At 45.3% G+C, this 131,283-nt stretch overlaps 1 protein-coding gene across 2 annotated transcripts; it reads left to right on the top strand.

Moving 5' to 3' along the window:
* The first annotated feature begins 51,701 nt into the window (after positions 1 to 51,701).
* On the top strand, positions 51,702 to 121,175 carry Itga6 (integrin subunit alpha 6). Of its 2 annotated transcripts, XM_036184124.1 has the most exons (26): positions 51,702 to 52,111; positions 81,760 to 81,884; positions 83,722 to 83,801; positions 84,798 to 85,053; positions 87,364 to 87,495; positions 90,362 to 90,572; positions 91,201 to 91,394; positions 91,515 to 91,603; positions 92,532 to 92,650; positions 98,202 to 98,300; positions 98,542 to 98,603; positions 102,712 to 102,872; positions 103,041 to 103,184; positions 104,230 to 104,345; positions 104,443 to 104,632; positions 104,727 to 104,810; positions 104,920 to 104,999; positions 105,153 to 105,230; positions 105,317 to 105,419; positions 106,666 to 106,839; positions 109,755 to 109,853; positions 109,949 to 110,059; positions 110,144 to 110,242; positions 113,487 to 113,612; positions 116,522 to 116,651; positions 119,400 to 119,462. In XM_036184124.1, the coding sequence occupies exons 1-25, from the start codon at positions 51,930 to 51,932 to the stop codon at positions 116,627 to 116,629; spliced, it is 3,222 nt and encodes a 1,073-aa protein (XP_036040017.1). In that variant the 5' UTR covers positions 51,702 to 51,929; the 3' UTR covers positions 116,630 to 116,651; positions 119,400 to 119,462. The 2 variants fall into 2 exon arrangements, with proteins under 2 accessions (XP_036040017.1, XP_036040016.1); XM_036184123.1 differs by lacking the exon at positions 116,522 to 116,651 and having other exon boundaries at positions 119,400 to 121,175.
* The last annotated feature ends 10,108 nt before the right edge of the window (positions 121,176 to 131,283 follow it).

The following is a 131,283-nucleotide window of genomic DNA, read 5'->3' on the forward strand; positions in this document are numbered from 1 at the left end:
TCACATCCAGTCCTAACACTCTGGGTGGAAAACAAGGTACATAGTTCTTCTGTTGAAGAGCCAACCCTGCATGTTTAGCGTTCCTGGCTTCCCGATTCCCAGAGGGAGGCGATGGTCTAGTTTTCCAGGCCTGGGTCCTATGCCCACTCCTTGGCAGAAGAGCTGATAAGTCAGTTGATAAACAAAGAAGGTAAATAATGGGTTAGAGCAAAAGGAGAGTCTATGACCAGTGCACACTACAAAAGGGGAGCTGGTACAAAAGGGGAGCTGGCGGGTGTGTGTGTGTGTGTGTGTGTGTGTGTGTGTGTGTGTGTGTATGTGTGTGTATGTGTGTGTGTGTGTGTATGTGTGTGTGTGTATGTGTGTGTATGTGTGTGTGTGTATGTGTGTGTGTGTGTATGTGTGTGTGTGTATGTGTGTGTGTGTGTATGTGTGTGTGTGTGTATATGTGTGTGTGTATGTGTGTGTGTGTGTATATGTGTGTGTGTGTGTGTGTGTGTGTGTGTGTGTGTGTGTGTGAGGATTGCAGCAACCTTTTCTTTTGCTCTTTGGTTCACAAACAAGAAAAAAAAATTTGTTAATAAAGATAATTTTGTTTTGTTTTGTTTTGTTGTTTTTGCTGTGAAATGAAGGACTATAAGGGCAAAATAGCCTTTGAGTAGTTCTCTGAGGAGATTGTGCCGTTGTCCACGTTACCACCGGCCGCTCTGTGGGATAGAGGTAGCCACAGTAGGAACATCTCATCCCTTGCAACTTGGCATTAATGTTGCTTCCACCAAACTCTTAGGCATTCTTGAATTCCTAACCTAATTTATAACCTAGATTTGGAGTATATAGTCTGGATTTCACGGCGAGGGTTGCTCTACCTAGTGGGCATTCTGATTTGCTCTGCAGTCCTTCTCTACTCAGAGGAAAGGGCTCTAGCATCCATGCTTTCCTTGACCTGGAGATAGTCTTATATCAATGAATTATTCACACACTTGCACACACTCATACACACACACATCAGTTCTGGTTCTGCTTCCTGAGCACCGATATTAAGATTTACAGCCGGGGGGGGGGGTGGTGGTGGTGGTGGTGCACCCCTTTAATCCCAGCACTCAGGAGGCAGAGCCAGGCGGATCTCTGTGAGTTCCAGGCCAGCCTGGGCTACAAAGCGAGTTCCAGGAAAGGCACAAAGCTACACAGAGAAACCCTGTCTCGAAAAACCAAAAAAAAAAAAAAAAAAAAAGACTTACAAGTCAGCAGTTAAACACGGTTATTATTGTTTTAGAGATTTATTTCTTTTCATTTTATGCATATGAACGTTTTGCCTGCATGTATGTACACGCAGTTTCCGTGGAGGTCAGAAGTGGGCATTAGATCCCTGGAACTGGAGTCACAGACAATTATGATCTGTCATATGATGAGAACTGAACCTGGGTCTTCTGCAAGAACATCAAGTGCTCTTACCCAAAGAGCTGTGGCTCCAGAGTTATATTAACATTCATATAAACGGCAAATAAATGATGTTCCCAGAAAATAAAATAAATTATCGAAATGTATTCCTCCATAATAATTTGCATCTGTGAGATCTATGTGCTGGGAATCCTGTATAATAAGTTTTGCTATGCCTATACTTCTCTCCTCGGCTCTGTATTCAGTGAATCCACATTGGTAGATTAAAACAGGCCATGGTAGGACTATTTACATCATCACGGAAATTGGCAAGCACTACAACAAGGCCTTTTATTCCCTAGCTTTGGTTGTTAAACATTTACCAGCATACCACACTGTACACACATACATGCATGCACAGGCTCCGATGTACCTCTTGCATATTTTTAAACACAGATGGCTTTACCTTTACTATATGTCTCAGTACAACATGTCAAGGAAAACTTGGTCATGCATCAAAATATTGTATTATATACATCATTCATAATTACAGCCTCCTTCCAAGCTATGTATCTGCCTGCCTTGTGTGGTAAGTAAAGTATCATCAGCAGACATCACAGTACTTAGATTTGGGGGGGGGGGGGCTCTCCTTTAAGGAGTTCCGTATTATGAGAGGCTCATCCATGGAGGTGTGCTATTCTCTCCTTTCATCCAGCTCCACATTGAAGAACACTGCTGGCGCTGAACCAGAAGACTTAACAATTTCCCAAGTCCTTGAAAGAGTAATTGCTCAGAAGCCAAGGATAATTTACACTGGTTGACTCTTTCGGCCTTTCTTGCTAACCGAAATGTATTTATGAATTCAGTGGCTGTCACTGTAATATTATTCCCTTGCTGAGTACAATTAAGCCAAGAATAAGCTCAGAAGTGAACCAAATCCTGAATAAATACTGTTTTAAGGTTGATGTAATTTCTTGCTTTTTGCAAAGTGCAATTGAACATGCATATCTAGGGGACTAGCTGTACAGGGGCCAGCTAATATGTTAAGACTTTTAATCTGCTTAATGGGATCAAGGTTGGGCATAATTAAGCATCTTTGAGCTTGAATCTTTCATTGCAATAAGTAAATAACTTTGAATGAAATCCATCAGGGGATAAAACAAATGAGCATTGAAGTTATTTTGAAGGAATAAATTACCCTCTGTCTAGTTCAGGCACTTGGACCAAATGCCTGAAAATTATCTACCAACTTCAGCATGTTCTTAGTAGGAAGCTTGGCTCCTTCATCCCAGCTTTCCCCTGAGCCCAGAGTTGTCCTTTTGTGTTTGGTTTCCTTATGGTCCCATGAACATGCAGGAAGGATGTTGGCAACCCAAAGGTGGCAGGCAAATGCCTGAGATGGAAAGGTCAGCCATTCTAACTTAAACACCCTAGAGATTCTCCCACCCTTGATCACAAGGGGCAACCTGCAGGCAAAGCTTGCTTGAGGGAGGTCGTACTTTCCTAGAATAAAGTTCCTGTCTCCGGAAGTGAGGAAAGAGTCCCTTGACTGGTGGAGCATAACTTCCGTGAATGGCTCGCAAGCATGACACCCCGCTGCCTCAGATGCCATCTGGAAACACTGCTCTGTCATCTGAGTCTCTCTGCTACTTTGCCTGCGACAGACAGCTGTGGTCTAAACAGCTGCCTCTGCAAATGTGTCCTTGCATCCAGGTTCCAGGCTCCCCTGTCTGCCTGCTGTCCAGAAAAGAATTCGCCTTCCTGTTGGGCACTGCAACAGACTAGGTCTATGGGACTTTGCAGCAAACTACCTCTGTAGCAGCCTGAACTACCTCTGTAGGCTGTGGCCAGGGATCAGGAGGTCAGCAGGAGACAGGCCGGGTCACTAGGTCCCTGCTCAAAGACAAAGGATACGTGTCATGGGAAAAGTCACAAGAATTGCTGCGAGTTGCTGCGGTGTCCTGTCTCATGTCCTCAGAGGTCCACTCATCCTAGAACTGGAATCTTGGATCTTCTTTGCCTGTTAGAAATAGGAAATGAGGGTGGTGGTGGCACACACCTTTAGTCCTGGAACTCGAGAGCCAGAGGCAGGCGGATCTTGTGGGTTCAAGGCCAGACTAGTCCATAGAGTGAGTTCCAGGACAGCCAGAACTACAAAGAGAAACTCAGTCTCGAGGAAAAAAACAAAACAAAACAAAACAAAACAACAACAACAACAAAAAAAAAAACCAAGCAAACAAAAAACATTAGATTTGGGGTTGGAGAGATGGCTCAGTGGTTAAGATCATTGGCTGCTCTTCCAAAGGACCTGGGTTCAGTTCTCAGCACCTACAAGGCAGCTCACAGCTGTCTGTTATTCCAGTTCTGGGGGACCCTTTACCCTGACACAGACATACATGTAAGCAAAATACCAATGCACAGAAAACAAAAATAAATAAATCATTTAAAAAAAAGAAAGAAAGAAAGAAATAGGAAATGATAGAGAGAGTGCAACCAGGATACCTTTCTCCATCTCTCTCTCTCTCTCTCTCCATCTCTCCATACTGTAGTGGATAGCTGTTCCAGCTATGGCCTTGAAGCAACGCCCTTAGTAAGGCACAGGCAACTGCTACTGCTACACCTACCTATGACCTTGAAGTACCTGCCCCTTGAGCATGGCCGCTGGGGACCCTTAAGACCTGAGGTGCACGTATGTACGTGACTTCTTCCTTGCTTGCTCGTGGTTTTGGATCCTGGGACAGACCAGGCAGATCCCAGGCAGAATAACAGCGAGGGACCATGCCACATCCTTCCGGGATCCTACAACAAATTCCCCCAAATAAATTCCTTTGCCCTTAAAGCAGACTCCAAGGATTTCTCACATTAACACACTCATGCATTTATACACAAACTCACAGACATGCAAAACTATACTCATGGGTATATGTGTCTGTGTGTGCCTATGCATATGTATAAGCCCTAGCACCCAACCTTACTTCTGATTACATTTTGACATATTTTTCTGTGGTAACACTATATTGTCCTTTCTAATTGTGACCTATGTTTTGGGGTCATTTACACTTATTTTGAGCTACTGGATCTTGGTACTAAATTTCTGATAATCTACATTTTAAATTCTGTCTGTGTGTTCCCTATAACAGAACTTGTTTGGATCCAAAACCGGTGAGGTGTTTGCATATCAGCAGAATGGATTCTGTGGACTCATTAAAGGCCTGATAAGCCAGAGCCCTGGCCTCACCAGCTACCTGATGGCCATCAACGTTGCCTTTTTGAATGGGGGAGGGGTGTGAAGACACACTGAAAAACACAGCATTTAAACTGTAATGAATCAGCCGAGCCCTTCCTCTACTCAAACTATACAGGAGACCATTCTCTGTGAGGAAATAATGGCATAGAACATTTCCTAAGGTCCAAAGGAAGGGAGACAAGTTTATGAATGGCAGATGCCCTGGAGGGCCAGGGTGACTGCTGTTCAAAAAGCTTATGAAAGATGAAGCTCCCCTGGCCCATCCCATGGCTGGCCATGCCCTTTAGCAGACACAGACAGACACAGAGCTTTTGAATACTTTCTGCTTACTTCTCAGTGTAGTGCTCTGCATAGCCAGACTCCCGCCATGGACATCACACTTCTGAAATACCAGCCTTGGTCATTTCCTTAGCTGCGGTGGAGAGTGGAAGGGAGGCCTCAGCCATCCTTATCAGTATTGTTTGTGGAGCAATGGAGGTGACACTAGGGAATGTGTGTGGCTGACACAATACCAGTCACTCTCCACAGCTGTGGTGTCTTTGCAGAAACTCCACATCTACTCATCCGCTCATGCCTATGGTATCTGGGAAGGTCTCTGTGGGTGGAACCTCAAAGAAACAATCCAAACATCTAAGCTGCTCATACAAATTCATGTTCGGGGACAAGTTAATTAAACTCTACGGGAAACTGCTCAAATACACCTAACTCCTAATTCCTCAGCCTTTAAAAAATTAGTAGCCAGACAGTGGTGGCACACATCTTTAATCCCAGCACTTGGGAGACAGTGCCAGGCGGATCTCTGTGAGTTCGAGGCCAGCCTGGTCTACAGAGGGAGTTCCAGGAAAGGCACAAAGTTACACAGAGAAACCCAAAAAGCAAACAAACCAACAACAACAACAAAAGATTAGTAGATGCAAATAGATAAAGTTCACCAAATCCCTTTAGCCCTCCCCATGACAGGACTGTGTTCACTAGACTGGCAATGTCAGCATTTCTATTTAGAGGCAAACCCTAGACAAAGAGACGTTTGCCATAAACTGTCCCAGCAATGTGACACAGACTTTTCTGTCACTGAGGTCACATTGCCATTGGTCTCTCACTTCCTCTTCAGCCGCCTGGATTTCAGCAATCTTTGTGATGCAGAACCGCCCCACCACCACCACCACCCACAGCCATTCCTCACTCTCAATGACAAGGATGGCTGTGATCTGTCCCATCTTCTCACAGTTATGATCTGGGTCTCAGAAGGTACCCCAAATCCTCTAATCCCCCTAGGTCTTCCCAAGTCCTTTCTTTTCTTCTTAGAGGGACGCATTAGGAGCTCAGATGCAGGACTCACTCCCAGTATAGGAGCTTGTAGGTCACAGTGACATCCAACGGATTCATTAACATAGCAATCGGGAGAGAGAATAGAAAGCCCGGCTTCCGGTGAATGCCAAGCTTTGTTTTAAATCCTCAGCGAATCCTAATAGGACTGGGAGGGAGCCGGGGATTTGAGACACTGTTTTGCAAAACTGGGAGGCAGCAAGCCGAAGAACGGAGCTGCACGGGTGGAAAACCTCGCCTTGCCAAGCCTATGGCTAACCAGCACAGCAGAGGTGGGGGTGGAGATAAGGGAGTGTTTACCCCAAATCACAGCACTAGATGCTAGCTTCCTAAGCTCTAGCTAGCTTCACTGCAACAGGCGAAAGCATCTCACTTACCCTTTCTTATTTCCTTTTTATTTTTCTGGAGGTAGGACCTCACTAAGTATCCATAGCTGGCCTGGAACTCATTATATAGAACTGACTGGCCTCAAATTCACAGAGGTTCACCTGTCCTCTAGCATCTCACTTATGTCTTTTAAATGAGGTGGGGAGGGAGGAGTAACTGCAGCCAAGAATTCCTTTTGGTTAGCTGGTGGTTCGCCTGGGCTTTATTCTCTTAGAACACGGCGCCTTTTCTCCTTCCCCATTTTTCAGAACCAAGGGGTGTCCCTGTAACTTACAGATATTCCCATAGATTTTTGGCTTTGGTTTTGAGACGCAGGTAAGTCAGTCACATGCAAATTCTGTGAAGCGAGCCTGAGGGGACCCAATACCTTCGCATTGGCTCCTTCTTCTGATGTAGCTTTTTGGATGCCGCTTGTAGGTTTTGACTCCAGCATCCTCAGACACAGAACGCCTCCACATGCAGGGTCTGAGACCTGGGCCATCTTGAACACATGACCACAGAGCAGAAACAAAACTTATAGGTAGAGTTTAAGAAATCCGAATTTTAGCTAAAGAACAACGGCAGGAACCTTCGAGGTACAGGAGATGAGGGGTACTCCTTTTTGCCCCATTTACTTTTTGTCTAGAGATTCTAGGAAACCTGTAAAACGGCTTATTCTAGAAGTCTCAACTGAAAGACAATCCTGAACTATCTCCCCCTATGTTATGCACTGTGGCTAGCCAACTCTCCTACTATTATAAAGGGGTTCCTGCTGTGAATGCAGAGCTTGGGACTTAAGGACTCAACCAACAAATGACCTTGCCCGTAGGAGGTCGCACATTTGCTCTCGAGGCGACCCTGCCGTCTTCCCTTTTATTCGGTGATGGTGATTGGTACAGAAAACTGCTAAGGGTGCGTCCTCCTCAACACCCTCCTCTGCTTCTTCTGGTCAACGAGAAAAACCAGATCCCCAGGGAAGAGAGGAAATTACAGTCACTGGTGCTTCCTTAGGAGACTCTAAGACAGACACTTCGCAAGCACGATGCAGGAGGGATCCCCCGCGGACTGTTACGACCTAGGGAACCAAGAGTAAGTAGGGTGATTTGGTGATGTTTGAGAAGGGCCAGCTTGGGAATACATCTCGGAAGTTCATCAAGGATGGCATAACTGGCAGATGCAGGAGCTGGTGAGGGATAGACTGGGAATCTGCAGCTATGGAGGAAGAAGCATGCATTCCTGCCACTGGGGCTTCTAAAGAGCCACCAGGAGGGGCTGCTGTGTACGACTCCAGCCCCACTCACTCTGGGACTTGAGCAATTCTCGCACACTGAGCCTGCACATCCCAGCCCTGGCCCAAGCGCAATGCTTATCTCTTCTCACACTCTGTCAGTCACGCAGCCAGCTGTGGGCAGAGGACTGGGTCTACGAAGGTCAAGATGTGTCCAGGGCGAGAAATAGACTCTTCGTGGTTTTGCCACATATGAAACATCAGGCAGATTAGCCTATTGCCCTAATACAGGCTGATAACCAAAGAAGAAGTGTGCGCTTTTGAAATCTGAACTTTTAAACTCTACATCCTGGAGATTTTCCACTAGACCTTCCCTGCTCGAAGATGTCTCTCTACGTGGTCCAAGTCCATGCATGTGATGTCCAGGGTGTAGTTCACCTTCTAGGACCATTGGCTCATCAGACCTGGAGGTTCTTTCAGGCTGCATCATGTGTTGGTGGCCGACACAAGAATTGATACGAAATCTCACCAGAGCCCAAAATGGAGGATGCATGGTTCTTTTTTTGTTTTTGGTTTTGGTTTTTTGAGGCAGGGTTTCTCTGTGTAGCTTTGCGCCTTTCCTGGATCTCACTTAGTAGCCAGGTTGGCTCTGCCTCCCGATTGCTGGGATTAAAGGCTTGCGCCACCACCACCCGGGAGGATGCATGGTTCTTGCAGAACAGAAAATGGATTACCAACTGGGACCATGCAGAACTTCACCATGGCTTATTTTGTTATTCTCCTTGAGTGACAATTTTGCCTTGCCCTCGTTAGACTGTCTCAGACTTCTCACCTTTCTTTGTCTTCTCCCAGCATCCCCCACCAGCAGCGGAACAGTCCATCTTCTTCTCCCAGCATCCCCACCAGCAGCGGAACAGTCCATCTTCTTCTCCCAGCATCCCCCACCAGCAGCGGAACAGTCCATCTTACATGTTTTTTGTTTTGTTTTGTTTTTTGTTTTTCCTGTCAGGGACTCCAGTGCAGGGGCACTCAACATCTTTGCTCTACATGAGGAATCTCAGGGCCCCCTGCCAGCCGCCATTCTTCTACCTTTTAGGAAACTCTCTAAGAGGTCCTGTTTTGACGCGGACAATTGTCTAAATGTCACACAGAGTCTCTTGCCGACCTGTAGATTCCCTGCTTGGGTGTCCCTCAGCAAGGTTTAAAGATAATCTCAGATAAGTGTGGGCTGGCCTTAGTTGATGAGTTCCTCTAGGACACATGTCTAAGTAAAAAATGGCTGGAGTGATAACTCAGAAAAATGTTTGCCTTGCAAGCAGGGGGAGCTGAGTTTGATCCCCCCAGAAAAAGAAAAAAAAAAGCCCTGTATGGTGGTGTGAGCTTGTAATCTCAATTTTGGAGAAGCAGAGCCTGCCTAGCTTACTTGGTCAGTTCTAGGCCAAGTGAGAGACCCTGTCTCAGAAAACAAGGTGGGCAGTACCAGAACCAGAGCAATGACAGCCAAGATTGTCCTCTGGCCACTAGGTACATTCATGTACCTGTGCACACACACACATGCACCTGCCCATATACACAGATCATACCCCCTCCTCCAAAAAAAAGTATAAAAAGAGAGAAAATAAAACTTTATACTACTCCACAAAACCCTGAAAGTGCCACAGATATGTAGCATCCTGGGAGCCAGCTCTTAGCATGGTCAGTATCATACTGTGACAACAGCAGGATCTGCAGCTTGCTGACCTGAAAGCAACAGCCAGCTACTCACTGTCTGCTGTCATTTTGTTTAAAACACACACACAAACACACACACACACACACACACAAAAAAAAAAAAAAAAAAAAAAAAAAAAAAAAAAAAAAAAAACAACCAACAACAACAAAGCAAAAAACCTTTGCTCTAGACCATGAATACTAAAATTTGCTGAAGGAAGTGGTGGGAGGGAGCTGCATTATTTAAACTCTTTCAAAATTGCTTGAACCAAGCGCTTCACCCAGCCCCGCAGAGAACAGGCTGGTGCTGACCCTCAGGGCATCCATAAGATGACCTCAGAGCTTTTTTCTCTGCTTCTGTTTTCTATGAAGGAGAAAGGCTGGAGCTGAACCAATGAAACAAAGAAGTGAGTTCATCCCCTCTCCCGCCCCAAGCCCTTTAATCTTCAGTGGAGCCCCGATTCCAGATCATTTCCACCAGAGAAGTTTTCAAAGCATCCGCATGTAATGTCACTGTAAAATATGATAAGATCATCCTCTGCCTTTAAAGGCAGAACTCATTTCCTAGAGCTTTTTCGAGTTTCCATTTCTTCTTCCGTAATTACTACCTATGTCGTCAGGAATGGATTCTAAATATTTCCCCTAATTCCCTCTGGGCCTCAAAATGCCCTCCACCGTCCAGCAGTCAAACCGAGGAGCGCAGTGTTTCCTTGCAGGCTGCTGGCAGCCCCTGTGATCAAGTGAGGGTTGTTTGCTCTTTGGGATCCAAGTAATGAGCTGTCAGCTTTTCAGGCAACAGGCAGAATCCAGAAAAGTAACAGCACGAGGAAATGGGCATCTTCTGCAGGACGGTGGCTTTGCCTTCTTCCCTTTGGCCACTTATTCTTTCTTTAGAAAGCAGATAAGGAGGTCTTATTTGTTGAGAAGGAGTGTGTGCATTAGCTGCCATGGTAACGTATGTTACTATTGGCACTGTCCAGGCCAATTAAGTTCGGTTCAGATTGCTTGTGTTCTTTCTCTGGTCTGAAAAAGCCACTCATGTCAGAGCCTGATAAGTATCTTTAGAGCACTAAGCGTCAGGCTCGGATGTCCCTCCCCTGACTTTCTGGGAAACCTTACCACCGTAAGCAGTGTGTTCCCACTCCTCTCCCCTAAGACTCTGGGAGAGCCCTGGGCCTCACACTGTGCCCTGGTCCCAGGTCTCCTATCCCTGCAGTGCCAAAGCTGTCTGTCTGTGTGATTTCTTCATTTAACCCGAAGCCCCTGGTCCATCCCTCCATCCTGCAAGCTGTCTTTGGTTCAGGGATACTGTCGTTAAGGAACTTAGAGTTCACATTAATTTATTTGGAAGAGGGCATGCAGGCTTTGTGATAGGAGACAATTTGCGGGAGTCTGTTCCCTTTTCCACTATATCCCACCAGCGTATCAAACTCAGATTATCAGTCTTGACAAGTAAGCACCTCTATGTCTTGAGCTATTTTGCCAGCCCAGGAACTGATACTTTAATGGATAAGGTAGACAAATGTTAAAAGGCCACCGATTTTAAAAATGGGTCCTATAAAATTGACAGATGAGGCCTTCACATAAAACATTCCATTCCCATTCCTGGGGTGCAGATCTCTAGGTTCCCCCTATTCTTTCAACAAATAGTGAAATTTCCCCAAGGATATGTTGTGGACTAGTTGTACACTGTGTGATTGGTGTAATAAAAAGCTGACCGGACAACAGATAGGCAGGAGAGAATAGGCAGGCAGGACTTCGGGGCAAAGGGAGAATTCTGGGAAGAAGAAAGCCAGAGTCTCCAGCCAGACATGGAGGAAGCAGGATGGGCAATACGGAGATGAGGTAACGAGCCACGTGGAAGAATGGAGATGAAAAAATATGGGTTAATTTAAGTCATAAAAAACTAGTTAGGAACAAGCCTAAGCTAAGGCCGAGCATTCATAATTTGTACTAAGTCTCCATGTCATTATTTGTGGGCTGGCGGTCCCGATGAGAAAGTACAAGTGCAAGGATATGTGCATACTCCTACCTGAGGATCTTAGTTGGAGTGGGTATACTGCAGATGGCATTGAGTGTTGGGTCTCTTTCCTTCAACCATCGTTTCCTGGAAGCATCTGCTACTTTACAGTGGGTTCTGAGTAAGAGTCCTTTGCAAGTGCTCCACAAATTAGAAAGATGGTGGAAGGCTTATCCGGGTTTGGGGGTACAGTAACTACTGTGGTGTCACTGTTGTGGGGCTGTGGGGTCATGCTTGGGGGAAGGACACTTAATCCAGTCTTGGGGGTGTGGCATGGCTCTGGAAAGGTTTCCCATAGAGAGTGATTTCTGAGTAAGTGTAAGGTGGCATGTGGTGATTGTGTGTCTTCTAGGCAGAGGCCCAAGTGTGGAAAGCCCCCAGAAGAAAGCTAAGAAAATCTAGTTCCTTCAGCGAAGTGGCAAGGCAGCACAGTAGAACTCCCCAAGATGGTGGTTGCTTGGCTCAGAGGAGAGTCATTCAAGGCAGTTATAAGCTGTCCAATGGTGATATTCTCTGCTGGGGGAAGAGCAGTTTGTCCCCAGGTGCCTACTCAGGCACAGTCAGCCAGTTAGGAGCCACCATGAATTTGCATCAGTGCCTTCTCACAGTGAAGGGAATTCTTTCAAGACAGGGTTTCTCTGTGTCGCTTTGCGCCTTTCCTGGAACTGGCTTTGTAGACCAGGCTGGCCTCGAACTCACAGAGATCCACCTGGCTCTGCCTCCCGAGTGCTGAGATCAAAGGCGTGCGCCACTACTGCCCGGCTAAAGGGAATTCTTAAAAGCAAAGAGCTTCAAGTACTTAAGTTTTCATCCTTTTTTATTCACTGTGAAAATGGAAGGGAGGTGGTGTTGTTGTTGATGCTATTGCTAAAGTATCATTCTAGGATTAAAAGAAAAAAAGGCAAAGGCTGAGTAATTGTTTATGTGATTATTTATGGCTCCTTATCTAAGATCAAAAACTTTTAGGCCCTCTGAAGGAAAAGGGAAGTGGTTGTTTCCTGTACATAATCTTGCTTCATCACAGTCAACAATTTGAAGCCCATAATAAGTGGTATAGGAGGTGATGGCTTCTCCCCCTGGAAAGGGATAACTCTTTTAGAAAGACCTCAGGCAGAGCTATTTGGTTTTGATGGGGCCCAGGTTCCCCTCCCTGTGACCATCTTGGTGCTGAAAGCTCTTAATGGAAGGGAGGTTTCGCTTGTTTCCCATGCTGGTGGAGGTTCAGTCCTTAGTGCAGGAAAATGGGGTCTTAGGAATCTGGGAGGCTGATGAGAAAGAGCAGATTGCTCTGAAGCCAATGTCAGCCTGACTCCACATCCAGTCTCTCAGGCCGGGTCTTGTGGGAACTGCGTCCTGAGACAGTGGTGAGGGTTAAAGTTCAGCAGAGCAACATGGACTGGGTTTGACGTTCAAGGGTTTGGGAGGCAAGCTCCCCCTCCCCTAAACCCCTACCCCTACCCCCAGATCCAGAGCTGTGGTGGAAGGATGAGAAACTGAGGAAGAGGAGGGGGCAGGAAAGTCCTATATGACCTTAGCTCACCTTTTCAGGCTGCTTTTCTGCTCAGCTGTCTGGCCATAGGCAACTGGGGACAAACTGCTTTCCCTCTACAGAGGATTTAACCACGTGACAGTGGGTGACTGTGGTGAGTGACTGTCCTCCAAGCCAAGCATCCACCATCTTGGCGAGTTCCACTGTGCTCCCTTGCTAACAATCATCCCAGCCAGGCTGGTTGACACCTCAGCCTATAGGTGCACAGGAGAAAGGGCATGAGACTTTCTCCTGAGTATCCCGCTACTCCCTGCTGCTTGCCCAGGCTGCATGTGCCCTGGCGGGTTAGCGGGTGGGGGACCAGGGATGATTCCATCTCTGTGGCCACAGGAAGGCCCCCACTCCTGTGATCCCTCACCTAGACTATGTAAGAAAGTTCAATAAACTCGTTGGTTCTCCAGAGTGACCTTTGACAGAATTGTGCCTCAGTTTGCCTTTGGAACTTTGGAGTGGGGCAGATATTGCTCTGTGTTTCCCCCAAGGAAGGAATTTTAGCAACAATGATTGAATAGAACTCTCTCAATAATGAGAAGTCTTTGGGTTAAAACACTCTGTCCATCATGAGCGGCAGCGCTAATGATTTCATTCTGAGTATTTGAACTTTCACATCTCCCCAAGCCATACAAACCTGCTGTTGTCTTATTTTAAATTTTTAGCCAGGCATGGTGGTCCATGCCTTTGATCAGCACTTGGGAGGCAGAGGCAGAGGCAGGCAGATCTCTGTTGAGGTGAGTTCTGGGATAGCCAATGAGTATAGAGAGAAACTCTGGGAAAAAAGAAAGAAAAATTTTTTTTTTCTTTTTAAAATATTTTAGGTTGATTTGTTCTATTTTATGTGTTTGAACATTTTGTTTGGTTGGTTGGTTGTTTTTGTTTTTGAGACAGGATCTGTCTGTGTAGACTTGGCTGTCCTGGAATTCACTCTGTAGACCAGGATGGCCTCAAACTAGACCAGAGATGCTCCTGCCTCTGCCTCCTGAGTGCTGGGATTAAAGGTGTGCTGCACCACCACTGCCCAGCTGTGTATGAGCATTTTCCCTGCATATATGCATGTGCCTAATATCCATGGAGGCCAGAAGAGGACTTTGGATCCTATTGTTTTTTTTACTCTTTGGGGGCCCACCACCCAGCTCCCAAATAAATCCCCGGAAACTTATTCTTACTTACAAATGCCCAGCCTTAGCTTGGCTTATTTCTAGCCAGCTTTTCTTAAATTATCACATCTACCTTTTGCCTCTGGGCTTTTACCTTTCTCTATTCTATATATCTTTCTTTCCTTCTTACTCTGTGGCTGGCTGTGTGGCTGTGTGGCTGTGTGGCTGTGTGGCTGGCCCCTGGCCTCCTCCTTCCTCTCTACTTTCTTCTTCTCTTGAGCCTAGATTTCTCCTTCTATTTATTCGCTCTGTCTGGCAGCCCCACCTATTTCTCTTTCCTGCCTAGCTATTGGCCTTTCTGCTCTTTATTAGACCAATCAGGTGTTTTATACAGGCAAAATAGCACAGCTTTACAGAGTTAAGTAAATGCAACATAAAAGAATGCAACACATCTTTGCATCATTAAACAAATATTCCACAGCATAAACATATGTAACACATTTTAAACTAGTATTCCACAACAGGATCCCTTGGAACTGGAGTTACAGACAGTTGTGAGCTGCCATGTTGTTGCTGGGAACTGAATCCCGGTCCTCTGCAGAGCAGTAAGTGTTATTAACCTCACACTCTGTATATCTTAAGCTGGTTTATTCTACATAGCTTTCCTGTGGGAAGTAAGGACCAAAAACATGACATGCCAATGTAAGGGATAAATGTTTGTCATATAAGTACTGGTAGATTTAGACAGTTGTGTTTGGGGGAAAAGGAGTCATTTTATCATGGAGAATAATAGAGATTAGTGTTAAAAGAAGAAAAGAAGTCGGGTGGTGGTGGCACATGCCTTTAATTCCAGCCCTGGGAGGCAGAGGCAGGTGGACCTCTGTGAGTTCATGGCCAGCCAGGTCAACAGAAACAGTTCCAGGACAGCCAGGAAAGAAACCTTGTCTTTTTTTTTTTTTTAAAGAATTTTATATGTTTGGATAATTCAAAATAGTTGTCTTAATATTTGGCATCATTTACATACATTTATAATATTGACAACTTCAGAAATACATATTTGCAATTTGAATGTTATGATGCTTTCCAATGTGCTGTGTAGTAAAGCTTATTTTACAAATGCATCAAGGTACAAGGCTCAGTTCTGGAGGGCCTTTGTGAAGCCACCCTTTGTTCAGTTGGGCTTAGCTGCCCCATAGTAGTAAACCTGGCAGTGTAAGCCCCACCTCTACGCCTCTGAGCATCTCTCGGATGCTTCTGCATTCACTCATCTACTGCTCTCGCATCCTACCTGCTGTGGATATCGCTCTGTACAAATAAAATGCTGTTTGGCCAGTGGCTAGGCAGGAAGTATAGGCGGGACAAGAGAGAAGAGAATTCTGGGAAGAAGAAGGCTGGGGAGAGACACCGCCAGCCGCCGCCATGAGAAGCAACATGTAAAGACACTGGTAAGCCACAAGCCATGTGGCAAAATATAGACTAACAGAAATGGGTTAATTTAAGATAGAAAAGGTAGATAACAAGCAGCCTGCCACGGCCATACAGTTTATAAGCAATATAAGTTTCTGTGTGCTTTCTTGGTTGGGTCTGAGCGACTGTGGGACTGGCAGGTGAGAGAGATTTGTCCTGACTGGGCCAGGCAGGAAAACTCTAACTACACCTACCCACCTCATCGAACTCCCACAAAGGACTGAGCTATTGTAGAAGAAACGAGGAATTCAGGATGAATGGGGCCAGTCTTCACTCTCCAGGAGGAAGAACACCAATAAGATGGAATGTCTGATGCACTCTGACACAAGCGTGGCCAACGCGCAGGGGGTGGGTGGGTGGGAACAACAGAGGGAGAGTTCCATCCTGACTGACAGGACCTGCTTCCCTGGGTCCTTCTAAGACATGAGAAGCAGCTCTTATGAAAAGAGCCTCACAGTGAGAGTCACAGGGTGTCCATTTGGCTGTGTCCGGCTACGTAATAGGTTTCTAATTCCTGGAAATTCATGTCAACGCTTTTCCTCATGTACAAAATAGAAATAATGGTAATACCTGGTCATCCATCTAACAACATGAGCTAATGAGCAGGAAGAACTATTACACACACACACACACACACACACACACACACACGCACACCACAAGGATGCTCTGTCCCATTCCATGAATGGTGACTACTCATCATGGCTTCAGGATGGAAAAGAGAGCTAAAGAATTGATACAGGACTGAGGAGGATAAGAAGGTAAACAAAATATAAATTAAACACCCTAGAACTGGCTTTGGTGGCGCATGCCTTTAATCCCAGCACTCAGGAGGCAGAAGCAGGCAGATCTCTGAGTTTGAGTCCAGCCTGGTCTACAGAGTGAGTTCCAGGACAGCCAGGGCTCCACAGAGAAACCCTGTCTCGAAAAAACAAAACAAAACAAAAACAAAAACAAAAACAAAAAACAAAAACAAAAACAAAAGATACCCTAGACAACACATACAATCAGATTTAAACCCAATGACATGAAATTTGGATTAGAAATGAATTTCTTCTTTTTTTTTTCCTAAGAGCTGTTAAAACATCAAAAAATGAGGGTTGGCAGGATGGCTCAGCAGGTAAGGGTGTTTATAAGCCCAAGGCCCAGATTCAATCCCTGGAACTCACATAGTGGAAGGAGAGAACCATTCCAGAAGTTGTCCTCTGATTTCCAGGGAAGTGCTGTGCCCCCTTCCACCATAAATAAATCTAAAAACAATTTTTAGCTGCTGAAATGGCCAATAAAGGAAGACTCTGGTTCTTCCCTGGGAGCCTTGAAAACAAGAACAGTGTGACCTTATAGCATGTCGTCCTCAGTGCGGTATGAACAACACAGAGCTGAAGTATAAGAAATGCATGGACGATGCTTGGCACAACTTGATGCATTTCTTCCGGAGACCACAGAATCCTGAGACTCACATTGGAGCCCCACTCACCTTCTGGATGCATTAGACGGAAAAGACATCCCTTCTCTTCTCCATGTCGTCACTGTTTCTTGTTCCTTTGTAACTTCAGGTGTTTTATGATATCTGCATAGACTGAGGACCATGAAAGTCATTTGCTTCAGGACTAGCCAAGCACACAACTATGTTCTCAAAAACACATGGATGCTCCATTCTTGCTGTGGTCAACAATTCCATCCCAGCGCCATCTAGAGTGTTATATAGGCCTAGTGAACACATCTAGAAGTTAACGTCTTTCCGTCAGTGGGGTGTGGCTTAGAGATTCCTGGTACATGTTTGACTTGACACCGGAAACACTGAAACATAAGGCTAACACTTAACTTGGCTGTTTTCCCGATCCGGTAAAGTGAACAGACCCTTCAAAATGGCCAAATGCAGACCCTGTACAGGAAGACAAAGAATGGTCCTCTCCCTATCTGCTGCAACTGTTCTGGAATGATCCTGAATAGACACCATGCATTAAACCTAGTTTTCATTCACAAGAGAGATGAGAGTCTGCAACTGAGCACAGACCTGCGGCAGGCTTGCCAATCTGGCTGTTAGTCAGTCCTGCCTTTACTGTTGCCTTAGCCTCCCTTGGCTGTGGGAAGCAGAATCCAGGCCCAGAGAAGGCACTGATAGACCTTTTAGTTTCCAATGGTAATACTTGAGTCAGACCCATTCCTGCAACGGCACTGCTATTTCTTAGATTTCTTTCTCATCTGGTACCGTAGCTTGGAGTATGCACTATTTTCCACCCTTCTTCATTGGCGAGTCTGTCTTTGTGTGTAGCTAGCAGGGAACGTGGCAGGCGTAGGAAGGAGTTTCTGTTGTAACTGTCTATTTTTAGTGGCTCATAAACTCAGTATTCCTTGGCCTGAAGCGGCACACGCTTAGTGTCAGCCCAAAGGGGAAGTCACTTTGGAAAGTTTGAGAAAAATACTCTCTCTGATTGCTTGGGCTGGTGGAGGGAGACAGAAATAAGTGGACTTTGGGAAAACCAGGTCTGTAACTTTGTGTCAGTGTGGAAGTGGCTTCTGGAACCATACAGAGGATCTTCTATCAGAACCCAGTTAGAGGAGAAGCCACTGGACTGAGCATGTAGGATGCTCTTTAACAGGCTACCTTCTAGCGGGGCATGGTGTCACATGCCTTTAATCCCAGGACTCAGGGAAGTAGAGGCAAGCAGATTTCTCTGAGCTCAAGTCCAGCCTGGTCTACAGAGAGAATTCCAGGACAGCCAGGGCTACACAGAAAAACCCTGTCTTGAAAAACATAAAACAAAACAAAACAAAACAAAAAGGTTTCCTTCTGGTCCCAGGAAAGAGGCAGCACAGAGTCAGAGGTGGGAGTTGACAGAGAGAGAGAGAGAGAGAGAGAGAGAGAGAGAGAGAGAGAGAGAGAGAGAGAGAGAGAGAGAGAGAGAGAGAACTGGATCCAGAGGCAAGCAGCTTAAGGGCTTCCTCACAGTGTGACCTCAGGCAGAGCCATTTCTTCCCTGAGGCTCTGTCGGCTTCTCTATCAAATGAAGCAATGCTTCTCTTAGCTCAGATTCAGATGTCATAAAGTGCTAGAAACTCATTTCTTCTTAAGATGAAAGTACGTGAATAATTTGGGGAAACTGTGTTCATGTTTTCTAGACATTGCTGGCAAGCCGTCACAGAGACAAAGCACGGGCTCTTCTTGAAGTCCTTACGTGGGAGAACAGAAACGTGGAGTTTGAGAACACAGCTGTATGGAGGAGTTCATGTTTCTGAAGGATGGAGGTGCAGGAGCCATCGAAACAAAAAAAAAAAAAACGATGAGTTTCAGCAGAAGGTCCATGTCGTTGTCCAGAAGTGAAGCTCCGTGTCTACTAAAGCAAAGGAAAACCAAGCTGAGCCCTGTCTTCCATAAATGAACAAGAAGTCATTTGTTTACTCATTCATCTATTTATTTCTTCAACTAATATTTATTGAGTACCCACAAATGGACAGGTTTCCGCCTTAGAATGGAAAAGGGCACGCCTGGGCAAAGGGAGACGTGAAGAGAGACTGCTGGTGGGCTGTCTTCTCACAGAAGGACCCAGAGCATGGAGGAGCAGTGACCCGAGAGGATGCCAGAATGAAGATTGAAACAGCTGGCGGGGTGCCATCCCACCTACATCATTCTGTCCTCTGTTCTCATGGGAAGCTCTGCGCTCCCACACGGCCTCAGCCAGGAAGGTCAGTGTGGACACATCTGTGTGTGGCAGGGTGTGGCTGATAAGCACCAGCTGCAGGACCCTGCTCGGCCCGAAGCACAAGCTCCTCCATATCAGCTACAGCAGCAAAATCTCAGACTGTCCCTGAACCTGACCAGGGCCATCTCCTGAGAAGGAGAGAACAGAAGAGTGACTGGGTTTCTTGGCACCCAGGCTCCCCAGACCTGGTGTCAGTAGCAGTGCAGCCAAAAGTAGTGGAGGAGAGGCTTGGCCCCAGCAGGGAGAGAGATCTATTCTTTCTTTTTCAAATTATAATTATCAACACATCTTAGTTATATAAATGAGATGGACTTGCTGTGACACACACACACACACACACACACACACACACACACACACACTACACTGCACATCACTCACTATGATAGTCCATACGTGCATATCTGTCACACATCCATCACATCCTTCCTCCTTCCAACCCTCCTCTTTTTCCTCCCCCTCCCCCTCCCTTTCCCATTCCCTGGTAATCTCTGTTTTTGAGGGCTGGAAGAAATACCTATACTTTCACTAAACAGAGGAAACAATAACAAAACTTTGTTGTATGTGTGTGTGTGCATAAACTCTGAACATATTAGAATTCTCCTTTTCCCTCAGAGTTTCTCTGAGGTGGTGCTGAAGCAGCTGGTCCATGAACGACCCTTGGAATAACTAGGTTTTACTTTAGTCTTTCCTGGGAATGATGGTTATCACGAAACAAGCTGGACCAAGGCTAACATCTCAGTGCAGACAGCAAAGGAAGGTCATGTGCCCCTAGGGAGCAATCAGAGTTTTGTTTGGTTTGTTTGTTTTGTTTCTATTTTATCCTCTGCCCCCACTCCCATAGAGGGAGCAGGTTTGAAATAAAGAATCAAGACCCGGCAGGTCTATCCTCTATTCACGAATGTGTAGGTCAGAGTCACCACAATGCTTCCGCTCATGGGGACTGGTCTAAGATGCAGTAGGTCCATGGGAGGTGGAACAGAGGACATTGACCATGCTTAAGCAGAGCTTCTTGTGGTCTCTAAGGGCAGCTCCAGCTGGCCCTTCTGGAGCTTTTTTTTCCATTGGGAAAGTAAATGACACTTCATTGCTTAAACCAGTGGTTCTCAATCTGGTTGGCCACTGGAGACTGATACAGGTGCCCCTTAGGGGCACTTTGATTGGTCAGTCCAAGGTTGGACTCAGACTTGGGTCACCTTTAAAGGTCCCTGGGTGGTCCTGATATGCTGCTGAGATGGACACCTGTTGACTTAAGCTCATTCAAGCTAGCAGCCCATCATGAGGACAATGGGGCCGTGAGGCAGTCCACAGTGAGTTCTCAGGAACCATTCACATGGGAGAGAGGTAGCCTGAGTGGGAAGGCTGGGGTGGAGGAGAGTCGGGACACAATGCTCCAGCTTCAGCAACTTCCGCTCCCAACAACCAGCCATCGGATGGTAATCTCTGAGTTATGGGCAATGCTCTGTCTTGTTTCGCTTTTTTAGTTGAGGTTGTAAGGTGAGTTCTTATTCCAGATGATGTGTTCCTTATGGGCAGGGCTGGTTTCATTTCTTTCTAAGTACCAGCCACTGTGTGTGCATCTGCTGGCATCCCCAGACACAAGTGATTGATGGGCATCCAAGCATGTGCCACAGTGGGTTGGCCTCGTCCTTTGGATCTGTGTCTTTGCTCCTTCCTCCCAGATGATAAAGAATCTTTAAGGCAGCTCACTGGGCTCTCAGCATGTGTTTGGGAGGAGGGGAAAGAAGATCCACCAATGGCTTATTTATAGTTCAGACCCACTTTTTAGTCAAGGGTGTGTGGAATGTGTGAAGAGGGGAGATCCAGGGGTTCACGAACTCTCTCTCCACTTCAGGGTTAACAGCTTGTTCTCATGAAAGAGAAATAACTGCTAGGTTTTTTTCCCCCTCAAGTTCAGGCCCTTTCTCAGAAATGCAGTTGCCTGTGGAAAACTGACACTCCCTCACAAGTCCTCAACAGCTGTCAGCCCCAGAGCAATCATAATTACCCTCAGCTTTCTTGCCGAATTCCAGTGATGGTCCCTGCCAGGGGCAGGGAACAGATGCGATGCGCCAGGAGCCTCCCCAAGCTCTCTGGGTGGTATCCTCTCCCTGTCCCTCAGGAGGACAGGCCCTGGGCTGCTTCCAGACAGACTTTCTGCAATGAGTATGTGTGAGGCATCCCGTTGGGTAGGTGGGTGTAGATAGATAGAGCCCAAGGCAAGTCACGGGGTGGCTTTCCCAGAGCGCAGAGACTCAAGCACAATAAAGAGCTGATTGATGGTCAGTAGACATTTGCTTTGTCAAGAGAAATATGTACCTGGAAGTTCATTAAGATACAGAAAATCTGCACAAGCATAAACTGCTTTCAGTGTGTGTGTGTGTGTGTGTGTGTGTGTGTGTGTGTGTGTGTGTGTGTATGTTTGGCCAGGATGGGCGCTATAGCATACTTAAGAGATTGTTTGTGACAAGCAAGGAATCCAGAGTTTCACCATGGTCTTCCAAATCTTAGGTTGCTGCTCTATGTACTCAGTTGGCTTGTATGGGCCTTACATTTCCCATGGCTGGGTACCGACCTTCCTCTAGCAATATTTTTACAGTCCATCAAATTATTCATTAGTGAAGGTCAGTAACCCTCAAATGACATTGTGTGGGGAACTAATTACAGTGATTGGGAAAAATGGTAGGGGGCACTTTCCAAGTGACTTGAACCTATGCAGATGCCAATTCTTTTATTTCATGGAGATTTGGCAGAAAGAAAAGGCTAATTGGGAAGAAATCACTGCCTCCTAAGTGTAAGCTTGGCATATGAAATGACTTTCCCCTTGGCTTAGGGAGATTAGTGAGACAGAGAATTCATTTCCTAACTTATTGGGGAGCTTCTGTTCCTTCCCCCATTTTCCCCTGGAGTAGAATCAATCTGGAGGTCACAGGGGCAGAGATGGGCCAGTCAAGCCCAGAGGGTGCTTATTGCACTAGGTACATAGACATGCCTGGCCAGTGTCCCTCCCAGGTCATTCCAGAGAGGAAGGATCCAGCCAGTTCACTCCAGCTGGCTCTGAAATCTGTTGCCTCAGTGATTGATTTTGCCATCTGACTCCAGTGGACACGCATGCCAGGAGTAATAGAGACATCTTTCAAGAGTGTGATAATCCCACTTCCTGGAAGGGTTTCCAAACACCCCCTCTTCACACTTGTACACTTGGCTAGAGATCTTTGTGTTATTAGTCTGAAAACATCCCTCAGTTATAATAACATGGGTTTCTACATTTTTCTAGAATGCAAAGGATCTAGAAACCATGGTTTATATATACCTTGCTTCCACAGTATTGACATTTGTGTATACCCCTCTGTTGCCATGTATCATATATATATGTATATATATATATATATATATATATATATATATATAATATATATACATATATGTGATTTCTTTTAGTTCTTGAGATATAATTACATCATTTAACCCTTCCCTTTCCTCCCTCCAAACTTTCCCATATTCCCTCCTTGTTATCTTTCCAGTTCATGGCATCTTTTTCATTAATTGTTTTATACACACACACACACACACACACACACACACACACACACACACATCCAAACGGTCAGCCCTAAAAACATACATCCAGGGAACAATATATAGGTTGAACAGGTCTCACTTGTGTATATAGTATACATTTTAAAAATTATTGTATTTTTTAATTATGTATATATGTGTGGGTATGTGCAGGCACCTATAGATGCCAGAAAAGGGAGTCAGATTCCTCAAGCTGGAGTTACAGGTGGTTGTGCACCATCTGACATAGGTGATTGGAACCAGTGTGGGTCCCCTGAAACAGTAGTATGCTCTCTTAACTGCTGAGCCATCTGTTTAGCCCCCATATAGTTCAATAGCAGGTAGTCCCTAACTTCCAATGCTTCAGCTGAGCATGGTTCTGATCTTCAATTCTAAGACAGTGTGAAGGCATACCCATACCATTCTATTTTCTCTATTAATACAGTATTTAATAAATTATAATAGATATTCAAAACCTTATCATAAAAGAGACTTTGTATGGGATAATTTTGTCCAACTCAGTGTTCTAAGGCTAATTTAATCAAATTAATTAATCTAATTAGCTAGGCGAGGCTAAACTATGCTTCTAGTAGGTTGAGTGTATTGGATGCAGTTTTGACTTAAAGATGGCTCAACTTAATGATGGTTTTACTGGCACACATCTCCATCATAAGTGGAAGAACATCTGTTTGTATTTGTGTACTTCTCACTTAGTAACTATCAGAAGGGCCAGAACAGCACCTTACTTACCCTCATGTACTTGGCCGTTAACAGTGGGAAGTTCTTAGCATGCTGCAGGTATATTGTTGGAATGGTCGCTTGCCTGGACAACATTGTAGTTAGAGTTTTCCTTCCTGGCCCAGTCAGAACAAATCTCTTTTACCCGCCAGTCCCACAGTCGCTCAGACCCAACCAAGTAAACACACAGAAACTTATATTGCTTACAAACGGTATGGCTGTGGCAGGCTTCTTGTTATCTACTTCTTCTATCTTAAATTACCCCATTTTTGTTAGTCTATACTTTGCCATATGGCTTGTGCTTACCAGTGTCTTTACATGTTGCTTCTCATGGCAGCGGCTGGCAGTGTCTCTGCCTCCGCCTTCCTGTTCCCAGAATTCTCTTCTCTGCTTCTCCCGCCTATATTTCCTGCCTGGCTACTGGCCAATCAGCATTTTATTTACACAGAGTGATATCCACAGCACTTCCCCTTTTCTTTTTTCTTTTTTTTAAAGGAAGGTTTTAACTTTTACATAGTAAAATTACATATAACAAAACAATTATCAAACAAGAATTACAGTTACAATATTAAAGAACATATCCTATCTATCTTATATTTGTGAGTCTAAGGTTTTATATCTAACTTATTTTTTTATTATAACTGAGGAAATTATAACTATCTAGTCTTCAACCACATCAAAGACCTCAGAAGGATATAATATTACCTGAGAAGGATGCAAGCAACTTTCGGGAGTCTTGCAGGGTAGACAGAGACAGCTGGCAGCCTGGACAGTCACCTAATGTTCCTTTGTAAAGTTGGGGCATTTGTCTTCAGCCCACAGGGCTAGAGTCTCTTGGTCAGTTTTTTCAGTGTCCTGTAGAATGTCTGGCAGTTTCCTCTGTGAAGCAGGAACATGAAGGACCATTTTGTCAAGCAAAGTTCAGTGGTCACCTTTCTATGGGTCCTGTATGTCTAGTTGATCAAGCAGTCCAGGCAAGAACAGTTTCTTGCCCAAATGGCTATTTTTGCCAAGGTGAAGATAAACTCCATATGAAGTGTCTTTAATGCCCATCCTCCTCTCTGAAGCAAATCGGTGCTGCCAGGAGCAGACATGTCTCACTGTCCAGAAAGTCTAAATTTTAAAAATATTTTAAATGCCATATTCTGTAGACTTTTGAAGTGTTTGAGGATTACCTGTCTATCTGAAATATCTCTATGTATACCTAGAAGACTTAACTAACATGGCTATGAGTATGATTATCACAGATGATTAATTATTAATCTATTTTTAATTATCTATTACAATTTTAAATGAGCTATACAAACATAATACCTTAAACACGATTAGAAATATACACATAGTATAACAAAATTAACTTTAAGTTTGTATCAATAGACTAAAATCTATACCAATGTAAAACATTTTAAATAAGTTGTTGCTCTTTAGAAGTAAGTTTCTTAACCTACCCTTTTGTCCTATTATATCTATATCATATCCCTTTTTCTTCTTTAGAAAGAGATCGCATTTATAATCAACCTGCTTTGAATAAAAATATTGGTTTTTTCTGTCCCACACCAGAGGGCTTTTCTGATTTGGGACATAAAAATCTCTTAACCTTTTCTTTTAACAATATGTCTGGGTTTAGAGAAGGAGTGAGCCAATTCCATCTCCAAAGCCAGATTGATAATTTTGGGAAATTGGGCATAGTTTCTCTTACTACTTCCTGCTGGAGGGGGGACATAAAGAAAATTTTAGAATTATGGAGTAGTCCGTGAAGGTAAACCTCTGAGCCAGTTGCCTTGAAACCATTCTGGATGTTGGATCATCTGGGCCATGGTGTCATCGGAGACCTTTCAGGTGGTCTTGGCTGATCAAACCTGATGTATCTTAATCTGGAACAAATCCACAGCCTCTGGCTTTCTGTGGAAACAAAAGCAGAGACTCTTTTCCAAAGCAACATATCCTTATATCCAAATTTTGAAGTCAAGGTACCTTTAAAATTTATATATTTGTTTAACTCAACAGCTTTTACGATCAAATCTTTTTCTGTAGTTAAAAATCCCAAAGACAACACAAACCAGATTCTCTGTGTAATATCCATCTTTGTAAGACTGAAATGCCACTGTGGCTGCTGGCTCTGCCCACCTCAGCTTCCCAACATGGCAGTGGTACAGTTTACCGCCAGCTCTGGGTCTGGAGCCATGTATACCATCAACTATCAGAAGCAGTTCTGTCAAAGCAGCACATAGCCCAGAAACCTTTTTTTTTTTTTTTTTTTTTTTTTAAACTAGCAAAGGCTAAATCCACCACGCAGCAGAGTAAAGTGCCGCTTGTAGACTCCTCATTCCCGCCACACTGCAGGTCAGATGCACACGCCAGGAACCCGCCTTAGTAGCTCAAACCGGCAGGCTGCCGCTAACTTGAGAGAGACAACTAGGAAGTTCTTTTTAGCTCCGTTTTAGAATCTTTTTTCTCAGGTTTTAGGTGGAAACTCTTGCCCCACGTTTGGTACCATTTGTAGTTAGAGTTTTCCTGCCTGGCCCACAGTCAGGACAAATCTCTCTCACCGGCCAGGCCCACAGACACACAGAAGTAGGTCTCTTGCGGAGAGGAGGAACCGCAGAAGCAGTGAAGGGTAAGGTTTTCTGCTCTTGCTCTGACCTGGTGGTTTTTAACTCTGCAACTGCCTCTGTGTTTCTTATTTAACAAGCCGGTTACATCTACACAACATAACAAACTTTGAGTCATTTTCCAGGAAAAGTGAGGCCACCGAGAGTCAAAATATTAAGAACTATGAGGTTAATAACCGAAGACAGCAGCAAGGGACAAATATTTGACTGCATCTTTAGAGCCAGAGTTAACTTTTGTTGCTAGAATAATGACAATTTTGATTAAATTAACTTTGTGTCTTATAAATAAGTTTTCAAAGCTTTCTGTGTTGAAGTAATCTTACAATGCTTAAACTGTGTGTGCACTATCTACCTATAAATATTTAATAAAAAAGTTTCATAATAAATGAGTAAATGTAAATACCTTTTAACTTTTGAATTTTGTTATATCAAACCAAGCTGTGTCTTTTTTTTTGTTTTGGTTTTTGGTTTTTGGTTTTTCAAGACAGGCTTTCTCTACGGAGCCTGTCTTGGAATTCACTCTGTAAACCAGGCTGTCCTTGAACTCACAGAGATCCGCCTGCCTCCGCCTCCTAAGTGCTGAGATTAAAGGCATGTGTCACCACCACCACCTGACAAGCTGTGTCTTTTAATGAGTTAATAGACACATGTTATACTATGTAGCCCATGAATGTTAGCATTTTTATTTTTCCATTTAGATAACAGTGGCATTCAGTATATATCACAGACAATTCCAAGAAGCCCTCCACCTTCTCCTAAATCAAATGTGAATAAAAACCAATTTGTGAAAACTTATCTAATTAAATATACAGAAAATTTTCTTGTACCTAAAACATTTTTATTTGTAGTCTTAAAAAAAAAACGGTGAATGATACTTTATTTAGTCATTTTGTTATAATTGAAACTCTGGGAATTCAGAACTAATGTCCTTGTTTGTGGGATTCTTGTACAGATCAGAAACCATTTTGGCCTTGTGAACAATGTTATTTTTTGGTGCTCTGTTTAAACCATCCTTTATGAGCTAGCTGACTGAGGTCCAATTTCACAAGGATCCTCTTCCTACAATTTCACTTGGGAAGACCAAATTCTCAAGGATGGGCTCATGTACAGCAGTCAGGGTGCTCCTTTGGGGGATATTTTTGCCTATTTTTCTTTTCTTTTCTTTTTTTTTTTTTTTTTTTTTTTTTTTTTTTTTTGGTTTTTCAAGACAGGGTTTCTCTGTAGTTTTGGAGCCTGTCCTGGACTAGCCTAGCTCTGTAGACCAGGCTGGCCTCGAACTCACAGAGATCCGCCTGCCTCTACCTCCCGAGTGCTGGGATTAAAGGCATGCCCGGCCAACCTATTTTTCATACTGCTTTTTCAAGTTGGCTTAGGTAGAAATCACATCAGAGCAAAGCAATAAAGTCTGCATGCTTCCCAATGAACGTTTCCCCCCCCCCCCCCAGTTCCCGCATTAGACCTAGATTTTTCTGGAAAGATTCCAGTTGGTACAAAAATTGTGATCGCTTTCAGATCACAACCAGCTTCAATTTGCTTGGCTGCAGTGATGCTGAGCTCCTGCCGGCTCTTTTTAATAGTCTTTAAATAATTCCTTGACATAGCAAGGCAAGAAGTAAGGGCTGGCGAGATGCCTCAGTGGATAATGATGTTTCCCACCAACCCTGCCAACCTGAGTTCCAGCCCCAGAACCCCCAGAGGGGATGTGTCCCCTCTACTGAGTTAAAACAGATCGAGAACAGTGCCTAGCATAGGATCAAAACTCAGCGAAGGGCCAGATAGGATTCCTGTCTGCTGCTCCAGCGTGTGCAAATGCCCTGAAGCTCTGGGAATCCTTCCCACCTTGATTCATATGTGTAATGGATTGCGGACAGGGCATGCCTGCAGATGTAGTCTCCCTTGACTTGGAAAGGCTGCTCCTTCTTCTGTTAGCCTGTGGGGGTGGCGCTACCTGGCACCTCGCATCTCCTGGCTCACAGTTAGTTCTTAACAAGTGGATTGATTCATGTCTGTCCCCCCCAGAACCTTGAGTTTCTTCATGCAGGGATGTTGCCCTGCTGTTTCTCCCTAGTACGAAGCAGGTGCCTGGCCTGGACTTGCCCAATAAATGGAATAAAAGAAGAAATTGGGCAATGTTTTTGGCTCAGGTAAAATATTTCTGGAAGACACTTTTTTTTTTTTTACAGTGTTTTTGTTAGCATGAACTTTGTGCCAGAAATTCCTTAATAAGCCAAAACTGAATGCTTTCTGTGAAAGCTAACTAGCCCTGTCTTACAATATTTCTGTTTGTGAGAGTCCAGCATATATAGAATCTGGCCATATAAGGAAGTCTTTAGTCACTGAGCAGAATGCCTGTCACTTGAGACCATTATTTTGGTGGCTGAAAGCTTTTGTTGACTCAATCGGGACCTTTTGGACAGACTTCATTCAGCCCAAGCGAAAAGGAGAATTAGCTCATGTAGCAGAGAAGTCCAGGAGCCCTTCCTTTTTCCGGATGGAGTCAATAATTGATGGGGCGCACATCGAGCTGCTTTGCAAACCAGGTAAAGGATGCTTCTGCAGCAACTGCACCGGACGGTCCTGAGGACAACTGAGTGATGCGCTGTGAATGCATCACAGGGCTAACGGACTAGGGGCCTGGTCACCATCCTGCACTGGTGGCATAGGAAAGGAAAGAAAGAGTCTCACGCACCTGGCCTGTGTATTCTGCCTTTACCCCAGGAGAGAAAGGCTCCTCGGAAGAATGCAGCTCTAGGGTGAAGGGGACCATCCATCGTTCCCGCTGTATTGTTATGCTGCCCTGGACAGCAATCAATCTCCCTAAGTCATCTTCACACATCACTCATGAGGACATCCCTGGAGCAGTTTCTGTTGTCCAAACTGTAGGAAACCTTTCCTGGGGCAATCTGCTTTCTTAGTTCTCACCCTCTCCTGGGCTTGCTTTTCCTTATTTACCGGTCCCTCCCTTTTCGTCCTTGCTTCTCCCTTGCTGGTTTTCATCACCCAGAGTGTGTCTTGGGCTCCTGGGTAGTAACAGCATCATTTGTGTGTGTGTGTGTGTGTGTGTGTGTGTGTGTGTGTGTGTGTGTGTGTTATTTTGAGCTGTGGCTATCTTCACTAGTCACTTCTGTGGGGCCTGCTTCTGATAAGCCCCCCATGCACATGACCTGGGTGTTTCCTAGGGGTGTCTGGCCAAGGAAAGCCGTGTTCCTAGGATGTGTCCAGGACTTTCAAATCACTGAGCATCTATCTGCTTCTGCTGCTGTCTCTGTCTGAAAGGCCTTCGTCTTTCCAGGTTCTGCTTGCCCTGGAGTGTCTCACCAGGCCTCACTTCCTCCAGGAAGCTCCCTTGTCTTGCACTGGCCTAGCGACAGTACAGCCATTTATGAGGCTGTGAGTATGGAGGGCTCAGGTCCAGCTGCACAGTGGACAGTCACGAGCATCACCTGTGCTTTGAACCTGCTCCCCGCCCCCTCCCCCCACTGTATCCAAATGAATACCTGTTGGCTGCTGACCCGTTTTTATCATGCACTTGCTTACTTTGCTGCTATCCTCGGAATTAGGAGACTACTGGAAAAGAAGGATCTTTTCAACCCTCTTCCCAGTGCCTGGGACATAGGATGCCTCTAGGGGAGGATCTACACCCCCCCCACTCCACCCCCCACCCCGTGCTCAGTGTCTCTTGAGCTTATCCTCAGGTCCCTGCTGTCCCCAGCACACATATTTTTTAGTGCCCTGTTGCCATCTGTGGGTTTCCCTCACTTCCTCTGTACATGGTGAAGTTCCTGTGGTGACTGGCTGTGCTTTTATTAATTTCTGTTACTAGTCACCTAATCCAATGCAGACGGTGCTCACTACGAGTATAAAAGACCTGTACACTTATACCTCTCTTTAAAAGACTTTTGAGCCGAAGCCCCATTGTTTGTATCTCCTGAAGAGCTCGGCTCTTCTAATTTTAATGAAAGCCACATGACCTTAGTCAACACTTGGCCTGGATGTTCCTTAAATATCTTCTAGTTCCAGACGATTAAGTAGCACAACTGAACTTCCTGCTCTTAAGATGAGAACACATCCAGTGCTGATGAGCACAGTCCGGGTGTCCTCTGTATCCCACAGTCCTGTTGTATCCTGAGTTATGTCTTGTTGGAGACTGGAAAGAGACTCTGAGCCCAAACCTCTGAGTGGTGATACGAGTGAATGGCGCCGTGTTTGATCCAAGAATGGGGATACAGTAGCATCAGGTCCGCACTGGTGAAGAGTTAGTAATGGGATCCCAAGAAGAGGATCCAGAAGAGAGAAGAAACCAGAGAGTGCCCTGGAAGGGGATGCTAGAAAGGTCACTGCAGACAATGGATGCTTCGAGCCTTGTCACTGACTCACCTTCACCTGAGTTGTGGGAGTGGGGAGATCATCTGGGACAGAAAGTAGCTGCCCTCTTAGCTACATGCAGTGGCAGGCAGAGGACATCCTCAGACACACCACAGGTGGCTGAGGACTGATGTAGAGAGTCACCCTTGGCTGCCCTCAGGGCTGTCTTTGTAGGACAAGATGGGGATTGACACCCTCCTGCTCTCAACAGCAGAAACTCCTCCTCACTTGGGATGAGGCTGAATCCGTTCCAAACACTCTGGTGAAAACATGTCACTTGCTTCTAAGGGTCCCAGCTCAAGCACGCTCTAGTCACCTGGCAGCTATCCCTGCCCATGAAGTGGCTGGCACTCGTAACCTGGCGTGTTATAGGAAGGACTGGAGTGAACTCGTGTAAGGACGAAAGGTGTGTCCAGGCCTCGACTTACTTCTCAAGTAGAAGTTGTAAGTGTGGGGAGACCAGACTCAAGCCACCTTCCTCTCGGAAGGGGATGCTTTCATTTCCAGCCAGCTTACGTCAGTGTAGAAGATGAGGCTTTGATAAAACAATGTCTTTATTTCCTATGTATATTTCTTTGTTCCAAAAAGAGCGCTAATGTGTTTTCATGTCAGGTTCAAAGAAGATATTGTCCTGGAAAAACCGCAGCTCCTTTGGAAGGGCAACCAGGACATGAAACTCTTCCACCAGCTCCTCTCTCTGCTAAGCTAAGAACAGGGCTTCCTGAGCCAGGGCAAGCTCTCTGGCTCAGGTGGTTTTTAATTAAAGCAATTTCTATTCAAAGAATGTGCACACGGGCCCAACCAAAATCAATGAAGTCAAAAGAGGAAACAGAAACAAAAATGTAACCAAGAGGCATTTACATGGAAGAGCAAAATAATTTTTAAAATTTAATTCTTGTTTAAAACATTTGTGTACGTAGTATCATCTTTTGGCCCAAATGTGAACTAGATTGCACATTGTTTATAATGCCTGCCTCCCCAGTGCTCTTTGCCTACAAAATATTATTTTTCTTAAATTTAAATAAGTGTGTAGTCTAAGTGCCTAAGAGAACACAAAGTTATCTGCAACCCAATGGGAACAGGGTATTAATAGGATACCCCCAACTCCCCCCACACCCCGAAAAAGTGCCTTCATCTGGGCATTTCCATGCAGTTTGCTGGCATATAAATATAACCCCACATTCTTTTATGAAATACATAAATGCAATGAAATAGTTGCTTTGGTTCTTTTCTGGAGGCAGAAGGAGAAAAAATGCCAAGTTCTCATTGTTCAGTGTTCCTAACAGGCCCCTTTTGTATGGCTGGTATGACTTCCCCGCACAAAGTTCTTAAGTGCAGATAATAGCTTAAAAGGCTATCTGAACTCATTCTGTTATGCAGATGAAAGAAAGTCTTTAAAATTAATCTATGGCATCTCCGAAGAAAAAAGAAGGCAGTCATCCAGTTCATTTCCTTGGGCCAAAGCAGTGAGCAAAGAGAACAAAAATGTCTTCGTTCCAGAGCTCCACAGACCAAGGGTTTGACACGGCACCAGCAGAGATTAGTGACCAGATTTCCCATTCTGACCTGTCACTGTTTGGAGAGGGGCACGGCCCACTGTCATTCTATGTTATCACGGAACAAAAAGTTAATGATGACATTTGATGAAACCAATAGAAGTGTAATGTTTGACGCCAGTGACATTGCTGTTAGGTGACACATTATTTTATGTGATACAAATATTTAAAGGAAATAAAATAATTCCATCTTAGAAAAAAATACCATTAGAGTGTCTATACCAAGGGAAGCAACCAAGAAACTATGTGTGTCAAATTAGGATGAGTGTCCTGGGATATAGGCAGGCATGACACTCTAAGGTAGTGGTGTCACCTGTCAGAGTGCGTTTCCAGATATTTATATTATGACAATTATCACTCTAAGAAAATTAAGTGCATGTATTACTAAAATAAGAGAGTTAAAAACTTTCTTAGCAAGTGACATCATTTAAAATGGCTTTGTCCACTAATGGCGTTTGAGTGAAAAGGACTATAAGTACCCAGTTCCCAGAACGAATAAACATCCGGAGGGATCAGTTATGCAATAATTATGCAAATCAATACTGTTTCTATATGAAGAAATAAAGTATAACAAAATAAGGATCCATCCATAGATTCTCTCTCTCTCTACTTATTCAGTGTTATGCCCCAATTTGACAGGGTTAGGACTGAGAGCCAGGACACGATGATTCCAGCCTCATGAAAGGGATTAGTGGCCTTAGAAAAGAGACCCCAGGGAACCCACTGGTCCTTTCTACTCTGTGAGCAGGCACTGCCTGGGAGTGACAAGTTCTCACCACATGTTGAACTTGCTAATGCCTTGGTCTGGAATTTCTAGCTTCTAGAAAAAGAAATTTCTGTTGTATGTAAGCCACCTGGTCTACAGTATTTTTACAGTATGTTTGTTCCAGAACTCTAAATGAGACCAAGACTCAGGAATGCTAAGGCTACACGTGGGCAAAAAGCAAATATTTTGTTCCCTATTCTGTTACTTATTTCTGCTTTTTTTTTGGGGGGGGGTGTTGCTGTAATAGGAAATGTAAATACCTGGGAAGACACATACTATGTTTGCACGTGTAAGCCTGTAATACTGTTAAGTCAACTTCTCAAGTTGAGCTTTGGTTGTTTTTGATGTCGTTGTTGTTTGTGTTTTAGACAGGGTCTCACTATGTAATCTTGGCTGCTCTGGAACTCACAGAGACCCACAGGACTCTGCCTCCTGAGTAGAGGGACTGAAAGCCTGTGTCAGCACGCCCGGCTAAGCTTTGATTTTTCTTCTTTTTTTTTTCTTCTTTTTTTTTTTTTCTTTTTGTAGAGCTGAGGATCGAACCCAGAGCCTTGTGCTTGCTAGGCAAGCGCTCTACCGCTGAGCTAAATGCCCAACCCTTAAGCTTTGATTTTTAACAGCTTGCTAATAAAAAAGCCCCTAAGATTTTAGAAAGAACATAAGGAGAATATTCTAGCATGCATCTGTAAACAAAATCCATATTTAAGAAAGTGCTGAGAGACAAAATAGAATAGCTCAGGCAGGAGGCCCCCAGGTTGAAAATGCACTGTAACATTACTTTGTTTTCAATACCCTGGTGTTCTCTCTCTCTCTCTTACTATTTATCTGTTTTTACGTATACAAGTATTTTGCCTACATGTATGTCTATGCACCATAAGCATGCCTAGTGCACATGCCTGGTGCACAGAGAGAGCACCAGTGCTCTTAACTGCTGAGCCATCTCTCCAGCCCCTCTCCACATGAGGTTCTTACCGAAGTAGATTAATTGGATGCTGCCCCTAACATCTCCACTGTGCCTAGAATGTAAACAGCAGGAACTTAATGTTTGCTGAGTAAGTAAATGAATATATGAAATGTGTGCATTTAAAAAGACAACTGATATTAGGAAAGTCTATAAGCTTTAAATCTCTGCTTGAAAGTCATGAAGGAGACTCCGAAAGACAAGTACTGCGTGCTCTCTCCCCCATGCAGTTCCCAGCTTCTGATTGTTATATGTGCTGATTTATGTGGGTGTGAGTAGAGGCCAAGAAACTAGAAAGGGCTTATGAAATAAAGGGAAATCTTAAAGAGAGAGGGGTGGGGAGGATAATAGAACACATGTGATAGAAAAACGAAAGAGAGAATGCTAGGACCCATGGGTGTAATGAGGGAAGGTGGCCAGGGAGGTCCGTGGGAATCAACCAAAACGCCCAACCACTGAACTAGTTTGCAACTGCCCCTGCTAGGAAACTGGTTACTATGTTTAGTAATGACAAATACATTTTAGGTGACTGAGGAGAGGGCTTAGAGGTTAAAGTACTTGGCAAGGGCGAGGACCTGAGTTCAGATCCCCAGAACCCACGGAAGATACTGGGTGGGCTTGGCAGCCTTCTCGTCATCAGAACTTCCAAGGCAGAGACAGAGGATCCCCAGAACAGGCTGGCTGGACTATCCACATCTGTATGGTGAGCTCTGGGTTTGGGAGACCTTGCCTCAGAGAATAAGTTGGAAGAGCGTCCAAGATGATTCCTGACATCAGCCTTGGGTTTCCAAATGCATGCACATGCAAATACACTCAAACGAGTGTGCCCACACACATGCAGAATGCACACACACGCAGAATGCACACACACACACACACACACACACACACACACACACGTACAAGTAGAATAATAAAAATACAATTTTTTAAAAAAAAATTTGCTGAGTTATGCCTCTAGTCCAGCTACTTGGGAAGAAAATACCTTTAAGTAGTTAACATCTCTCTCTCTCTCTCTCTCTCTCTCTCTCTCTCTCTCTCTCTTTTTTTTTGGAGACAGGGTTTCTCTGTGTAGCTTTGAGCCTTTCCTGGAACTCACTTGGTAGACCAGGCTGGCCTCAAATTCACAGAGATCTGCCTGGCTCTGCCTCCCGAGTGCTGGGCTTAAAGGTGTGAGCCGCCGCCGCCGCCGCCGCCGCCGCCGCCGCTGCTGCTGCCACCACCCGACAGCATCTCTTAAATAGAATCAAATCCCAGCTAATGTTCCTCAGTGTTCCTCAGGTTTGATAAATTTATAGAATGCTTTTGATGAAAAAAATTCTGATTAGCCCACATAACAATTCAAATTGTTTTATGGACAACATTACTTAAATATAAACATAAAACTGGTTACATATCTCTTGGTCTTTGACTCTTGGATAAAATTCCAAAGTCTCTCTTAAATATTCCTAACTTTAGGATCAGTAGATTGAAATGAGCAACACCTAACTGTGAAGGACGGGTCTGTGCAATCAAAGTTGCTGGTGTGGGCTGAACAATAGGAAGTGTGTCCCTCTGCACCCCAGTTGACGATTCGATTCTTTTGATCTGGAATATGATGGGCCATCACTGTACTCTTCCTTGTTGTCAAGGCTGATGTTCTGTTTTTACCTACTGATCGGTTGTGTTCGTTGTCCGGTCAATTTAGCATGTCCGGTATACAACGCTGTGTACAATGTGGCATCGACAGTTTAACACAATTTCCTTTGAAACACAAATGTGGATAATGAACTCCAGGCAGCATATGGTTACAAGCTGGTCATCCCGATGGCCTAGAACGTTCGTGGATTACTTTTCTCAGATCACCATCCAAAGGAAAGCCCCAGGTTTACTTTTTTTTTTTTCATTCATTCAGAATGTATTCATCTGAGTTTGAGAAATGCCACTCTGCCTTATTTGAAGTAGTAATTGTTTGTTGGTTTTTTTTTAAATATAGTAGCAGAAACTAGGGAACCTTTTGTAGTTGTTCCAAAACGAAACTTTGAGATCTGATCTGTGTTTCAGTACCAGTCCCCGGCACTGCTGGTCTGTTGGGAGCGGCTCTGCTGACATATGCTATAGGTGCATCTATTGAGGCAGACAGCTGTACATCAGGGCATCTTGAAAGTGCTGAAGGAATTCAGGTCAGAGGTCAAAACTGTGCCGAGATGGTGAATTGGTACAAGAACTGAAGCTGGTCAGCCTTTAACTTGCTAACTATCCTTTTGACTTTACCTTTTTTTTTTTCCCCTTTTCTTCTTCTTTTGGGCAGGATCAAACTCATTCATATTTTGGGCCACAGTGGGAAGAGGGTCATCTGGGACTTGTGCTAAATGCACCCTCTCTGCACCTCACCCTCCCATGCCCTATTCAACTGCAGAGGTCTAAAGAGAAACTGATAATCGGAGATGAGGAGAGCCAAGCCCTCAGCTTGCAAGATGTTACCTCTTCTAATTACAGGCCCACAAGAGGCAAATGCTTACCGTGGGAAGCTTCTGGTCTTTCCCAAGTACAGCTGTCCCTCAGCGGCCTGTGGAGCCCTGCAGATAAACAGCACCTGGGGATACATTGCCTCAGCTGTGGCATGTGGAGGCACAACCCTCAGGTATCTGGGTGGGAACTCGTCTTAGTCATAGAGAGACTGGAGAGATTGTTTTTTCAGATCACACCAAGTTCTAGCCACCTCCCTAAATAGCAAGAAAACATCGCCTTAGCCATAGTTACAATTCTAACCAAAAGAAGAGCACAGGGCCCCAGAGAGGTTGTGCAAAATCACTTTGTGAGTGTTAAATAAGATAATAAAGAGTACTAAATATATTTGCTTTCCCCGTGCTTCAGGCTCTTCCGCAACTCAGCAGACAGGAACTGGAAAAAACATTTTCATGGCTCTTACTAGTAACATCACTAAGAGCTAGAGGCCTTGCTTTTACATGATCAGATTTGAGCTGTCTGCAGGCAGGGCTGGGTTACCTGCAGAAGCCTAGCCACTTCATCCTCATCCTGTACTTATTGCTTGTATTTTTAGGCTTCCCAGAGTGGGGCTCAATATACTGTAAGGGAAAAGTTTGACTTACAATGTCTAGTAAGGAGCTTTTGATATTAGTCAAAGTTGGAAAGCCAAATATTTATAAATATGTCCTGACATGCACAAAAGGGAGGGTGTAAACCTAAACTGCTAACGATGCTTATCTGAAGGAAGTAGTACTGGACAGGGTAGAAAATGTCACTTTCTGTTTTATATACTTCTATTGTCCAGGTTTCTTTGTTTAATAATGAATATGTGACTCATATCTTACAAAGCAACATGGGTTTCCTTTAAAGTAATTTTATTTACTTATAAAAAAACTAAACTGGGTCCACACTAATACCATTAGTAGATAAGACTAAAGGAACATTAGAATAAGTTGATTTGAGTTGATGGATGTTAGGAGGGACCAGAGGAAACAGATTATGCAACCTAGGTAGACTCTACAAACAGAAAGGCTGATTTTTTATGTTCCTTTTCATCTGACCCCCTGAGTTGAGACGTATTATGGTACATTGCCTGGCAAGGCACTCGGTCACTGTGCCCTGTGAAAACAGGTAATTCAGCATTAGTGAGGAGGCCCCAAACACTGGCCATGAGGTGCTTACCCTTCACCATGCATCTGCTCTGCAGCTTTCTGGTTTCTGGGCAGAGGCGTCCATGGTGGTGGTCTACTGCAGACCCAATGGGCTCTAGGGGTCGGGTTGCCATTGAGAAGCCGGCATGCTATTTCCATCCTGACTGGGGTTTCTGGGGAAGACATTTGCTGAGATGAAGGTAATGGACTGTCTGGTCCTCAATCTGCTCATCATTCTTTATAGGCATTAGTTTCCTCAAGGCAACACACACAACACTGAGCTTTGTGTTATCTCTACACCTCCTGTAGCTTGAAACCTCTCTTACCTCTAGAATCCCTAAATCAAAAGTTTTAAGCCGTGAGTATCATACAGTTCCTTTGTCATCAAAAACAAAACAAAACAAAACAAACAACAACAACAACAAAAAACAACCTAATTAGCTACAATAACTCAGGTAGATGGATAGTTACAGGTATCTAATGTATAACATGATATGCTGAAGTCTAACTTTCTTTACAGGGATGGATATGGGAGAGCTGACAGACACAGCATACTTAGAGTTTCTCCTGAACAAACATAGACTTTGGTATAGGTTTCTGCTTCCTGCTTCATCCTGGAGACAAGGCTACAACTGAGTCTCTCTTCACTAGCAATAGTTGAGAAGTAAGGATCCACTCAATTTCCCTCAAATTACACCTCAGCTGTATATGACCTCCAGTACTTCTGAACTGTGTGCCTTGAGGGACTTTTAAACTCCTGATACCCCTCACTCCTCTAATGTATAAGACGAGACCACCAATAGTAGTACAGTATATAGTACTGGACATTGTGAAGGTTTTAAAATCCATCAATTTACAATGTAAAGTGTTTTGAACAGAATCTACTATGCAGAAAATACTCCACAGATATTAGTGTTTATTGTCATAATTGATTTCAAAACTTTTTCTTTTCTGTAGAGATGGGACTCAAACCTAGGGCCATGTATATGATCAGCATGCACTCTACCACTGAGTTCCAGTCATATTGCTTAAACTAGTTTAGGTGGGATTCTGTGAATTTGATAATAGAGTGTTCTTTGTTGAGAAAATACAGATGGATTGCTTGTGCTGGTAAAAAAATTAAATAAATAAATAAATAAAGGAAGGGGTTCTCATTATAAAGTCCAGGCTCAAAGTCTTAATCCTGCTGTCTCAGCCTCCTGGGTGCTGGGTTTGTAAAAATGGACTGCCACATCTGCTCTCTTGGGCTACTTTCTGTGTGTGCCTTATACCTATGCATTCAAGTGTGTGCATGTGCATGTATGCTATGTACCTATGTGTTCCCATGTGTGAGTGTGCATGTGTGCAATGTACTCATGTATTCCCGTGTGTGTGTGTGTGTGTGTGTGTGTTTGTGTGTGTATGGAAGTCAATGACAGGTATCTTCCTTGATTATTGTCCACCTTAATTTTTGAAACATGTTCTCTCACTGGACCTGGAGCCAACCGAATTGGCAAGAATAGCTGCCCAGCAAGTTCTAGGGATCCTCCTGTTTCTGCCTCACCAGAGCTAGGACTGCAGGTGCATGGTACTATGCCCAGGTTCTTATGTGGGTTCCGGGGATCTGCAGTTAGGTCATCACGCTTGTGGGGCAAGCGCTTTGTCAACCGAGCCGTCCCCCCATCCCTCCCACACCACTTTCTTCCAATCTATGTGACCCTCATTCTGTTATGAAAAGAAATTAGACCAGCCCTTATGCCAACGTCTCTCCAGAACCACACTGATAATTTCCGTCAGATTCATATATCTATTTGCAACTTTCCTGCTATGAATATTTACAAGTGCCTGGGATCACACTGGGAGCAATGGCATGGGTTTTTGTTGTCTTCCAGAGTAGTTACAGACTTAATTTAATTTATTCCAGTTCAAATGTCCTTAATTCAATATGAAATATTTTACAAAGCAAATGTTTTGAATCTTGTAGTGATTTCATTCTTTGTATACACACACACACACACACACACACACACACACACACACACACATCCATTAGTTTTAGATACAGTGACTTGAAGCTGTCAGGTTAGTTTATTGGTGGGAAAGTCTGTGCGAAAATAGATGCAGCATGAATTCTTGGATTCAAGTTCACCAGCTGTCGACAGTCTCCTCAACAATGAAATGTGGTGTGTCTAGTGGTCATCTTGGGCTCAGCTGCTCCCAGGTTCTGTCACACTGAGTATATTCGTCTTACAGAGGACACACAGCAGATTCCCCGTCGATACCCAGACAGCCACTCTGAACTAGTGGTAAACATTTTGATTAGCGAGAAATGTTTTCACATTTGCTGAGTTCAAGGACACGTGCTTTCCCCCTTCTCATGGGGGGGAAAAAAAGGGCAAGGCAAATATTATCAGCCTCACTCATTTCTACTTGTGGCTTTGGCTAGTGTGTAAATACAAGATGCACAGGGCCAGAAAATGTCCTAAATTAACACAGCATTCTAAGTGCACTGCCCGGTGCCAGGGAGTGATGGGAAATTGGCATTCCTGGTGGAACTGTGGTGAATATTCATTCATTTTTCCACTTGGAAGCTAAGCATGTGCAATTCAAGAGATTGAAAACGAGAGGACTCCAGCACTGTAGCCTCCTTGACTTTCCAGCCTTGACAGTGAAATTCCTATTCTAAACTGGGTGCTTTTGTAGATGCATGTGAGTGAGAAATAGAACTGGAAGTCCACTGTTCGTGATAATCTGGGAAACACACTACAAACAAAGAGCTCATCCCTTTGTGGTAGACAATCCTGGATGGTACTTCCCTTACTATTTTAGGGGCTGTAGGTATTTGAATAAGTTCTTTGTTCATTTCTTCTTAGTATGCCAATTTCAAAATGATTGCCGAATCTCCTTAGAAATACAGAGTATTGGGGAAATAGAAGGAAATTGAGTAACCTACTGAGGCTCTTTCTCATAATAAAATGCTGAAGTTGGAACGTGGACACACACACCCCCACCACCAGGGACCAGCAGCTCATTCCTCTGGGAGAGTTGCTCCCTGGAAGTGAATGGCTTGGCTTTATATATCCAACTGTTCCGCACAAATGAACCAAACTGGGAATCAGTTGGAGTCAGTGAAGCTGAACATAACTCCAGCTATTGTCTCCATGGCTCCCACGGAACCCGTGTGCCAAACTGATTAGATTTACAGTTCATTCGATAAACTGGTCTGCTCATGGCACAGAAGGCAGAGAACCCTTTCACAAAATGAAGCTACGGCTGGAGAGGGGGAAACACACAATCATTTAATGAAGACGGAGGCTTCTGTGGGGATCACTGAGGTTTTTCAAAAGGCTGTCCCATGCTGGGATCCTTGGTTTCCGTGATGAAATGACATTGGAGGATTTGCCTTCTTGTTTACCACTAAGGCTGCAATGGCAATTTAATACTTCATAATCATAGGTGTGTGCATGTGTGTGTGTGCGCGTGTGTGCTGCATGCGTGTGTTTGTGTGGGTACAGATGTGTGTGAATGCATGTGGAGAACAGAGTTTGAAGTTAACTGTTTTCCTTTGGCCGTCCTGGAACTCATGAGGTAGCCCAGGCTGGCCGTAACTCACGGAGATCCACTTGCCTTTGCCTTGGAAGCATTGGGATTAAAGGTGTGTGTCAGCGCACCCAGTCTGTCCATATTACTTGTCCGGACAGGGTTTTTCACTGGACCTTGAGTTAGGCTGGTGATGGACTTCAGGGATCTACCTGTCAACAGTCTGCTTTGGTACTAGGGTCACAGATACATGCCTTAATACCCGGATTTATGGGAGTATTGGGAGTTCAAAATAAGGGCTGTATGTTTGTGCGGCAAGAGCTTTACTGGCTGAGCCATCTCGCCAGCATGTCATCATGGGTGCGTTTGACTTGGGTACAACTAAGGACAAGACAGGACCCTTTAGAAATGAAGCGGGGTGGGTAGCACTGGGTGGGTCTGTGGAAGCCGTCACCAACCACACAATGATCCACACCATTGCCTTTGTCTCCACCTCTCTCACCCAACCTTAAGCTACAGACTGAGGGAAACTGAACAAAACCTACCCCACTGGCACAGGCTTTGGATCTATTAGTCAGGCAGCCATGAAATCACCACCCCCAAACTCTGTCTAGTCACTTTTTATACATGAGTGTAGTTCAATAGCTCAGTCTACTAGTCTAGCACTATGGACTTAATCCTTCTGTGAAGAGGGCAGAGGACGTGGCCAATGAGGCAGAGGCTGAGACCCTCCCAGAGAGAGGAGGCCCTTATGGGAACATTGCACACATCTGTTTTTGTTATCCACCGAAAGAACAATAATTTTATTAATACTATAATTCTGTGGGTCTGAGTTTCAGATAGGGTCTGGCTAGGTACTTCTTCTGCTCCATTTAGTGTCAGCCATGGTTACTCAGTGGTATTTAGCTGGTAGCTAGGCAAGCTTGTGGGATCCAAGACAGCTCCAGTTCACTGCCAGGATCCTGGCATGAACAAGTGGTAGGCTATGCTCAGTGGGCCTCTCTCTTTCCATATAGTTCACATCTACTCAACCATGGGAAGCAGACCTCTTAGATGATGGCTCTGAGTATGAGTCAGTGTTCCAGAAGTGCTAGACTAAGTTATAAGGCTTTTTACAATGTAAAGTCCCCTTACACTGTAGCCTTGAAAGTCTCTTCCAGGAGCTGAGTGCAGTGGCACACGCCTTTTATCTCAGCACTCGGGAGGCTGAGGCAGGTGTATCTCTGTGAGTTCAAGGCCACCCTGGTCTACAGAGTGAGTTCCATGACAGCCAGAGCTACATAGTGAGACCCTGTCTTGAAAACAAGAAACAAAAACAAAAACAAAAAGAAAATCTCCTTCACATTGGCTTCTACTGGCCAAGAAAACAACCAATGCCAGTTCAGGTTAAAGAACAGAGTCAGAACCCAGAAGAAGAGTGAATACATATAATTTGTCTAACTCGATCGCTACAAACCTCTTCTTGTGGCCTGAGAAGAAGAATTCAGGACTTTTCCAATCTCTTACCCATTAATGGGAAAAAGACAGAAGGAAATTCTTAAGAATCCTTTACATAGCCCCAAGGGGAAAAGGCATGCTTCTTTTTTTCAGAAGATTCTATATTCCTTGCCAGGCTTGGTTTAAGTTTCTCTGGGAACAAAAGCTCTAAATTTGGCTCTGTTGAGGCCCCTCTCCTGACATCATGGCTTTTAATCCCGATAAACACTAAGTACTTAATAATATTTAGTAACATTTGCAAGATCCATTAAGAATACATGACTCAGAGTAACCACACGGCTTTCTAATAGATAACACCCGCTTTGAATTGTTACACTTGGCCTTGAGTAAATCACCAAGAAAATTGAGTCTGGATTCAATGCTGGGACTAACACATTGCCTGCTCTTGTTACCCTTCTTTTTTTTTTTTTTTTTTCCCCTTTTTGTTTTTTTGAGACAGGGTTTCTCTGGGTAGTTTTGGTGCTTGTCCTGGATCTCACTCTGTAGACCAGGCTGGCCTTGAACTCACAGAGATCCGCCTGGCTCTGCCTCCCGAGTGCTGGGAGTAAAGGCGGGAACCACCACCGCCTGGCTCTTGTGACCCTTTTCCTCGTGGTATGCCATCTTATTCCTGGGACCACACTACGGTCACTCACGGCATGGGTCCCCAGAATTCTGTGCAGGCTACAGTTGTGGCTTTGAACATCATATCACCCTGCAGATGGGAGCAGAAGTCCCTTCAGTCTGTCACTACAGTAGGAAGTCTCGTCTGTAATGTTCTTCAAGTTCACAAGCTCAGCTGTATTGCTCTGAGACTCATAGCACCTCTCTCCCAGGAAGCCTTTCCCAGCTTCCTTCCATTTGGGCCTGTGCAGCTGTGATAGGGACGGGGCAGGATGCGGGGACAGGCCTGGTATTTACTGTTGGGTAGGGTGATCTGTGAGGGGATGTCTAGGGAGTCCATCATTGGAACCATTTCCTTCCTACATCGTGTCTCTGGGTCTTCTCTTTGGCTGATGAGGAGAGTATGCAATACACACTTGAGCTGGCAGCTTTGTGGGTACTCTGGCACAGCAGACTCAAGACTGAAAGACAGGCCCTCCCAAGATCCTGCTGCTCTGTTCCACTCTGGATTTGCAGACACAGCGACCCTTTCTAAAGCACCCTCACCTTCTCCACTCTCCTTCCAAACTCCCCAAACTCTGTGCTAAGAGTTTCCACTCCAGATTAGAGGTCCACTTCCACTTTTTCCTAGGCATCTTTGAATTGCTGGCAGGATGAAAGCTTCAGAGAACCAAGTCCCTAACGGCGCCTAGCTAACAGGCTGACTCGATGCAGGGGCTTTCCACTTCTCTGGGAATCACTGACCTGGGAAGGGACACTATGCCCTTTGGATACAGTTGGTGATGTTCCATTTTTAGTATATAATACAATGGTGATGCATTTCCTAAAACAGACAACAACCCTGCCACCAACTTCAAAGAAGTTTTAGTGTAAAAATGACCCGTGAAAACTCTTAAGTACCATAGTCACTCATTTTTAAAAGTCTTGTGTGTTATGTGTATGTGCACATGATGTGTGTGTGTGGGGGGACATTCCTGTCACAGAGTATGTGTAGAGGCCAGAAGACAACTTTGGGGACTCAGTTCTTTCCTTCTACCTTCCCACTGGGGTCTGGGGACCAAATGCTCAGGTCATCTTGTTTTTGCAGCAAGTACTTTTATCAGGCGAGCCTTCTTGCACATCCCATAGCCACTCATTCTTAGACGTAATTTCTATGTTCCAGCCCAGTGTTGGGCGCCGTGGATACAAAAATGACTTATGGGGTCCCAAGTCCCCCAAACTGACATTTTTCTAGCATGAAGCCACATAAATAGATAAGTCACACCACTCAATAAGAGGTACCCAGCTTGTCTATGATGGCCTGTCCAAGAATGAAGAGCCTGGAGAGATGACCTAGTTATTACGGACTTTTCTCTTTGAATTTTTATCCTAAGCGGAGAATAACCGGAACACACATGCGCCCCATATACATACGTGCACAGAATGTTGAAGCGACTTGAATTTTGGAATATATTTATAAAATAATGTATAACACCATTTCCTGAATTTTAATTATTAAAAAAATATTGATGGAGCCTGGGTGTGGTGACAACACTCTTGTAATCTTGGCACTGGGAAGATTCAGGAGGATCATAAACTCAGGGGTAACAGTGAGACCCTGTCTCAAAACAGTAACAAAGCAAACCCAGTTGGAAATTGCTTATGACCACTAGACCTATCACTGGCTTTCTTACCAAAAACGCAGGGAAACAGATGGCATTTGGATTTCTTTCAGAGTAGAAATAAGTAAACCCTAAAAGCCCTTCAAACTCAAAGAGGCAAGTGTCTCTGTCTCCAGTACTTTACCCCCATGTCAACAGATGAGTCATTGATCCAACCTTCCTGCAACCGACAGCAACCTGGGGTGGGGTGCTTATTTGAGGAAGGGAAGGTTCTAGAACAGCGGACTGGAAGCTCTTTCTCCTAGGACAGTCCGAGAATGATTAAGTTCCCTCTTCTAGGATGGTGCACATCCTGTGTGGGCTTCCTCAGTTTATATCCTTCTCTGAGCAGGAAGACAGAGGGAAGAGCATGTGTTTATATGCAAACATCCCAATATACCATGTTGCTGGTGGCTTTTTTCCCCTGTCAGAAAGTACTCTGAATCGAGATCACACTTGGGAAGCGGGTACAATTCCATGTTTGGAAGCAGGAAGTGGGGTCTCAGTGGACTCTTCGCCTGCCAAGGCTGAAGAGGGGTTGGGGGAGGGGTCTGGGTTATGAAACCAGACCTCAGGAAATCCTGGCTCTTAGTTTGGTTAGACCCAGGCAGCGTCTCTCACCAAACGTTCCAGTTTCAACATCTCTAGACATGAGCTGAGGATAGTGGTGTTTGCCTTGAGGACATGCACTGACTTCAGGGTTTCTTTAGATTTTTGTTTGCTTTTGAGACCATTTCTCGTAGCCTAGGCTGCCTTGCTATATAGCCAAGGATGACCTTGAATTCCTGACCCCCCTGCCTCTACCTTCTAGAAGCTAGGATTACAGGCATGCACCACCAGGCCCTGACTGCTACAGATTTTTAAAACTAAAATGTGATATAAGCACCGGGGAGCCAAGTTCTCTCCTTTGTCACCAGGGAATGCCCAGAAATGCATCGTCTAATATAGAAACGTTTGGCCCTTTGCTTTTGGTCATGTGGTCTAAGACAGCAAAGCCATTGTTATAGGGACATTCTTAGCTAGTCAGTGGCTCAACTTTCTGCATTCTTCCCTCTTCTCTTTGTTATTTGTTCTGTGTAGTCCACAGTACAGACTCTATTGTGTTGTCTTTGAATGTTTTGTTAACGTGTCTGTAGAAGAGATCTGTTAAGTACCTACTGAGAACTCAATTACTCACAAGCAAGTGGCTTGCTTTCCAGATTCATTTTTTTTTTAAACTTCTGATTTTGAGAGAGGGTTTCTTGTAGCCCAAGTGGCCTCACACTATGCACTGAGGCCAGCCTCAAAGCCCTGTTCCTCTGCCACGTGAGTGTTAAGATTTAAGGCCTCTGTCTTTAAGCCCAGCTTCAGATTCAAAGGTTTTGAAGAAACGTTAAGTGTAAGGTCTGATTTCTCTATCCAATAGTATGTTCTTTTAGTAACGTAGGCTTCTTCGATATCTGCAACAATACGTTATTAGTAACATAACTCTCCAATGAAAATACGGATGATTTTTCAGTTAGCTGCGCGAACATCGCATTGCATAAACTCTTCCCCTGGCCGACTGGACTGTGAAAAGAGGAAGGTCCGGGAGCTACTTAGAGAAACCCTTCTGCTTTCACCTCTTTCTCCCACCAAGCCAGCTGGTCCCCCGAGCGTTCGTCTCTTCTGCAGTTAGGAAGCAAGTCCAGTGTGCCTTGTTGCTTCTTCAAACACTGGCAAGATGGAAGCTGTCCAGAACCAGAGAGAAACACAAGCTCGTTGCTACTCAACCTCAGGCACTGAGAAACGATGCTTTGATGGGTCTGTGTGCAAGCTCTAACCACAACGGATGGTTTCTACTTAGGGAAAGTTAATGTGGGTCTAAGTGATCTCATGTCTATATTCTCTGTGTTTAGCGCCTGCGGCTAAAGAATCTCATTTTGTGTCCTAGGGCGCTTTTTGCACCTTGGTTTTTCATGCTCTTGCTGTAGTCAGTGAGCATTTAAGAGTAGATGCTGGGCTACACATCTCCCATACACAGTCTCGTTTAATTCTCCCACAGTCTGGTAGGGGAAGCATTCTGAACATTTTACAGATTAGAATCCTGGGTCCTTGGGGGCTGGAGGGCAGGGGCAAGGGTTAGCTCTTCCTGCTCTTGTGGAAGACTGGGGTTTGGGTCCGAGCACTGACATCAGGTGGTTCACAACCACCTGTAACTCCAGTTCCAGGAGATCTGAGGCTCCCTTCTGGACTCCACAGGCACCTCCATATGTGTGGTGCACACACACTTAAATAAAAGAGTAAAATTAAACATTTTCTCAAAAAGAAAACGGGGGCTGAGAGACAGCTCAGCAGTTAAGAGCACTGACTGCTCTTCCGGAGGCCCTGGGTTCAATTCCCAGCACCCACATGGCAGCTCACACCTGTCTTTAACTCCAGTTTCAGGGCTTCTGACACCCTCACACAGACATACATGCAATCAAAACACCAATGAACATAAAATGAAGATAAATTATAAAAGAAAGAAAGAGAGAGAGAGAGAGAGAGAGAGAGAGAGAGAGAGAGAGAGAGAGAAAGAAAGAAAGAAAGAAAGAAAGAAAGAAAGAAAGAAACCTGAGAGCTAAAGAATTCATCCATCCCAGGCTCTCAGGTGGGCAGTGGTGAGGCTGAGCCGCCCTCCCAGAACTAACACCCACCACAGAGAATGGTGCTTTAAGACTTAACTCACAACCAACCTGTTTTTTTTCACAGAGCACATTTTTGTAGAAAGAACATGTTGGTTTGGCTCTGACCCCGACCCAGAGGCTCATGTGTTTGAAGGTTTGTTCCTGAGGTGATTCTGTCACTGAGAGGTGAAGGGGTCCTGAGGCTCTGACTTAATCACTGGATTAATCACTGACAGATTCATTATTTGAAGTTCTTTGGAGGTGATGGAATCCTGTAGGGGTGGGGCCTGCACAGAAGTAGGTCACTGGGGACTTGTCCTTGGTGCTCTTTCTTGTTCTGGACCCTTCTCTGTCCCACTTCCTGGTAGTCATGAAGTCAAAAGCTCTGCCTTCACCATCACGCTCTGCCTCATCAGAGCCCAGAAACAATGAAGCCAAAAGACTGTGGACTGAAGTCTCTGAATGGTGAACCAAGGTAAATCCTTCCTTCCTTAAGCTGTTTGCTCCAACAGTCTGTCACGGAGTAAAAAAGCTGACTGGCACAGCAATTATTGCCTTCAATGAATTTAATTTTAAAATAACTCATTCTTAGCCTTTTCAAAACTTGCATTATATGTGACGCGAGATGTGTTTCTTTCTAATATTCTGGGCTGAAGAACCAAGTTTGCCACATGGAGATCTCATCTCAGAGTTGGTAACTCACTGTTACATCGAATGTGATTTATTTAAGGCTTAAATTTGTTCCTGGCTGGCAAACCGTGACTTCCTGGCTTAGAAAAATTCTCTGGAAAAAAAAAAAAATCTCCTCCTAAAATGGTACCATGAAATAGTCTACAATCTACAACATTTTAATGACCTCATTGTAAGTGAATTAGAAACATTCAAATACAGTTTACTTTAAAATAGATCTGGGTGTTAAAATAAGGGACAGCTGGCAGTTGGGATTCTTCTGACTTCAACCAACAAGAGATATTTGCCCCAGTAAGATACAATGTAACTTAGAGCAAATAAAATGACTTAAAAAATATTCCAGTTTTGTATGAGAGATAAAACCTCCTAACACTATATCAAGAGGAAAAAGGCACCAAGGGAAAACTGTCTTTTTCACAAACAAACATCTGTCATTGAGAATAGCCTCATTTGAAACAGTTAAATGTCCATTTTTTTTTTACAAAGCTGTAAGATGGGTCCAAACGCCTGCCTAACTCCTGAAAGCCGTCACATCAGAAAGCCTGAGCCTGAGTGGAGGTTGGCTCTAGTGCAACATTATGGACATATTATGTCTCATCAACTCTGTTAACCCTACTATAGCAATGCAACTGCGAGGCAGTTCATTCCCACTGGACAGCTGGGAAAATGAAGAGATGAAAGGTCATAAGGCAGAGGCAGGTTGTGAGGCAAGGACAAGGTCCCCCTGTGCTAACCTCTGACATATGGCCTCTCCTTGAGGAGCTCCCAGGAAGTGTAAGCCTGGGTTAAAATATTTCACCAAAATGCAAGGGTTTCTATGTTGCATAAAGCAGCAAATTGGATATTCTCTGATAGCAAAATGATGCAAGTTCCTAGGAAGTAGAAACAATGTTGGATATGGCACAGATTCTCCATACTTCTCTATGGGTGACCAGTTCTTTAAAGTATTGGAAAATTCCTCTACTGTAGTTTTAAAAGAAAATGGCTCCTAATAGTGATATTATTTGGAGGTGTGGCCTTGTTGAAGGAAGTGTGTCACTGTGGAGGTGGGCTTTGAGGTCTCTTTTGCTCAAGCTTCCCTCAGTGTGACTGTTAGTCGACTTCCTGTTGCCTGCAAGATGTAGCTCTCTCAGCTCCAGCACCTGCATGCCGCCATGCTCCCTGTCGTGATGATAATGGACTGAACCTCTGAAACTGTAACTGAGTTACCCCAATTAAATGTTTTCTTTATAAGAGTTGCTATGGTCATGGTGTCCCTTCACAGCAATGAAAACCTAAGACACCTACTAACTGTGAGATATTAAATAAACAAAATTTTTATTTGGCAAGTATATGGATAAAACTAAGGTACCAGTAAAACTAAGAATTCCAAAACCCTTATTGGAGTGAACATCTCCACTAATAGCGTTCACTGCCTTTCCAGTGAAGGTTTTCATTTTGTAAAATTTTCTTCTGAGATATTATAATTAGATTCTCATATTTCTTTTGGTTTACTATGCCTTTTTGGAGGTGAGGAGGGGTTGAGGCAGGCTCATGCTATGTAACCCAGGCTGTCCTCCAGCTCATGGGAATTCTCCTGCCTCAGCCTCGTGAGTGCTGGGATTACAGGTGTGTACCACCATACCCAATTTCTTTTAGCCTTCATTTAAACAAAGTAGTTTTACCAGGTAACTGGATTTACAGAGCCCCTTGTTGCAATGTGCACATCTTATTTTCTGTAGACATGTCTACACACACACACACACACACACACACACACACACACACGCTGAGCTGGATAGTTAGGAAGCCTTTATCACCAGGTTTGCATTCTCACCCTCCTCCTCAAGCCCTATTGATCTCTTTCTGTTCTTTCCCTCAGCCAGCTCTCTTATACAACTCAGGGCTACCTGCCTAGGGAATGGTAGCACCCAGAGTGGGTTAGGTATTCCCACCTCAGTTAACAGTCTGTGACACACCTTCCTGCCTCAACTTTTCCCTAAAACTGTGTGCTTCCCTCCCACGTTTGTACCTCATAGTTCTTAAGGGTCTCAGTTGCTTTCATTCCTTTGACCCCAGAGACTGCAATCTCCTCAGAGGGTCACCTTTGACCTCCACTTTATAGTATACCTCTACAAAATATCCAGCTCAGGTTTTGAATGGAAATAATAACTGAGTCTCAAACTGATTGGAATAAGCCAGGCAGTGGTGGTGCACACCTTTAATCCACTTGGGAGGCAGAGGCAGGGGGATCTCTGAGTTTGAGGCCAGCCTGGTCTACAGAGTGAGTTCTAGCACAGCCAGGGCTACACAGAGAAACTCTGCCTTGAAAAACCAAAACAAACACAAAACAAAACAACAACCACACTGCTGATACTTCCCACTTTACTAGATGGTCATTTCCAACAATTTCTCAGCCTCATCCGGATGTGTATGAAGACCCCAGATGGGGTTCACACAGCTTTCTAAGCAGCCCCCACCCCCTTCCAATGCCTGGATGTTGGCTTCCAAGGAAAGGCCACTGTCCTGCTTCGGGAGTGTCCAGCCCATTCTGAACGTTACCCTGCCCTGGGTAGTTGGTCCTGGCTTATATTTGGCTCAACACAGACAGAAGGAACACACCAGTAAGCAGCTTTCATCCACGGTCTCTGCTCCAGGTTCCTGTCTGGAGTTCCCTCAGTGACGGGCCTGGAAATAGAGGATAAAATAAACCCTTTCCTCCTCAAGTTGCTTTGGGTTAGAATATTTTACTACAGCAACAGGAAGCAGAGTAGAACCAAGCCCCTTCAGCAAACTACTGAAAATCAAGACCCAATGCACAACATATACTTTTTACAGAAGAAAACAGATTATATTAAAATACCTCAAAAAGTTCACTTTTTTTCCCTATAGTAATATATCACTTCTTTATTGACATACATCAAGATCTAGCAGAGGGGCTACATGATAACAACTGTAATTTGAGACACCTGCAACAACCAAATGTCCCAGAGAAAACAATATTTTCTATTGATGATCCAGTTGTTGATGCATATTCTCCTGCCTCTGTGGTTTACTGTCTACATTCATAATAAAACAATGCTAAATGTCAGAAGGTAATAAAAACGGGGCAGTAAAATGTACATTATTTCATTTTCAGTAAAGTCCTGAGTGTCCCTGAAACAAGTTTTCCTATACTAAAAAAAGAACGCCTCAAAAGCCAACACCTTTCTGGAAGCCCCACCCTATGCCCGGGAGGCACAAGCCTTCAAGCCACCCACGTGGACCTCAGAGCTGTCTCTAGGCAGTTCTCCTTCTAAGGAGACCAGGAAACACGGGTAAGAAAGGGGACAACAGCCGAACTCCAGGGCTCCAAATCGGAGGACTCAGAGTCAGAACAAGGCTGAGTTTCCTTTTCTTCCCCCACCATCTGCAAAGAGAATCCCACTTCCTAGGATTGAACGCGATGGACGACTGTGTTTTTAAGTAGAAGAGCACTATCGAAGTGTGCTAGTGCAACGTCTTCGGCACTTGGGGGTCCCTGGGGAGCTAGCAAGTATATACAGCATCAATCCATCCTCCAGAGCTGAGCACGGCTAGGCGCGTCTTGAACTCCTGGAGAATGGATGAGCCAAGTAAGACTTTGCACATCGGCCCGGCTTCAGGCGCCCTGGACCGCACTTGGGGGAGGGGGAGTGTGACAGGTAGGAAGACGCCTGGGTAGCATTCCGGGGCTCCGGGACGCAGGGGGCGCTTCCGGGCAGGTGGCTGGACGGTGGGAGGGCGGCCGCGGGGCTGGCCGCTGCGGGGCGGGGCCGGTTAGGGAAGGTGCCCATGGCGGGCGGGGCCTCGGGCGGGGCGGGGCGGGGCCGGCGCCCTCGTCACTTGATAAAACGCCGGAGAGTCTCTAGAGAACAACGGGCTCATTGAGCGGCTGCTGCGAGCTGCGGGCGTGGGGGAGCCGCGGGACAGAGAGAGCGAGCCGGCCGGGGGTGGGGCCGCGCGCAGGGGCGACCGAGGCGAAGTGGCCGCAGCAGCGGCGCGCCAGGCAGCCCGGCCCCGGCCCCGAGCCCGCGCGCACTGCAGCCGCTGCAGCTCCCCGCGTCCCTCCCTCCCCGCCCGCGCGCGCCCATGGCGGTCGCCGGCCCGCTGTGCCTGCTCTACCTGTCGGCGGGGCTTCTGGCCCGTCTGGGCGCAGCCTTCAACCTGGACACCCGTGAGGAGAACGTGATCCGGAAATCGGGGGATCCCGGGAGCCTCTTCGGCTTCTCGCTCGCCATGCACTGGCAGCTGAAGCCGGAGGACAAGCGCCTGTGAGTTCCCCGACTCTTCCCACCCCCACCGGGGCGCCGCGCTGCGCCAGGGGGAGCGAGGGCGCACCCTGCTGCCTCCCGTCCCGCGTGCCCAGAGCCCATCCGCGGGCCAACCCTGCCGGGCTCTGCCCTGCCCTGCCCTGCCCTGCCCTGCCCGCCTGCACTTCTCCGGCCCAAGAATTGCGGGGCTGGGCTAGCCGCGCCCTCCGCGCCCCGCGCTCTGCGCCTCCGAGGAGCGAGGATCGCCGTGGGGAGACCCCAGGCCCGGCTCCGGGAAACTCCTTCCCTCTTCTCCCCCGAAGTGCTTTCCGCGGTCCTCCTCTCCGGGCATATTTTGCACAGACCCCGGCAGGTGGCATGCGCTTTGCTGAGCCTCACGTGTGCGCCTGGGACGGTGGTGGGACGCTGGGTTGAGGGAAGTCTTCAGGGGGACCCAGGCCTTTCTCAAACTCTCCCATCGTCCTGTCCCCTCCCTGGCTCGCGCGCCCCGCGGAAGTTGGGAAGCCACTTTTTCGGTGTCCTGTGTGATTCTCTTTTTTTTGCAGAGTGAGCTCCCCTACTTTCACAGGCTTTTTAAAAAGCACCTGTTCCGCAGGACTAGATCAGCTGTGAAAATAAGCTTCTTCGAGCGGTGTGCTGCTAGCTCCCCCTCCCAGCTCCCCGATCGCTCCGCAACACCCAAGAATCCATGGGTCCCAGTCCCGGGTGGGCCCCACCGAGGAGTTATACCACAGTGACCCATCAGAGCAGGGACTTAGCAAGGAAGGTTCGGAAGTGACAGTCATCCCTCACAAGTGCTTCTCCCATGAGAAAGCGGCTGGCTCTCCCTTTTAAACAGTGTTGGCTCCCACATGACCCAGTTCTTTTGATCGGGGAAGATTTTCTGGAGCTTAGTTGCCTGAGTCGCAGTGGGGCTGCATTCTTGATGCATGCTCCCGAAGCTGATTCTAACAACAAAAGATCCTCTTCCCCTCCCAGGCCTTGAGTTGAACCCAGGTCCTACCAGGACCAGCAGAGCGGAGAGAGCAGAGTGCAGGCAGTGGGGGGGGGGGGGGCCAATGTGATTTTAAACCGGAGAAAGCCCCGGTTTCAGCTAGTTAACAATGAAATTTGTGGACTTCAGAATCCTAAGGCCAGATTTTTCTGATAACACCTGCTAGGTGAAGCAGAGACATGTGCTGCGGGTGGATGGTTCCAGGCAGGGAGGGGGTCTGAGTCTTGCAGACCTGAGCCAGCCTCTGCTTTCTCTCGAAAATAATTGTCGGTTAGCTGCAACTCTGAAGTGAAAGTTGTTTCTTTGGTCAGCTCAATGGATGACATTTCATGTCATGTCCAAAACACTGTGCGGCAGACACACATTACCCACAAGGAGGACTTGAACGTGTCGGTATAGGAGTGACTGTGGGTTGACAGAGGGAAAAGCATTCATTCCCTTTGGCATTTTCTGTGTATCAGAGGACACAGAGACGGATTTCCTGGACAGACAGACAAGTCCAAGCAGACATTGTAATGGGGAATAAGTGGAGCAAGAAATGTCCTTAGGATGGAGATTGCAAATCGTGCCTTTAGCCAGGAATCTGTGTTGTCATTAAGGCGAGCAGCCTTGGGCCTGCTGAAACTTGTCACTGCCACCGGGCTTGTCTGCTATTACAGCTGCTACAGGTCCTCCTGAGACTGAGGAGGACCAGAGACGGATGCCGTCTAAAAACTCCATGTGGCTGATGGGAGGGAGTAGCTGGCCAGACCCTCAGAGGAGTAGAGAGCCACTGAAAGGGATACTCTGTCAAATCCTAGAACCCAGAAGCAGAAACTGCACCCAGGAGGCTGTGAGTTGTATCTAGTACCTCTCTCACCCTGTCCTAAAGTATCCCGGGTTCAAGGGTAGCGGAGCTCCTCAAAGGAGTCAGCAAACACAGCCCCGTTATCACCCCCACTGGCTGTAGATGACAGCCAGTGAGACTGGTGGGACACTGGGCCCAGTTTCCAAAGCCAATGGGAACATCTCAGGGAACTGGCTGGGGGTGGGGGTGGTGGTAGGGGGTGTGGAGGAGAGCTGAATTTAGGTTTCTTCTTGGCCATTTATGCTGCAGCTCGTCATTTGCTTGAAGGTGTGGTTTCTTCACCTGTAGAGTGGAGATGGTCGTGCTTCATTGGGTTGTTGTGAAAATGGAAAGAACCTGCCAACTGCTCCGTGTGTTTCCCTGGCCTGGACACCTGCTGGTTAGATGGGAAATGGTGATGAGGATGCATTTAACTGCAGAAACTGTGGGCCTACTGTGTTAGGTGCTGGGTACTAGAGAGTGTGTTGTGATTCTAAGACTGACCACCTTGAAACCGAAGGCTCTTGCTTGGGTAATTAATATCCCAGGCTCTTCGATCACATTTATGAACTCCAGAGCAACTTAGCTTACCTCAGGCTTAGCGTCCTTGCAGAAACAAACTTCCTGAACAGTGACTTTGAAACAAGGTTATGTGAGAATATCAGATAAATGCAGTTATAGAAAACCTTCCATAAGTTTTTCCCCCTCTGTAACTTAAACTTTCTATGGTGCCATTTATATATTCAGAAACACCATTAGTTAAGATTTTTAGAGGGAATACCACTGCATCTGAAAGCCACCAGACACCCTGGGTATTGCTGAGGTTTGGGGGCGCTCAGATTGGATTAGGCACTTAAAGCACCATCCAGGTGTCTAGGAGATAAATTACAGTAGACTCCCAGAGGTGATTGAGCAGAGAGCTGAGTGACTAGGGTTGGGTGTGAGTCTTTCCTGGGTAGGTGGGGTTGAGTCACCTCTAGAGGTGGAAGGTACATGGCAAGGACTGGGTAAATCCATCCTGTGACTCACTCACTTCTTCTGGGAAGGTATGGATCTGTGTATGCTCCCAAGGCGGAACCTGGGAAGAGGTGCACTCCTGGAGAGAGTCCACTTCACACCTAATCTTCATTTTCTTCTTCTGGGTTGGTCTTTAGGTCATTTGCTCTCCTCACTATTTTCCAGAAGCTTCCCAGGTCTCCTGTTACTTCTGTTCTTGCTAGGAGTTGGTTGTTGGTTTTGCTTGATCATGTTTTCTGAGTTAGAGGTCATCTAGTCCTTTTGTCCCCTTTATAGGTGAAGAAACAGGTCATGAAACGTCTTACCCAGAGTCTTAGAGCTCCATGAGCAGAATCTTAATCAAAACCTGGATTTGAAGATGGTGTTTCTGGCTCATGTTTATGCTATCCGTAAGAGGATAAATCAGAAATGTCCTTCAGATGTAGAGAAACTGGCAAGCTGCTGAGTTCTGGAAATGTATTCTAGTGTGTTGATTCATTGAACTGCTTCCCATATAGGTCAGGGCTATCTATTTAAGTATCAGTAGATGGACTCTCTTCCTATTTACCCTTATTGCAGCTGGCTATGGCCCAGTGGTGTGACCGTCTCTACCCAGGGGTCCGAGGATGTGCACCCCAGCACTGGCTTCCTTGCATTCATTCCCTCCAACAGAGTTCCGGGTGGCTCAGGGCCATCTTCTGAGAACTGCTGTGTCACCTTGAGGTTCGAGATGCAGGAGAAGCAACCACAGTAGGCGAGGAGACATTGAGGAAATATTAGGAACAATACATCACTGTTTAAGTTTTTACAGTTGGGAAGTACTGGAAGTCTGTGGTATGTGGACTTAAAGACCTGGGTTTAACATATTTCTGTGACCAATAGGGCTTATGAATTCTGCATTTTAATTAGGGACAGTGGAGCTAAAATAAAAAAAAAAAATATTGTTGTTTGCCAGGTATGCATGAAACACTGGTTTGTGTTGAGTCAGCCCATCTTAAAAAAAAAAAAAATCAGATCCCAAGAAATATCCTACCCTAGAGCAATTACTTTATCCCTTGAATGTGGGCAGCACATGTCTGGCAGTTCTGAGGTTTAAAGCTTTATTCATCTTCAGGGGATGATGTAATCTCTAACTGGGTTATAGGTTCTGTGAGGGCAGGGACCTTAGGCTCCTCTTTGCCAGAGAACACCTAGCTACGCCTTCCAGATACAAAGAGGTTTAACTTGTGAAATCAACTCTTCCCGCTAAGGGTAGAGAGAGGGAGCAATCTGCTTTGCTCAGGGCTTGGGGTCTGCAGTCTGTGGGGAAAGGGAAGCTATAGGCTTGATGCAAAGAAATATTAAAGTTCTTAGTTTCCATTTTAATGGCCAAGTTCCAGCTAAGGGTTTTCAGGAGTGATTTCCCCCCCCCCCAATCACGTTTGTCTTTTGCCCTGAAGGCAGATTTTAGAATCTAACCTCCCAAGACAAGCTGCTCTGAGCTGCATTGGTAAGTGCACAGGGCTTGCTAAGTTGCCTGGTTGGTTGAGTCTAGCCAGCCAGACAACTAGAATCAGCCTCCTGAGAGCAACTGGAGACCAAATGGGAATGCCCATGGGGGGCACTTGGGGATTAACAGTGAGGACAGTGAGTGGTGTTGGGTATATTTAACTCGTTAGGCGCACTGTTGACTGCCTTGCCTGCTCATCCCTTTAGTGGCCTTCAGGCTCTGGGGAGGACTGAGTGCTGTGAGAGAGGGGGATGCAGCCAGCTCCAGTTCCTATTGTGTCTTTCCCTTGGGTTTGGGTGCAGCCCTAGAATCAGATAACTTTCAACCTGGAAGGCACGCAGGGCCTCTTACATGGCTGATCATCAGGGTAACTCCTGGGGGCTCTTCTCTACAAAGTAGTCTTCTGGGATTGTCCCAGATTGATGACATCAATTTCCGTACACGTGACCCTAGAGTCTGCTCCCACGGATCTCTGGGTTTGCCTCCCTTATTTATTTGGAGGTAGCTTGTGAAGTAGAGAAGAACAGAGCTCAGGGCCAGCAGGAATCACATCCTATTCTGTCCTTTGCTCTCCATGGCCGTGTGTAGGATAGTTAACCTCTGTCCCTTTTCTCTCCTGTAATAATAGCAAGTCTAATCTTGGCTGCCTTAGACCAGTTCTGGCCGGAGGAAACACTTTGTGCTTGTGAAATACACCTGGAAACCCAGGTTGTGAGAGGTGAGCATGGTGAGTCAGGTAGAGCTGGTCTTTAATTTCACATCTGGGACGAGCGTGCGTCCTTTTGGCTTTGATTTGGCTAGTGTTGGTGTGTTCATTACCATTTTCTTTCACCCAGTTTCCTTTTCCTTCCTGTACAGTTACCTTGTCCTGGCCTGAGCATCCCAGAAGAGCCCTGTCTTGTAGCTGGGAAGCAGTGAATAAATCCTCTTGACACCTCAGAATTCCTAGGAGATGAGCGGGCAGATGTGTGGGAAGGCATGAAGCGCTCCAGGGTGGCCAGGAGACTGCAGAGAACACCCTTGGAGGGTGGATTGGGCAGCAAGAGGGGCGGGCTCATTAGTAAGGATTGCCAACCCTCTAACTGTGACAGCCCTGTCCTCTATTTGGGGTGGGAATCCTCAGCCATTTACACTCTTCCTTACCAGGGCTGATGTGTGTTTCAGAGTCCTTCACTCGTCATTAGTGTTTGGTAGGAAGGAACTTGTGAAAAAAAAAAAAAAAAAAATGCATCTAATTGTTGTCATCCCAAGGTTGAAGGATGTGTGGGAAAGTGAGGAAGCAGCCTTCTCTGAGATTTGTCTGTTAACCTGGCATTCAGCCTTTAAGCAGTGATCTCTTAGAACCAACGTGAGAGGCTACTTGTGAGTGAGTTACGAACTGGGGCAGGTAGATAGATGGGTCTGGTGTCCAACTCAGTCCCTGTCAACCTAATTGCAGGATGGGATCATCAGCATTGCATCTGCTGCTATCTGGCTCTTCTGTTTAGATAAATAAGGCAAGATGAACCAATCAACATGGTGATGCTGTGCTGATGAGTTCACAGGGCAGTGGCTTTCATGGGAGCGGACCCTCCCGGCCGACTTCTTGCTGTGTTCTAGTGTTTGAATCTCTGGTCGTGTTACTCAATTCCTAGTTGGCAGAGCTGTTTCTAAACTTTCACACTGCGAAAAGATTGCTGAGAAAATTTTCTAAACCAGCTAATTAAGGAAGAAAACTGTTCTGAGTTCAAACACACACACACACAACCAAACCCATATTGGATAAAGTATAAGAAAAACACTTCAGAGAAATATGCCTTCTAAGCCTAAGAAAGTGAAAGGAAAAATAATACTAGAAGTGATCTGAGAAGGTGACAGTTAGTGACACGGAGACTTGATAATTAAAGGAAGCCCAAGGTGTTGCCTGTTTACCAAAAATCTACTTTGCTTGCTGATATCTGGGTCACCATGGTTTCTTGTTGATAAGCCTGTTCATTGGTACTAAGATTGCCTTGACTATTTGTGTGCCTGAGTGTCAGGCCCAGAGGGTAGGATGTCACTATCCTTGAGACTCCCGAGCTAAGTCCCAACTTTGCTCTTTTCTTCAGGACACTCTGCCTTTGACTAAGTTGAGTCTTCCTGGTTCTTATATAAATCATCATGCTGGAGGCCCTCCATCAAGTGACTATAGGCAGACCTGTGGAATGGGTCTGAGAATGTGAGGCTCTTCTGTTTATCCTTTTGTTGAAGCCTCTCTGCTTCTAACACATCAGATGTTGGCCTAACCTACTGCTTATAGGTGCTTGTTTCTGTAGAGTGAAGGTGTTGAAGCGGTTTTTCAAAACTACCAAGAGACTGAAGATAGAGAGGAGAGAGAGAGATTTGGGCCTGTGGGCATTTAAGATGCAAACTGTATCAGTCAGGCTGATGAAGAGGCTACATGAACTTGGAATACAGAGATGGTTCTGAACCCTTCTGGGCCCTTCTAGAGGCTCAGGAGCAGGGAGTCTGGGAAGGAATGAAGTTGTTTCTAGAAATAGCCCAAAGTTTAGCAGAACAACTTTTAGGTATCTGAGAGGTGTCCTAATGCCAAGGACACAGTAAGGCCATCTCAGATCCCTGTAAGATAAGGTTGTTTAGAAAGAGAAGTCCTTTCAAATGCTTGTAGTGTGTTTAGAAAGGGCCTAGGGCTGCTGAGAAAGAATTGTGGGGTTTGGAGAGGCATCCTACTATTCAGGGGAAACTCCTAGAGGACACACTCTCACACATGCTCACACTCACACACACACACACACACACTCACATACACACTCACACTATTCCTCTAGCTTAGCAGCAACCTCTGAAGACTGACTGAGGAAAACTATTTTTCAATGCCACAGGATAAGAACATGAGCTCTGTAAGGTCATTTGGTTTTTTGTGTGTGAGTCTACACATACTTTGATTCTCATTTGTTTTCCGATTCAGTCTAAAAGACAAAAGATTTTATCCTCATTTGAACCTGAGAATCGAATGTCCTCTGGACCTGTCAGAAACATCATAGCCAACGTACGTTGGTTTTCCTCTAGCTGTGGTTCGTTCCACTGAAAACTTAGTGTGTATCAGGCACCATTCTACTGATGGAGATATTGCAGCAAATCAAACAGACAAGAATCCCCCGTGTCTTCTGAGGGAGAAGAGAAACAGCAAATAACGCGAATAGGTGTTTCGTAGGTGTAATAAATGAGAAAGTGGAGAAAGGGGGTTAGGAGTGGGCATAGGGTAGGGGTGATTGGCAGCGGGTCATCCAGGTGTAAGGTCACTGAGAAGTTGATACTACAGAGGAAGAGCCTCCAGGAGGGAGAGAGGAATGTGGGCAGAGGCAGAGAGAGGCACATGTCTGGCATGTTCAGAGAAAGCTGGGGACCACTGGTCTCCTTGGAATTTTATCACCTGGGCCTTAGAGATCAGGTCACTCTTGTGAAGTAGGAAGCCTTTGAGCATTCTGATACATATTTAATTGGTTATCTCTGGCTGCTCCATTGAGTATGGACTAGGTGAAAGCCAGGGTAAAGTTATGCTGCAGGGTGTGGGTGTACACCCCTGCAATCCCAGCTCTCAGGAGGTTGAGGCAGGAGCGTCTGGAGTTCCATCAGAGACCCTGATTCAAAACGACAAAACCAAAAGCAAACTCAGAAGCAATCATACTAATTAGGAGGTGTCTGTAATAATACAAAGGAGATGACAGCTTGGACCAGGGTGGTAGCAGGGTGAAGACAGTAAAAGACAGTTGGAGCTGAGCAGGGTGGCACAGGCCTGTATTGCGAGTGCTCATCAGGCTGAGGCAGGAGGATTGCAAGTTTGCAGCCAGATGGGGCTGCATAGCAAGAAGAAACCAACCAACCAACCAAGTAGGTGGATTCTGACTGAGTTGAAAGTGGAGGGAGCAGGATTTCATGTGGACAGTGTGTGAGTAGGAGACACAGTTCCCCGGAGGCAGTTGGCTGACTCTCTAGCTCAGGTGGGAGGTTGGGGTGGTAGCTGGCTAGAGATGAGGAGGGGAGCTGGAGACTGCCTGTTTCGTTGTACAGGAAAGCAGAGCCCAGCTGACTCCAGGAAATGGCATGGCAGGGGGTTTTTGTTTATTTTTGTTTTTTCAGTTTGTTGAGGACCATGGACAGAAAAAAAAGGAGGTTAACTTAGGGAGGGCAGCTTGCAGGTGTGGTGTCTGCTACTGCCAGGGGAGCACGCTGGTTGGGGGGTGGGAGGGTGGGGGGGGTGAAGGGTTGGCCTTGTATTTGGAGCACTGGTGGCTCATTGTCGCAAGAAAGGAAAATAGAGTGAAAGGCACAGGGGCAGGTAGGACGAGGGCTTGGGATTCCTCAGCAGATAATTCATTCGTGAGCCTGCTTATGCAGTACCTGCGTTGAAGTTTGCCTGGTGCGTTGGATGGTTTTTGTCGCCTCGACAGACTGACACAGATCTGGGGAGAAGAAATCTCGGTCGAGAAATCGCCTCCATCGGACTGGCCTTTAGGGCAAATCTGTAGGACATTTACTTGATTGATGAGGGAGGGTCCAGCTCACTGTGGGCTGTGCCACCTGTGGCCAGGTGGGCCTGATTTGATGTAAGAAAGCAGGCTGAGCAAGCCATGGGGAGCAAGCCAAGGAGCATTGTCCTCCATGGCTTCTGCTCCAGTTCCTGTCTCGAGTTCCTGCCCTGTCTCGTGTACTACAGCCATACACTGAGACAAACCACCGCTCCTCCCCAGTTGCTTTTGGCCATGGTCTTTATCACAACCAGAGAAGGCAGATTAGGATACTGGTAAGAGAAAGACCATGTAGTACAGGCTGATGGACACATTGGTGTCTGTTGACCAGTCGGTAGTCATTTGTATCGAGAGTCACCTGCCTCTAAGGCTGTGAGTCCCGGAGCTCTTTATAAAGAGCCTGTCCTGTGCAGTGAACAGCAGCCTTCTTGTGCTCCCCCTAAAGTGTGGACGGTGTCCCTCTAGAGGGGGAGGTTTGGGGAGTCAGGTTGAAGGTTGTATGTTGCCCTGGGTAAGGCTAAAGCTAGAGGTTGGAGGAGTTCAAAGGCAGATGGAAACCATCACATTGTTTGCTTGAACGGATGATGGGACTTGAAAGATGGGAAAAAAATAGGAACACATTAAAAGTGTTTGCAGGTCTGCATATCCTTAGGCTGTGTTTGAACCACAGAGAGGCACAGCTTTTATTGAGTTGAATTCCTACAAGACTCATTTGAGGGGTGGCGAGAACTTCCCCTGAATGGAGGTAGTGGCAGCCGCAGCATCTGGCACTGTTTGGCTGGTACAGTCTGATGGTTTCTTCAAGCTTAGGGTGTACCTAGGGTGTACAATGGTGGGCACATGCTGTGCACATTGTAAAGCGGGTATGGTAACCCTGTGTGGCCAGGCCAGGCCCGGCCTTGCTTCCTGAGCTGCATGGCTCAGCTTGTAACCAATTTAGCCAGCACTCATTGCTGCCCAGCACATCAGAAGCCTCCCTGTCCTGGTGTGAGGAATGGCACTTATACTGTCCTTTTCAAATGACTTGTGACCTGGCTGAGGTGCCTGAGAGGTGGAAAATGAGGACGCATGAACCAGCACGTTGGGTTCCGTCCTTCTGCCATTTTCTTCTCTTCTTTTCAAGACAGGGTTTCTCTGTGCAGCCCTGGCTGTCCTGGAAGTTGCTGTGTAGACCAGGCTGGCCTCGAACTCAGAGACCTGCCTGCCTCTCTCTCCTGAGTACTAGGATTAAAGGCGTGCGCCACCACACCCAGCCTCCTACTGACATTTTTCAGTCTCTTCATTGAAATAAATGGCATGGGCCTTTAGTAATTCAAAAAGAAACAATAGCTTCAAATTGCATGAATAATCAGGATGTTGGCATCTGTTGTCCTGGGTATGACACAAATAAAATGTGGAACATCTTCCAGGAGTGGCATAGTGTTTCACTGGTTTTATTTTTTAAAGCCTTTGTCATTATAGTGCAGAATGGAATGTGTGAATTTTTGGATGTGAAACATGAAGCTTTTTAATGACATTTTCAGTGTTTGACAGTCACTTATGGCTATCACCCATGCATGTTCACCTGTCTTCATCATTGGGTCATTGAGTGTTTTCTTGAAATGAGTTGAGAAGCATTGTCCGGTCTAACCTTTTTCTGAAGGCAGGAGGTAGTAGTAATGAGCCCTGTCGTCAGCTGCCTGAGGCCTCCCCCGCCTGACCCACTGCCATAGGTATCCGTCTGCCTTTTGATGGAAAAGCCAGTCTTTAGGTTTCAACCTAGGCTCTGTAATCATGCCTGTGGAATAATATCTTCGTTCTTAAAATGTCCCCACATGACCTAGAAGAGAGAGTGCAGGCACACAGGCAGTGTGTCCATCCATGTCCGTCCATTGTCTGTCCCGTCCCGACCTTCCCGTCCCCCGTCCCCCGTCCCCCCCCCCCGTCCCCCCCCCCCCCCCGTCCCCCGTCGTCCCCCCCCCCCCCGGCTGAATTCTGAGTGATCACAGCACTTTGCTCTGCTGAGTGGCAGGATTCCTCAGGTTCACACTGGTCGGCTCTGCTGCTGTGGAGTGTTTGCACAGAACAGAACGGGCCTGCTTGCCTTGCCTGAAACCCTTCTACATGAAAAGCACTCTGAAAATGTCTTCTGCATAGATACGGCCACTGCCAGTTTGTGAACCTCAGAAGAGCAAGGCTTGTTGTTGATTTTTGGTTCAAATCTAATAATATATCCTCAACTAGGTATTTCTAGGGCTCTTTGAGTTGATTTAATTTCTTGTATACATCTAGAAAATGGGCTGACCAGATCTTTAACCTGATACTTATCCCCCAGTTAAAAGAAGGATACAATGAACCTTAAGACAAAAAGGTTTTCACCCTCACTATTTCTCAGTGTGCAGTTTGATAGTGTCACGTATATTCACATGGTTGTAAACTTCATGTGTGCATGCACACATGGTGTACGTGTATGTGCAGATATGTGTGCCTGTGCATCTTATGTGTAGAGAAAAGAAGTTGATGTGGGTGTCTTCTGTCCCTTTACACCTTATGTTTTGGGTCAAGGTCTTACTGAACCCAGAGTTCGCCATTTAATCCAGACTAGCAAGCTACCAGGGTCTGTCTGTTTCCACCCCCCTGCCGCTGCTGGTGTTACTGAACACACAGCTCTTGGCATTTATGTGAGTGCTGGGGATCAGAACTCAGGTCTTCATGATTGTGCTGCAAGCCCTTTATCCACTGAGCCCTCTCCCAGCTCCCCCACCTGGGTACTTCCTGTACTGTGTGGGATGTTTAGGAGTGACGGGTGACCATAACATAATGACAGAGCTAAACTTTAATTCAGCAGAGGGTGTGGAATTACCTGTTACCTGCTACTGTGTCTGATGTAGTGGCAGGAAAATCAAGCTTAGTACATTTATGGTAGAAGTCAGAATTCAGTCTCGTACTTTCCAACCTGTTCTGCCAAGTTGATAAAGGTACCCGCTGAAGTCGGCAACCTGGTCTCACCCGTGGAGGACCCCGGCATCCTTGGAGAAATGAGGAGCTTTTGGCTTAACAAGTTTTTTATTGTGTTAAAGTGAAAACCGCATTGATAAAAAGTCTGGCCGTCTTGGCTGGTTGCTCATATATTTCCATACTGCACCTTCCTAGCTCGCGGTGGCCGGCTTTAAAATGAAACCGAAATGTGCCTTTGACTGCACACTGAAGGCTTAGGCTGGGTGCAATGCAGCAGTGACCCATTCAGGGGTCAAATGTCGAGAGAAAGTCCCTATCCGTTCAGGGTTCGCCAGTTGTAGTGGCAGCTGTCCCTCGCTCAGCAAGGCCATCTTTAGCCGGCTAGTCTCTTTCTTACTCACCAGCCCCACCCCACTTCCTTTAGACTGTGCTAATACATTACCTGGGAGGGACTTTTTTGTCCATTGGTTCTCAAGGGCAGATTTCTCAGAAGATGTTTGGTACCTGTCAGGAAAAAGCATTGAGGGTTCCAAAATGTGAGGCCTGTGAAATCCGATGGGGAGCTTGTTTTCTTAGAACCTTACCTTGGAACTTGACACTTTGTCGCTCTTCAGAAATGAAAATGTAGCTTAAGACAAGACACGTGTTGCAGCCCAAGGTGCAAGACTCAGGTGACCTTGTGTGTTGAGCAGGAATTTTCTAGCACTGTTACCCAGCTTCGGGAGAGTTTCATTACCATTAGAATGATTTATCTCCTTCCCAGGTAGTGGGTGAAGTTGGGGCCTGCTCAAAAAACGGTATTTCCTCCCTTGTTTGATAGATAAAGAAATGGGGGCTTGAGAGTTCTCCAGGCCATCAATCTAGCTCCCGACAGACCAAACTGTTCCCACAATCCCCTTCACATTGAAAGTTGTTTCTACCGTTCTTCCCAGTCAGGCCCCGGCCCCACCTTACTCCGGAACAGAGGCACTCTCAGCCTCTGGAAGCTTCTGTACCCTGTCCTTACACCGTCCAAACCCCAATCAACTTATCTCCTTGAGAGTCGTGGAGATGACAGGCACTTCTTACTCAGGAGCTAGGCTTGGCTTTGTCTTATGATGAGAAATGTTCCAAGCGTGTCCTGTTGGTCTCTCTTACCTTTCTGATCAAGGAGTCTTCCCCTCCCCACCTTGCTTTAGATTAGATGAAGGGTGGGTGGGTGGGGCCTCTGACTCAGCTGGTGACTCACCCTGTGCCAAGTAAACTCAGCTCCTCTGGGAAGGGATGACACCATCAGCCCAGGCAGTGTCCATGGCCTCCAAAGACAGCTTTTAGGACTCCACACACGTCCTTGTCATGGGGCTCCCTGAATTGTCTGACTGCCCTAGAAGGGGGAGGTGAGGGAAGAGGAGTTTGTGTTGAGTGTTTATCCACAGCTGAGCTGCTCTCCGGGTGTGTGTTGGGGGCGGGGGCTCAGGCTTTGGGGGATTCTCTCTTCAGTGCTGGACTGAGCTGCACCTCCCTTGGCTGCGGGACACCATCGGGCCGCCCGCCCGCCCCTTAAAGTATGGCCATTTGTTTTCTCAGTATCTTTCAAGCTGTGCTTTACATGTGCACGTCACTGTTAGGACCAGGTTGTCAGCACAGCGCCTGTGTCGAGCAGGTATGTGTTCGTGTGTTCCTAGCCGGTTGTCATGCCTCTAGGAGATGGGCCATAAAAATTAATCTTTGACTTGCCTGCCTGTAGCTGACTCCACGGAGGTAGCATGTGCAAGCTTGTCTTATGCAATTACAAGGTTTACCTCTCTCTATGGCCTGTGCCGTCTTCTTTGCAAGTCACTTTGCAAGTGACTCCTTTGTCTCTCAACTGACAGTCTATTTTAATGACATTTTTGAGTTGTGTGGTACAAAGGGTTTTTGTAAAGTGAAAGTCTCACTTCTGTGCTCGGTATAGTCACCCTGCTGGTCCTAGAGGTAGCCATTGTTTCACTAGATTCCTGTAAAACATGGCTTGGTTTGACCCCCAAGGGTACTTGTATTGAAAATGTGGTCCTCTGCAGAGTGATTAGGGATCATTTCACTTGATCCTTACAGCACCTGCTAAAATGTTTAGACCATTTCAGATAACCCGTGTTGATACCTAGCTAACAGTACACATGCTCCTGGAACCCCCTTGTGTTAGTATCTAGCTAACAGTACACATGCTTCTGGAACCCCCTTGTGTTAGTACCTAGCTAACAGTACACATGCTCCTGGAACCCCCTTGGTATTTTTGATTATGGTCTTGCTCTACCTGGCTGTTATGGTGCAGATGCCAAGGTGCAGGTTTTCTGGAAATAGTAGCTCTTACAGTCATGTACCACATTATCTCAGTAATAACAGGCCCACAGACAACCCAGGATGTATGAGTGAGTAGTAGTAGGTGTGAAAATCCAGGACTGTTTCCATTCTGGTAAATATTGCCCAGACAGCCTGACTGCCCCTCCGCACTGTCCGGTCCACTCTTTGCATGGTCAACCCTGACTCCTAACCCCGAGGTCCCCCAGCAACCCAGCCACTAAAAGGGGAATGTCTGTCTACAGTAGGTAACTCTGGGCTGCTGAACTGGTTCTCAAACCATTCTGGTACCTAAATAGTTTCTAAATATCCCAGTTCAGTAGAGTAGTAAGTAATGTAATTAAAAAAAAAATAAAAGAAGAAGAAGAAGAAGGAGGAGGAAGAGGAGGGGAGGAGGAGGAGGAGGAGGAGGAGGAGGAGGAGGAGGAGGGGAGGAGGGGAGGAGGGGAAGGGGAAGGAGGAGGAGGAGGAGGAGGAGGAGGAGGAGAAGGGAGTCTTAAGCCAGGCATGGTGGCGCACGCCTTTAATCCCAGCACTCGGGAGGCAGAGCCAGGCGGGTCTCTGTGAGTTCGAGGCCAGCCTGGTCTACAGAGAGAGTTCCAGGACAGCCAGGGCTACACAAGAGAAACCCTGTCTTGAAAAGCCAAAAAAAAAAAAAAGTATTTAATTATTTAGATGCTATGTTTTTTGTCACGTTTATATAGTTTAAATTTCTCTTTACAGTATTCTACTTCTAAATCTAGGTTTACGAGAAATAAGGCCCAGCTGGGGGTATAGCAGAGTGGTAGAGCATTTGCCTACCGTGTGCAAGGCCTGATGCCCAGCATAGCAAAAAAGAAAAATCTGGAAAACCCTCTTTGGATTTGCATTTTGCTTGGTGCCTTCCTGGGTCTTCAGTATTGAGACTCACTATCATCTAATTGTTCCACTGTTGGGCTTCAGCCTTGTTATCCAAGATGGCAGCATGTATATTCTGGCCAGGGGTTTGAGAGGGGCGAAGAACAGAGCAATGGGCACATGTCCACTGTACCGCCTCTTAAGGAAGGCTCTCAGAAGCAGCCATGGACTTCTCATTCGGCAGGACCCAGTGTGGCATGTCCAGTGGGAAAGGGGTTGAGCAGTTGTTTTCTGGGTGCCGCTTTATGCCCAGCGAAAAAGCCTTTTACCATGGGAAAAAAAAAACAAAAAAACTTGTACTTGGCCCGGGCCAGCGGCCTCTGGCCCAGCTGCAAACCCTGCTGCTTTAGTTATCACAGTTAGAAAATAAGCTATGTGATCCTATTAATTTCCTTTTTAAAACACTGAAAAATTTGGATTTCCTAAGCTTCTGGAAGGTATTAGAGTGGGTACAACAGTCAGCCGGGTGTGAGCTTGTTACATAGACTTTATCTCTTCCTGGTTTTTATTAAAAACATTTTACTGAAAAATGATGCAACTTAGTTATTTCTTCCTTTGCCAATGAAATATGAGCTGTTTGCTAACATCTGCTAAGAAAGCTAACACTGATTATATTGCTGCTATGTATTGGCATATATAAAAATTTCCTGGTTGTTATATACTTGAATATAAAATATTAAAAGTGGTGAGTAATTATAATGTAAATATTCCCTGGGCAGATGTTTGCTAGGCAGCCACCATGTATCAAGTGTGAAGGTCACAGGTCCAGTGTGACCACGGCTTTCCAGTCTGGTTCCTTGAAAGGCAAATTCAGAGGCTGGACTTGGGTAAAGGACAAATGTGATTTGTGAGCTGAAAAGTCAGGCGTCCGATCTCTAGGACATGATTAAATTCCACATTTGACAAGCTCTGGCAGCCACTCTCTAAATGAAATCCCAGGGTTGCTCGGAGACAGTCCTACAACTGGGGACTTTCCTGTTTTCCCCTTCCTGACTCCAGAAGACGGCGTTCCCATTGCAGACCCAGGATGGTGTCTTGTTATTCCGAGTCACCTTGTCAGCTGAAGGACACTTTTCAGCGAATCAGTCTGGTTTTTTTTTTTTTTTTTTTTGTTTGTTTGTTTTGTTTTGTTTTGTTTTTTTCCAGACGGGGTTTCTCTGTGTTTGCGCCTTTCCTGGATCTCGCTCTGTAGACCAGGCTGGCCTCGAACTCACAGAGATCCACCTGCCTCTGCCTCCCAAGTGCTGGGATTAAAGGCATGCGCCACCACCGCCTGGCTCAATCTGTTTTTTAAATGAACTGGCTTTATGTTTATAATACACTTTTAGGTTTGTGTTGAGTCAAAGTGGAATTCTTGACCACTTTAAATATAGCCAGTGGATATTCTGATGAATTCCTTTTCCTAGAGATAGCCTAAGCAGGTGTTGGTGGTCCAGGGTCACATCAAAAGCAGATGCAGGGGTAGAACTAGAGCTCTGTGCCCCCAGCCCCTTTAATTGTGAGGAGTCGGTGGTTGTGATCTGACGTCACCCCACCCGGTGTGCAGTAGGGACTTCTGAGCAGGGGATGTAGGGAAGTGAAACAGATTGGGCCTTTGGTGACCCTATGTGCCCAAGCTCCATTGCTGTTACTCAGAGACACGCCCGTAGGAAACAGCACAGGTCAGCCAGGCTTAGCTGGCACACGTATCTCATGGTCACTGGCATCAGGGGCTTGTTCTGGCATGTTCTTTCAGGGAGACAGAGAAAGGGCTCTTAAGAATTTTTGAAAAGGCCACAACAAAATTACTGGTCTGGTGTTGTTGTTAAAGACAGGTCATGTCTTGGGGCTCCTGGTGTGTAGGTCATAAAGTACTTAGTAGGCCTTAATTATAACCACCTCTTATAAAGAAATATTCCTTTAAAAGGTTAGTTGGCGTTTTGAGTGATGCTATCAAACCAAGCTAAAAGTAGTCTAGGGATTTAGTGGTTCAGCACGAGCTCTGACATCTAGGGAGTGCTGGGCACAGCTCCGTGTTGTAGTCTCTCCAGCCCGTGACTGGGTAGGTTCTTGCCCTCTTTAAACTTGGGTCCACAATAGGGAAGCGGGAGGTGATGAGCACTGAGGTCCATTGGGTTCAGAGCAGAGCACCGCACCGCCTGTATCGCAAGAACTCGGGAACAGGACCGCTTATATATTAGTGCAGTAACAGCTTGTTTGCCCTGAGTTGGAGGTGGGCATGTGTTCTTGGTGGGAGGGTCTAATGTTTGGAAATGGGAGGCTGTGGCTTAACTCTGTTGTCAGCCTCTGTGTAGACATGAAAACACACCAGGGTAGACAGATCTGCTCTAGTGCAAGTTTTCGCTCATACTTGTCCAACTAGATCAGCCAGTTAGTGTAGTTTAAAAGAGTTTTGTTTTTTTTTAAATTGTTGTTGTTGGCCCTGGAGGTTATTACAAACTAAGACCAGATTTCTGCCCTCAAGGAGGTGTTGGTGAGTTAGGGTGTGGTGGGAGAGATGAGGGTGGGGTGTGGAAGGCAGACTCACAGGTAAGGCCAGTAGCTGTAGCCTGAGGATGGAAGAGGCAACGCCTCTTTGTGTGTGTGTGTGTGTGTGTGTGTGTGTGTGTGTGTGTGTGTGTGTGTCAGGGCTGGTGGATAACAGGAAACAAACAGAGACGCCACTGCCAGGGTGTGCCTAGGAATTAAAGAGAGCAGGGTGCCTAGGGTGGATGGCAAGGTGTGGCTCCATCATGGAGGAGTTGTTCCCAGCTGTAGTAGGAAGAGTGTGGCTCAGCAGGAAGGGCCTTGGGCCTGTAGGCCTACCCATGTCAGGAATGCCTTGGGTTCTTTATCTGTAAGATGGAGATGGCTACCCTCGGGCATCTTAGAGATAAGAGTGTCTGTGAACATTTGTAATGGTCCAGTGTTCTACTAAATGTGGGTAGTCTGTACATTATTTGGGGTTTCTGTTGGCCATACCCAGAAAAATATAGGGACACATGAGCAACATGGACCTGTGTTTATGCCGGATGCCAAGGAAGTGCTCAGGGCCACTCGAGGTACTGTATTCAGGGGACAAGAGTCCCTGCATCATGGAACTGACAGCATTCGAGTAGAGGAAAGACGGATAGCATCGTCCCAGGTACTGGTAAAGATGGGATGATTATTCAACAGGAAGATGTGGGGGGAGGCTGTGGCCAGAGTCATGGAGGAAGGATCCTCTGAGGAGGGGTTGTTTGAGTTGTCCTCAGGTATCCAAAGGGGGACAGAAGGACACAATGCAACTCTCAAATCTAAGGCGAGAATGTTCTCAAAGACGGCAGTGCATCTGAGGACTGTGGCTTCTGGGACAGGGAAGGTCTGCTCACCTCAGTCAGGCCCTTGGAGCTGGAAGGGCAGGTGAGGGCTGCTTGCTTACAGCCTTCTAGAAGCCAGTGTGGAGAGCCTTTGGAGGGCTGTGAACAGAGAGAGCGGTGGCATTACTTGACTGTAGGTGCAGGAAGAACAGGGCTTCTCTGTGGGTGTTGAGCTGGGTGGGGCAAAGGTGGGGACAAACTGACCACTTCAAATCATTCTGCCGGAGTCAGGTTTGAGCCGGTGGCAGCTTGGGTCCTTGTCACAGCAAAGCGACCCCTGAGAAGGGGCCAGATACCCAGTAACAGGCAGACTGTACTGATGTGATGGGGAGCATGTCAAAGCTGGCCCCTGGCTTTTGTCCCGAGGCTTGGGTAGTCAGTATGCGTTTATCACCACACGAAGAACACATGGAGAAGCCTGGCTTGTTTTGGACATTGAGGGGTGCAAAATGGGGGTAATAGGTTTCTGGGTGTCTGAGTATGGGTGTTTGAGAGGAGTGGTCTGGGATGCAAAGAAGTGTAGAAGTGGATAGGAGCATGGGTGAATGGGAATGGTTAGTAGCCAGAAGAAGGCCCCAGGAAAAGGACTGTACAGTGGAGAGAGGCTGCCAGCACCGGGCAGGGTGAGGGCCGATCTGGCAAGTATTTAACACGTACACCAGCGCCGATATCCTTCCTTTCTCACCCAGTCTAGCTCTTTTTTTTCAAGTTCAACTTAAAAAAAAAAAAGATTTATTTTTATGTATATGAGTGATCTGTCTGCACATATACCTCTATTCCAGAAGAGGGCATCATATCTCATTATTGATGGTTGTGAGCCACCATGTGGTTGCTGGGAAGCGAACTTAGGCCCTCTGGAAGAGCAGAGGCCCTAACCACCGAGCCATCTCTCCAGCCCCCAGTCTAGTTCTTAATTGAATTGGATTGTGAGGTCCAATTGAACTCAGTAGGGAAGGCAAGGACAGACCTGTAGGTCTCCTGGCTCTCCAGCATGGCCTAACCCTCTTCTCATGGGGCACGGTGGGATGATCAAAGTGGACAGGATGTTCTCCTGACTGCTGGTTGGACTTTGTGTTGGAGCAGTGGACAGAGAGTAGGAAAGGTACTGTCTGTGCGGTACGGTGTGTCACCACTTGTAAAGCCCTCAGTGAAGCCACGCCCTGACACTTGTTCTCAATGCTACCCTCCCTTCAGCCCAGCTCACCACTGGTCCCCTGTTTCATGTTTGTTTCAGGGGGGCCTTAGCACTGCTCTGAGCTCCAGCAAATGCCCAATGTGCTGACATTTTTTCTTTTCTTCTTTAGAGATAAATTTTTTGTTTTTGTTTTTCGAGACAGGGTTTCTCTGTAGCTTTGGAGCCTGTCCTGGACTAGCTCTGTAGACCAGGCTGGCCTTGAACTCACAGAGATCCACCTGCCTCTGCCTCCCGAGTGCTGGGATTACAGGTGTGTGTCACCACCGCCCGGCCGAGATAAATTTTTATTTGATTTTGTACATAAACTATCCAAATGCCTTTCTGTAAGTAAAAGGCAGCATTTTAGACACAGAGAATTAAATTGGCATAGTTAAAACCAAAATTAGAGAGTAGGCATTGCTTCTTCGCCTGGACCACTGCCTGTAGCAGGCTAGCTTTGCCCCATTCTGAGGCAGTGAAGGGGACTCCCTCCTCCCAGTGTTTGAACAGATTCGTATAGCCAGTGAGATGGTCTAGACATAAAGTCCGGAGGTTTCGAGGTGGGACTTCCATCCTTGTGAAAAGAGGGACATTCTTGTAAAGATTTCTCAGAATTTTAAATCTGTAAATTATTAAAACGACTTTAAAAAATCGTATAGCTTAATTGGTTTGGTTTGTTCCTCATTGAATGTCCTTTGTGTGCCAGACACTCAGCTGCGTGCCGGGGACACAGGAGTGAGGAGCATGTGTGGCCCATGGAGGTGGCCTTCTGGGCTGGGGGGAAGGACGGTGGACAGCTGTTTCTGACCGGTTGCAGTGAAGGGAAGGTGAATGAGAAATAAGAGGCGGGCACAGGAAGGTTTTTTTTGTCAAGAGCTGCCAGAGAAAGAGGCGCCTGAGTGCAAAGGTCCTGGGCCAGTGCAGTTTGAGGCAGGGCCACTGTGGTCGGAGGGTGGAGACCGAGGGCAGGGTCAGCCTGAAGCATGGCCTTTCCAAAGTGTTTTCTATTCAGGTCATCATCAGAACTCAAGTTCTTGGCACCAGAGAGAAACCAATGTGAAGCCGAGGAAGGGGCCATTTTAGAACTTTAGAAAGGGTAGAGTAACCCCCACAGTGCCTGTGTCCTGACTCACCCAGACTGTGAATGTGCTCAGTTAAATGTTCTCAGATTCGCTGCCTTCAATTAGAACAGTGACCCGGATGGGCTCAGCGATTCCAGGGAAGGACCTTCATGATGGGGAAGAAAGGAAGTTTGAAACTGTGCTGCTGGCCCTGCAGGTAGAGGGGCCACAAGCGGGGGGTGGAGGTGGGGGGAGCTTAGGAAACGGAAAGGATGAGATAGCATGTTTTAAGCCACTTAGCTGCTGGCAGTGTGTTACAGCCCCATAGAAAACAAACAAACGCAGTGTCTCTTTGAATGTGCATGGTAACCTGACTCATGCCAAGGGCAGCGAGGGGGCAGGTCCGGGTCTGCATGCCGCATCTCACAGTGGTCACTACGCCATAGTTGAGAGCAGCAATGACTTTTCCCGAGAGGAAAACTTGAGTTTTGCCAATATCTACATGCATTTAGTTCCCTTTCAGGTGTTTTGAAATGATTTCCTCGGACTGATAAAGTAAGACAAACTGAATGGAATAATGCCTGCTGGAGCATAGCCCTGTGCTGTTGGATATATCTTTCTGTGAGTGCAGAGTTCCCAGATGTAATCTCAGACCTCCACATAGACAGTTACCAGCATGGGGGTAGTCGTGATTTTGTAGCCCTTTTAAAAGTAAGAAATGTGTAATCTAGATTTTTTAAAAAATGTGAATTTGTGCATGTATGCAAATGAATGTGTGTATGTGTGTGTGTATATGCATACTCTCACAATTATGTAAAAGCAGGGAGGGGACTGTTTTGGAGGAGGAAAGGGACCCAGGAATAGATAGGGAAGTGTGGATGGGGAATATGACAAGGTAAAATGACGTATGTATGAAAATGTTAGCATGAAGCATTAAAGTTCAGAACAATTCAAAAGTAAAAGTTTAATTAAAAATATGTATGGTGGCTGGGAAGCCTAATGTGTATGGCTTGGTGTGGGCACGCTCTCATGGCTCCCTTACTTCCCCCTGGGCAAGAAAGGCAAAGAAAGGCAAAACCTCCCCTGAGTCTAATTAGGCCAGTGTATACATGCAGACAATGGCCAGGGGTTGGGGAAGAGGTGGGGTCCTTCTTGATAGCCACTGGTCCTTCGGTTGCTGGACTCCTGAAGAGCTCAGCTGTGGGGAAGGGGAGTTTCGTAGAAGGTCGGTGGAGCTTTGGTGACTAGGTAAATTACCCTTGGGTAGTCCAATCACGAAGAAGCCTGGCCTCAGGACTCCTGGCAGAGCGCTGCCAGTGCCTGTGAACCCACAGCCAAATTCATCCCACGCTGTGACTTGGGCATGGTGCTCATGGTGCTCACCATAGAAGAGATGTTATGTGGGGCACGTGCCACAGCCAGCTGTATGTCTGAGGCTGGACCGACCTGACCATCACTGGTCTTCAGCCTGGGACTTTTTTGAGTGGAGAAAAAGGCGGGGGGGGGGGGGGGGGGGGGGGGTGAGTATTGAGCTTTCAGGCCATCGGTGTAATCAAGGCCTGCCCTGGTGATGAGCTTTCAGGCCATAGGTGTAATCAAGGCCTGCCCTGGTGAAAACTGGACATTCAGCCAGCCATGGTAAGGCCTAGGAGCAGAACTATTTCATGGGACAGTTTGGGGACCCAAAATGACCACAGTACAAATGCAGCCTGTGTGGAAGGGCATAGTGCGCCCCCCTCCTTCCTAACATGCCTCTCCACACATGGAGAGCTCATAGAAGGGTCTTGGAAAGATGTTTTCCTTTGCCCTTGGATAGCATGCAGAATTTATATTTTACTCCCAAATTATTTCTCTGCTCTAGCCCTTACAAAATTGTTCTCTTAGGAGAATGACCCAGGCTGACCTCAAAATCATAATTTAAGATCTCCTTCCTCAGCTTCGTGAGTGCTGGACTTGTTTTTCTGTGAGATGACTGTCGTCTAGATTACTTCCCTTTGAATCATGAAGTTCTGTTCATAATGAACATGTTAGCTCCCGAACACCTCAGTCATTCTTAATTGTGTATAGTATAGAGGCTAACTTTTAAAACCTTTTAAATAAAAATAAATGCCCCAGATTGACTCAGAGGAGGAGGCGGTGGCGGCGGCGGCGGCGGCGGCACACGTTCAGACTTAGCTGCAGTCAGTACTAATTCCAAGGTTTTGACACTGTGATTGTAAAGCTTGGATATAAACTGTTCTAGGAAATTGGGCTAGATGGTATTCTCTGAAGTGATGTCAAAGAAGTTTATGGATCCCTAATAAAATTAATTCATAAGATATAAATAAAAGTGTCAGTAAGTGAATATAGTTTTAAATGTTTAAGTTGAATGGCCAATCAGATGTCTCAATTGACTATTTTATTTATTTACATCCACAGGAGCTTAGTATATAGATGTTGGCCAAGATGCCTTGGTATTTTTCCCCTTACTTGGCATTCATTTAGATGTTTGATATGTACTTACTGTGAGAAAGATACTGACCTTTATTTAACCTTGAGGAAAAAGGCTGCATGATCAGATTCCTTATAATATGAGTGTATTATTTATAGCCTATGGTCCTGGATAGCTAACTGGTTGTCCAGGTTTGTCCCAGGCTCCTCAAACCCTGCAGAGGCTACAAAATACTAAAAAGGCAGAAGCAGATGGGATCTGGTACCTTAACAAGGAAGAACCTGGTTAAATTTGGACCCTTTAAACAGGGCCTGGTTAGAGGAAGAGGTCTGCTCTGTAATGACCTTGCCCCCAAACCATAAGAGATGGGGCTGGGAGCCGAGCAGTGGTGGTGCATGCCTTTAATCCCAGCACTCAGGAGGCAGAGGCAGGAGGATCTCTGTGAGTTCGAGGCCAGCCTGGTCTACCAAGTGAGTTCCAGGAAAGGCGCAAAGCTACACAGAGAAACCATGTCTCGAAAACCCTTTTTGGCTTTCACTGCACATCGAGAGTACCTCTAGCTCCTCGACACTGTGCAGCTGGACCTTCTGGAAGCTACTGTGCACGCAGTGTGAGCTTTGTTTTCTTGTTGCCCCCGGGACCAGGAGGCTCTGACCCTGAGTCTTCTTGCATCCTATGGGCAGTACCATAGGATGTACTACCAGGACTGAGCATGAGGCTCTGACCCTGAGTCTTCTTGCATCCTATGGGCAGTACCATAGGATGTACTACCAGGACTGAGCATGAGGTTCTGACCCTGAGTCTTCTTGCATCCTATGGGCAGTACCATAGGATGTACTACCAGGACTGAGCATGAGGCTCTGACCCTGAGTCTTCTTGCATCCTATGGGCAGTACCATAGGGTGTACTACCACACTTCATTCTGATGTGTCAGTCTGACTGATGCCAGATGAACTTCTGGGTCCTCTCTCTGTTGTTGCCTCATGAGAATCTGGGGGTTAGCCATGATGCCACAGGGCCATCTGGAGCCTACATAAGTGTGGGTGGCCAGTGACAGATACTGAGTAGGAGATGGCCAAAAACATGCTCTTAGGTAGGAAAGGCCAAATACCAATACCAACAAAACCTCTGTGCTCTCATGATGCACAAGATGAGAGCTAGCCGCTTATAAAGCAGGGGGTGGGAGGAAGCAATGGAAAGGGTGAAGGAGCCTTCTAGAAGCACAAAGGGAGCTTCAGGACAGCTTGCAGATAAAACACACAGAATTTTGTGGACATACCAAAAGAACAAAAAAGCACACTTCAAAGAGAGGGGGCTTCCAAGGGTTACAGACAGACGTGACTACAGAAATCTAAGATGTCAGTAGAAACTCTAGGAAATGACGTTGGAAGTTCTCACTGAGAAGAAGGTGTGGGGAAAGGTTGATCACTCCAGATGTCCACCACCTACGTAGCAGGGATTCCAGAAAGAGGATGGGACGCGATTCATGCATGGTAGGAGGCATGTCCTGAGAGTACATGCGTTGTCCACAGTGTGAATGAGGCTGTATAGAACTTAGATATTGATAAAGGCTTTTATACAGATTACTGCATTCCAGGATGCCTGAGCTTAAGTGGGGAGCTGAAAAGCCACCCTCACGGTTCTCAAGAGATGAGTCCTGTGCCCTGACTCCATCTGAGGTGAGATCCAGTAAAGACAGTTTGTATCTGTAGGCTTGGCTTGTCCATCATACTATTAGAACAGTAAGAAAACCCAACTAAGGGAAAAGCATGGGATCCCAGGTCAGAGTGCGTCATCCCAGGGTGACAGTGAAGGGGGCGTTTAGCATTTCCTGTAGAGAACAGGACAGGTAAACAGGATGAGGAGTCTGAGCAAGGACATGTTCTTGATTTAATACAAAGCGTGATTGGGAGTTTAAGAGATCCAGACTCCAAAAAGGTGACTGCTGTCAGAAACAAGAGAGGCACTGAGAAACGCCAAGGAAAATAGAAGTCTAACCCTGAAGCACACCACACTGACAGGATGGGAGAAAAGCAGGCCTGCTTGACCTCAGTGTTAGCTACAACTCCCTTTGAGGAACGGACATCTGATTGCTCTGGTCCTCCATCCATTTGTAGTTTGGGCCAGCACTGGATAATACTTACCTGGCTATGTGAAAAAGAGGCGAGTGAATGGAAGTTACAAGGTGACTTAGCTCTGACTGTGTGAGAAAGACAGGATGTAGGACTTGGGAAATCAGGAGGAGTGTTTGGGAGGAAGGCCAGTATGCTAGTAGCCTCTGCTCACTCACTGGAGAAATTGAGATTTTTTATCAAACGTTGAAAAGAAAATAGAACCTCAAGAATGTGAAACTTAGCAAACAGAACCAGAAGTAACGACAGGCTTATTAGCTTCCCAACGTTGCCCAGAGCTGATCGATCAAGAAAGAAGCATCATAATCTATATTTAAGGAGGAGTTGAATCTAGAAGAAAAGGAAGAGGCCTGCCCAATTTGGGGGGCATGAGATGACTTTAGAATCTGTTATGACCCTAAGTTCTTTATTTTTTTTACTTCTTACCATTGTTATTACTTTACTAAAATTTTGACATTGAATTTAAAGATGGCTTACATGCTGGTGACGCAGTTCCCTGGGTAATGCTGTCTCCTGATTTTTCAGGCCTTCACTGAAATGAACCGAGAAAGCTGTGTTTTAAATTAAGCAATAATAGTGCCCTTGTTCTAACAAAGCAATAGTTCACATTTCCCGAGACAGAGGCGAGTAGCTGGAGGCACAACCTTTAATCCTTAAGGAAATGAATTATTGCCAAAGACAATGAAGCAGAGCTGCTATTGTCCTTAAGTTTAAAGAGAACCCAGTGTTTGGAGCATTTGATTGAAGTAGTTACACAGAAGTAGACCGACCAGCGGTTGCTGGGGGAGATGTGAAAATCCAGGTGATTGTGTGGCTCACTGGTAGACGTTAGGATAGCTCCTTCACACCGTGGAAGTGGGTCCGCAGTCCTTAGCCTGTAATTGAGATCTCCTTTGTAGACCTCAGTTTATGTCTTACTCTGAGTTAGGGCCATACTTTCTGACATTGCCTTTCACTGTGACCAAGTGTGTTTCTTCCTGTTAGAGATGATGCTGTGGTTTTGTATCTTATCTTCAGATTTTTTTTTATTAAACATTTATTTATTTATTATGTATACAGAAGAGGGTGCCAGATCTCTTTACAGATGGTTGTGAGCTACCATGTGGGTGCTGGGAATTGAACTCAGTACCTCTGAGCCATCCCTCCAGCCCTCAATGTTTTTTTATTTTAGTTAATTTTTATGTGTAGGAATGTTTAGTTTGCATGTATAAAATGCCCTGAGTGTATGCTTGGTATCTTTGGGTGTTAGAAGAGGGCGTTGGATCCCCTGGAACTGAAGTTATGGCTGGTTGTGAGCCATGGTGTGGGTCCTCTGGAAGTGATTAACCACTGAGCCATCTCTTTCCTTGAGTCGTCTTTAAATGTTTTGCAGTGTGTTGAAATCTTCAGGGAGCTATTTCAGCACGACTTTGGAACTCGGTGGAAGGTGACCATGGCGGTTCAAGTCTAGTCAGGCCCTGGGAGGCTGAGGGGAGATGGTAAATAGAGGACAGTTCTGTCTCAAATCTTACCCCCCCCCCCCCAGAAAAGGGGGGTGGTAATAAACCCAGCAGAAGTAGCTGTCTCCAGCTCCGAGGCAAGCAGTTTGAGAAGTGACTTTTCCTGGTGCCAAACTAGATGCTTGCACCATGTTCCTGGTCTTTCCTTCTTTGGACCTGATAGAGGAATCAACTTTTGGATACTGTTCTGTTCATTTCCAGCACTTCCCTCCCTACAAGGCTGACTCACTTCCCCACCCCAGCCCCCCACTCTCTGCCTGTCTGAATTCAGGGCTGTCTTTTCTGCTTCAGAGAGGATCTGAGCCACCTGACGCCTGCAGCCCTGGCCCTTGGTGTTGACCTGGGCAGTGGTGCTCACAGAGCACACGACTCTCTCAATGAATCATCTGGGCAGCCTGGGGCCCTTACTGGGAGGAACTGGGAGGAAGGTGGGATTAATGCAAAAGCCAGATATTGGCATGTTTTGAGGGGTTGATTGGAACGGGCTGTCCCTCCAAAACCTACAGGCACCTGGCAGCTCAAGAATCGACATGTGCTCAGCATTTAACCCACACCGTGACCTAAAATGACTTAGAGCAGAAGTAGATGGCTGTCCCCTAATGTCATTGTTTGCATACTGGTCTAGTTCCGTTCATTCATTTGTTCTTGACAGACATAGCCTTGGCTAATAGACCGTGACGACCTTCTATGTTTAAGACTGATTCCAAGTGGAATTAAGATTAGCCTTTTTTGCTCATTTCTGAACTAGGCAGCCTCCGAGGTCCACCTCTACACTCAAGTGTGGGAGTGCCTGAACCATAAGCAGCTCATAAAAGGACTGCTGAGTGCTGGGGTGACTTCACTCACACGTTCCTGGGATCCACATTGTAAAGGATCAGTGCCGTGCAGCCTTGGAATGCGAACGGTGCAGAGGGCGCCCTCTGCTGACGAGTGCTCCTCCCTGCAACCTCCCATGGATCCACGGAAGGCCTCCAGGGGATCCCCTCTCCCATCCCTTCCAGAATGCATCCCGAATGAGGATAGACTGCTTAAGGACCCATGCAGGCAGAGCCCGGAGTAGGCACTGTTTCAGGTGGCATTAGTCTCTGTAGATACATGTCTCTTATCTCGTGGTTTCTCTTCAGATTTGTCTCTTTCCCCCAGCGGCCCTGCTCCGTCCTTCCTTCATTCAGGGTTGGAGAAAGCCCATGGCTGAAGGCTGGCTGCTGTGCATGGAGCAGCCTCCACAGTGTGTTTTTATTATGCGCGCGTGTGTGTGTGTGTGTGTGTGTGTGTGTGTGTCTGTCTGTCTGTCTGTCTGTCTGTCGTGTGTGTGTGTGTGTGTGTGTGTGTGTGTGTGTGTGTATGCCTCGTGTGCAGGTGCCCATGGAGGTCAGAAAAGGGCTTTGGATCCCCTGGAGCTGGAGTTGCAGGTAGTCTGGTTGGGGGTCAGCACAACATGGGGAACTGTCTAAAAGGGTCACAGCATTAGGGAGGTTGAGAACCACTGCACTAGCTCCTTTCCTGGAAGCAAAGCCAGCTCGCCTGTCGTGGGCTGCCTCCCCTTGTCCACTCCGCTGTCATTTCCTGGTGACACTCCTTCCACAGAGCACCTGCCCTCTTGATGCCTCTACCTCCAAGTCCTTTTATGGTTCAGGCACTCCCACACCTGAGTGTAGAGGTGGACCTGGGAGGCTGAAGGAGTGGGGTAAACAGGAAGCAGCCTTCCTTGCCACACTTAGCAGCCTCCTTGGGTGTGTATAAGAGGAAGTGGTTAGAGAAGAGGAAAAAACAGTCTGGGTTGTTTGAACCGCCCTTTGGGACCTCTTCTGGGCAGTTGGTTACCTTTACCCGCTGGCTACGGTTGGGCCTGGGTTCTCTCTCTTCCCTCAGCCTGGTGGGAATCGGTCTTAGGTCTGTCAATGTACAGGGCAGTTTTTCTCTCAGTGTGCCGTTGTTATAAGTCAGCTCTTTCAGCTCAGTTTTAATCTTTCCAGGTGTTGAGTTTTGTTTTTTGGGAAGCGTTCTGAAGGATTGGTGATTTTTGTCCTGGCTGGCACCTGGCTGTGAGACCCAAAGCCTTCATAATTAGCCTCTATCTAGGCCTCTGTTTCCTCTCAGATCAGAGGGTGCGGGCTCCTTAGCCTCATTTGTGCCTGTGGTTCAGCTCCTTGCTTGCTTCTCCTGCTCCCCAGCTTGGGGTCCATCCCATCTGGCAAGTATCTAACCTGTCACAGTCTAGGCCGCTCATCTCTCAGGTCTTCGTGGGAGCTCCAGGGAGTAGGGGCAGTGTTACTCAGATGGATACATGGCAGTCTTTGCAGACCCCTTGCCTATCCTCCCTATTGATTGAGAAATTTGAGGAACGGGGCACAGTTCCTAAGCCTCTGCTTCAGTTCTCTGCCTTGGGTTGCGCTGTTCCGCCTTGGTGTAGGACAGACTTGGAAGTGGAAGCTGGCAGTGCCAACTGCCTGGGGTATGGGAGGGAGGGCAGCCAGTGGTCCCCACGGAAGCCACCATGATTCTCCTGGGCGGGTGTAATGCTTTCCACTGGTTGCACCTGCAGCAGTGTGTGTCTGCTAGTACAGTGACTCCATTTCTGGGATCCATCCCAGCGATGGGGAACGTTCGGATGGGGTTTGTGGGTTCCTTCTGCACCTGGCTCTGAGGGTGGCTTGCTCTCTCTCCACAGGGTGGCCTGCTCTCTCTCCACAGGGTGGCTTGCTCTCTCTCCACAGGGTGGCTTGCTCTCTCTCCACAGGGTGGCTTGCTCTCTCTCCACAGGGTGGCTTGCTCTCTTGTGCTGGGAAGAGTGTCTTCCAAGGCCAGAATTGCACCCAGCTTCTGCTGCCAGTTCTGAGGGATAGGCTCAACTGCTGTGTTTGATATTGGGCGTTACTGTCCTCCGCTGTGAGGCTTATCTGCCTGTGCTGCAAGAGCGTCTGTTGTCCCCAACCCCTCAGTTATGGATGGACCGCATGACAGAATAGTGCCCATAGCTCTGGGTTCTGGCTTAAACATTCAAAGTATATTCCATGTAAGTCCCTAAACTCCTTCTCTTTTATCTCCAGGTTGCTTGTGGGGGCACCTCGGGCAGAAGCTCTTCCCCTACAGAGGGCGAACAGGACAGGGGGCCTGTACAGCTGTGACATCACCTCCCGGGGACCTTGCACACGGATTGAGTTTGATAATGATGGTGTGTGTGTTCTGCTCTCATTTTTTCATGTGGCCAACCTCTCTGTACTGTGCTTTGCTTGCTGTGAGCCACAGGGACAGGAATCACAAGCATTTCATCTTGCAGAAAGGACCACTTTTAATTGTGTCAGTCTTGACTGTTTTACTGGCCCTGAAAATACTAAAACCCACTGAAGTGGGTCAGTTTGCTACCTTTGTTTAATCGGGTTTAACTAAAATGGTGTGTTTATGTTGCCACCTAGTGGTATGTTGAGACTATTGCAAAACTGAATTCATAGCTGTGAAGAAAATTAAATGTGCCTGCCGTATATCTAAGCAGTCAAAACATTACCTGCTGTTAAAATATTTGAGGGAAAGACTATTTTGTCCGTTTTTATTATTTATTTTATTCATGTGTTTATTTTGTTTTTGTGATGTCTGGGAATCTAGCCCAGTGCCTGTGTATCTTAAGCGAGTTCCCTACTACCCAGCTGCACCTCTGGCCCTGAAAAACCTTTTTTTCTTTTTCTTTTTCTTTTTTTTTTTTTTGGTTTTTCGAGACGGGGTTTCTCTGTGTAGCTTTGCGCCTTTCCTGGAACTCACTTGGTAGCCCAGGCTGGCCTCAAACTCACAGAGATCTGCCTGGCTCTGCCTCCCGAGTGCTGGGCTTACAGGCGTGCGCCCCAAAGCTTTTAACTATGAGAGTACTCTAAAATGAGAACTGATCAGCGTGAAGTCTTCCCTAAAATTGGGATACATTATTTGATGAGATAGGATGTAGTCAAAATAATTTTCGAAGAACTTCAGGAGTGGCCAGTATTGGAAATCGATATACTTATTACATGTAATGTGATGATTTCCCCCCGTGGGATGTTGAAAGTGTCCCCTGTTCTGCTGTGGAGTCCCATACACTGTGGAGTTCTATGAAAAGGTGTTTTAAACATCAGGCTCTGGTTACCCAGCTAAAAGGGTAACCCTGAAAGACAGGCCCCTTTCCTTCTTATTTTAATATCCCATCTTAGAAGCTTCTGAGTAGCTGGAAGATGCCGTAATGGAGTCCAGATGTGTCACCAGCTAATTTACCTGGTTTCCTGTGATTGAACAGAGCCATTAGTGTTCTGAGAAGCTTCTAAGAAACCCAATTTGGTTATTGGCCTAAGTAGACATGCAGGCTCATGCTTACATTCCCGTCTGTGTCCTTTAGGAGTAATGTACTGATCTTATGGGTAGGAGATATTACATGTTAATTGCAGAAAACGTAAAAATGCACAGATATATAAAGAGAAAAGCCAAGATGTCACTGGTAGTCTTAGTGTCTAGACACTCCCCCAACCTATTGATTCTTGTTTAGAAAGGCAAAAATACGGGGTCATAGAGTAGATTAAAATCGATGCTAAAATGAGTACGTGGTGATATTTCTGCGCTTTCTCTCTCCCGCTCTTTCCAGCTAAGAAGAGAATAGTTTGCACTGTTGTATACAGAACTAGGGAGTGAGCAGAGAAAGGCCCACTCTCTGTTAGTTTAGATGTCGTAATTCACATTACTGCATCAGAGGGCAGCTGTTGGGTGGCTCCCTCTTAATTACACAATTTTCAGATGTCTTATTACAGAATTTTTATGAAAGATTCACTCCACTGTTTCATTGTTTCCTTGAGATAAGAAATTGTTCTGGATTAACTGAATTTCCTGAGTAGCTAGGCTTGGAGTCCAGACAGTTTGAAAACTGCTTCTTAGGTTTTTGTTTTGTTTTGTTTTGTTTTGTTTTGTTTTGTTTTGTTTTGTATTAGTGTCTTGGTTTGGATAGCCTTTCAGTCACTTGGACGCACTAACTGTCTGCCTAACCATGTTACTTCCCACAGCCGATCCCATGTCAGAAAGCAAGGAAGATCAGTGGATGGGGGTCACCGTCCAGAGTCAAGGCCCTGGAGGTAAAGTGGTGGTAAGTGTTGGAAAGTGCACCTTGGGCTGGAGAGGTGGCTCAGAGGTTAAGAGCACCGGCTGCTCTTCCAGAGGTCCTGAGTTCCATTCCCAGCGCCCACATGATGGCTCACAACCATCTGTAATGAGATCTGGTACCCTCTTCTGTATACATAATAAATAAATAAATCTTTAAAAAAAAAAAAAAAAGAAAGAAAGAAAAGTGCACCCTCCTCAGTGTTGGCTGGTTATGAACTGACAGCAGTGGACATAACACAGAACTCCTGCCTCAGTTTACCTTTGAGCACCCTGCCCTAACATAGGTCCTGATGCCGAGACAAGCCAAAACTTCACTTCTCCCACGATGCCTGCTAGGCTGTGAGTTGGTCCAGCAGCCTGTGTATCTTTAAAACTCCCAGAGCCAAAGAACTTAATAAATAAACATGTTTTGAATTTCCCTAAGACTAGCTGCTCTTCAGACAAAAAGAACAAAACCAAGTAGACAGTTTCTGCCCTGGGAACTCTTTGGTTTTTAGAGACAAAATTATTGCACACCATGGGCTTCAATGGTGGACAGTAACACTAACGTTATTCTCATTTGCCCCTCACCTCTTCAGCTGCTAGACTGGTTACATGGAAGGCAGCGTAAAGACTGTAGAAATGGAGAGTATTTGATGGTACCAGTACAAAGGAAATGTCTTTGTTTATCTCCTAAGAGCAAGTGTCCGTGCTTCTGTCCAGAGCCGTTATTTACAGTCACTAAAAGCCAGTAAAATCAAGAAAGTGCACTGAGGTGGTGGTGTCTTAATATTTGGAATGGGCCTTTGTTCTCTGAGAGTAAGGCAGAAGTCCTGGGTCCTTTGTGGTGCTCATGGCCTCCTAGTGAGGAATTTGCTGGTTTGCTTTGGGATCCTCTCCCAGGATGAGGATGCCCATCCTATTTAGAACCATCCTCTTTAGTATGGCTAAGTGTCTCGGTTCTGTGAAGTTTGAAATAACAAGGTGGTACTATTTGCAGACGTGTGCACACCGTTACGAAAAGCGTCAGCACGTTAACACAAAGCAGGAGTCTCGAGACATCTTCGGAAGGTGTTACGTCCTCAGTCAGAATCTCAAGATTGAAGACGATATGGATGGGGGAGACTGGAGTTTCTGTGATGGCCGATTGAGAGGCCATGAAAAGTTTGGCTCTTGTCAGCAAGGGGTAGCGGCTACTTTCACTAAAGACTTCCATTACATTGTGTTCGGAGCCCCGGGTACTTACAACTGGAAAGGTATGACATCTGTACTTACAGAAACACATTAAAATAAGCAATAAAATTCCTCTAATGTGCCCCATGATTTAGTATATTCTAATGGGCTATAAGGGTTTATAAAAGTGAGTGGGATATTCAAAGCTCTACTGTGAATTTTAGTGGTAATGCAAATGTTTTTTAGGGTTGAGTTTTTCTCTAATATAGTAATTAATAGGGTCCTTTTGCTGTTTTGTATTTGTTACTTGAAGAACTGTTCATTTTAAGTCAGCAATGTGAACACTGAATTGGAGTAAATGGTATACACAAAGAACTCTGTTAACATGAGCATTCCATTGTATATTATCTTAGAAGGTCATGTTCTCCCAATAACATAGTAAGCTAAAAGGACAGATGGCTGGCAGATTGGGGGAGGGGTTGAGACAAAAATTTGAGGCAATTTGAGTAAGGTTGGTTGGCAGGATTGTAAGAAAAGGAGAAACTGAGAGAGAAGAAGGAAAATGACCCATTTCATAATCAAATGAGCGGTCGATTCCCTTATAAATGTAAGTTTCTCTGAAAAAATTAATGATGTATATGGCAAACTGCTGTGTCATCAGGTAACTTAGCCTGAATCCATGATGAAAAGAATCCATGATCATGTGGAATTAAAAATTTTGAGATATGAAAATTAATCATATTTCCATAGCCAGGGAAAGATTACTACTTAGAAGGTTGAGGCATGAAAACCAAAAATTCAAGGCTAGCCTTGACACTTCATGAAGAGCCTGTCTCAGGGTAAAGCCCTGGGGTGGGGGGGGGGTGGGAGCGAAGAGATGGCCCAGTGCTTAAGAGCACATACCTGTCTCCAGTTCGGTTCCTGGCACCCACATTGGGCAGCTCACAACTGCCTGTAACTCCACCTGCAGGGATCCAGTGCTCTCTTCTGGACTCTATTGGTGTGTGTGTGTGTGTGTGTGTGTGTGTGTGTGTGTGTGTGTGTGTGTGTAAAAGAATTCTTTTAAAACAATTTAATTTTGAAAAGAGCAGGGGTGTAGCCCAGTGTATAGCATTTGCATAATGTGTGTGAGGTCCTGGGCTCAGTCCCTTCCAGTGTCCTGTCTGTCTGTCTCTCTCTCTCACACACACACATAAGCACGCATGCATGCGCACACACAAATTCTAGTTTCAGCTGTTATTAAAAACGGCTCTTGGGCTGGAGAGATGGCTCAGAGGTTAAGAGCACTGACTGCTCTTCCAGAGGTCCTAAGTCCGATTCCCAGCAACCACAACCATCTGTAATGAGATCTGGCGCCCTCTTTTGGCCTGCAGTTGTACATGCTGTATACATAGTAAATAAATAAATCTTTAAAAGAACAAAGCGGTTCTTGAGAACCTTCTGTGTGCCATTCCCTATGACACTGGAAAGTTATCTCCTCTGTCCCCACTCTGTCTCTGATGGAGTCTTTCATATAACCAAACATATCAGGCTATTTTGACCTCATTGAAGGAACATTTTGTATTTAGGAATTGTTTTATTTTGGCAAGAGCAGATGGCATTATATTGTAAAACAAAACAATAAAAACACTCACTAGTTAGGTCCATTTTAATTTTTTGGAAAATCTATCTTCTGATTTAGCAACACTGACTTGAAATGTCACGGGCTTTGTTGTCCCACCCCACCCCACCCCACCCCACCTCACCTCACTCAGGGTTTCTCTGTATTAACAGCCCTCCTGGCTGTCCTGGAACTCCATTTGTAGACCAGACTGATCGGCCTGCCTCTGTCTTCTGAGTGCTGGGATTAAAGGCGAGCACCACCATTGCCCAGCAAAATGTCTCTTTTAAAAGGTTATATTGTGGTTTTGGTTTTAATGTACTGAAATATTTTTAGGAATTATGACATTTTTAAAAGATGAAGTTTTGGTTAAAGCAGTTTGAAGAGCAGATGGATATATTAATTTCACTTTACGTTACAGAAGAGGAAACTTGATAGAGGATTAAAGAAAATAATCATTTATTTCAGGTTCATGTCATTCATATTTAGCCTTCTGCAGATTTTTGTTGACTAAGCAAACATTCCATTTTCCATCTAGCTTCTTGGTGTTATAAAGATATTTCATTAAAATGCACGGGCCAATCTTAAGACTCCTAGCACAGATTTCTATGACATAAAAACTTGCATGACCCTGTCAAACAATCTTAACAGCACCTCTTCCATCCCTGTCTGTCTCTCTTCCAAGCTTCTATTCTTGATAACACGAGGGGTGTTTATTAGGAACCATCTTTTATTTTGTTTCATCTTTATTTTTTTGTCGTTTTTGTTTTTGTTTTCCATTTCATTCCTTTAGGGATTGTCCGCGTAGAGCAAAAGAATAACACTTTTTTTGACATGAACATCTTTGAAGATGGGCCCTATGAAGTTGGTGGAGAGACTGACCACGATGAAAGTCTTGTGCCCGTTCCTGCTAACAGTTACCTAGGTAGGAGCCAGCGGAGGAACCATACCTGCCTTCTCAGACACTGGGTGACTCTCCCTCTGAGGGCCCACAGCTGAGAAGAGGCCAGGGGCCTCGCCACCTGCTTCAGTTTGACCCTGGTGATGTGGAAGCCCGCTGCCTGCCAACTGAGCTTCCGCAAAGTCAGGGAGAGTCTGCCATCACCTGGAAATCATTCCCTTTGGAAGGCAGCTATGTATTCTGAGCTGATGGCAGCCTGTGGGGCCTTCACGAAGCCACAAGGAAATGCTTGGGTGTTCAGTGTAGGCTAAGTGGCCCTTCCTTTCCCTTCAGGACCTCTTTTAGACACACACTTACTTAAGAGCTCCACTTACAAAGTTACTCTTTTAACTGGCGGGTCAGGACTCCCCGGTCCGTCCTTGGTGATTGCCATTCTGTAAGGCCTGGCCCTGTGACTGCATTGGGGCTCCATGTCAGAGGGCCCAGCAGGTGGCACAGGGCTTCCCCAGATCAGGCCAACCAAGACTGCTAACACAGCTTGGAGGACACCCAGATTGGGCCTAAGTGCCAATTCCTTAACTCCTGAGGCTTGTTTGCATTACTAATGGTGTCCTAAATTATTCGTGCGCATTATGGTAATTACACAAAGGCTTTTAAAAGCTTTAATTCTTGGTGGGAGTTGACATAAAGAATAATTACTGTACATTTCTTGGAAAAAAATGTAAAAAATCTTCTAAACCTACATAGTAACCTATTTTTAAAGATGATGTGGGGGCAAAACACGCATGTACTAGAAAGATATTACTAGAACAATGGAAGATTAAAAAGAAGAAAAAAAAGCAGATATGGATAAGTAAATAATTCTAAATAGTATGCCGGAGTACATGTAAATTATTCTAATTGTGTCAATACATGTGAACAGTACTGCTTATTAAAAAAAGAAGCCCTTTCCAGTTCATATACCATTCCCACCCCCTGTACAGATTTGATAAGACAGTGTAGAACAGAACATTTATAGCAGCTACTTATTATACACCTGTTGTGTGTGAGTCAGGTATTATGTTCATTGCTTTACATATCTACAATACTGTTATAAAGCTGGTCACCTCTCCCTGTGTTTACTGAAGGAGCTTAATTTTCTAGCTCAAGGTCATATCATTAATAATTCTCCAACCAAGAGAGAAATAGTCAAGAAATGATTGGTATATGAGGTCTGTTAGTGGATTTGCAGGACAAGAAAGGATCTCTGACAAGGAAAATAGCAACAAACCAATATTTTCCTTGAACATGTACTAACCAGCAACCTCTGGTTTTCATATGTGCCATTTAGGGATTATTTTGTGACGGGCTATATTTAATATTAATTCTTATGGCTAAGAAGACAGTAGTTTGGTCTTTCAGATGCCCCTGGGGTTTATAAACAGAGTTACTGGTCGGGAGATGTGAAGGGTTTTGTTTCCTCGAACACCTTAACCTCTTTTCAGCATGGGGTTCCTCAAAAGTCGATGTCTGGGAAAGAAGTCAAATGTGTGTTGTGACACTTTGCTGGTCTGTGCTGGGAGGGTCTCATTTAAAAGATCAGTGAGTGTCCGGTCTGCCTGTGGAAGCTAGCAAGGAGCTCGGCCCCGCCTCTTCCCAAGCATAATTGTCTTTCTTCAATCTCTCCTGTCCCGTGCATGCGTACAGGCCTGCTGTTTTTGACCAGCATTTCCTATACAGATCCCGATCAGTTTGTTTATAAAACACGGCCTCCCAGGGAGCGGCCAGACACATCCCCTCATGTGAGGATGAATAGCTACCTAGGTTTGTGACCTCTGAGATGACAAATAAATTGCCTTGGTCATGGTCATTTAAAAAATTTTTTTTGATCCATATAGAGCATAAATCTTCTTATTTTTTATTTCATTTCAAATGAAACACATACAAAAAAGCATGCCATGGTCGAGCTCAGCTGCCCAATGGTTTTCAGCACTGGGTTCAATTGTATTGCCTTGCTCTAAACTTGGGGGCTCATCATATTTTTCAGTTCACCTCACAATTTGAGAACTGCAACAGTAGTGGTGACGATTTTATAAATAAAACCCCATAAAAAGGGTGAACTTCACATTAGTCTGCCTCTGCCATTTTTATAGAGAGAGGTGGGGTTAATTTGAGGAGTTTTGGCAATGGATAAACTTCTATTTGCTTTTCTAGCAAATCTCAGTGTATAAGCCAAAGGGCTACTTCATGCGTGATAATTGGACATTCCTGCCCTTTGAACAGTGTGTCACCGATCCAATGACCTTTGACTCACCTCCACTGTTGATGTGAGGTTCTCAACTAACTGAATCACCATGCATGTTTTTGTTTTGTTTTGCATGCTTGTGTCTGAGAACTGAGTTGGTCCAAAGTAATGAGATGCCGCCTAGGGTATGTTAGCAGTATTAACATTTGTTCTCACCTGACTGCCAACTAGACTGACAAGTGTAGGTGCTGTGCACGTGAACTACTGGCCAGCGCAGAACCCTGTACCTTGCACTTAATCGTGAGCATGTGATCCAGCATTCTCGGGTGACTTCCGTAGCTAGCTTGCTCTCGTTTGAATCATAGTTCCAGCTATCCAATCCTAAATAGCATAAACTTGGTCTGTCTTTTTTTTTGGGGGGGGGGGAGCTGAGGCTAGGCAAGCGCTCTACCACTGAGCTAAATCCCCAACCCCGTAAACTTGTTCTTTAATAGTTTTAATAGCCATACATAGCAAGCGGCACGATAGCTGTGACACTTTGTCCTTCCCTCTGTCCCTGAGTGCTGTGTAGTAAATGTGAAGGTAGACGGGAGGGCCAGGAGGAGAGCTGGGGGGTGTCCCTTCTGAAATACAGGATTGATGGGAGAGACGGTTTTCTTTTTCTAGGCTTTTCATTGGACTCAGGGAAGGGTATTGTTTCTAAAGATGACATCACTTTTGTATCTGGTGCTCCAAGAGCCAATCACAGCGGGGCTGTAGTTCTGCTAAAGAGAGACATGAAGTCCGCCCATCTTCTCCCTGAGTATATATTCGATGGAGAAGGCCTGGCTTCCTCATTTGGCTATGATGTGGCGGTGGTGGACCTCAATGCTGATGGGTAAGCATGTCTTTGGTTATCATGCGCGGCTAACGTTGCTACTGACTGGCTTCTTCTGTATGTCTAGGGAAGAACTACAGGTGAGTTGATTGAAAAGTTTGCCATCCTGTCACGTCTTGATGACAGCTCTTACCCTCCCCATGGCACAGTATCACTTCTAAATGTTACGTCTTCACTTGGGTTTGGGGATCATAGTTTCTTGCGAATTTAAATTTGAAAAAAAAAAAAAAAAACACTCAGAAAAAGGCATGAGCTGCCTTGACTGTTCTGTGGTTTCTTGAGGATGGGGGCTGTTGGGGCTTCCAGGATGTCTTGGAGAATGTCGGGAGTGGTGACCACACCAGTGTGCAGAGGACTCAAAGCTCTGGGTGCCAGCTGGAAATAGTAATGGCCTCGCAGGGCCTCGCTGGCAGTCCTCCTGTGCTGTGGCTCAGACTTGAGAAATTACCTTGGCATTGCTACCTTCTGTCTTCCTTGGCTTAATACGGCTCTTCTGTTACGTATCTTAATTGATGAGATTAAAAAAAGTAAGCTCTTGACTTGGGGCCCTTTGTATTGTGTTCTTGGAGCCTAGACTGTTGGCATTTTAGCCGGTGATTCATAGCTCTTCCCTTCATTATGTTTTTAGGTGGCAAGACATAGTTATTGGAGCCCCACAGTATTTTGACAGGGATGGTGAAGTTGGGGGTGCCGTGTATGTCTACATTAACCAGCAAGGCAGATGGAATAACGTGAAGCCCATTCGTCTTAATGGGACCAAAGATTCTATGTTTGGAATTTCGGTAAAAAATATCGGAGATATTAATCAAGATGGCTATCCAGGTAGGTAGTAGTGACATGGTTACCATCACAGGTCAGTTGGTTGGGTAATGAATGTTTGTGGCATCTTTGAGACATTGGAGTATTTTTTAAATGATATTTTTTTAAATGTGATGTCAACAGATATTGCTGTTGGAGCTCCCTATGATGATCTGGGGAAGGTTTTTATCTATCATGGATCCCCAACTGGCATAAATACCAAACCAACACAGGTAACCAGATCCATCTCTACTATAGTGTCAACCTTTTTTCCTAGTGGTATACTATGTAGGTTTAAGTAAATTGTCACACATATTTCAGTTCCAAGTACACAATAGTATGAATTTTTAATAATGTAATTATTTTTATTTTGTGTGCATTGGTGTTTTGCATTCATGTAAGTCTGTGTGAATATGTCAGATCCTCTGGAATGGAGTTACAGACAGTTGTGAGCTGCCATGTGTGGGTGCTGGAATTGAACCTGGGTCCTCTGGGAGAATAGTCCATGCTCTTAACCTCTGAGCCATCTTTCCAGCCCAGTATGAATTGCAGAGTACCCCTGGAAGGTGGCTTTGATGCACTCACACAGATGCAGTGACCTGCTTGTTTTAACTGTAAGATTTCTTAGTTAGTTAGGAAATCAGTGTGACCCAATGTGAAGACTGTTCTAAGCAGGGAATGGGAGGTCATGGCCTGTGCTCAGTTTCTTTTAGCAGCACACTTAATAGACTCAAAACTGGGCAGAGTAGAAGGCCATAATTACCGGAGAATTGGTACACCAAAACTTCTAGCTGGTTTTTAAAATAAGGCTGGGGGAGGGGGGCACTAGATTTGGTTTTAAACTACACTGATTAATTTAGTAAACAAAAATAGGCTTTTATCCTTTGGAAATACTGTGTGAATCAGATGCCTTTTTATGAATTATACGAAGTAATAGATATTGTACATTTATAAATAATATAAACTGAAACTTTGGTTTCCTTTTTTTCCTTGCTTTATTTTCTTTTCCTCTGTTTGTGGTTCCGGGGACAGCACTCCCATCTTGTCTGTGCTGGGGACACACTGTACCACCGAGCTCCGTTCCTATTGTGTCTTTCTCAGTGTGTGGATGGCCAGCTCATTTAGTGGCACACATTCATTCTAACGCCCTGTGTATTTCAGGTTCTGGAGGGTACGTCGCCTTACTTTGGCTATTCAATCGCTGGGAACATGGACCTGGATAGGAATTCCTACCCTGACGTTGCTGTTGGCTCCCTCTCAGACTCAGTTACCGTTTTCAGGTGTGTGTGTCCTTGACTTCAGTTAAGCAAGCTCCGAAACGATCTTCCACTAATATTTTGACTCTTTGAGGCAAAGGGTTGTATGAATTTGAAGATTTTTCTTTTGGTGGGTTATATGATAAAAATCGTGTAAGATCTCGCTAATGTTGAACTAATTTGAAGTAAAAAACGTGTCAGAATTAATGGAAGGTTTGGCTTCCTCTGTGTGCCTTTGAAGCCTTTTATGAGAGAGGCTTAAGGGAGACAGATGGCTGAAGGCGCCACTGCTCTGGCCGGGTGTGGTGACTCACCTCTGTCATACCCTGAAGCCAGCTAGCCAGTGAGACTAGCCCGCAGGTAGCTCTGGGTTAATCAAAGACCCTGCCTCTGTGAATTAGGTGAAAAAGTGGTCAAGGACTGACTCTCTTGAGTCCTCAGAGTGAGCCTTGGTCCTCCGCATGCACAAACACTTACACACATGCACACCATGCACACATGCACATGGAAAAAAAAAGCACCCTTCCTTTTGATGAGAAAGCAAACACATAAAGAAGAAAATCTCTTGTTATTTACCCCATTTTTCCCCTTTTGTTCCAGTCAGTTTTTCCCATCCATTCTTCAACTCTAAAAGGTGGATTTTTAGTGTTTCTGATTGTCCACTTCCCATACATAAACACTTCATGGTGCACATAGTGTTTGCAACCTGCTTTTGTCCCTGTGTGGCCTTAGGAGGCTTGGGCCTGCCACTGAGTCCTTAGCTGTGGATAAATGGGTTTGTGTTTTATCTAACCAGCTGCAGTATTGTCTGTTGTATGTAAAAAATAAGGCAAGAAGGAGTCACACCATACAACAGGGCCCACGTAGGAGGATTATTGAGGGGAGGGAGAGAAGGAGCAGAGAAAGGGGTAGAGACCGGTCCCTGGTCCCTGGGGATGAGGAAGAGACAGGAGACTAGAGGTGAGGAAGGCTCACCTTTTATAAGGAAATGTAGCAGGTGCAGCTGAGGTCTATCCTGTCGGGACCCTAAAGGCAGGCTGGCACAGATGCCTACATGCTAACATTGTCATTGGCAAAGTACCTCCTTCCCTCCAACCCCTGGTACAGAAAGCAGTGGTAAACACTCTTCTGGTGGGTCATTTCCTGACGGCAAGTTTCTGTAGCATGTCCTCCTAACGTGCTGCACAGCCAGCTCCTTATACTGGGTCTCTGACAGGGAAATTGTATGCATCTGAAGACTCGATCTAGGTTCATGCAGACACACACCCCAGCTCTGCCTGCCCAAAGGTGGTGGCCTGGCTGAACTGGCTGCTTCGAGATGGGGCGGGGCTCAGAGTCTCCTTTCCCTGTTTCCAGCACTCCTGGAAGTCACCATTTTACAAAGTTTGATTTGTAAGTAGAAGGTTCTTGGGGTTTTGTTGTTTTGACTGACAGTATTAATTCGTTTGTAGAAAATCAAGTTCCTATATAATCCGATCTCCCTCTAAACAGCTTAACGGGCTTGAGCAGCGCGGTTTTAGGATCAGTAAAAGACCACAGGCATTGCCGGTCCCTAATCTGGTTTGTGAAAATTTCATGTCTAGCCAGGCGTGGCGGCTCATGCCTGTAATCTCAAGATTTTGGAGGTTGAGGCCAGCCTGATTTACATAATAAATGAGGGCTACAAGTTTTTTAAAGAATAATGTATAAAAATTAGGCCAGCAAGCTGTCTCAGTGGATCAAGGCAATTGCCACCAAGCCTGGCAGCTGGAGGTCCATCCCTGGGTAGAAGAGTCAATCCCTATAAGTTGTCCTGTGACTTCTACATGTGGAGGTCTATATGTGACCTCCACGTGCCGCATGTGACTTAATAGTAGCCTGTTATAAACATGCTGAGTTAGTTGTAAAAATTGATAGAAAATATAGATAGTGTCTGATTTTTATTTAAAGAAATGTGACATGGAACATTGTATAAGCCCTATATGATGTTTTTAAAAGAAAAGTGAAAGTTCATGGGATACAGGCTAGCAGCCATTTGCATTAATACATACATTTTCAGAAAAGTTGTATTAGTTTATATTCATTGAAAGGTTATTTTCTCACAGACTTACCAGCATTAAATATGATGGCTCTAATTTTTCTAGGTAAGTGATCTTACCTTTTGACTTCATTTATATTTCTTTGAAAATGAACCATTTGGAAGCCAGGTGTGGTGGCGCTAGTTTTTAATCTTAGTGCTCAAGAAGCAGAGGCAGGCAGATCTTCTAAGTCCTAGGCTTCCTCCCACTGAGTCAGGGTAGCCCTTCAGAGTAGTTAGTAAAAGGCAAGTTTAACCATGAGGCAGATCAGCCAGTAAATGCTGCCTTGCACATGAGAAGACGTTTTCCATCATGCTTAATACTGTTTCCCTGTATGTGTTAAATGTTGAAAAACAGACATTCAAGCAGACTTACAGCCAAGTGTGTTCAAATATTTTGAAATATATATATTAACAAATTAATACTGTGATATGTAAAACCTTATATGGCAACTTATTTTAAAATACATAAATAAGTATGTAAATAGAAAGATACAAATTTTTAACCTTTTGGGTATGCTACCAAAACTCAAGTTAAAAATGTGTCTAGTTGGGTTGGGGATTTAGCTCAGTGGTAGAGCGCTTGCCTAGCATGCACAAGGCCCTGGGTTCGGTCCTCAGCTCCAGAAAATTAAAAAAAAAAAAAAAGAGTCGAGTCAGTGTCCTAGAAATCCACAGCTGTCTAAATGTACCTTAGAAACAGAAGGCTAAAAAGTCAGTAAGGAAAGTGAAGATGTGGAGGTAGTTACCCTGTTACTATGCCCGCCTTCCCCGTGAATGGGCGCATATCCTCTCCAGCTCCCAGTAGATTGCTTCCAGAAGGTTGAGCTAGCTGTCTGGGCTTTGGAAGACATGTTCCTATTAAAACCACGGTCTCCAGGATGTCGGTGTTTACCACAAGCTCACTAGAGTCCTGACTGGATCCTCATGGTCATGAAACCGTATACCTACTCTCAGTTCTGGAGGGGAGCAGTAGTGGTGAGAGGTGAGCCAGGATCTCCCCCTCATGTCCCTCCAGCCCCCCAGGCACACAGCCACCACATCCTGGTCTGCCTCAGCCTCCCAACTGCTAAGATACCAGATGTGTGCCACCATACCCAGATGTTTGTCTATTCTTAAGGTTATGAGTGAAAGATTCTAGTGGATAAAGAAGGGCAAATGTTTGTGAGACAGAGACTAAATAATTCAGGATTGCCCAGTGGTCATAGCATACCTTTAATCCCAGCACTCTGGAGACAGAGGCAGGCAGATCTCTGTGAGTTTGAGGCACTTCCAGGACAGCCAAGGCTACACAGAGAAACCCTGCCTCAAAAAAACAAAAACAAAAACATAAACAAAAAGTTCAGGATTGGCAGTCTTACTAAAATTAGCATACAGGGAAGACATCTGGTAGCAGCCAAGTGTTAGGTGTCTCTTGGTATAAATCTTTGGAGTTTATTAAAATTATTTATCATTAAAATATTTATAATTAAAAATGCATATATTACCATAGTCTAGTAAAAATAGCTTTTACCAGAAAGACAGAGGTAATAAGTGCTGGCAAGGATATGTAGAGAAGGGGATGCTTATGTTGGTGGGAATTTAAATTAGTCCAGCCATCTTGGGAAGCAGTGTGGAGGTCGTTCCCTATGACCCAGCAGATGCATTAGCCAAGGAAATGAAGTGAATGCTGTACAAGCATCCACACTGGCATGTTACCGCAGCATTATTAAACACAACCTGAGCATCAGCTTATGGGCAGTGTACACATGTACGGTGGAACATAATTCAGTGATTGAATGAAATTCTGCCATCTGTGACAGCATGGATGGAGTCGGAGGTTGCTGTGTTAAGTGAAACAAGCCAGACACAGAGAGACAAGTGTCACCTGACCTCATTCATCCATGGAATCTAACATGATTGAACTCAACAGCAGTTGAGGATGGAATGGTGGTTACCGTGGGGTGGTGGGGGCCTGGGAGGGAGAGGGGCATCAGTGAGCACTGAGTTACGGTCAGGAGCTGCTGTACACTAGGGTAGCTGATTGGAACATCATGATGTATTGGATATTTGAAAAAGGATTTTGGATATTGCCACCAGGAAAAATGATTTGTGTTGAAATAGCTATGTTTACCCTGATTTAGAACATTATACAATATATACATGTGTAGAAAATCATAAGGTACCCCATAAAACATGTACAGTTAAAACTGTGTATATGGGGGAGGTAATTAGGGATTGAACCTAGGACCTCATGCATGCTAGGCAATCAGCTGTACCACTGAGCGACATTTCCAGCTGTGTGCGCATGTCTGTGTGTGTGTGTGTGTGTGTGTGTTATTTTGAGACAGAGTCTCAGTAAACTCCTTGAACTTGATGTGAAACAAGCTTTAAGGTTGCAGTTTTCCTGCTGCATCCTATTGAGTACTGGCCTTGAACTTACAGGAAGTCCTCAAATTTGCAGCCCTCCGGCCTCAGCTTCTTAAGGGCTGGAATTCCAAACATGTTCCATCATGCCTGGCTGTTTTGTACACACACACACACACACACACACACACACACACACTAGTTTTTAAAATTTAAGTAAAACAAAGTATATTTATATGTCTCTGTATTGAGGCAGGTTCTTGCTGTATGACCCCAGCCGACCTGGAACTCCATATATAGGCCAGACTAGCCTTCAGCTTACAGCAACCCTCCTGCCTCTGCCTCCTGAAAACAATGCTTTGAATGCTCTGAAGGCTCTGCTGCTGGGAACTTACCATAAGTAAACTCATGTGTAAACATAGATTTCTGTGGTGTTTCACCATGACTGCTGGTGATGATTGAGTATATAGAGGCCGTTACATTGTTAGAGTTCAGCATCACTACAGGTGAAGGGTAATGGATCATATTTATGTGATAGGAGGAGCCCCCCAAATGTTAGGGAATAAGACATACCTCCACAGAGAACAGTGAACATAAAATCTACTGTTGAGTTGAAACTTTATTTTTATGTTTGACAGTAGATGATATTTGTAACAGAAACAGCAACAAATAACATATCTGAAAAGAACATAAAAGATTACTTGGATGTGAGTATTTTATAATGGAGAGAGAATTTGCTTGAAGACATTGCATGCATTAAGTCTATTGGTTCTTTGGTTTGGTTTAGTTTTGTTTTTTTAAGACAGGGTTTCTCTGTGTAGCCCTGGCTATCCTGGAACTCAGTAGACTGGGCTAGCCTCGAACTCACAGAGATCTGCCTGCCTCTATCTCCTGAGTGCTGGGATTTAAAGGCGTGTGCCACCACCACCCGGCAAGTCTGTTGGTTTTTAAATATAGTACAATTTTCAGTTTGTGTGTTTTAAGTAGCGTAAGTTTATATCCATTAGCTGTTTGCTTTGTTCCAACAGTTGGGGAAGAAGTAGTACCTACACATAGTCATTTTCCTGTGTTTTTAAAGCTGCTTTGGACTACTGCAAATACTGCCTACTGTGTGAATGACCCATATGTTCAAGATAGCAAAAGGCTTAGGTTCTTCAATCCTTCTGTCTTCAGATCCCGGCCAGTGATTAACATCCTGAAAACCATCACAGTGACCCCTAGCAGAATTGACCTCCGCCAGAAATCGCTGTGTGGGTCACCTAGCGGGATATGGTGAGTTTGTTTTGTGGTTCTGGGGGCAGTCTCAGTTCTCTGCTTTGTGACGATCCACTTGACCTGATGGGCCACAGGGCAAGGTCAAGCAAGGGTGTGCTTCACAAAGGGACGAGAGTCTGTGGAACGTATCATTTACTCATCAGTGGGCTATGGGGACATTGGGGGCTGGGGGGACAGGGTGGGGATTTTCCACTGCTACAGTGCATCTTTTAAGAAATATGTGTTTGATTTTATGCAGCCTCAAGGTTAAAGCCTGTTTTGAATATACTGCGAAGCCCTCTGGTTATAATCCTCCAATATGTAAGTGCCTAGTACATTTACAAAAACCACAAGTTTTCTCTCTGCCAGGTTGAAAGTTTTGCATAAATAACAGGAAAACAAAACTACAGTGGCCAAAGTGAGCTCATAAATTCTTGTCTAGAGGATGAAGTTTACCCATGGTCTCCCCTTTAATTAGGAAGGGCACAGCATGGTGAGGGAAGGGATGCTCTCCACTTGGTCCCCATTTGAATTTTCCAGAGCAGATGCTTTGGGACAGAAAGCCTTGGAAAAGCACTTATCTGCTGTCACAACAGCGTCTTCCTGGTCTGTCTTTGAAAAGCACTGTGGAAAATTGGCCGGGCGGCTCTGAGGTGGTGGGTGGTGGTGTGGAAAGCCAGCTCTGGGAGCCGGAGCACAGCTGCAGCTGGCATGCTTGCCCGGTTAACTAGCCTCACTGCCCCTCCCCCATCACCCAAACCGTGCTCCCAAGTGCTCCGGGGCATCTGAAACCTTGTCCAGAGGACAGGGACCTGGCGGCTGCTCCTGGCTTCAGTGTAACGCTAGTTGACCTACAGCAAAGGACAAGACCGTAGCCTTTGACTTTCCTTTTCCCGTCTGATAAAACGATGTCTCCGAGTCATGGTCTAGGGTTCTGAAGCTGATCAATGGCAAAACAAAGGCTCTTGGCCTTTTAAATTGTTCTACTTCCTTTCTCTGGTACCCAAAGCAGGATATTTGTGTGTGTGTGTGTGTGTGTGTGTGTGTGTACACATACTTGTTAAAATGAGTGCGTGCACATGTGTACAAAGTGATCTCCTTAATTGCTGGCTGTCCTTCTTTGAGATAGGTCTCTGGTTGAAAATGAAGTTCATTGCTTTCACAAAGCTGGCTGGCCAGTGAGCCCTAGGGCTAGGCTTATAAGCACAGGCTGCCTTGCTTTCTCGGCTTTTCATGTGGGTTCTTGGGATCCACACTCATGCCCTTAGGATTGATTGTACAGTTGCAGCTTTATGGACTGAGCCTGAGTCCTCATGTCTCACCTCTCTAGTGCTGGGATGACAGGCTGTTCACCACGCCTGGCTTTTTAAAATCTCAGTAGTCTGGAGATTGAATTCATCCCTCGTGTTTGCGTGGCACTTGACAAACAGACATTTACCCAGCTCCTTGTTGCATGTTTTATTTGTTTTGATTTTTGTGTTTTGAAACATGGTTTCTCTGGGTAGCCCTGACTGTCCTGGAACTCAGAGATCCTCCTGCCCCTGCTGGGATTAAAGGTGTGCTCCATCACCACCTGGCTGTTGCATGATTTTGTTTTGTTTTGTTTTTTTTGTTTTTTGAGACAGGGTTTCCCTTGTGTAGCTTTGCGCCTTTCCTGGAACTCGCTTGGTAGCCCAGGCTGGCCTTGAACTCACAGAGATCTGCCTGCCTCTGCCTCCCAGGTGCTGGGATTAAAGGCGTGCGCCACCACCGCCCGGCTTTTTTTTTTTTTTTTTTTTTTTTTTGGTTTTTCGATGTTGCATGATTTTCAATGATGAGAAAACACACACCTTCCTCACTTGGATGCCAGCCCTTTTATCTGTATTTGTAATGAATTTGAGAATTGAGAATAAACTGGATTCTTGAGCAGGGAGAAGAAACGAGAAAACGTTTGGTTCTATCTGAATTGTTTAGGTAAATGTCAGGTCTCACTGGTGTGCTCCTACCCCCCACTGCCCTTGAGAGAGAGAGAGAGAGAGAGAGAGAGAGAGAGAGAGAGAAAGAGAGAGGGGAAGAATGACAAGCTGCTTCTCCTAGCTTTAACCCAACGTCTGCTGCTCTGTGCATCTCCTTTATAGGACATAACGACTCCATTACTCAGGTGTTTCTTGATGGCCTATGATGGGTGGACCTCTTCACCTGGAAGAGCTCTTGCATTGTACTTCCATGGTACTAGGAACTTTAAAGTGAAATCAAACAGAATTTTCCACAAAACTGCCCCAGTTTAATACATTTAGAATCATCCCACAAGTGAGCTTACCGTTGGGCCAGGATGTTTTAACTCGGCCAGCCTCGCTTGCAATGTTGCATACACTTGGATATTTATAATTGAGCCTTAATGAGTATTCTTGGCTTGCCCCCAGGAGGTCAGCAAAGGTGACCTGCAAGGATTTTAAGATGATGTGAGTTGTCGGGAGGGTTACGGGAGGTTAGCATGGGTTTGGTAGATAAACGTTTTTAATGTACCCATACCCTCCTGTACTTTTGCCATGAGGGGCACTCAGTGTGGGAGCCTTCATCTGATTCATTGTGAAGTTAGAAGCAGGTCACTGATAAATGGATGATGTCAAAGCCGCACAAGGCCAGAAATGAGCATTCCATTCGGCAGCTCTGACACTTAAGAATATTTCAGATGGACAGAGAAATTGCTATTGAAACAGTCAGTGCTTCGAAATTTTGGTATCTTGTGTATCTGAATAACTACCATTTCCATGTAAAAATTACATCACACTGTGTGTACACATGCACACACATCACGCTGTGCATACAGCGGCATGGAGCCGGTGACCCCGTTCCATTTGTCTGTCCAGTGTTGTGGTAGTTCCAAGGGATACAGTGGTGAACAAGGGTGATGCAGTCTTTGTCCTTAGTTCCTCTACACTGTGGAAGCCAGACAAGTCCCAGTGCAGTGGCCTCCGAGGGTTTGGCGACAGAATTTTCTCAGTGGCTCAGGAGGAACCAGGACAGGCTTTCTGGATAAAGTGATGTCTGGGTCAAGATCTGAAGAGGGAATAGAGGCGCAGAGCTGGTGAGGACAGAGAAGAGGAAGAGAGGGACCAGTGCGGAGGGGGAGGGGCAGTGAGGCCTGGCATCCAGGCCAGTGTATAAAGCAGCCAGCGTTCGTATTTCAGGTAGTTTTAGAACTGTTGATACCTCTGTCTGCCCCTTGCTATATATATGATTCAGAACCTCCTTGATTTTCAAAGAGAACATTAGAACATTCTCCTGGCTAGGGATGTAGGTAGCTCAGTCAGTAGAGTGCTTGCGGAATATGCACAAAGTCCTGGTCCAACCCCAGAGCTGTGTAATTATAAAGTACTGGTTTGATTATAGCACTGTATAAAACCAGGTATGGTGGTGCATGCCTGTAATCTTAGCACTCAGGAAGTGGAGGCAGGAGGATCCATTCAGGTCATCTCTACTTCATAGTCAGTTCCATATAACCTAGGCTATATGAAATCTGTCTCAAACAAACAGCAAACTCTCAAGAAGATTTCTTTCACCAAAGCTTGAATAGTAAATTGTTTTCTACGTTTTTCTGGAGCAGAGTTTTTTTGCCCTGGAGGCTATTTTCTCTGACCCTCTGTACGTGGTCCTTTGCTTTCTTTCCCCTCTGATGGTCTCAGCGAGTGCTTAATGAATGTAAGTTATTTAAATATTGGCCCATGAAAAGCATATTTAGCAGCCTCATCCAGTGACCCATTGAAGAATGCATTCCAGAGTCCAGAAGTGAGCTTCTGATGGTCCAGATCCTGGCTTGCCTCCAAGCTGCATTAGCAGAGGCAGTCAACACCAGGACACCTCTGCTGCAGGCTGGAGACTTACCTATGAAAGCTGTTAGTTAGGCTGACAAACTGGTTTCCAGCTATGGAGAGAAATGTCAATCAAATCCATCCATCCATCCATCCATCCATCCATCCATCCATCCATCCATCCGGTATTTCAGATAGACTCACACTGTAGCTGAAACTCGCCTTGAATTCATACCAGTTCAGCTGCAGGAGACTGCTTTCCCAGACACCTTTTCAAAAAGCAAAGACCCTTGGTCCTGAAGCACAGGCTGAAAGAGTCCTGAGGCAAGGGCATTGGGTGTTTCCGGTTGTCTTTAGCGTTCCTAAAATTCAGCCAGAAACTGATTCCTAGCTGCTGCAGAAGGCTCTAGCTTGTTCTTGAGCTCCCCCAGGTGGACCAGTGGAAACGGAACTTAAAATAGTAACATCTGTGGGAAGAGCGATTGGGTTTAAAACAACACAGCTCACCAGAAGGTCCCCTACCGGGAAATAAAGAGAAACAAAGGCTGGGGAGCAAAGTGCTATTGTGTGGAGTTTGAAAGACTGTAGGAGAACTCATGCACCTTTAAGTTAAGACAAGTCTGTTCATTTCAACCTAGCGATTTTGGGTATACTTGAAGCTGAAAAGGAAAGAAGAAAGTCTGGGCTGTCGTCACGGGTTCAGTTTCGAAACCAAGGTTCTGAGCCCAAGTATACTCAGGAGCTGACCCTGAACAGGCAGAATCAGCGGGCGTGCATGGAGGAGACCCTTTGGCTGCAGGTGAGCGAGCGTGTGGCCGTCATCTCCATGATGGATAGGACAGAACTTGGGTGTCTTTCCCGTGCTTAGGTTTCTGAACAACAACCCCCCCCCCCCCCCAGTGTGCTGCCATCATTTTGGAGGTCCACATTTTGGCCACGCTCACCTCTGTCCCTTTGCACTTGGCAGGAAAACATCCGAGATAAGCTGCGGCCTATCCCCATCACTGCTTCTGTGGAGATCCGGGAGACCAGCTCTCGCCGGCGGGTGAATTCACTTCCGGAAGTTCTTCCCATCTTGAATTCAAATGAAGCCAAAATTGTCCAGGCAGATGTAAGCCTTCCTGGCTTCTGTTTTTGCCAGTGTTTACCATATCTTAACGTGGAACCAAATGTCTCTGAAGGCAATAGAAACAGAGATTTGTTTTACTTACTCACAGCCAGATGTGGTGGTGTCCTGTGTGCCTTTAATCCCAGCACCCAGGAGGCAGGGGCAGGCAGATCTCTGTGAGATCAAGGCCAGTTTGGTCTTACACAGCAAGTTCCAGGCCAACCAGAGATCATGATGAGACCCTATCTTTAAAAAAAAAACAAAAACAAAAAGCTACTGCTTATTTTTATATATGTAATTAGCCTATGAGATGGAATTTGGGGGTCGAGCAGTATTTATCCTCATTGTTCTTGGCCCCTGGGCCTTCTTGAGACTATAATTAGCCAAACTTTGATTCTCCTGCTGTTTCCTCCTATAGTTGACATACTTTATTTTACCACAGAGAACAGCACAGTGTGCTAAATATGTTATTCAAACATTAAATTCATGGAATAGCGAAGGTTGGCAAAGCAAAAGAAAAATATTCACAATGAAACACTTACGTGAATAATGCAACTTTAGGTCATTATAGGAAGAAAATGTATATTCTGTGGCCTGCTGGACATGTCATGTGAGGCAGGCTCTGTGTGCTAGGCCAAGAGTGGAGATTCGAGCTGAGCCTAGAGAAGTATGACATCTTAAGCTGGCATCATCATCATTATTTTTTGTTTGTTTTGTTTTGTTTTTGGAGACAGGGTCTCTCTGTGTAGCCCTGGCTACCTTGGAACTCACTCTGTAGACCAGGCTGGCCTTCCTTGAACTCAGCGGCTCTGCCTGCCTCTGCCTCCTCAATGGTGGGATGAAAAGCATGTGTCACCACCACCCAGCTGTTACTGTTATCTTGAATACTGTTCGGTGCTGGGAATTATATCCCACTGCTTTGACATGGTCAAAGTGTCTTGCTGGAGGACAGAGCAGGAGCTGGGTGTGGCACAGGAGGGTAAAATACCACAGGGAAGCGAGCCGTGAAGGCCTTTAGGAACTGACCTCTGCGTTTGGTTCCTTACAGGTACACTTCTTAAAGGAAGGGTGTGGAGACGACAACATCTGTAACAGCAACCTTAAGCTAGAGTATAAATTCTGTACCCGAGAAGGCAGTCAGGACAAATTCTCCTACCTTCCGATGTAAGCATCTCGGGAAGTAACTCTGACCTCCAGGCTTTGGTTAGAAGGAGGATTGCATGTGTGTTGAGATTCTCTTTTTCTGTTTTTTTTTTAATAGTCAGAAAGGCATCCCAGAATTAGTCCTGAAAGATCAAAAGGATATCGCTCTGGAAATAACCGTGACCAACGGCCCTTCTGATCCAAGGAATCCCAGGAAAGACGGCGAGGACGCGCACGAAGCCAAACTGGTTGCCACGTTCCCGGACACCCTCACGTACTCGGCGTACAGAGAACTGAGGGCTTTCCCCGTAAGTGTCTCTGAGAAGACAGCGGGGAGGGAGAGAAAGAGACCGCACGGTGGTGAACAAACCCTGACCCACCCGGTTGCCTTTTCTGCCCCAGGAGAAGCAGCTGAGCTGTGTCGCCAACCAGAACGGCTCCCAGGCTGACTGCGAGCTCGGGAATCCTTTCAAGAGAAATTCCAGTGTAGGTGATGCCTCCACTGCTCTGCCGTACTGTTCTGAATACGGGCACTGTACCAGAGGCCTGGCCCTTGGTAACAGCCGTTTGTCTGTATTTTTTTTTTTTTTTTTAGGTTACTTTTTATCTGATTTTAAGTACAACTGAGGTCACCTTTGACACCACAGATCTGGATATTAATCTGAAGTTGGAAACGTAAGAGTTACTTCAACCTCCCCATTCATACTTATTTCGTGAGAACCCTGGAGTCACTGAATTAGCACTGATCTAACTCATAAAAGAAATGTAATTGTAATGAGGAAACTGACTGTTGAAATAAAACCCCATTGTTTCCCCTTTCATTTTCAGAACAAGCAATCAAGATAATTTGGCTCCAATTACCGCGAAAGCAAAAGTGGTTATTGAACTGCTTTTATCGGTCTCCGGGTAAGTGTTGTGTTTGGCATAACAAATCAATGTCTGAAAGAACCATTTATAATTCTCACTAAAACGGGTGTTTTTTAATTTGACAGAGTCGCTAAACCTTCACAGGTGTATTTTGGAGGTACAGTTGTTGGTGAGCAGGCTATGAAATCTGAAGACGATGTAGGGAGTCTAATAGAGTATGAATTCAGGGTAAGTCGGAACAATTCGGTCCTAGATACAGTCTTGATATGCCATTTTAATCCATGACCAGTCACACACATCTTAAGGAAATACTCAGTTGACCGTGTCTGCTGGTTTTTCACAGTGAAAACTTTATCTTCCCAGGAAAGAGAGCAGCTATCACTCAGCAGAGACTTTTGGTTTGGAATCGAGTCCTGCTTGCCCTTATAGAACTAGAATATATGTGTAGTGTAGACACAAAGAATACTTCATCTTTTGCTCAGTCTATAAAACAAAGAAAAAGTTCTGAGTAATTTGTAGTTGACCTTAGAATGTGTAATTCATTTCTTCCTCTGTTGGGAAGTCGTTTTTCTGATGCTCTGGGCTGAAAGAATATCCACATTTACTCCCCCTCACAAGCCCAACTTTGTGATGGTGACAGTAGTCTCAGTATAGGCCAGCAAAGAAGGCCGATGACGGGCTCACAGTAGGCCACCACAGCGACTTGGGCCAGTTTAACAAACTTGAACACGGACTCTGGTGTCTGCCTATGATGCCTATGGATTGGGGTCTCCCTGGTGCAAACTGAGTTCCTAAAATGCTGGTGAGCATTACGATTAAACCCTGGAATGGCAAGAATGGACTTGGTCTAATCCAGCACACTAACGAGGCAAGTTCTCTCAAGGAATGCCAGCTGGTGTGAGCTCTGTGCGCCGGTCAGATGAGGTTCTGCAGCTCTGCACCATACATAGTTCAGGCAGGCCGCTCCCTCCGCCTTCTCACCCTGGGCCTGCTGTACAGAGCTCCCCCGCTCCCAGCACTCGCTCTGGGCTGTCCTGTGCTTCTCCACAGTCTCCCCATGTACAGATGACAGAGACTGCTTCAGTCTCGCAGTAGAGAGGTTTTTCAGAGCAGGATGTGGGTACCAGTGCCGAAGCAGAGGCTTTGTTATCTGCCAGGCAGGATGCTCACTGAGCAGTTCACAATCCTTGTACTTTTGGGAACATGTCATACCTGCACTGTGGGTTTTGTTGCGTATGATATTTAATCCTGGATTGACCTAGCAATCCTTTCTCTTTTTGACCTTTTCTTTTTTCTTCTATTTTTTTATGACAAGAATCTTTTAAGCACACCCTATTCCTGGTCCGTTTTGGAGACTTGTGCTACAACTGCTGTAGGATGATGCTGGGTATCTAGCCTGTAGGCAGTAAGAAATGCTCCTTAATTTTATCTTTGAAAGGATTATGTTGTAGCAAAATATGTTGTTTTCTGACAGGTGATTAACTTAGGAAAACCTCTTAAAAACCTCGGCACAGCGACCTTGAATATACAGTGGCCCAAGGAAATTAACAATGGCAAATGGTTGCTTTATTTGGTGAAAGTCGAATCCAAAGGCTTGGAGCAGGTCATCTGTGAGCCACACAGTGAAATAAACTACCTGAAGCTGAAGGTACGTGGATGGGAAGTTTCCCCGCCGCTTCCCAGGTGTGCGCTGCCGACCTTTGAGGGGTCAACTTGACTCTGCTAGGGAAGCCGAACACATCGTGTAGGCTTTTCCTTTGGTTGTCACGGTTTTCTCACTCATAACTGAGTAACCCCATAACTGGCTAAGGCATTTTTGCCAATGAATGACTGTTGTGGAACATCCACTTGTTGAGATGAAGGACATTTTCTTAAGTGTTACGACCCAACACGGTATGTAAGGAAAACTGGGCGAATCCCCTGGAGATGAAGCAGCCAGCATAGACTGCGGGGAGCTCTAGGAGGGCAGGCATCAGCAAGGCCTTGGCGCCTTAGCAGATGACGTGGAGCACTTTCATCCTCGTTAATAGTAAATGCTCACCGAGTCCCTTGCTTTGCCAGTACCAGACTAAGCACTTGGTGTAGTCTCTTGACAATTGTGTGAGATGGTTTTTTATTATCCGCCTCTCCACAGATGAGTGAGTTTATTGAGAATCAGAGACATTAAGTGACCTTCTCCAAGTGACTCAGCTGTTAAGAGATGATAGATGCTGCGTTTAAGCTCCCACCGATTTCAGAGCCCGTAGCAAAATGGTTGGAGGTTCTTATTAATAAAATCAAGCCTGAGGCCAGGTATTGGGGTGAACGCTGGAAGATCAGAGAAGCAGAACAAGCCACAGCTACCTCACCTCTCCAGTTCCTCAGCTGGTCTTGTTTCCTCAGACTGCAAGCTTCTGTGTCCTCATCCCAATGGCTCTCAGCTGAACTGTGCTGCTCCAAAGCCTGAAAGCTTAACCAGCCAAATGCTTAACCAGGCAAATGCTAAACCAGCCAAATGCTTCTAGTTTCTGGTCTTCACGCCTTATATATCTTTCTACTTTCTGCCTCACTCCCTGGGATTAAATGCTGGATTTCTGGGATTAAAGGCGTGTGTCACCATGCCTGGCTGTTTCTAATGTGGCCTTGAACTCAGAGATCCAGAGGTATTTCTGTCTCTGGAATGCTAGGATTAAAGGCGTGTGCTACCACTGCCTATCCTCAAGTTTAATATTGTGGCCGTCCTGTTCTCTGACCCCAGATAAGTTTATTAGCTTGCATAATACCACAAAAGCCCACCCCCTGTTCCAGCATGCTTATGTACCTGGATGACTTGAGTTCCAGTGGGATGAATGGTTGCAGTACCTGTGGATGGCTCTTTCATTTATTATAAATTCCTGGGTTTGGGCTGTTGTTGGTCGGTTGTTTGGCTGGTTTGTTTGACAGGGTTTCTCTGTGTAGTCTTGGCTGTCCTGGAACTCTCTCTGTAGATCAGGCTGGCCTCAAACTCAGAGATCCGTCCCCCTCTGTCTCCTGAGTGCTGGATGAAAGGTGTGGGTCACTTGGCTGTTTCTTTCTGAGGCAGATCTTATGTAGCCCAGGCTGGCCTTGAACTCTAGGGTAACCAGAAATGACCTTGAAGTCTTGATCCTCCAGCCACTGCCTCCCAAGTGCTGCTATAACAACATCTGCTGCCTGCCATGCAGTGCTATACTATGCAGTGCTAGGGCTCAGACCCAGGCCTTCAAGCATGCTAGGCAAGCATGCTACCAATTCAGCTGCATACCCCAGCCTTCTTTGGTTTTAAATTCCACGGTAACTGGGTGTTCTGGGTGTTCACAGTCGGAGGCTTACAGCATGCTCCTTAACGCATCAACATTGGAAAACATGATGGCCTGTTATTCCTACTGTTAATTACAAGTTGACTGGCTATTCCCTTTCCACCAGTCCTAAATCCAAACTGTTCTAAACTCTTCAGCATTTTTCTAATAAGGGAGGCTCACCCTGTATAAGGAAGGCACAGGTTAAAAGTTCATATCTGGCTTAGTTTTCAATACTTCTCTCTGAGTTGATGATCCAAAGGGTCTTGTGCTTCCTTATGGTCCTTGCTATCATTTTATGATTCCTATGTGCTAGCTGTCTCCCGTGAGTTAGACATGGAGCTGAGTGGGTGAGGATCTGAGGTCTCAGTAGACTGTTGGGTGCTGTGTCTGGCTGTCTCCTGTGAGTTAGACATGGAACTGAGTGGGTGAGGATCTCAGGTCTCAGTAGACTGTTGGGTGCTGTGTCTGGCTGTCTTCTGTGAGTTAGACATGGAGCTAAGTGCTGGTGAGGATCTCAGGTCTCAGTAGACTGTTGGGTGCTGTGTCTGGCTGTCTCCTGTGAGTTAGACATGGAGCTAAGTGCTGGTGAGGATCTCAGGTCTCAGTAGACTGTTGGGTGCTATGTGCTGGTAATTCAGTGGAGACACAAGAACAAAGGTAGCTTTTTCTTTCCCTGAGTTTCAGTATCACACTAGGAATAAGCTACTTAAATAAACAGACTTAGGATACCATGGATGAACCTAAAATGGCCATAACCCTTGCTGGTTTTAGACTTTCTCTGCTTTTGCTGGTAGGAGAGAAGATGTGATGGTTAATTATGTAGCCTTGGCAGAATTTGGAACCCCTGAGACTCTATGCACATCTAGAGGGATTATTTAGCTTCTAGTCATACCTGTGAAAGATCATTGTGATAAGGTTTCTTGAGGTGGGAAGATCCACACTAAAAGTAGGTAGCACCAATCCCTGGTTGGGATCTACCTGGAAAGGAGAAAGTGAGCTGAGCCCCACCGTTCACTGCTCTCCGCTTCCTGGCTGTGGCTGCCATGTGACCAGCTCCTTACCGTCCCCGCCATGGGGGACTGTAACCTGGGACTGAACCCAGATCAGCCCTTTCTCCTGTGAGGTGCTATGTCGGGGTGTGTTATCACAGGACAGGAGAAGCAGCCAAGATATTAATTGATGGTGCAAATTTGGCTTTATTTGTGGGACTTATGGGACAGTGACAGAGTTTCACAAGTGGGTCTGTTTTGGATATCTGTTTTAGGAGTCTCACAACTCAAGAAAGAAACGAGAAATTCCCGAAAAACAAATAGATGACAGCAGGAAGTTTTCTTTATTTTCTGAACGAAAATACCAGACCCTCGTGAGTATTTTTTTTTCCGGGCTGTGAATGTGGTCTGTATAAACAAGGAATGGCTTCCCAGAAGGACGGCTTCTCACCCCCAGTCTCCTCTTTAGAACTGCAGCGTCAACGTGGGGTGTGTGAACATCAGGTGTCCGCTGCGGGGGCTGGACAGCAAAGCCTCTCTCGTTCTGCGCTCCAGGCTGTGGAACAGTACATTTCTAGAGGTATGCAGCTTTGCCCTACCCCCGGGAGAATTTGCTACCGCCAAGGACACTTGTCACGCTCCTAACACATCTCATTTTTCACAGGAGTATTCCAAGCTGAACTACTTGGACATTCTCGTGCGGGCTTCCATCGATGTGACATCCGCTGCTCAGAATATCAAGCTGCCTCACGCAGGCACTCAGGTGAGGAGAGCTGGTTCCCTCAGCCGACCTCTTCCTCCACGCAAAGCCCACAGCCTGAGGTCACGTTCGGTACTCATACCCCGTAGGTCCTGTTGTTCCTTAAAGGACAGTTTTAGATTCTGCCACATGAAGCTCTGTTTGAACAGAATTGTTGAAAATGTAGGTAAACCTGAGCCAGCCTAGTAATGCAGTCCTGTTGATGTCCTGGCTACTCGGGAATCTGAAGCAGAAGGATCACTGATTTAGTCTGTCTGGATTTTTCGGAGTGAGTTTGAAGGCCAGCCTGGGCAATCTCATGAGGCCCTGTTCTGAAGTTGAAAGGGCTAGTATGTAGCTCCTGCTTCCTGCTACCGCACAAGGTCCTGGGTTCAATCCCACGTGCAGCACAGGCACTGAGAAAAGGAAGCGTGGAGTCCTCCATTCTGCAGAGCAGTGCCAGGGTGAGGAGCCCCGCAGAGGAAGAAGGAAGAGCTTGCAGCCCCGCCGAAAACGAGACGGGCCCATCCCCGACGCTGCAGCCATTCTCAGAATGCCCTTGCCATGTGGGGCCCATGACAGTTTCTAGAAAAGCTATGTCTCTATTTCTATAAATCTGGAATGTATATGTGGGCCAAGCATGGAGGTTCACATCTACAGTCCCAGCACCTAGGGGCTGAAGCAGGAGGATTGCCACAAGTCTGAGGCAGTCTGAGTGACATAGTGAGCCCCAGGTTAAGGTGGACCACAGTGAGACCCTATCTCAAAATCCCTGTGAATGAATGAATTGTCCATCAGTCCATTGGTCTAGAATTGAATTTTTTAAAAAAAATCCCTGGTGTGTCCTTTGGAACAAACCTTGGCCATGTAGCATTCCAATGACAGTGAGACAGTGTCCTGTCTCCTTGGACACCTAACTGTCCTGTGACTGGGGTCTCAAGTTCTCTTCTTTTTCTGGAAGGTGATAGAACTGAGGGGGCCTGATAGCAGGTCTGGCTGCCTAGTCCCAGAGGACAATCCTTATCTCTGGCATTCTATTTTAACCAGACTCCAGGTGGAGATGGGGTCTCCACCTGACCCTCCTTTGCTTAATCCTTCATAGATGGGTGGATGATTTCTGCCTTATATCTAGAACCCGTTTCTTGGAAAGTGGAGACGTTTTCTTATCGCTAGTCTGCTGCCGCCTCCAGTTTTCTGTGATTCTGGGCTACAATAGCTTAGCCCCCATGCCGGCATCCCTTGTGTAACCGAAGGCGCAGTGGTTCAGCCTGAAGACTGGAGGTTACTGTGAGTGTTGGGATGCCTTATTGGTCCCCTCACTTACCGTGGGGTACATTTTCATCATCTTCTCAGCTCCCCCTTTCTAGTCTGAAGGTCATTTTCTTTGGCAATAGAAGCAAAATACATTGTGTAATTCAGTCTTTTTTTTTTTTTTAACTCTAATTCTGCTTTTTAAAAAAAAATGTTTATTATTGCCCAATTTCAAGAGTTTAGTGTTTGCCACTCAGTAAGACATTTTAAATTTAGATAGTGCCAAACTGTGAAAGCAGAAATCGTACAATTGTGCCAGGGAAGATGACTGTATTTTGACACCAGCTCATTTAAGTCTGTGTGGTAAACCAACACCTGTTAAAACACATGGGTGCCTCCCGTGCTACAGCGCTAAAACGAAGTGGAATAAAACTGAGTGTCAAGAATTTTAGATTAATCCAAGAAGGAAGGGAGGACTGTGTCCATGCGTGCACGGGCCTCATTTTATTCCTAAGCCTCGGGTAGGTAAATAAATATCCAAGTTTCTTGCCTTCTGAAGATAGAAATCAGAATGGGTAGAAGTAGCTACCCCGTTTTTCAGGGCAGTGAGAGTTTCTTTCTGGGGCCTCTAAACTCAGAGAACTTGAGATACGTGTGCTTTTAGAAGGTGGGCTTGTATGTGCAGAGTGCTCACTGGGGCGGATGGTGCCTTTGATACCAAGTTTTGTAAGAGGTGTGACAGCCCCTTTGCTGGGCGATGTATACCGCTGTTCAGTAAGAGTGGCCTTGCTGATGTCGAATAATTTGGGGCAGGTGTTTTGGCAGTTGGCAAGCTGATGTGGTCTCTGTACTGGTCACTGGCGATGCAATTGAATACACCAGTTGAGCGTGAGCCCTTTCTGCCTTTGGCACATGGTGAACGAGGTATCTGTGGAAAGGCACCCCCTTGGAAATGCATAAAGTTTAATGAAACCGAAAGGAAAAATTGGTCTTAGGGATTGTAAAGCTCTACAGACATTTCTAGTGAGTTGTGACAAATTGCTGAGGCAACTCTTTAGGATTTGGAGTAAAGCTTTGTGGCGGGTGTTTGTCAGCGGTCACATGCTTACAGTTCAGGTCTCTCTGCCACAGCTTCAGCTCTAGGCTACATCCGAAGGAACCTAATTTGTCCGTACACATTTTTTTAGAGTGTGGCAACAGGTCATTTCAGGAAATTGTGTTGCTATGAGGGTCTTTAATTTGATAGCCTAAGAAAAAGAATGTAACGGTACCTGTTTGTTATATAGCCCACCCTGTTTTACAGCTACGTAGGAATCGGAGGTTTGTAGAGAAATTGCACCCAAACCAACCCTTTTCTTTCTGTTGCTGAAAATTGACTAGAAGAACATGTGATCGGTTTCAAAAGGGTGTAGGTTGAAGGCTGGAAGTGGAGCTTGGAGGTACAGTGTTTACTACACATGTGTAAGGCTTGACCCCAGCACAGCAAGATTAGAAAAACAGACAAAACGAAACAAAAATGAAGTGATTGTGGTGAAACACAATCATCTGCTGATAGCTGTTCAGACTTCAAGGGCATGATGGAAACTTGGCGATTCATTGTATGGTTTTCTCTGCTTTTCTTCTAAAAAACAAACCAAACCACGTAATTTAAGAGTTACATTAGCTGGGGTTGGGGACTTAGCTCAGTGGTAGAGCGCTTCCCTAGCAAGTGCAAGGCCCTGGGTTCGGTCCTCATCTCAAAAAACAAAACAAAACAAAACAAAAAACCAAGAGTTAAATTAGCAAAGAAACACAACCCAGATTTTTCCAGGTTCTGGATAAAGATCTTCAGGAAAAGCCTGTTGAAGCAAATTTCTGTTACTGACAAAAAGGCTCTCTCAGGAGAAAGTGACTTGTCCATCCATACACTTTTTCATTTAAAACGAGTTCAGGAGCAAAATTGAGCAGAATTGAAGCCATTACTGCCCGATGGCACCTAACATCTGGTTTATAGTGGTCTCTCCTTTGTGTCCTGTAGGTTCGGGTGACGGTGTTTCCCTCCAAGACTGTGGCTCAGTATTCAGGGATAGCCTGGTGGATCATCCTCCTGGCTGTCCTTGCTGGGATTTTGATGCTGGCTCTGTTAGTGTTTTTACTGTGGAAGGTAAGTCACATCTGTTACTTGAGTTTCCGGATGTAAACTTTACTTCGTGTTTGTAAAAAATACGGATTGACATTAACATGTTCGTGTTTTCATTGTTTCTCTTTTTCCCCCAATACTTTATCATGAAACTTTTCCAATATCTAGCAAGTCTTTGCAGAATTTTACAAGGAATATCCGTGTATCTACCTAATAAGTTATATCTAGAGATTCTTTATTTGCATGTAAGAAGTATCTGAAAAAGTACTTTTGAGGTCTAATGTACAATTCAGTGTGTTTGGTAAATAACAAATCTGAATTTTACTAGTTTACTTAGCATTTTCTGTACCTAAGATCTACCTTTAAGTTAAGGCAAACTGACAGATAAGAGTTTAATCACAATGTAAGTTCCTGTGAATTTCCCCTTCTGTGAAGAAGCCTTCCTGACAGCCCCTGAGAAGTCATTACCCTTATAGCTAGACGGGGGACAGAAAAAGCATGACACTCCATCTCACGGGTCCTTGGCCTGTAGCAAGCGTGATGAACATCTAGGTGATGAACATCTGGGTTCAGTATAATGTTTGTCATTAGACTTTGGTCTTCTGACCATGCACAGTATGTGATGTCATGCCCTGCCGCCTATTGAGAGGCCATACCATCAAAAGACTATGCAGTAGATGGTTATGAACATCTGTCAATAGATGGCAACCTCTGTAGGTCTTATGGGAGTCCCATGGAGCAATGGAGGTTCACAGTCTTTTTCTGTAATTCCAGATTGCAAAAAACTCTGGAAATTGCAAGTCTGACTGACTTGGTAGAACTATGCTGTGAAGACATGGTATTTACAGTCTTGTTCTTTTATTACATGAGTTTCTTTGCAGAAATGCTAGCATTCTTATTACAGTGCCAAGCATGTCTGTTCCAGCGGGTTTGGGGTGAAGTAAAAATGTGCTAGGCTCAGACCACCCTTTCTCTTTCATTGTGTCCCACAGTAAAACAGACGAGGGATATTCCGACTTTCTGATTTTCAGTGTGCCCCCACCCATTCTTCTGAACAGCTTCCTTTCTCCAGGCTGGGATACTGGTGTTGAGTTTTAGTATCTGTCTGTTCCAGTAGTCTTCCTGACATGTAGATTTTAGTCAGCTTTACTCAGGTGTATTACAAGCAGTAGGTTTATCTGGCAAATACAGCCGATCACTGTTAGAGCTCTTGCCACGATTATTTGATAGAGAAAAATTAATTTGGGGTTTTGATACTTGAGGAAGATCTTGTATTCTCTGGAAGAGCTCCCAGGGTCAGTCTTTTCCCCCGAGCAGATCTTATTGGCGGCAGCCTTGAGTCCTGTGTACCATGGCAGTAGATGGAGAGTTTAGATGCCTGAGCTGTGTGTGATGTTGGGCAAATCATTTCACCTCCCTGAAATTCAGTTCTCTAATTGGATGAGACTAAATTATCTCACTGGGTTCTTTGACAATGTTAATTCTCAGAGTCTGAGGTGGATTCTAGATCCTCAAACTCCACATGGAAGTCAGCCGTATTACTTCATACTCTTCTTTATAAACAAAATTATTTGTATTAAAAACCATGCAATTTTAGGATCAGAAATAATTCTAGGGTTCTAAAGCTGCCTTCTGGTATATGAGGCTTTGGATTCAGCCTCCAGCACTGTGGAAAGAGGGGAAGGAAGGAGAGAGGATGGATGGATTCTAGTTCAGCAGTCTTTACATTGAGCTTTGCCCATCTGCATCAGTGTCAAAAGCCACAACAGAGGACTCCACTTCAGCCAGAGGAGCCCTGGCTTTATCTGCTTTTTAAATACTGGCTTATGCACAGGAGTTCTTTTGGAAGTAAAGGAGAAGAGTCCTCGGACTCTTATTTAAGACTCTTCATTTTTGGTTAGCTTTTCTTCCTGCCCTGTTTACTTAGGACTGCAGCTGGGCTGTGTGCATTCACTGTGTGGGACCCTGATAGCCAGCCACAAGTGCGTATGAACTACTAGGCTGTGTAAATGCAGCCCAGTGGAGGGTTCTGTGATATGGAAATGTTCTGGAGTGGTACCATCCCATGACAGCCAGGAGTCACCTGTGACTGGTACAATGGCGGAGTCCCAGCTTCAATTTAAATTCATCTAAACTTGAGAATAGCCATGTGTATGTAGCTCGTGGCTCCTAACCCGGTGACTGATAATCCAGATCTTCACGAGTTGCCAGACTAGGAGGCATAATTTCACCAGGAGATTGGTTTGACCAAATTTTCTTTCAAAAGATAGTTCCTATGAAGTAAATGAAAGTAAGTAGGGAAAGTTCCCCATTGTTGAATGAAGGAAATAGCAGCAGGGAGTGGAATTAATTACACTTTTATATTCACTCAGGGAGACCACACTGAGGAGCATGGGTTCCTCCCATTTAAGGCTTGCATGGTGGTTCAGAATTCAGGGGAAATGGCAGCAAGTGTTCATTCATTTGAATTTATTCTGTGATTCTCCTTACCAGTTGGTTCAGAGGCCTCCAGTAGACAATATTGTTCCATAGCTGCAATAGCAAATAGATACACTAGATCTATATTTTATTTTGACTTGTGCTGAATTTTACAGGATTTATATTCCATTCTTGGTCTCAGTAGACTACAGAAGTGAATGTTTTGACTTTTAATTTAAGAGTATGTTGTGCAAGAAAACAGTTCACCCGAAGTTCGAGTCAAATGTGCGTGCGTTTTCTTTTTAGGATGACCTCAAGACTTCTGCTGTAGATAAGAAAGTCAGTTAGCCAGTGTGTGTCATCTTTGTCTAGAGACGCTGAGTGATGGGCCGTTCAATGCTGGCACAAGGTGACAGCGCAGTGACTGCTCACTTGGGTGAAAACCTGAGGTGTTCTTTTCTTTAGCTTTTAAGCACAGAACTGTAAAATTGACTGAATACCTTGCTTCCTTGTAGTGTGGTTTCTTCAAGAGAAATAAGAAAGATCATTACGATGCCACCTATCACAAGGCTGAGATCCATACTCAGCCGTCTGATAAAGAGAGGCTCACTTCCGATGCATAGTATTGATCTACTTCCGTAATTGGTAATTGATCAGTGTTTTTCATCGCTAGCTGTGGGACCCGCTGTGGTTGTGGTGGCTAACTTAAGAGCGACAGCTTGCTGTGTGTGCCCCATTAACAGATGTTTCCAAGTGTCCACACTGGCTTGCCTTGCTTGGATCTCTTTATTTATTTATCTACCTATTTATTTATGTGCTGATTTGCTTATTTTGTCCTTTCACGTGAAAGCTCCATTGTCTTTTTGTTAATGCACAGAGGCTTTTGTGCAGGTGAGTTATTTTGTGCTCTTGTTCAGCCATACCCACAGCAATGAAGGCAATCACACTGTTTGTCTGATGAGGTGTTAAGAGCTCCGTAGCAGCCCAGTTTGCCATGTGTGACGTCGCATCCCGCTCGGAATTTCAAAGGTGCATGAGAAATCGGCCCAGATTTCTTGTTCATTTTGGAATTTCCCAGGGATAGAAGCTTTGTTGACTGCCTGCTTTACCTGTTGCATGTGGGAGACCTTGTGTTTCTCCTGGAGAGAGACCACCTTCTACTTAGCATTTTGTTGTCCTTGCTCTGGGTGCTTCCTACTGTTGCTTGACGTGGTTTATGCTGGCTAAGCATGTAACTCCCCCTTTCCTTTGAACCCCTTCTGGGCCAAAGCCCGTGACAACAAAGAGTGATTGTCAGCACAGTGGGCTTCCAGAGTGCTCCAGGAGATGGTCCCCTGCCCAAGTGAAAATCTAGGACCAAAGTGTTGTGGGGAGTTTATACTTCAATATGTTGTAATGGAGTTTGACCGCCTTGGTTCTCAGTTGAGTTTTAAGTTCATGTTTTTCTCCTACAGTCTGTAAACCCATGGAAACAGGAATTGTTGGTGATTCCTTTTTCTTTTCTGCCAGCGAGAGGGCATACAGTTATTGCTCCAGGTCCTTTCCGTGGTGTTGACACAGTGAGCCCAGTGTAGCCGTTTTGATTTTACATTTCAAACTTCATTTCCTTCTGTTTTTGAATGGGGCAGACAGCAATCGTGTTTTATAATAAGCATATTGGCTTTTCTGCGCAGAAGTACAGATGAGTCTGTATAGAGATGACCTAAACAAAACTTCTTGGCCCATTTGGCCTTATGACTTGTAATTTTTGTCTTGCCCCCGACAGTTTTAGAACACAGCACATCATTCCTGCGCTGTCACAAAGTAAGGGCATTGGCCAACCATTCCACCTAGATCCCACTTCTAAGCTGCACTTTTAAATCTGAAAATGCTCCTTTTTAAAAAGTAAGAAAGATGCTGGGCGCTGGTGGCACATGCCTTTAATCCCAGCACTTGGGAGGCAGAGGCAGGGGGATCTCTGTGAGTTCGAGTCCAGCCTGGACTACAGAGCGAGATCCATGAAAGGCGCAAAGCTACACAGAGAAACCAAAAAAAAAAAAAAAAAGAAAGAAAGAAAGAAAGAAAGAAAGAAAGAAAGAAAGAAAGAAAGAAAAAAGTGTCTTTCTTGTTTATAAGTATTTTTAATCTGGTTCGGAAATTTCCGGTATATTTTTAAATGTACTATAGTTCAGATTGATTTTTTTAAAGTAAATAATAAGCTTTAATAATTTGGCTTCTCCCCCCTTCCCCAAACCCCTTCTGTTTTTAAAGGAGGAGGAGAAATTGGGGAGTACTCCAAAATTCAAAATGTGGTGATGCCGCCCTTGAGTCCTATGCGTTCATGACTGACTGATTTTATTACACAGCACAGTTACTTTGTAACTTATTAACAGAGCAGCTCACTTGGAAGCACCCCAGGGAGTCTAGCCATCTCAGAGATGTAAAGCCTCAGGGGGAGGGCACAGTGGAAAAACTGACCCCTAGGAACCTGGCATGCCAAATAGTATTTGTAAAATTACCTGTGATCTGATTTACAGTTTATGGGTGGGAGAGGAATAGAAAGTAACTTTTTTTCTCAGCCTTTAGAGAACTGCTCTTAAGCTGAGTATGGTATGCACATGGCAGTCGCCAGCACTGGGGAGGGTCAGGGAAAAGGATGTTGAGTTTGAGGCCATCCTTGGCTTCATAGCAAGTTCTGGTTTCTTTCTCTCTTTTTTTGCGGGGCGGGGGTGTGTGGTGTTTCTCATTGTAGTTTTGTTGCCTGTCCTGGGTCTTGCTGTGTAGACCAGGCTGGCCTCAAGGTCACAGAGATCCACCTGGCTCTGCCCGCTGAGTGCTGGGATTAAAGGCATGCACCACCACTGCCCGGCCCAGTTCCGGTTTCTCACACACACATAGGTTTTTTTTTTTTTTTGGTTTTTCGAGACAAGGGTTTCTCTGTAGCTTTGGAGCCTGTCCTAGAATTCACTCTGTAGCCCAGGCTGGAGGCTGGACTGGAACTCACAGAGATCCACCTGCCTCTGCCTCCAGAGTGCTGGGATTACAGGCGTGCGCCACCACCGCCCGGCAGGTTGTTTTATAATGGTCTAGTAATATGAAAATTAGATCTTTTATTTATATGGTGATTTTTTTTTCCTTTTTTCATAAAAGCACTGTTTTACAAAGTACTTAAATTGTTGGTCCAGAAATAGCTAAAGCTGTAAAATGTGGAGAAGATGAAACTGACGTGCCTTCCAGCCCCACATCGGTTCTTGTTGATCCCCACCGGCTGCTGTTTTCCTCAGGAAAACAGTGTCTGTGGTCAGCGATGCAGAGGCAGAGCTAGCTGAACTGAACGCTGAAGTGTTAGGTGTAGTACACCTGTCTTCAGATTGGCTAACTTCTGCCTTGTGCTTCTGTCCCCGCTTTTTCCAGTGTGGATTCTTTAAGCGCTCCAGGTACGACGACAGTGTTCCCCGATACCATGCTGTCCGGATCCGGAAAGAAGAGCGTGAGATCCAAGATGAAAAACACAATGATAATAACCTCGAAAAAAAGCAGTGGATCACAAAGTGGAATGAAAATGAAAGTTACTCCTAGAGGGCCAGGAAAGTGTCCCATGACCCCAAATCCCTTTTATTTTTCCCGACTCAGAAATCAGGTGGGTCCGAAGCCTGCTCACTCAGCACCCGCAGTGTGAGTTCAGACCGACTACACACCCAGTGTGGACCTACAGTTTCCACGGTGGATATTGTTACACCTAAGGCTCCTGTTTTGCACAGACAAATTTAAGACTTTTAGTGTGGATTTTTCTTTAACTGCCTTAATTTAACTTTCCAGATTGCCTTTGTTTTTGGTGTGACTGGCTTCCATTACATATACTGGGGCAGGGCCTGCACTCCTGGGACATTCTCTCCTGATAGCACAGGAGAAGGAAGGCCCCACCATCCCCCGGGCCCATGAGTGGCCATCCCAGTCTACCCCCACAAGCATCCTTCTCAGAAGATCGGAGAACCTGCAAGTCAGTCGCCCCTTGGCTCAAGACTCTGCCGATGGATAGCTGTGTCTCTGTTGAAAATTCTGTCCTAAATGTGCAATAGAAGGTGATGTTGCCATCTTGCCTTTTCTCTCCATGTCCTTAGAAGTGAGGATCCTTGCTGATGCCAAACACACACAGGTTCCCTTCTTCCTCGTCACTGAAGCACAGGTGTGACAGACTTGAACACTAGTTACACTTGTTGATATATATTTATTTTTTCTTCTTCAAGCCATCTTGCTATTGACTAATAGGCCAAAGATGCATCAGGTTGGTTTAAGCAATCAGAATGAAAACCTGGGAGGTCATTTGTTCTGACCTTGAGTATTCACCACAAAAAGAAAGTTCTTTATAAACATGCAAGGGTTGTTTTAACAACTTAAACTTATTGTAGATGATACCATCTCCTTTCTGGCAGGCTCTCCCTCAACCCAGAAAGTCTGACAAAGGGTTGACTGTAAGATGTTTCATCCTTACCCAGCATTTGTTCCATGGTCGTGAGCCCCGTGTGGAACTTCTGAACTTCGAGCTGTAACTTTCAGAACTAACTCTTAGAGGAAGCGAGTTTCCTCCTTGAACTCTAGGGTCTGTGAGCTCACTGCTGTCAACACTGTATATTCAGGACTTGAAGTGAGTGCGTGTGTGGATCCAGACCAGTCCAGTGTGAGACTACTGAAGAGCATCTGTTGCCAAAACAGCCGCACCAGACAGATGGAGAGCCATGGCGCTTAGCTTCATAAATAACATCGGAACCATTCAACCAGCGAGTCCATGTTCGAGTTTGTTAAATTGTTCACCCCAGTCGCCTAAGTTCCTCCAGATGACTTGTGACTACTTTAACAAGACCTTTCGACTACTTTAACAAGAGCAGGAGGTTTAGCTCATTACTAGAGTGCTTGCCTAGTATGCCTGGGCCCACCTTGGTTTTTGTTTGTTAAAGTGATGGGAGGGGGAAACCGTTATTTCTCTATATATTCAACAGAGATTGACTATATTATCAAAGCTGATTTTTTTTTAAAAATTGTGCTTTAAAATAATTAAGTTATATGGAAGCAGCGCAAAGAGGTGCTAATTTGTTTGGCTATTGTATAAGCAGTTCTCTGTCTTTTTCAAGTCTGGGTCTCAAGTAACCCAGGCTGGCTTTGAACTTAAGTAGCTGGGGATAGCCTTGAACTTCTGATCCTCTTGCCTCTCCTCCTTGACCCCCCCCCCCCCAGGGCTGGGATTGGAGGTGTTTGCCACCACGCTCGGTTTCATGTGGTGCTTGGGATGCTGGCACTTGGTGCACGCTAGGATGCTAGGCTAGCACTCTTCCAACTGAGCTGTATCCAAGTTGTTTCCCCATCTTTTAAAAGAACAAAACATTGCTAAGTGTCCCGTTGTTGCTTTGGAGTTTTAATTCTTTTTTTCTCTTTCATAAAACATTATACCCTTCAGATATTAAAACCTTTTATTCTGGTTCTACTTTGGCATTTTCACTCATAAAAATAATTTTAGCAATGATACCTTGTTTACAAAAAGTTCTCTTCCACGGGTCCTAATAGCGTTTAAAGTCTCAGTTTCTTGCGTGGGTAACTCGGGGCCAAACGTACTGGCTTTGAAGGACACGACAAAGAAGCTGATACCTTGACAATGTCTGTAGACCTCTGTTTTAGAAGTGAATGTCCAGAAGAGGGTGGGGAGGGAGACAACAGCAGAGAAAACAAGAATGTGATGTCGTTTAAATTTATAGTTGTTAAAAATGTCATCTCAAGTCAAGTCACTGGTCTGTTTGCATTTGATAGGTTTTTATACTAACTAGAATTGTAAAATTATTTCATAATTAGAAAATACCTGTGGATATTTGTATAAAAGTGTGAAATAAATTTTTTATGAAAGTGTTCATGCTTATTAACACAGCATTATGTATGTGAAACAATCTCTAAATTATAAATGACAGCCTGAGTTGCCTTCCTTTGTATTTTATCAAAGCCAAAGTAAAGTTTGCAATATTTTCTTAGTGTCCCATATAATTTCAGAATAGCCAACGGTACCTGAGGTGGTACAATATAAATGTGATTGAAGGTTTTTTAATTTGTCTATTTTAGTATGTATGTATGCTTGCATGTGTGTGAGTATACATGTGCCACAGAGCATGTGCTAAGGTCAGGGGCAACTTTTGGGAACTGGTTCTTTCTTTGCCATGCACTGCCCATCTATCGAGCCTGAGTTCTTGGGCTTAGTGGCGAGTACTTGCTGAGCCATCTCACTGGCCCCTGGAGTTGTTGGGGGATGTTTTTGTGGTTGTTTTTAGTCTTCTTTTGAATCTCTTATTTGGCTGATGGCATGTCAGCTTTATAAGTCAGAAAATAGCCTTATATGTGGTTTATTCACAGTACCTACAAAGTGGGAGCTGTCCCTTTTCTGTGATACTGTACTTCAAAGGCTTAAGCCTAGCAAGGTATTATTTTGCAATGACACTGTGGCTTAAAATATCGATTCTTGTAGCCGAGTTGTTTCCTTCTTAGAATGCAGTGTGAGTGTGAGGCTAGTCCAGCAGTGATGTGACGTTCAGTTCATCTCTAGGGCTGGTTTCCCAGAATCCACCAGTCCGAAAGGGCATTTCATCTAGGCTTAAGCAGTTTTCTAAAACTTCTCTAGATTACCACAATCAATACAGAAAAGAAAGTGCATGGATAGTGTCTTGACAATGTAGCATACCCTGACCTGAATACGTTTCCTATCTGCTGTATATTCTTTGCGTGCTCTGTTGACTAACTTTTCATTGCAATTGTTATGTATTGAGCCTTGCCCTTCTTGGTTCTTTGAAAACAAACAGGTGCTACTGCAGTACATACAATGAAATATGTAATTGGTAGGTACTCTGAATGATGTATGTCAATGCCTATGACCTTTTCATAGCCCCAATTCACATTTCCATTCTGCTGTGGATCTGCCATACTTAACTGCCACAGCAATCATTCTAGCCGTTGAGTCTATCATTAGCTGTGGTTTCACTAGAGCTGTGTGATACAGGTCACATGTACTAGAGGTCCTGATGTCAGAAGTCACACAGGAATGCCCATGGACAATGGTGGCATTACTGGGTTCTCTACCACAGAGGGAATGTTGTAAGCAGGGACACGTTATTCCTGTTGAAGATTGCTTGCCCAAATGTCATGGGTCACACACAACCGGTTTATGATGTGCCCTGTGGCTAAGACTTAACATTCCAGGATGTGGAGAGGATCTAGGTAGCAGGTACTTTCGACCCTCTCTAGACTAGGAAAGCAGGGCTGAGACCAAGCTTTTAAATGACATGTCTTAATGAGACACACACAGAAGGACAGCGTGTGAAGACAGTGAGGAATTGAGAGAGTAGTGGGTTTTCAATGAGGAAGAGAGAAATGCTGGATGTGGTTAAGTTTCCAGCTAGTGTGTTCTCAGGGCTGGTGATCTAAAAACAGTTCCTAAAGGCCACAGGAGAGGGGCCACTGGGGAGGAAGAGACTGTTCAGAGAGTAGATAACAGACTTCTGGTGGCTTCAGAAGTGGCTCTGCGAAGCCAGTAGAAGTCTGTTCTTCCCTCTGGTCCTGATTATGGTCAAGGACAAACAGCCTACTTCCAGCTGCCTGAATATAGGAGTGCGCCTTTTACTAATTTAATTTCTTTATTTACTTCTATGTGTGTGTGTATGTGAAGGACATAGGCGGGTCACAGCACAGGTGTGGAGGTCAGAACAACTCAGGAGTTGATTCTTTCCACCATGTGGGGCCTAGAAATGGAACTCAAGTCATCAGGCTTGGGGGCCAAGCACCTTTACTCCTGTGCCATCTGTGTGTGTGTGTGTGTGTGTGTGTGTGTGTGTGTGTGTGTGTGTGTGTGTTTATAGTTGGTATTCACTGGGAATTAATCCCCACTTCATCTGCAAGTGTCTGGCCCTTTCTTAAAAAATTGTTTACTTGTAAGGAGCGTTTTTGATTAGGATTCGAGGCCAAAGTCTGTAGAGGAGTTGGCAACAGACTTCATCTAGAAGGAAAGTCATAAAGGGATGCATGACAAGTACTCTGAACATAGGCTGTTACAAACAAACCCAGACCAGGAAAGTTGGTTCCGTCTAGCACCTCCGTGGGCCAGGTGCCCACAGGGCAGAACTAACCAGGCAGTGGGTCATGATTACTCAGGAATGAAGGAGTCAAGTGCAATTTGTAGTTGTGAGCAGAGCCTAAGTGCCTCAATCTTGCCGTCCTGGCCTGATGCACTTTAGTCACGCAGCCTCCGCCAGGGCGAGGAAGCAGACCAGATGAGGGGAGGGCGGACACAATTCTTACTCTTTATCCTTCTAGAACATCTGCCCTAAGTTCTCGATTGTAGGGTCAGAATGTACTGCTTTTGTTCTCAGCCTAGCTGGTAAGTTCAATTCACCAATAACCAGTAGATAGATATAGGTGGGTGTTCTATTAAAGTCCATCATTTGCCAGCTGAAAGTTTTAATTAAAAAAAAATGTCTAGAGATGTTACATTAGGTTCCAGGTTACACAGAGAAATAAAATTTGGTCTGGCCTTCCTAAAGGACTATTATATTTCAGACTCCTAAACTTAAGGGTTTTCTCTGACACTTTATAAGAAATATAAGCTAAAACAGATGGTATTAGCCAGATATGGTGGCACACTCTTAATCCCAGTGCTCAAGAGAGGCAGGAGGATCTCTTGAGTTCTAGGCCCGACTGGACTATTACATAGAAAGTTTCAAACCAGTCAGGGCTACATGTAAGACGTTATCTCAAAAAAACAACAAAGAGAAGGGCTGGAGAGACGGCTCAGCAGTTAAGAACACTAGCTGCTTTTCCATAGGTCCTGAGTTCAATTCCCAGCAACCACATGGTGGCTCACAACCATCTGTAACGGAATCTTATGCCGTTAATGGTGTGCAAACATTCAGCAGAGCACTCATATACATTTTAAAAAATGGAGATAGTATTGATAAGTGTAACAACTATTTTGCTCGTTTTTTTGAGACAGTCTCATGGAACCAGGTTGACATTTAAATTATTAGGTAGCCAAGGATGACATGAACTTCTGATCATTGGATTCTACCTCCCTAGTGCTGGGATTACAGGCATATGCCTACACACTCAGTTTTATTCAGTGTGGGGTTCTCCATGTATGCTATGCAAGGACTTATCAATTGTGCTTCAATATCAGCCCTGAACTAACTTTATAATTAGCAGAATTAAAACCCTGAATGAAGATACTGACAGTTGAATTGTATAAGGTTGATATCTGAGCCTTTCTAGGTGAATCTTAATCTTGTCAGAGTTAAAACCTTTCTTTTTTATTTAGACAAAAAGGGAGAAATGTTACAGAATAGTCTTTGTATACTGTGAAGATTTGTCACATGGGTTAGTTTAATAAAAAGCTGAACAGCCAGTAGCTGGGCAGGATTTGGAGGGCAGCGAGGACACTGGGAAGAAGAAGGGCGGAGTTTCGAGGAGAAGCTATGAGATGCAGAGCAAGCAGGATGGGCAGTACTAAGATGAGGTCATCAAGCCTTGGGGCAGGACATAGATGAATAGAAATGGGTTCATTTAAATTATAAGAGCTAGCTAGAAACAAGCCTAAACTATTGACCCAGCTTTTATAATTCAGAAGTCTCCATGTCATTAATTTGGGAGATGGCTGGCAGGGCAGAAAAGTCCACCTACACCTGCAAGGAATCCCATTCCAGTAAGCTTTCTGAGTACAGCCACAGTGGGGACGTCCTTAAAGATCATCAAGTGCCCTGTGTCTCCATGCTCTGCCATGGAGTAGAAGTGCCTCTTGTTAGTGGTACTTCTGTACCTGGATGGGCAGTCAGAGGTGTCATCCTCGATGCAGACCAGAAGGTGGTCCCTGAGAGCACAAATCTGAGGTGAGTCAGCTTCACCTCTTAGATTATGACCCTGGGGCTGGGGATGTAGTTCCTTCATCTGTAAAATCTGTAAGAGGATTCCTCTCAGAGGTCCTTACAGGGAGGAAGTGTGACCATTTGGAAGTGCTTATTAGTGTTACCTAATTTTTACTTACACTCTTTTTTGTGCAGAATTAAAATGTTCAAGTAGGAAGGAAGCGAGGAAATGGAGGTGTAAGTAATTTTTTTCAGATGGGGAACCTGCTACTTTTTATTACTAGAACATCCTGTCTTCTCATTATCGGCCCATGATTTACTATTAAGTGTGGTAGCCGCGATCCACAAACCCAAGTGCCCTCCACCAGCTAAAAGTCACACTTGAGCCAGTGTGGTGGTCCATGCCTATAATCTCAGCTACCTGAGAAGCTGAGGCAAGAGGAGGTCTTGAATCTAGGACTACAAGGTCGTCCTGAGCAATAGAAGGAAAACCCGTCTTTAAGAATGTAATTATGAGCCCAACTCTTTTATGTACTTACCAACATAAGTCAGTTTGAACATCAACACTGACTTATTTCTGTTAGAAATAAGAGCAGTGTTAGGCTGTTGCAGCCATTGAGATAATGGTCATAATGTGGGTCTGGGCTAGGGTCTGGGTATGCATAAAAGTCAATGTGCCAGGATAATAAAGCAGGCATGTTGAATTGCCATGGCTGATTTATTCCTGCTTTCTTTTTTTTCTGAAATTGAAATATATTTAAAAATGCCTTTTGCATGCTTGCTGGGTTTTTTAAAAAAGATATTTCTTTTGTTATGACCTGGAGAGATGGCTTGGTGGTTAAGAACACTTGCTGCTCTTGTAGAGGACCCAGGTTCTGTTCCTAGCACCCTACGGTGGCTCACAACCATTTATAACTCTAGCTCCAGGAGATCCAACATGGCCTCTTCTGACATCTGAGGGCATCAGACGTTCAGTTAGTACACATATATACATGCAGACTAACACTCATACACATAAAATAGCTAAAATCTTTTAAAGAATCTTTTTATATTAATACTTCTTAAGATGTATTTTTATGTTTGTATCTTTGTAAGTGTATGTCACATATGTACCCCCTGAAGCCAGAAGAGAGCATCCCCTAAAGTTGGATACCCTCACAGCCAGTAGTGAGCCATCTGATGTGGGTGCTGGGTACCAAACTTGGGTCCTCTGTATGAGCAGCAAGCACTCTTAACAACACTTTGACCCCTAGCCAAATTCCCTTAAGCACTGGATCTCTGATCTGTCTCAATAGCATGGCCTAAGAAGGTTCTTGTTGGAGTGAATTACAGATAGAAGCAGCCAGGGATTCTTGTTGTCTGAATGCACAACGCTCTAAGCTGGTGTGTTCTGCGTGCTCGGTTCTCAGCAGGTGATGCTGTCTCAGGAGGTTGTGAAAACTTGAAGGTGTGGGGGGCCCCCCCTTAATTTAGGACATGCCCTTTTGGGATACACCTATCCCCACTTCTGTCTGCCACCATGTGAGGGAGCTCCCTCTGCCTCAGATTCAGCCACTCCACTTTGCCTCTGCTGCCAGGATGAATTGTGACCTTCTGAAACTGTGACCCAACAGAAACCTGCTTGGTATTTGGTCACAGCACCAAGAATATTATAGCACTTTCTCAATGAAAAGGAAGAAATAGAAATCCATGCAAAACAGCATTTACACAGCCCAAACTTTTTTTTTTTTTTTTGGTGTGGTTTTCTTTGTTGTTGCTGTTGTTTGTTGTTTGAGACATAGTCTGACTATGTAACTCAGGCTGCTCATAAACTGATTATGTAGACCAGACCAGCATTGAGTTTGTGATCCTTTGGCCTCAGAATCCTGAGTACTGAGATTACAGGTGTGTGCCACACTAAGTTCAACTTCAACTTTGATAGTAAGTGTAAGACAAAACACTCCGGAGTGTTTGGGTTGGAATGGATGGACTCCTGCTAAAAAAAGAGATTAATAAGAGAAAAAAACAAGCTTATTAGAATATGAATTCCATATGTATATGTGAGAGATGAACTACTGTTTCACTTGGGTACACACACACATACATGTCCGCCCCATGTCTCTCTCTCTCTCTCTACACACACACACACACACACACACACACACACACACACACACACACACGTGGTACTTGCAATAAGGAAAGTGAAAGCTGTAGCATTCTTGGGGACCTGTAACAGTGCATTGTCAACAGAAAGCAGAACATTTTTCTTAGAGAAGAGACAGGCACAGGAAAAAGGCGTGGAAGTCTAGGGGTAGCATTATTGTGCACAGCAAATGAATAACAGATGAAAGCTTGTTTACACACATTCCTCTGGTACCACCTCCAAGTTGGTGAGACTGGAAAGCTGGTTTTGAACTCACATCTGTTTTGAAGACTGCAGGCTCATTAAGTGGCTAGACCATCCAGACTGGAGAGATTATGAGCCAGTCAACTTGGATGACACTTAACTTTTTCACACGTGTGTGGGTGCATGTGGAGGCCCAGAGTTTACAGTGGCGTCTTCCTTGGTCTCTGCTTCCCCCCAGTTTGCTCTTTGTTGCTATGATAAACACTATAATCAGCAGCAACTTGAGGTGAAAAGGGTTTATGTGGCTGGCATGTCCTGATTACTGTCCACCATAGAGGGAAGTCAAGGCAAGAGCTTGAGCAGGGCAGGAACCTGGAGATAGGAACTGAAACAGAGGCCATGGAGGAATGCTGCTTACTGGCTTGTTCAGTCTGCTTTCTTATACACCCCAGGAGGACTACCTGCCCAGGATGCCTCTGAGTGTGCCTTTACAGCCTTAAGAATACTAGACAAAACTTTGGATTATGTTATTAAACAGTCCACCTCTAGTGTCTACCACCCTGGAGCTAAGAATGCCATCTATTGCAATCTGAGAGTTTCCTACACTGCTCTAGCCCTCTTATCTGAAGCCCTCACCAATATACTTGGTAAATGGAGTGATTTATGGCTTTCTTTTGTTCTGTGATTATGAAATTTTATATAGCCTCTCAGAGTGAAGTACTTTACGCAGGGCAAGGTGAATCCATGTTACAGACCTTGATAACTCATATTTGGCTCAGAAGAAATGAACTCTTACTCCCTTTGGATAAAAGTTGTGTTTTAGCTGGGCAGTGGTGGCACACGCCTCTAATCCCAGCACTCGGGAGGCAGAGCCAGTCGGATCTCTGTGAGTTCGAGGCCAGCCTGGTCTACAGAGTGAGGTCCAGGACAGGCACCAAAGCTACACAGAGAAACCCTGTCTCAAAAACAAACAAACAACAACAAACCAAAAAAAAAAAAAAAAAAAAAAACCAAAAAAAGGGTTTGGGGATTTAGCTCAGTGGTAGAGTGCTTGCCTAGCAAGTGCAAGGCCCTGGGTTCAATCCTCGGCTCCATTAAAAAGAAAGAAAGAAAGAAAGAAAGAAAGAAAGAAAGAAAGAAAAGTTGTGTTTTATGTCAATACCTTTGTTCTCCCTTGTAGAAGACAAAGGAAACCATATCTTTAAAAGCTATTCCTACTTTTAGGCAAATACAGGGAAGGCAGACCGCCATGCTGTATCTTTTCCTTCCATTCAGCACTCCATCACTCCATCGTATTGTGGGGAAGCATGTTCCAGTCTTAGACTCTTCGATAGTTCAGAACTCAGCAGGAGATTGTTTGACCCTGTGGAGAAACATCCTAGTCTTACATTCATCTTGACCCTCAAAGACATAGGAAGAGAAAAGGCCAGGCCCTCTGAGTTAAGGTCTGGAAGAGCAGGCATATTCGCCAGTGGAGTTGGTAGGAAGTTGCATGTTGAAAGGAGAGTGGAGAGAGTGAAGGAAATAAGAAGGAAGCCCAGAGTGTCAGGGACAGCATGCTTAGGATTGTGGTAATTATCTGAAAAAGAGAAAGAAAGGGAAAATTACGCTTTTTGAGTTAGAACTGAGAAAAACAGGCAGGCCTCACAGTGCTGTACGGCAGATGTTGGAAACAGCTGCCTCATGGGAGAGGCTTCTAGAAAGTATGAGTACTCTAGCTCTCTAAGGGGATAATTATTCCTCCCATCTCCTTAGCATGTCTTCAGGCATTAGCTCCTGCCTCTAAGTTCCTGCCCTGATTTCCCTCACTGACCGACTGTGATACAGATGTGTAGGAGGAAATAAACCCTTTTCTCCCCAAGGTGCTCATGGTCATGCTATTTATCACAGCAATAAAAACCCTGACCAAGTCAGCCAGCAAACCACAACCCAATCCAGGATAAACAGTAAGACAAGGCTTAGACCTAGTCAATAAAAAGAAAAAAAAAAAAAAAACCTACCAACTAGCCTCTAACTAGGGTCTTCTCACTGGAATGAGCCAAATAAGTCACTGTTCTAATTTAATCAGGATCTTCTCCATCTTGCTTTCCCTTCTGTGGAACCCGGAGCCACATTTACAATGGAGCTATTCAGTTCATAATGCTTACCTGCTCAAGTCAAACCTTTATATTTTTAATGTGCCCAAGCTCATGGTTTATTCCTTTATATTGTTTTCAATGAATTTATTTTCTTACTTACTGTTATTTATTAAGTGGCACTGTTTATCATACGAGAGAAACCACAAGGCACAGCAAAACCCACTATAAGAGTTTATTAAGGGAAGGGAACAGAAGGGGTGTGCATAGGCCTTTGGAATGATCATGCAGGAAGAGGAAAGAGATGGAACTCATTTTATAGGTTCCCCCTCCCCCTGCACATGTGCATATGGGCTTAGGTAGCTGCACCATGCATGTGAATAGATTATGTGTTGCTGCTGCTTGGAAATTACGTGATCACACAGCACACAGATTAGGATGTAAGGCCCTGGGATGACTAAGCATCTTGACTGGCTACTGGACAGCACATGTGCAGTCATGTAGCTGGGCGAGTGGCTAGGAATTCTAACACTTACCTATTTATCTGTATGTGTACACACATGCAGGTGCACATGCAAACACATGCCTCAGCATCTATGAAAAAGCCAGAGGACGACACTCAGGAGTCAGGTCTCTCCTTCCACCAAATAGGTCCTGGGGCTTGAACTCAAGCCATCAAAGTTGGCGGAAAGAGTTGTCTCATTTGCCCCCAAAATTGATCTTTTACCAGCTCCAATCCCAGTGTGTTCAGAGTGCTCTGTATCTGTGGCCAGCTATAAATTCTTTATTATCTCCCGACCACACCTTCACTTAGATTCATGTGCAAATGTCCCTATTGGCTCCAGTTCTTAAGGGAAAATTCATCTTTTTAAAATTTTTTTTTTCAATTTCTACAAAGGCATAAAAGATCTAGTCTCCAGGGCTGGAGAGATGGTTCAACTGTTAAGAGCACTGACTGCTCTTCCAGAGGTCCTGAGTTCAATTTCCAGCAACCACATGGTGGCTCCCAACCC

Source organism: Onychomys torridus, chromosome 4 (assembly GCF_903995425.1).
Source record: "Onychomys torridus chromosome 4, mOncTor1.1, whole genome shotgun sequence".
NCBI lineage: Eukaryota > Metazoa > Chordata > Mammalia > Rodentia > Cricetidae > Onychomys > Onychomys torridus.

Bases quoted from the DNA above. Each gene is read 5' to 3' on its own strand.
- Itga6 (XM_036184123.1), top strand. From the start codon at position 51,930: ATGGCGGTCGCCGGCCCGCTGTGCCTGCTCTACCTGTCGGCGGGGCTT. The intron at 81,885-83,721 runs GTGTGTGTGTTC...TACTTCCCACAG, and splicing joins GATTGAGTTTGATAATGATG to CCGATCCCATGTCAGAAAGC. The intron at 91,604-92,531 runs GTAACCAGATCC...TGTGTATTTCAG, and splicing joins TAAATACCAAACCAACACAG to GTTCTGGAGGGTACGTCGCC.